This window comes from Eutrigla gurnardus (assembly GCF_963514095.1).
Source record: "Eutrigla gurnardus genome assembly, chromosome: 14".
Taxonomy (NCBI): domain Eukaryota; kingdom Metazoa; phylum Chordata; class Actinopteri; order Perciformes; family Triglidae; genus Eutrigla; species Eutrigla gurnardus.
Window position 1 is genome coordinate 20004860 of NC_139937.1, and position 114036 is coordinate 20118895.

Genomic DNA, 114036 nt, shown 5'->3' on the forward strand with positions numbered 1-114036 from the left:
AGGAGCAGTGATTTTAACTTCTGCCTTTTTCATAGAAGCAAGTGAAACATAAAAACAACCGTCTGTCAGTGCCAGTGATTATTTCACTGGGTGACGGGTCTCCATAGTGAAATATGGCACCAGCTCCTCCATGGCCCTTCGCAGCCTTTTCCAGCAGAGACATAATGAATTGTGATGCCGGCTGTCAGGGAGCCCAACCGGAGCACAGACGTTGGGAATGGAAAGTCCTTCTGGAGGCGTAGCATGATTCCACTGTAGATGGATTTTTTCGGGAGGCTGAAGGGTTGTGGCGAAAGTGCGGGAGGTCACGCGGGAACGGCTGACAACACAAAAACCCATTTAAAGGGGTAAAAAAACCCTCCATGGAGTTACCAGCCGGGGAGATTAGGGGAGCTCGGGGAGCGCTACTGTAATTGGAAAATGTTTTTTTCTCTGTCAATCACACCATGATGTTTTCTCACCATGTTCTCTTTTTTCCCCGTCATCTAAAGTGCAGACAAGGTCAAAGCCAATAATTGGATTAGAGATCAAAATATTTTGTGGAAAAATGTCTCGGGGGTGTGGAGGGGGGGGGTGGGGGGGGTGGTCAGACTCACCTGTAACTGATGACATCAGGGCTTCAACATGGAGAGAACAGATGGAGTTGATGAAGCTCCTGGAAAAGAAGAAGAATTCACATCACTTTTGCCTGCTGTATAGAAAAATAAATGCCAAATACGTTTTTGTTTTACCCCTTGGTTTTTAAATCAATTTCCCAAAGATACCCAAAGATGTGTCCACACCACCCGGTGAAAACAACTTAAATGTGGAATTGCCGATCAGCGCGATCGATTGTCTTTAACGAGAATGAGATGAAAGTGGTGCTGGGGTGTTTAACAAGCTCAAATTAATGCCTCGTTTTAATGAGGCACTTTCTCACATCTTGTTGTTGTTTGTCTGTTGGCTCCGCCCCCTTGTGTCTCTTTGTTTAACTTTTTATTGAACTCCTCCGTTTAACGTCACAACGCTATGATTTGTGGGTAAACGGCCACGTTACATTGACTGCGGTCAGAGAACCAGACTACACCGTCTCGCTAAGAGCTGATCTGAGACATGACGTTAGTTCATATTTCATACATATTCATATTTTTATACATCTCAAAATACATTTTTTTATTTATGTTGATTATGCGAATTATATTTCCTTTTCATTCCATTAGTTTTTCTGGAAAGACTGCGAGTCTCATCCAGTTGAACTGTGAATTGAACGTGAAAACAGAATCACATTGAATCAGAGCAGCAAGAAGTGAAGTTAACAAAAACATTTTGGACTCTAATTGGTAGAATTACGTCTGCGAGGGGACGTTTCCTCGATCACATGACAGGAGTTCAATGACGACTTATTTCCATCAACACTCATTCATCATCAGCAAAACGCTCCTCCGAGGGGCCGTACGCCATCGATGGCGTTTTACATGGAGGCCGAGAATTATGCTGTTCAATCTCTACCTGCAGCAAACACCGCCTCCTCCTGCTCCTCCTCTTCTTCCCCCATCCCTCCATCATTCCTCGACCTCCATCTCCCCTCCTTCTCTTTCTCCTCCATCCCTCCTCCTCCTCACACACAAACACAGACATGATTATGATGATGTAATAGACTGCAGGGAGGATCATTGATAAACTAATCGATAGCAGCTCATTAGGAGTGTTTGGGCTGAAAGGTCTCCGCCGTCGGAGTCTCCATTTCTATCAGGAGGAAGATTTCAAGTCAATTTTCAAGTCAAATCATCAAATTGAGGGAAATTATCGCAAAGTTTCGCTCGCTGACGTCCTGGAAACGGCGGTAAAAGCTGCTCCGCTGCCTCCGTGTGGCCACCGCAGGTCTTTGAAGTTATTTAGAAATGACCTGCATTCAGCCAGAGGAACCTGCTGAGAGACCAGCAGACACCAGACCAGGACCCTGCTGGTCCATCTCCCTGAATGAAACCAGGACTCAGTGGTGCTGCTGGGAAGATGCTCAGACGTCAGAAAACCTGACTGGAACTGAAGCATTGAACGTTGATGTTCTTGAAACACCCACAATGCACCTTGTTCAACGCTGTAAACGACTGGTTGGGTTTTGTTTTCAGGTTTGAGTTCAAATATGGGAACATGTCGTTAAAACATAACAGCAGACTTTCTTTCAGAAACAACGCAACATAACGACTTTCACACCGGACAGGAACAGAGGTCTCCTGGGTGAAAGTCCTCTTGCCGGACTGATTTTTCTTGTTATTTCTACTTCGTATTAAACGTGTCACAGTCACCTGTCGTGCTGCGGCTCAAATGTCTCACAACACGACCCCGAAGCTCCTGTTTCCTCGCCGTGGGGGTGCGTTCACCACGGGGGTGCGTTCACAACATGATGGTTATTATCTGTTGTGTAACAGCCTGCGGGGGTCATTCCGTCGATGTTTCTCAGCAGTTACAGTCTGATTTCCTCTCTCATACTCCCGAGCTCGGGCCGCTCCGGCTTCTTGGCGGTTGATGGGTTTTTCTCTCCGACTCCTGAACGGCTTTGAATCCGTCCGACTTCCTCAAACCTCGGAGCGCTTTGAACGTGGAGCGAAGAGGAAAAAAGCTCAAAGCACACAAACATGTTTCTACCTGCTAATACATCATTCAACATCTATCGTTTCACCAGGGGCTGCTGGGTAATAACAGGACGTCCATCCTCGCCGACCTCCTGCAGGTTAGTGGGCGGACAAAATAACAGGAACACCTGTCTCATAGCCAAAGCAGTCGCAGAGCGAGTTCCTCCATCGAGGCGTCGGCAGCCTTCAGAGGCAATATTATGAATGTTATGATTTATTATACAGGCTCCATTTCCTCAAATGTTTCCTGGAAAACATAAACGTAGTTTGCTACTAATAATAAGAAAAAGTAATTTCTGCAACGAGTTCTGCATTTAAAGTGAATAATTATAAATGAGGGTAAATTTACAGACCTTACAGGCAAAATAATATTAATAACAGAAAAGTGACACAGTGAGCAGAAGAAGCAGCATCACATCATTTTACTCATTATCGGATTTTTATAACAAAAAAACAATAATGATCTGGTGTTAAAGGATCCTCCTGCAGGGGAACTTTTAAGCTCACCATTTAAAAAAAAGAAAGGATTTGTGTGAATGCATCTAATGAAGCAGAAAACTCACTTTTATGTTGTTGGGCTCGTTGCTTCCACATCACGCACATTTCATGAATACTCATTTTTTTCCCCTAAAACGTTGACTCTCTCATGCAGAAACACGTCCCACGTCAGGACCTTCATGAAGTCTCATGTTTGAGACGTTGAAGACAGAATGTCCTCTGATTATTAGAACACAATCACCAACCAGACGCTTGCATCATGTTTTCTTTATTCCTAGTACAAGAGACATACAATGGATATCTGTGAGACCAAATTCATAGTAATTCAAGAGGCGAAGCTCGAAAAATCAAACAGTAGAAACAGAGCAGTGAATCAATGTATTTACACCAAATCAAATCCTGATGTGAGAGACGGCTGCTGTCGGACCACCCGTCACCGCCAGGGAAACAAACACGCCTCCCCCATCACACGCCGCCGCTGACACAATTCCTCTTCTGAAATATTATTGTTTACACTATTCGATGCTCGGCTGCCGTTAATCATCGACTGTTTCCCCTCCTTTCAACAAACGTTGTGATTGGCTGTATTTTGGGAGTATGAGTAAACTTTCTATCGGGTCAAAAGAGTTCTGGGACATCAATAAAACATCCTTTCAGATACAGTAAATAGTGTCGTGCTGTTTTCACAGAATTGATCATGTTTCCAGACGCCCGCGGTGACCTCTGTGACCCCGGCGCCGCCTTCCCTCAGGGAACGCTCGGCGGACGTTCGGCAGCTCGGCCTCATGGGAAAGACGATCACAGTTCATTGCATACTTCCTAACTCTGTTTATCGGACACCTGGTCACACAGGTGAGTCCTGGTACTCGGAACCTTCACGCCGGACTCTGCGTCCGCTCGCCACGTTTTAACGGAAATAAAACGCCACGTCTCGCCGTTCGTCAGCTTCTACAGACTTCTACTCCAGAAGAACAGCAGGTAACGGAGGAGGAACGGTGAGCTGCTCCTTCACCCACAGTGATGCTAATGCTACTGCTAACAGAAAAACAAGCATGGACCGACAGGGAAAACCTGAACTGGATTCTCCAAACTCCCCCGACCCAAACCCCAAAACCAGACCAAGACAGAACAAAGAGTGAAGGGTTTCATTCCAAAATCAAATTATATATATATATAGTGTTTAATATTACTCAAAATAACATGATAATTTGTACAATTGTAAAAAGATTGAACATATTATTCATTGGTGTTACAATCAGAGTTGCAGCTGTGAGAATGAATATGAGGAATCTGTCGTTCTGGAATGAAACGCTTCCTGAAACCCCGTCACAAACTATTATTAAATAAGGCACACATTTACACATACAGTTAAAAGTTTGGCTAGTAATTATTCCTTTATTTACAACCAATAGCCACAAAGTTGAGAATTAGAATAACTGCAGTCCGTTCTATGATTTATGATCTTCGAGTCGCGGAGCACCGACCTTGTAGAAACATCCTCGGTGACATCACGGATGACATCACATCAAGGAGACGAGAATAGCTGCTTTGTTGAAGTATTTCCTTTCTCCTAACGACACAAACGAATCCGGTTTGGTGTTTTTTAGCCGACTGACTTTGTCTATGGATGAAGTGCATGATTTGGTGTCCCCAAGATATTACCTAGGGGTCGGGGGTCGTTTGATATGCCCAAAGATGAAAGAGTATAGTAAGGCAAAGACTACTTTCAGGGGGATTTGCTGCCTTTTTTCACCACAGGTTACATATACTGCATATGTATATGTATACATATACGGTGTGGATATAAACACACATATATATACACACACATGCATAATATAAACACATTCGGGGGAGGGGCAGGGGGACGGGATACCAACACTACATCAGAAAAAGGTTGAAGCAAAAGCATGAATGTAAGAGTTGGTGGAGCCTCTGGCGTCGTCACGGTGACGGAAGGTTCTTCATCAACGCGTCCAAAAAAAAAAATAAGTTGCATCGTAAATCCACACTGAGGACATGGCAGCCTGATACCAGGAGGTGGCGCCGCGTCACCTGAGTCAGCGGTTCTAGGAGAGGCGAGTAGCTGAGCGATACCAATATGGTACAAAGATATTCGTTGGACAGAAAGAAGAGGGAAAAACAAGTTTGGTTGAGGCGTTTGTCCACAGTGACACTCGGCGGCCACGCCACTCGTTTTCTCGTGAAGGTCCTCGAACTCACTGTTTCCTCCACAGGAAGTTCCTTTAAGAGGACATGAGGAGGGAGATCCCTAGTCCAGGACTTCACCTCCTCAGTAGTTGAACTTGCCCTGCTGGTTGACGGGGGACGTGGCCGGGATGAACAGGGGCTTGGGAGGGACGTCCGGTTTGAGAGAGGAGGCCCGGCGGACGATGGCGCCCCGGTGTTGGACCTCCGGCTGCTCCCCGTTGTAGCTTTGCTGGCGGGACAGGTACCCGTTGGGGATGAGGGGGTAGTGTACCTCGCAGGCGCTGCCCGTCGAGTTCATTCTTGCTAGGAGGGGAGGCGGCTGGTGGGGCCCGCCGTTCCGTTGGCTGAAGCTGTGCTGGCGAGGTATCATCCCTCCGCCCCCTCCCACGGCGTTGGGCATCTTGTTGGCGGCAGCGATCAGCGAGTGCCTCTGGGACGAGTGCCTCCTCTCCAGGGTGGACTGGTGGTGCGAGGGAATGTCCGGGGGGACGTCCATGCGGCGGGTGAGGCTGTCTCGAGGTAAAGTGGATGAGCTGTAGTAGGGCGCCGATTCTGTCTCAGGAATTTGAGGTTGGATGCGGTTGGCGAATGCTAGCTGACCTACGCCGCCGCAGGCCATCAGACCCGATGGGCTCATCAGACCAGATGGGCTCATCAGTCCCGATGGGCTCATCAGACCCGACGGGCTCATCAGCTGGGAGCTCTTGCTGCTGCTCGCCTCGTGGATATGCTTCAGGAGCTCGTCCAGCGAGGTGACCTCCATCACCTTCTGGGAGTAGCTCGGGTACGGCTGCTGAGACAGCACACGCTCAACGTTGTGGATTTTGCGTTCGTCTGGATGGAGGAGACCCGGCTGCCCATTGGACAGGCCGTGGGAGTAGGGGAAGACCTGCTGGTGGAGCAGGGCCGAGCTGGGCCTGGAGCCCACATTGTGGGACTTTGGCTCTTTGGCATTGTTGCAGTTCTGGTTCTTCTCCCACTGGTTCTTGAAGGCTTTCATGCTCTTGATGGGCAGTTCTGGTGTGGAGTCCGGCGTAGGCAGACCCGACAGCTCAGAGGAGTGGTGGAGGTGGTGGTGGTGGTGGGGGTGGACCAGATCTCCCATGGTCATGGCGTGGTGGCCGTTCCTCCTTGCCGGGTGATGCTCTTTGCTGTTGGCGAAGAAGGAGTTGTAGATCTGCGGCGAGGACACCTCCAGCTTGTCGTCCTTACTCTGGCTGTCCAGCAGGCCGTTGAGCTTGGCCAGGCTGCGCAGCGACAGGGCGTGGGGGATCGGGGCCTCGGGGTCTTTGGACAACTTCTTGGTCTTGTGGCCTGTGTGGTTACAGTAACAGGAGACCAGGAAGCCAGAGAGGAAGGCGCCAAGGACGAAGGCCACCAAGACACAAGCGATCAGGAGGGTGTAATGGACACTGTGATTGGCCTTCTCCAGCTCCGGAGGTCGCCTCACCCCTTCAGAGAGAGAGAGAGAGAGAGAGAGAGAGAGAGAGGGAGAGGATACTTCAGTTAGAGAGTAAAGAAACAGATTTTCTAGAGCTAACATGGTCCAGTAGCAGCTGCAACAGACAGGTTATGTTATCTAGATCAATACAGTCTTTCTATGGAGGACCTGGGCTTCCTCGTCAGACTGATGGAGACCAGGAGACCAGAAGAGCACCTGGGCGGGGGGGTTAGAACACCTGGATGGGGGGGTGAGAGCAACTGGACGGGGTGGTGAGAGCACCTTGACCGATGAAGAGCCAAAGATAACCGGTCTGTCCAGCAGCTCAGCGGGCGCCTTTGCACACTCGGATGAGGTCGTCAAACTGTGGTGCGATGAAGCCGTGTGCACCCAGAACGCCCAAGGTGACCTCGCCGAGGTAAATCTAGCGTGTAAGTGTCCTTGGGTCATGTGACCCCGGTGCCGTGCACACCTAATGGCGTGAAAGGAAACGACGGTACGTGGAGCGAAACCTGTCACCTCTTGTAATCAGAGCTCATTTACAAAGACGCTGCCACCATCTGTGGTGTCACAACCTCCTCCCCGCCTTAATGACGGATCCTGTGAAAGTGATTAGTCTGGGGGGGGGGGGCACAAGCTCGACTCAGCAACTAATGAAAGCTTCGTTAAGGAAGGAAAATGGAAAGCGTCTCAATCAGGCCTGATGATAGTGTATGAGATGTTCAGTACACGGTGAGGAAGAGGAGGAGGGATATGAAATCGCAGCAATAATTACAGCCTTCCAGCAAATTTCAATCTTCTGTGAATGAAGTGACCCAGACGTGACAGAATGACGTCATGAACCAACGTTCCTCCCTGAGTGAGTTCTGATGGAGACGGCAATGGATCAGTTGATAACCCTCCGCCAACACCAGCGATATGTGTGTGTGTATGTGTGTATATATATATATATTAATGTGTATATGTGTGTATGTGTTTGTGTGTGTATATGTGTGTGTGTACATGTGTATATATATTAATGTGTATATGTGTGTGTATGTGTGTGTATGTGTATGTGTGTGTATATGTGTGTATGTGTGTATATGTGTGTGTATGTGTGTGTATGTGTGTATATGTGTGTGTATGTATATATGTGTGTGTGTGTGTGTATGTGTGTGTGTATGTGTGTATGTGTATATATGTGTGTGTATGTGTGTATATGTGTTTGTGTGTATGTGTATACGTGTGTGTATGTGTGTGTATGTGTGTATATGTGTGTGTATGTGTATATGTGTATATGCGTGTGTATATATGTATGTATATGTGTGTATGTGTATGTGTGTGTATATGTGTATATATGTGTGTGTATGTGTGTATATGTGTTTGTGTGTGTATGTGTATGTGTGTGTATGTGTGTATATGTGTGTGTATATATGTGTGTATATGTGCGCCTGCTGACTGAGTGAATTTGTACATTTGTTATTAGGAATTTGCATAATCTTCCAGCTTGGCCAATTGGATGCGGTTCAATATCGGCACACGAGTGAAGGTGATCTGGTTTCATTTAACGGATCGGTTCCAGCTGGAGGTCACGAGGTCACGGAGACTAGGTCAGTGTAAAGCTGCCGTATCTACACTGAGCGTGTCGCCTCTGCACACGGAGGACAACTTCAGGGGCGATCCCAGGAGCAGAGCTGTGAAGCTGCTGAGCATCCAACCATCCCAAAACATGTTCCCTCTTTTTTTAAACAGAAAATGTACATTTAATGTTATTCATTCCCACATTTGTGAATATAGAACATCAGACTTTTGGGGAAATCACTGTGACTAGAAATCTGACTTGAATGCTGTGCCATCACTTGGTTTAACAAAGGACTACAAATGAAGTTGTATTAAAATTCAAAGATAATGAGGTATAAAAGTGGATCATTTGGGGGGGGGGGGGGTGGGGTTGTATATTGTTTGTTCAAATATTAAGTCTAAAGTAAACCATAAGTCTGTCTATGGTTTTTTGACCATGTTTAAATGTTTTATGTCAAACACAGACTTAAAAAACACACTGTTATTTGTATATGTTTTTAGGGGGGATATGTGCTCAACGACTTTCTATGAAATAAAGGCCACATTTTGCAGTTTATGTTTTTGAAGTGTTTCACTAGTTTGACCAGAACAAACAAAGTCCAAGTGGTTTTTATTGTGGGGGGTGTAAAATCTAATGTGCTGGTCTGAAACCAGCAGGGTTCAATAAAAACATATGCTGTTTAACATCTTATTACTTTAGAACATTCGGTCAAGCAGAGCACATGCATGGTGGGGTTGTTTGTGTTTTTGTTTACATGCATCACAAAAAAAGAGGGTTTGTTCATTCAGAACTGGTTCTTAAAGAGACGGTACACACCAAAGTTCTCCAGTCTGGGGGTCAAATGTCTGATCCATAATCCACATGGAGCCTCTTTGGGGTGAACTGTCCCTTTAAGAGAGACGGAGAAACCGCCTGCAGGTCAAACACTTGACACGGTTTCCGGCCGTCAATGGAAGAGGAAAGGAGGATTCAACGACGTTTGGGTTAGTCCAACCAAGGAAAGGAAAGGGGGACAAACAGGCAGCCTAACACCTTTAAGGTGAGTTTTTACAGCACAATGCAGAGTGTAACGATATAACGATGTGGCGGTGTAACAGCTAAGTAGCTAACTAGCATTGGTAGCGTGGTAGAGACCTGTCAATCAGCAGGTAAGCCCCGCCCCCTAAAGCATCTCCTACTTTCTGGTCTGTTGGACTCTAAATGGACCTGTCAATCAGCAGGTAAGCCCCGCCCCCTTAAGCATCCTCTGCTTTCTGGTCTGTTGGACTCTAAATGGACCTGTCAATCAGCAGGTAAGCCCCGCCCCCTAAAGCATCCTCTGCTTTCTGGTCTGTTGGACTCTAAATGGACCTGTCAATCAGCAGGTAAGCCCCGCCCCTTAAAGCATCCTCTGCTTTCTGGTCTGTTGGACTCTAAATGGACCATAATGTACTGCTGGATTAAAAAAAACTTGAAACTTTGGAGACCATAAACTCATGTTTACAATGTTTACTGAGATCACCCCCTGGTGGCCTGCAGAGAGAATGACAGTTTAAGGACCTTCAGCGTCGGCTTCACTTCTCAGAACCAGAATTCCACTAATTATTCTGATTAATAGAAGCTGAAGTTGGAACTTTGGCTACTTTAAACTTTAATGTTTTAGCTGCAGAGAGAGAGAGGGACAGAGAGAGAGAGAGAGACAGAGTCTCTCAGACACATTGAGGATCTTCATTGCTGACGAGATAAATAAAAGATGAGTTGAGGCGGCGAGGGAACGCAGCTGATGGACTCAGCTTCTCCACTTGATTTGAGGAGTTAATTAGAGGTGTTGTATTTATTACAAGTCATTAAATCGTCCTCGTCTGCTGCATGGAGTGGATATACTGGGCATCGTCTACCTGGACGCCCATTGCAGCGTGATATCGAACACTTATCAGTCACGCCCGTCTCACGGCGGCGTTCGCTCAGTGGAACCACCGAGCGTGGCGACTAACGAAGCACCCGGATCAAGAACATCGATTAGCAAAGCTTCGTGCCGTCCCTGAAGAGAGATGGTTAACTGTTAGTGAGCTGATGGCAGCCATGTTTCACCCTGGAAGAACTGAACCTGCATGACCTCATCACATGACCTCCTGAGCGTTCTGAGCTACTTCCTGCTTTTAATGCTCACGACTCGTTTTCTCATCAGCGACTCATCAGAAATGTGGAAGAAATCAGGATTTTTTTTGTCTCAGATGGAGGATGCTGTTCTGAATTTGCCTCCATTTTTACATCAGCTGTTTGGAGTGAGTGCCGTCGCCATGGAAACGCAGGTCTGATGACGGCGTGTTGTTCTACCAGAGTGAAACAGAGTGTTTGTTGTTAGTGTTCAGTCTGGTTAGAAGCGTACGATGAGGCGTTCAGGGCCCAGCGGTGCAAAACCCTGCAGGGTCACCGAGGACGGACATCCCCCCCCCCTTACCCTCCATCTCCACACTGATTGGCTCCGAGTCAGGTGACCCTTGTTCCCCCACAGGGGGCGGGCCATCGGGACCTGTACCTCTTTCAGGGTCACCTGCCTCCTTTGGGAATGCCGCCCCATGATTGGTTGTGCTGGCGCTTGTGGGTGTGGTCTTCCCTGTGGTTGTAACGAAGGGGGGGAGGGGGGGGGGGGGGAGGATGAGGGGGAGGGGGCAACAGAGTGAGTGATTAGTGAAACATGAATCAGCCCGTCACCCGTTAACACAAAGAACCAGTGATGACATCACGGCGACCACGGAGCAGAAGTTCAGTGATGACATCACAAAGTTTATTTTCTCTTCAGAAAACCGGGATTTCCATGAATTCTCCGCTAAAGCTCTTGCTGTGCTGCGGTCCGAACCTAATCCAGTCCTTTAGGGACCGGTCTGCTCTGATCCTTTAGGGACCGGTCTGCTCTGATCCTTAAGGGATCCTTAAGGGTCTACAGGATTTCAGGGGCCTCGTTGGCAGAAACGTAACAGGAAGTCAAAGCTGCTAACTTCTTTCGTGATCAAGGTTACAATACTGTTGCTACGACAACTAAATAATAATAATACATTTATTTACTACGATTGCTAAATAATAATAATACATTTATTTATTACGATTGCTAAATAATAATAATACATTTGTTTACTACGATTGCTAAATAATAATAATACATTTATTTATTACGATTGCTAAATAATAATAATACATTTATTTACTACGATTGCTAAATAATAATAATACATTTATTTACTACGATTGCTAAATAATAATAAAACATTTATTTACTACGATTACTAAATAATAATAAAACATTTATTTACTACGATTACTAAATAGCGGTGGGCGGAGTGGCGGACATCATCACTTCTATTTAGAAGGATTGTTATTCTCAGCGTGAGACGGATGATCAGATTTCTGTCCATTTTACTGTTGATGAGAACAAAAAGGCCAAAAGTAACCTTCGATGAGAGACACAGACAGGTGGTTATCTGTCTCTCTCTCTCTAGCCCCTTTTAGACAGATGATTCCACCATCATGGCAGAAAGCCGAGTCAAAATATGCGCGAACCGGAGCGTTCATATAGAACTTTGTGTGTCTGTGTAGATAGCACCAAACAGGCAGGCGGGGGTTTTATTGTGAAGGAACAGGCAGGCGGGGGTTTTATTGTGAAGGAACAGGCAGGCGGGGGTTTTATTGTGAAGGAACACTGATGATTGATCTTAAAGGCTTCAGAGTGAATCAGTAGATTGAGCAGAGAGAAGATCCGGCGGGTTGAGAAGTTCAGACGGAGCTGTGGATGAACCCGCCGCGATGAACCCGGCGTGATGAACGGGAGGGTTCCTCCGGCGGGGAGGCTTCACACACCACTGAGGCATTGTGGGTCTGTGGCGGCCCAAAGCCGAAGAGGACAAAGCGGCCCCTGTTCTGGGCGAAAGGATGGATGTTTCTGCTGAGCCGTAATGGCCAACGGCTCCCAGCACGCCGGCTCCCAGCCGACATGGATCACTGTGTTCGTCCGCCGACTTTCAACAAATTAAGTTTGTTCAGATAGAAGCGACGCGGCCGACTGTTCTCAATGATGCGGTGTGAAGATCGGCCAAATGCCGCCTCAGTCCCATCGAAGCAGCTATTCTGGACGTGGGGGGGTGGGGGGGGTGGGGGGGGTTGTCTAGTGGGACGTGACGGGGATGATGATTCTTCCTGATTCAGGGCTTTAGGCTGCCGGCCAGTGGAGATCCGTCAAAGGACTGATGCTTCAATGTTTACACTGGTGAGAAGGACGAGGAGGAGGAGGAGGAGGAAGGGAGGAGGAGGAGCTCCGGCCATTAAGAGCCTGGATGACAGATTTGAGATGAAGATGTGTGATGGAGGAAGAACTGAACATGTGACCCTCTGATTAAAGCAGCTGAGAATCCTTCAATTTTAACCTCCAAACTGAATAGTCGTGGTTGTTAGCCCTTAGCCCGTTAGCCTGTTAGCCTTTAGCCCGTTGGCCTTTAGCCCGTTAGCACTCCAGCTACATGAAACAGATAGAGACACGTTCACTGACCATACGCAGAATCCAGCGCCGTGTTCTGCTTGCGAGTGGTCGCCATGACGTCTGGAGGAGGAGAACAGAAGAGAGTCAAGGTGACATCACAGGGTTGAGTGCTTATGAATGGTTAAGAATCCTGATTTCTGCCAAGTGGAAATATTAAGTGCAGGTACGGCCCTAGTTCACCGTAGTATTATTATTATTATTATTAATAATAATTAATAAAGCAAACCAAAGATCCAATACAAGGAGATATTTGCTGTGGGATCATCCACCTAGAATTTTTTTTTTATCAAAATCAAACAATTTCATTATTTTTGGACCATAATACTGGTGATACACAGAGACGGGATCCGGGTCAGTCTGTGGTGGTCTGGTTGCTCCTAGAGCCCCCACAGGGTCTGAGCTGAGGGGGTTTCTAGTGAACCTGCATGGTCCTGCATCGTGGCTTCATGCATACAGCTGATGACCCTGTATTTCTTATGTAATAAATCAATGTTTCTCACCGTGGCAGGTATCAGGACGCTGATGGGAACCGTTCTCCACATCCTGTTCAAAGCCGACTCTGCAGACACACACACACACACACACACACACACACACACACACACACACAGAGAGAGAGAGAGAGAGAGAGAGAGAGAGAGACATCAGTAAATCTGCATCAACGGTCCGTTTCTAACAAACTCCTCTCCAGTTTCCCAGAATGCTTATGTTGATGAGGAGGAAAAGCACCGGAACAAAAGCTGAGCTGTTTTTGAGTCCGTTCAAGGTTGTTAAGGTCGCAGAGGTCGTTAAGGTCGCCGCGGCGGATCCGAGGGGGGAATCTCAGACCTTCAACAAGGTCGCATATCAGAGACTCCAGATTCCAGGAGTTTTTGATTGTTGAAAAACGTGTTGTAATGTACTTCCTGTGTGTGTCCAGAATCCACCTTTAACTCACGCAGAGTTCATGAGTCACGTTCTAGTTTCTGCTCTTCGTCTCGGCTTCCAGGCCTCAAACATCGGCAGCACAAACTTTGTTTTCTTGAAAAGAAAAACTGAAATGAAAAGCAGATGTTTTCTACTTTGGAACTGAAAAACTCAAGTCTCCCTCCTCCTCTTCCTTCAGACTCTCTCTCTCTGTCGGGGATCAGATATTTGGGTCTGGTCCCGACCCTCTGGACTGTCTCTCCTGTTGTGGTCGACTGTTTTCCGCCAAGTTGCCGTCCTGCATGCTGAACGCCGACTCATAAATCAAACATCCGCCGCCATAAAGCCACATCAGCACGTTCTCTCTCTCTCTCTGTCCGAGCAGGACTTCCTGTCCTTGTGAGGACCCTCCAGTCAGACCAGAGACACAACCTGGACCTCAATTACAACCTGGACCTCAATTACAAACCTGGACCTCAATAACAACAACCCCGGACCTCAATTACAACCCTGAACCTCAATTACAACCTGGGCCTCAACCCTGGACCTCAATTACAACCATGGACCTCAGTTACAACCATGGACCTCAATTGCAACAACCCTGGACCTCAATTGCAACAACCCTGGACCTCAATTACAACCCTGGACCTCAATTACAACCCTGGACCTCATCTACAACCCTGGGCCTCAATTATAACCCTGGACCTCAATTGCAACAACCCTGGACCTCAATTACAACCCCGGACCTCAATTACAACCCTGGACCTCAATTACAGCCCTGGACCTCAATTACAACAACCCTGAACCTCAATTACAACAACCCTGAACCTCAATTACAACAACCCTGGACCTCAATAACAGCCCTGGACCTCAATAACAACAACCCTGGACCTCAATTACAACCTGGACCTCAATTACAACCCTGGACCTCAATTACAACCTGAACCACAATTACAACCTGGACCACAATTACAACCTGGACCACAATTACAACCTGGACCTTAATTACAACCTGGACCTCAATTACAACCCCGGACCTCAATTACAACCTGGACCATATTTACAACCTGGACCTTAATTTAAATCCTTTAAGTCACAACAACGTTACAAACTGCGTTTTCATCTCGCTGCCCAACTACACCTGGAATAAACCAAAACATAATTTCTATAAAAATCTCCTCAAAAGCAGAATCTTTAATTATCATCAAACCTTCACTGCTGGTTATCCTGTTCTGAGTGTCGCAGCTCAACAGGAAGTAGATCATCAGATTAACCACGCCCCGCTGTGCTGCACAACCCACCTGGAAAACCAACTGTTTATTGTAAAACGTTCATTTCAAACGTCTTCCTGAAGGTTAGTGGGACGAGTCGTTGTCTTTAGATATTTTAGGATCTCTATAAGATATACAAATACACTTTTATAAGTGTTTTACCTCCCGGCGTCTGTGATGATTAGTTTATGATTGAATAATAAACGCCGCTGACTAACTAGGAGTCGGTAACGAGGGACGGATGCTGTCTGAAAGCATTTCCTCTCACTGAGCCTGAAGACCTGAGAGCAGCGCGGTGAGCTCTTATTCTGAAAGACGAGCAGGAGAAACGGCAGCTGTAAAACTCGGTTATTATCCCCGATATAAACACAAGAGTAAACAATAACTGTGTTGAAGCTACAGACTGTAAATACAGATGGATGTCAGCTCCTCAACCAGAGGCCTGACATGTTTATGGCCTCCTGGCGGATGCCGTTCAGGTCATAAAGCCCTCCATGTTAGTGGCTGGGAAACGGCACGGAATGAAAAATCAACATTCATCAATGTCAGATTCTATTTCTTCTGTTCCTTTGGTGTTTGTTTTCTTGTTAGTGAGGTTTATATGAAGACCGTATATGAAGATGCTTCTATGCTTCATACATTCACTATATATGTGTATAGAACCAGTCGGCAGCTGATTCAAACAGACACCAGCACAGTTCTGCATTGTGTTTGATTCGATTAAATTCCACTATAAACAGAATCTCTCGCACAATGCATCAGCAACGCTTCAAGTGCTGCAACGCATATAAGAGTGTCGCAGTCAGAAGCAGGAAGACAGGAGCAGCACACAGACAGGTTCACAGTCAGCTCGGACTCGGTGGTGATGATGTAACCGCGGCGCTGGTGACATCATCACTCCTCCGGTCGTCAGCGACGGAGAGAGAGAAACTTACTTGGAGCCGGCAGAGACGGTGACGCAGCTGCCCGACTTCAGCCAGACGCAGTACGGGTCCCGTGAAGACAGACAGGTCCTGGACAAGAGACGGACAGGGAGACAGACGGGTCAGAACGGGGCGGTGGCGACATCACCCCTCAACCCAGAACAGGAAGTTCACACAGTTCATGTCAGTGACGGCGTTATAATAGACTCGTTACATCATATCATGACATCATAGCGTCTTTTCAAAATAAACTTCACAGCTTAGTTCAGGAGTTAAGTTAGCTAAGCATCCGGTTGAGGTTGACTGACTATCGAGTCACGTGACCAACGACTGACGTGACCAACAGCGCTTCCTTTTCGTTGGACACTAACGGCGGTCTGCTGGGTGAAAGTCCTGTTTGTTTCCCTCCATCTGTGGACTATCTCTCTCTTTCTACTACATCTGTTGTTTTACCCAGAATGCAGCAGGTGTCTGTGTGACATAGCAGAGCTTCGGTTGCCGAGGGGATCAGCTGACTGATGACACATCGACATTGTTGGCGAGGAGAACCGTTTCTCTGTCAGCTAAAAAAAAAAAAGATTTCTGAAACATGATTCTGTAGAAAACATGTCGCTGGAGAAACAGGACCCTGAACTAACGGCGGGCGGCGACGGTAAACATCTGACAGAGACATTAGAATTATTTACAGCCGGGTTGTTTTCTTTATTATGTTAGATTGTCTTCTCATTAATCTGGGACGGTCCACCTTAAATCTCCGAAGGTCTCGTTGCCGTGAACGTGGCAACGCTGCAATAACAATAACTGGTTCCTATTAGAGCCGTGACTTGCTGAAAACTGTTCATATAAAAAGAAGAAATCTCTCCGGAGTTCAAAATCCACCGGATCAACAGATCTGCGGCTGCTTTTGCCCTTTTATTGTATTTCTTTATTAAAAACTCCCGTTTCCTCCAGTTCTGGTGGAAACGGAGCGTTTCTGGAAGCCAATATTGGCAGCAAGGCCTCGAGTGGGAAGAGAAACCTGACGACTGTAGAGGGGGAGGAGGACACAAGCTGAGAGAGAGAGAGGGAGAGAGATCTGTCGGGTGGTAAAGGAGGATGTGGGGGCTGAAACCTGACCCCCCTGGCCAGAGCTGATGAGGTTTATGGGGCCCCTAATCCCAGGATGAGGTGTGCTGGAGCTCCGGTCTCTAGAAGGATTTGGGGATGTATTCGTCCGTTAGACCGGCCCTTTCCATTCTCTCCCTTCTCCTCCTCCTCCTCCTCCTCCTCCTTTGCTCTCCTCCTCTTCTCCTCCCTTGTTCAGGAGAACACAACACAACACCATCAGCTGGCTCGCAGCCAATCAGCTGGATCCAATTTCTGACAAAACACTGCTGAGAGCTTCTGCAGCGGAGACGTAGCATGCTACAGGGGCTTAGCATGCTACGGGGGTGGGGGGGGGGTTAGCATGCTACGGTGGGGTTCGCATGCTACGGGGATCTGTGTTCCCCGTGGGAGCCACGGAGAGATCCTGCCTCTGGGTCTAAGGGGAGAGAAAAGGGGGGAGAGACATGAGGCCAACATTCCTCACAGCCCCAAAAATAGATCCCGAAGCTGGGGAGTGAGTCCATTAAGTGGGTCTGGAACCAGCTGGGACTGGAACCAGCTGGGTCGGGAACCAGGCCCGACAACCCACATGGCTGCAGACAAAGCTGGAAGGCTCATAAACAGCAGCGATGTTCTGTATCGTCACGTTGACACCCCCGGCAGCAACCGACGGCACCCGGATTTACGGGCCGATGAGTTCAGCGTAGTTTATTCACCTTGACGCTTTTTGGGGCGAGCAAGCCCCGCCCCCGTAAACCTGCGAACCCGGCATATGACGGACCACCATCTGCTCCCAAAGCCTGGGACGGCATCAGCAGTGGTGGATTTCTCAGATCGGTGGCTGCGGAGGAAACTGGAGCCGCCTGGCAGCGGCGCCACCTTTTTCTCGCCGATTACACGCCGAGGAAAGCGTGATTCATGCAGCACTTCTGGGCTGCAGCGCTGGGTGTGGTCCGGGACCGGGTCTGGGTCCAGGGCTGCTTGGAGACCATCCAAAACATACAACTGCTTTTCTTCTTCCACATTTTCCAGCCAAGACCCATTTTATTCTCCTGGTGCAAACTTCTCGTGTTATCAGGTCGCCTGAAGGGGAAACACATGACTTCACATGTGATTCACACGCTTCTTCCAGCTTCCAGCTCCTTTTTAATAACTTCACTTCACTCTGGAGCCGGCGGTCGTCTGCGTCCATGTAAGGGAACGGAAACGTGGCCCGGATCCTCCGGAGGGATCTGGAGTCATTCGCAGGCCAGACGGCAGGATTCATATCTGCAGTGTGTTGTGGGTTGGCCTCGGGGGTCTCCTGCATCCAGGAGGGAACCGGATCAGATGTTGAGGGCCCTCGGGGGGTCGCCTCGGCCAACCTTCAGTCACAAGTTCCCGACCTGTCGACGGGTAAATCTAGAGCGCTACCGTCTCCATGACAACAGTAAGTCTGCTGATGGTGAACCCAAGGACGGAGACCTGACCGGAGACCTGAACAGAGACCTGAACAGAGACCTGACGGGAGACCTGAACGGAGACCCGAATGGAGACCTGAACGGAGGCGTTCTGCTGGTTTTCATTCAACAGTGTTTAATCAACCAATCACAACGGTGCCTGGCGGCGGTGACTCACTTCCTGCAGTTGCTGTAGTCGGAGCAGCGGCTCAGCGGCACGCGGATCACGCAGCCGGTGAACGCCACGAACAAGGCGTGATGGTCCCGATCCAGCTCCAGACCCAGGACCCTCCTGTCCTCCAGACCCAGGACCCTCCTGTCCTCCCCACGGACGTTACATCTAGGAGGAGAGAGAGAAGGGTTTCAGAAAAACAGGAAGTCGACTGACAGAACTTTTTTCACCGCCGTCGTGAGAAATAAACTCTAAACTGTCAAAACCCTAAAAGTTATTCTCGTACTTTTTTTTATCAAAATTTGTTTGATTTGTTTGGTTTTAATGAAGTATTATAGAGATTGTGTAGAACTGACTTGTCGGGGTTGTAGACGTCCACGTCCTCCAGCAGCAGCGTGCTGAACGAAGCGTTGGACCCCTCCGTGCTCGCCAGCACCTTCAGCAGGTGGCCGTTGTCCGAGCCCAGGAAGACCACCGTGTAGTTCTTGTACGGTCCGGCGGACGTATCCACGGCGATCTGGGTCAACTTGAACCTGCAGAGGAACACATTTAATAGATATAACAAACAAAAAACAAATGCATATCAGAAAAGAAAGAAACATATTTTATTAAATCGATTTTAATTCATTTTCATTTCAATTGCACTTTTATTCAATATTTACTACATAAGCATTTGTCTTTAAAAAACCTGTTTATAGCTTCAACTTTACGAGTATTATTTGTATTTTCTATTATTTTTTATTTCTCACTTTCTCTCTGTAGTTTGTTTTGATTCCTGTTTTTGTTTTTGTAAAGCTCTTCATTCTGCATTAAAATGATGAAAAGTGGGACATAAATAAAGTTTATTAATGTTACTATTATACATATTGATATATTTGTGGGGAAACCGTGCAGATCTCGTAAATGGAAGCTGTCACTTCCTTCATGCTGACGTTAATTAGAGACGAGAGTCGCGTCGACAGACGGAGGTGAAGGATGAACTCCTCGTCTGACAACATCAGATTCAATCAGTCGCTTCATGTAGCAGCCCGATACACCTCCATCTCATCCCTCCATCCTCGCATCCCTCCATCCTCTCCATCCTCATCCCTCCATCCTCTCATCCCTCCATCCTCTAATCCTTCCATCCTCTCATCCCTCCATCCTCATCCCTCCATCCTCTCATCCCTCCATCCTCTAATCCTTCCATCCTCATCCCTCCATCCTCTCCATCCTCATCCCTCCATCCTCTAATCCTTCCATCCTCATCCCTCCATCCTCATCCCTCCACCCTCATCCCTCCATCCTCTCATTCTTCCATCCTCATCCCTCCATCCTCGCATCCCTCCATCCTCTCATCCCTCCATCCTCTCATCCCTCCATCCTCATCCCTCCACCCTCATCCCTCCATCCTCTAATCCTTCCATTCTCATCCCTCCATCCTCTCATCCCTCCATCCTCATCCTTCCATCCTCGCATCCCTCCATCCTCTCATCCCTCCATCCTCATCCCTCCATCCTCTAATCCTTCCATCCTCATCCCTCCATCCTCATCCCTCCACCCTCATCCCTCCATCCTCTCATTCTTCCATCCTCATCCCTCCATCCTCGCATCCCTCCATCCTCTCATCCCTCCATCCTCTCATCCCTCCATCCTCATCCCTCCACCCTCATCCCTCCATCCTCTAATCCTTCCATTCTCATCCCTCCATCCTCTCATCCCTCCATCCTCATCCTTCCATCCTCGCATCCCTCCATCCTCTCATCCCTCCATCCTCATCCCTCCATCCTCATCCCTCCATCCTCTCATCCCTCCATCCTCATCCCTCCATCCTCATCCCTCCATCCTCTAATCCTTCCATTCTCATCCCTCCATCCTCTAATCCTTCCATCCTCATCCCACCATCCTCATCCCTCCATCCCCCGTAGTATCCCCCAGTATATAAAGGGCACCTTGAGTGCAGCTGACGGATGGATGAGCTTTACTTTCTACAGACTACAAACTTCCTGTAATGAAGCCGGTCTAGACTCTTCCTGATCCAGGTCTCCCTTCGTCCCCCCAGATGGTCCCAGGGACGCTGTCTTCCTCATGGGCCTGATGAGCACGTCGCCGCGACGACAGCCTGATGTGCTTCTGGTTAGGTTTCATTTATCTCGCTGCTCTCTGGGGAGAGACGCCAGATGTGATGCTTTCAGCGCCAGATGTGCAGCGTTTCCCCCGACGTGGAGCCGCGGGAGCGTCTGGCTGGTTGTCAGTCTGGCTCTGCTTCAGGAGGAGGCACCTGCATACTGTCTGTCTGCCTACCTGCCTGTCTGTCTGCCTGTCTGGCTGAATACACCGCTGGAGTTGGCCTGCATCCTTGGTGGAAAAAAATGCTGCAAAACGGCGCTGTAGGACCTCCAGATGGTAGAAAATACAACAACGTGCACTCTAGCTGCATTTAAATGGAACAACATGATATCGAGTCCCAGGTCCAAGTCCCAGGTGCAAGTCTCAGGCCCAAGTCCCAGCCCCGAGTCCCAGATCCGAGTCCGAGTCCCAGCCGCGAGTCCCAGCCGCGAGTCCCAGGTCTGAGTCACAGTTCCAAGTCCCAGCCCCGAGTCGCAGGTCCGAGTTGCAGGTCCGAGTCACAAGTCGAAATCCCTGCCCCGAGTCCCAGGTCCGAGTCACAAGTCGAAGTCCCAGCCCCGAGTCCCAGGTCTGAGTCACAGGTCCAAGTCCCAGCCCCGAGTTGCAGGTCTGAGTCGCAGGTCCTAGTCGCAGGTCCGAGTCACAGGTCCAAGTCGCAGCCCCGAGTCCTAGCCCCGAGTCCCAGTCCCGAGTCACAGGTCTGAGTCACAGGTCCGAGTCACAGGTCCAAGTCCCAGGTCCAAGTACCAGGTCCGAGTACCAGCCCCGAGTTGCAGGTCCGAGTCACAGGTCCGAGTCACAGGTCCAAGTCCCAGCCCTGAGTCCCAGGTCCGAGTCACAGGTCCGAGTCCCAGCCCCGGGACCCATGTCCGAGTCCCAGCCCCGAGTCGCAGGTCCGAGTCCCAGGTCCGAGTCAGGCTCTGCTGCTGCGTACTGACCGTTACAGAGCAGTTTCTCTTAAAAAGCCTGTTTTATAACAGCAGTCTGGCTCACCGACGTCCAACTAACCCTCCCGTTTCAAAGAAGACCTTCTCAAAGAAGCATCTGAACAAGAACTCTGCACGTTTTGGGGGTTTATGATGTAGAGATTTCTGATTATAAATATGTATTTAAGCTGCAAAGTGTTGCATCAATCGATGAGTCGTTCGGAATATCAGCACAAATTCTGTTTAATTATTTTTTTAAATATTGTCGTCTGGCAGAAACACCAACATTTTCTGGTTGTAGCTTCTCCTTGAAGAGAATTACTGATTTCTCTGTCTTACATCAGTGGAGCTGAATATCTTTGAAAATGAGACATTTGAAGATTTAAGCACCTCATTAAGACCGAATGCTGATCTCGCTGTAAGGAACCAGGTTATGAATCAGTCCCAGTTTAATACTCAAGCCTCTATGTGACCTCCAAAAGTCAGAGAGAAGTTTGACTTTTTCTTCTTGTTTGTCATAAGAGCTGCAGGATCCAGATCCAGCTTCCCGTCTGGCTCCTCCTCCAACCAGCTGAGAGCCAACATGGACGCCATGTTGCTGGAGGACCAGGATGTACTACTGGGCCTACTGGGGGGAACGGGGGAACAGGAGTACGGGAGAACCAGAACCAGGACTCCTCAGACTGTCAGACCCTGCTGTGTTTTAAATGAAAGGTTTTGTAAAGGGACTCTGTTGCTCGGAAACAATGCCGCTTTTGTCCACAGGGGGCGCCACAATCAACGAGAAACGAAACTAAAGTTCCTTTCTGTTGCTTTAATATGGAAAATAATTGGTTTGGATGATTTATGATTCAAATTATGGTTTATTTTGTAGCCTTTCATATTATATTATTATATTTAGAACGTGGACTCTAACTAATGTGTTTTCAGTATTCATGCTCGATTAACTCATTAATCAATTATTGATTTGCTTTGACGCTCGGAGATGCCGGCCCAGCAGACCATTATTAAAGCAGTCCCAGACCTGCTGGTGGTCCGGGTGAAGTAGGGTCTGTTGTTGACGGAGGGGACCGACTCGTCCATCAGCGGGTAGGACTTGATGAAGGTCAGGGTGTCGTCGGGGAACGTGGTGGACGACTTGTAGTCGGCCGCCGAGCCTTCGCCGGCGCAGCATCCCGGCCTGAACAACAACAACAACAACAACAGTGAGTTCATGTCCACGGACGTAGCGGAACAACCGGTATCTGGGAAGGTGACAGGTTGTATTTGAAGATGTGGTTCTCACCTGGGCTTTGGGACCTGGTCCTCGGGAACAGGGGTCCACGCTGTCTCGCTGTTCCTCTGCTCTTTGAACTTCCCACTGAAGGCCTTCTCGATGTCGTCCATGTAGAACGCACAGACGGCCGAGCCCGTGATGCTGTCAGAGGGGTGAGACAGTGTTGTTATAGAGGTGAGACAGTGTTCTGGTCAGGATGAAACAGAACCAGACCCAGCATGCTGACCTGTTGGCCTGCGTGGTGAAGACCCCCAGCACGGCGGGCCGGCGGTTGACCTGCAGCACGTTGGTGAGCGACTGCAGGACGTCGAAGTAGAAGAAGGAGTCTCCGGGGACGGAGCAGTTCAGCCGCGCCTTCAGGAAGGAGGTCCAGTAGCGCTCCAGCACCCGCGGAGACCCGCCGTTATCGTTCTTACAGACACGGGCCACTCTGGAGAACACCACCTGGGGGGGTCCATAACAACAATATGTTGTTATGGATGGATGTGGGCGGAGTCAACACAGGACATGTGGGCGGGCCCAACATTGAACATGTGGGCGGAGTCAACATTGAACATGTGGGCAGAGTCAACACAGGACATGTGGCGGACCCAACATTGAACATATGGGCGGAACCAACACAGGACATGTGTTATAATTGCTGTTAAAATAATCCCATAAGTCTGCGGAGGAATGAGGTTGAGCATCATTGCTGGACCTCATCCCCCCGCAGGCGGGCGGTCCGGATCGAGACCCTCACCTTCCCCAGAGTCGTGTACTCCACGGCGATCTCGCTGAAGAAGAAGTACACGTAGTTCCCGTACTCGATGGCGTGGAGGAAGTGGGGCTCTGCAGGAAACGAGGAGAGAACGTTTGAAAGGCCGGTTCATTAAGGCTGGGTGGTCTGAACACAGAAACTAACTCACATGGGACCAGCAGAGCTGATCGGACCAGGAAAGCAGGCTTCAGTTCAGCGCTTTATATTTATTTATTTATATTGATCAAGCTAACATGCTAAAGCGCTAACGTGCTAAATGCTAACACCTCGCCTCTCACCTCGCAGCCACTTGGAGTCGTACTTGACGGTCCGCAGGACGGGACTACTTTCTCCCAGACTTCTGTAAATCACCGCGTCGCTCGCCAGGAAGTCCGTCATGGTGGCGGAGTAGAAGTCTCCACCTGACGGGGAAGCAAGCGTTAGAACATCTCAGTTCATCATAGAGGATCAGCTCCCTCCCTCTGGGATTAAGACCACCGATCTGGATCCGTCCAGAGGAACTAGAATCCATGTGGTTTAGTCGTTCATCTTTGTGATAATATGCTTCAAACTCTTAAAATGTAACACGTAAACAACTAACCCTAACCCAACATCAAATAATCTCAAATAAAATGTACTACTTACTAGTTCTTAATTTAATAAAGTATAAATACATTGTAATATGTAATTTGAAAATCAGCTTTTTGCGATAAAGCAAATTCACCCCGTAAACTAACCGCGAGCGTTCTTTAACTCGATGCATCACTACTTAAAAAAAAAAAGCCCCCGGAAACCATTTCCCTGCAAAATTACAATCAATATATCAGATATGTGAACATGAAGTCTGCATTGACCTTTCAGATCCATCTGCACTGAAAGTGATGAAACGTGAGAGGAACATTTACAACCGTGACATTTTAAATCTGCTCTTCTTTCACCCAACTATTACAATCCTTCCTATCAGTTAATATTCACAGTGACTGTTACCATAGAAACACCAGCTGAATAAGAGTAATAATAATTACTATATTCAATTATAGTGTCATATACAAACAACTGTGTTGTTCTTGTTTACATCCATATCTGTCCAAAACATCTTCATTTCATTATTTCATCCCATTACACATTTGTGTGAAAGTGTCATAACTGGCTCACTCAACTTTATTTATTATTTTTAGCATAACGCAAATAGTTAATTTAGTTAAATAGTTAATTAAAAGTAAAAAAGTTATTATTATTATAACTCAAAGTTATTATTCATCTTTATTGATTATCAGTATGACTCAAATAGATATTATTATTATAAGTAAACAAGTTATTATAACGTATTATTCATCTTTATTTCTTATGATTCGTTTAAATTATTATTATAATAACTCAAAGAGTTATTATTCATCTTTATTTCTTATGATTCGTTTAAATTATTATTATAATAACTCAAAGAGTTATTATTCATCTTTGACCAGCAGAATGTAAATCAGTCTGATCGAATGTTTATGTTAATGTTGAGTGAATTTCCTTCAGATGTTGTTCAACCTGTTAAAACTAAATGTGTGCTGACGACAGACCAGCAGCAGTGGGATTTGAACCTGTGACGTTTAAATCTGCTGGCTGCTCCGCTCCGCCTCACTCACCTGCAAAAAGGCCAACGTTGGACTGGCGGGACTCGAAGGGACAGCGAGCCTGACCCACCACCTCCTCACCCTCCTGCTCCAGGGTCGCCATCTGTCAGAGGAGACCCGCGATGAGTCACACACATACAGTATATACACACATACACACACACATACATACAATATATACACACATACACACCCACACACATACAGCATATACACACATACACACACATGACTCTACACGTGATTCTTGGTCCACAACGCGTCTCTGAGAGCTTCTTCAACAACAACAACAACAACAGTTTCCAGCCCTCTAAATATAAACTAATGATAATAATAATAATAATAATAATAATAATAATAATAATAATAATAATAATAATAATAATAATAAAAATTATCGGCATCACTTCGTCATTTGATCCTGTTAGACGTCCAGAATCCATAGTCCAGTATCCACAGTCCAGGATCCACAGTCCAGAATCCACAGTCCAGAAACAGCAGTCCAGAATCTGCAGTCCAGAATCCACCATCAAGGATCCACAGTCCAGAATCTGCAGTCCAGAATCTGCAGTCCAGGATCCACCTTCAAGGATCCACCGTCAAGGATCAGCAGTCCAGAATCTACCATCAAGGATCCACAGTCCAGAATCTGCAGTCCAGAATCCACCGTCAAGGATCCACAGTCCAGAATCAGCAGTCCAGAATCTGCAGTCCAGAATCCGCAGTCCAGAATCCACAGTCCAGAATCCACCGTCCAGGATCCACCATCGAGAATCCACAGTCCAGAATCCACAGTCCAGAATCAGCAGTCCAGAATCCAAACCATCTTTGGTTTTGGTCTCGACGGTTAAAATCCCAGAGGTTAAATGTTATGCATATTTAAGGGCGTGGCCTATTTGAGTGACGGGCAGGTGTCGTCTCAGGCTGCTAGCCGTCTCCTCAAGCTCCGCCCACAAGCCACCAGGCTGAGTGACATCTGTCAGGACGGCGAGGGACGGACGGCGTCCACATTTCATCCCGTCTACGATCATATTCATACGTATACATATATATCATAGAGAGATGCCATTAGTATTCAGCGTTGCTTTAATCTTATTGAAAAAAACATTTCCATTCATCTCATTAATGTCTTCAATTAATTTCTTTTTGGAATCATTTTTCATCTTTTGTAGTTAATTGCTTCAATTTGTATAAAACGTTCTTTACACATAATTGTACTGTTGTTGTTGTTGTTTTGGTTAGCAGCTCTATTAAATATTATCGGACACTTTTCATTTGTCAAGGACAAAACTCACACCCAACCTCTGAAAGAAAACATTGATTTTCCGTCTTTGTCTATTTGTGTCTGTAGATTTCTCAGATTATACCACATTTGCATATTTAATCAGCGGGGGAAGTTTCATATCTACTAGTTCAGACCATTCGACCTCATTCACCTTCATTAATGGAAGTTATTCATTTGATCCATTTCACCTGTGGTTTATTTATGACTTTTTATACTATATTAATGTGATTTTAAAGTGAAGTATATTATAAAAAAAATCCAATTTACTATCAATTATGCTCTTAATGACGTATTTGTGTGATATAATATTTTACTGTAAAATATTCATCTTTTTTATGACCTTTAAAAGGGACAGGAACTGTGTTTGAGAGGAAATAGTTCCAACGTGAACAAAGTGTGAGGATTATGTTTAATAACTGTGTCGAGATGATTAAATGTACATTTTATTCTACAGCAGAGAAGTCAGTAACCAGAACCTTCTAGATGAACAATAACAATCCTCACGTAATAAAACGTGTGTGTGTTTATCACGTCTGGATGTTGAGCGATGTGTGAACATCTGTTCTGTGCCTTGATGACACTCAAAATGACAATGACATCACGCCAGCGCTGCACTGAAGAACCAGAATACCAATAAATTACAAGAGGAACAGGACCGATAATACTGTAAACCAGTTCTTATCTGTGACCCTGGACCCAGGACCAAGGATCCAGGCAGCAGGACCCAGGATCCAGGACCCAGGACCCAGGCAGCAGGACGGGGTCTCACCTTGTAGTTCCGGCAGGTGGGGTTGAAGGCGTTGGTTCCACAGGCGAACAGTGTCTCGTCGTTACGAGGAACCAGCACTTTGATGTAGTTGTAACATTCGTCCTGTGAGGCGGAGAACAGACTGTTAACCACCGGGACCCACCGGGACCCACCGGGACCAGGACCTACCGGGACCCACCAGGACTAGGACCGGGTCCACGTGTGTGTGTGTGTGTGTGTTCATACTCACGCTGTTCTTCCCTCTAACCGTACATTTCTCCACATCCTTCGTCTTCCACGTCAGCTTCTGAAACATGAAACCATGAAACCATGAAAGCATGAAAAAATAAACATGAAAACATGACACGAGCAGACTGTCAGCTGCTTCTCACATCACAGCTTCAAGTGTTGTTACCAGACAGCTGCCATGTAAATCTCATCCATTTCAACACACACACACACACACACACACACACACACACACACACACACACACACACACACACACACACACACACACACACACACAGACACACACACACACACACAGACACACACACACACACACACACACACACACACACACACACACACACACACACACACACACACACACACACACACAAACAACAGGCAGATCTCCTGGGGGCTGGGGCTGCTTATCAGTCTGACTCCGAGAGGAACCAGTCCTGGATCATAGAAATTGGTCCTGGATCAGAGGAACCGGTCCTGGATCAGAGGAGGTTTGACCTCACAGGCCAAAACCTTCAAACACTTCCTTAAGTTCCCGGAAAACAATGTCTGCCCTCGTCCTCCGGTTCTCAGAGCTGCTTCTGGTCCAGCAGTCCAACAGAAAGGTCAAACAGGTTTCCTGCTTGATGAAGGCTGGAACCACCGACGTCTTCCTCATCCTATCAATACTTTGCTGTCGTACTGAACCTGATGCCTTTAAACATGTCGTCGTGTTTCTAGTTTATTATTATACTGTATGTTATTTACCAGGCTTGTCTGTCTGTTGAATGTTGGCCAAATAATTACTTTTGACCACGGAGCGGCGGAGAGCAGCGGAGGGAGGAAGACATGAGCCAGTTGACGAAGAGGATGAGTCGGGGACAACGTCATCGCATTCAAACATTCAATACCCGATAATATGTTTTCATTGAACAGAACTGAAGAAAGACAAACCGATAGGAAGCTGCTCAAAAGTCCCCGCTCCTTTGTGCCGCCGCCGCCACCTCCCAGATCAAACAGATGGATAGTTTAGATGTGTGTGACACGGAGCGGCGGCCTTATCGCCGCCGATCCAAACAACCAACACGCCGTCCAGCCCCGGGCTCTCATTTAAGTGCAGTCATGTTCCACAAATGAGATTCAGAGTCGCAGCGCTGCCTCGTATCAGATCCACGTCTGAGGAGATCCTTTAATACGATGAACACAAACACTCGAAGAAAACTAATCTCAACTAACTTCTGCTCTCGTCTTCATTCAAAACATCACCATGGACCAGGAAACCCCGTTCACTCGGATTATTATTACTAACCACACAATCCTCAAACCTTTAAACATCAACACAAAGAGTGAAGACGGGAACATAAATACATACACAGCAATAGTGGAGATTTGAGCCATGATGGAGGAGAGCTGGTTGGTTTGGTGTGAACACGACATGGAGGTAGGGTACAGACGGAGGTCCAGATGGGATGCAAACACAAACATGCGTGCTCCTTCACAAAAGGCAACATGTTGTAATATCAGAGGTTCCTACCTGCTGAGGGATGATCTGCTCAGACGAGGTGGCCAGGTTGATGGCGAACACGTGATCCCTGGAAGAGACGGAGAGTCAACATTCAGCTTCATACCAACACCTGGACTGATGGGGGGGAGGATTATTGAGTGTTTAATATTAAATCAAAGTCGTTGGAGGGGGAGGGGGGTACTGACCGGGCAGCGATGTAGAGCATGCGGTTGATCCTCAGCATCCTCTGGAAGTCCAGACCGAGGCGGACGGTGTCGTTGTCCGACTGGAGGCCCTGGAAGCCGGGATAGAGGCCGGAGGCTGGGGGGGACGGGAAGAAAATATAATATACTATACAATATAATATACAAAATGTAATAAAATATAATATAACATAATATATTATAATAAAATATAAAAAATAATCCAACGCTACAATCGAGAGAGAGAAATCAAAACCACCTCGATGGAAAACCCTGCCTGTCTGGTCGACCCACAATGCAGCAGCACTTATCTGTCCAGGTTCAACTCAGCGGTGTCATTAACGGCGATTTAAAGCTCTTCAGCCGACCAGAACCAGCCGGTCCATGTGTGTGTGTGTGTGTGCAGAACATAAAACCTGCAGGACGAGATGAATTAAGCAGAGTGGTGCAAAGAGAGAGAGAGAGAGAGAGAAAGAGAGGATGTACAACAGTAACACTGTCGCTCTTCATATTCATCTAGACCAGGAGAGACTGGGTCCAGAACTTAGAGGAGGGACTGGGTCCAGATCCTAGAGGAGGGACTGGGTCCAGAAGGACAGCAGACCGGTGTTTATTCAAATGAAAGATGCTGCAAGCTCAGAAGAAGTTATCTCGGGATCCTGACACCAGGCCGCCTCCCGGAGACTTCCTTCCTGTTTCTTCTTTTAGATGCAGCTGGAGGCCTCGGAGCTCTGCATCTGTACGGTTCTGTACTGAGGTGCCACCCCCAGCCCCCCAGCTGACCCGGCTGCTGCTGAATTAGCAACCCTCCGCCAGAAACACACCACAATGGGAAATGCCGTTTCCACAGGGAGCCCTGTGTTCTAATTGCTGCTCCTCGCCGCTCGTCTCCAACACACTATTTAAAGATTTAAAAGCCTTAGCAAAGCTCGGGGGTAGAACCCCGGAGCAGCTTGATGGAGGCCGGCGGTATTTCAGACCGCTGCCTCCAGAAGCAAACGTAGGCCGCCGGCCCCAAAGGCCGCCTCAGACCAGAATCCTAGATCCTGCACCATGACTACAAACATGGTGGAGCGATGCAATCCGCTAGAGTTAACGTGATTAACGGGGAAAGAGACGTCAAGCTCTTTCAGCTAATATGCTGCTGAATTCTGAAACGCAGCTCATATCAGTTTCACCTACATTTCCCATCATGCCTCTGTTCCTGCCATAACCTGTTTATACAGAGCCACCGTGGAATCTGCAACTATTTCAATAATAATGAATCATCAAGGCGAGGATTCACTGTCTTTACATGTTAGGAGACGTTTGATGACATCATCGTGGGCGTCTTTTCATGAAGGAAATGATCCTGAATATGAAATCCTCCAGCAGTTCGTTGTGAATCTGACAGGTAGAAATGAGATGAGCTGCACATTCGTGTTATTGACTTTTAACGTGTTGTTGGCTCACGAAGGTGTTAAAAACTACTAAAATGGACTTCCTGTATATATTGTGTCACATTGTTTAAACTATTTGACGATACATGCCGAAAAAGTAAAAAAAAAACAATTTATTTTATATCAAAGTCTCCCTGGGTCAGCTGGTATCAACCACCTTCAACCAATAATATCACGACATCCATCCACCAACCAATCAGAGTAGCCTTTTCTTCAGTTCATGGAGCCTTTGCTTGAGTTTCTCTCTTATCACCATGGAAACGAGCGTTTTTGTTGGTAAAGTATTCCTTTAATACAGAAGATCTTCTTCCACAATAACACACATGGGCAGAAGTCGAGGAGGCGAGTCCTCCGACTCCGGTCTGGTTTGATAGACTCGGGTTGGAGTCCCAGACTTGTGTGGGACCTGGTCCCGGCTGTCCCTGCTGGAGCCGGAGGTGATGAATGGCCCTCATTACAGCGGATGAAGCTCACATGGAGCACTATTAGCACAGCTATTCCTGCTAATGGTGGCACCGCTCTCCTCCAGATAGATCAATTACAGTGTTCGGGCCGTGCTCTAGCCGCCTCTTAAATCAATTATGGGCCATTACATTTAGCAGCCAGGCCTCTTCCCTAGACCTCCCCGGTGATCGGGGGCCGGGTCCCCCAGGCCAGACTGGTGAACAAGGTCTTCAGAGTGTCCCCGATCGTCCTTAGTCAAACTCTTATCTCAAATCTTTGAAGCACACGAAGACTCAACGCTGAACTTCCTGTCTTTGATTGGATTTACTTTTTATTTAATACTATTTATTTGCTTGGTAATTGTTTTCATCCTGTTTAATCCCTTAAAACGGGTTCATTTGTGTAACTCATTTAACGTTGTTTTTATGGGAAATTCAAGTATTAAAGTGTGTTCTATAAACTAAACCATCATTATTATGTTCTTTCTATTACAAAAGAACTAAATCATCTGTTGTCCGCTGCATTTTGTTGTGAAACGCTGATGATGCAATTGTTTTAGCTAATATTTACTGTAATATAGTAACTATCAGTATTTGAGGTCTTTTTTACACCTCTAGTTCGGACAGAAACATCTTGAAATCTTTCAGCATTAGTTTTCTTCAGTCCAAACCGATTCTAAACGTTTTCTCTTGTACCAATCTATCTAGTGCCATCTATGTTGCAGATGATATGAGAATGATATGAGGATATGAGGATGATATCAGGATGGTATGAGGATGATATCAGGATGACATGAGGATAATATCAGGATGACATGACGATGATGAGGATGACATGAGGATGATATGAGGGTGACATGAGGATGACATGAGGGTGACATGAGGATGACATGAGGATGACATGAGGATGATATGAGGACGACATGAGGATGATATGAGGATGACATGGGGATGACATGGGGATGACATGGGGATGACATGAGGATGACATGAGGATGACATGAGGATGATATGAGGATGACATGAGGATGATGAGGATGACATGAGGATGATATGAGGGTGACATGAGGATGACATGAGGGTGACATGAGGATGACATGAGGATGACATGGGGATGATATGAGGATGATATCAGGATGATAGCAGGATGACATGAGGATGATATGAGGATGATATGAGGATGATATCAGGATGATATCAGGATGATATGAGGATGACATGAGGATGACATGAGGATGATATGAGGATGATATCAGGATGATATCAGGATGACATGAGGATGATATGAGGATAATATCAGGATGACATGAGGATGATATGAGGATAATATCAGGATTACTGGCTGAGGAAGGCATTGTCATAGATGTTGCTGATATGGTTAAAAAAAAAACACAGTTTTGAGCTGCAACACCTCCGTGACCCGAGCTTCACTCTCACATCTACTCCTGCAAACAAGGATCACCATGGCAACACAACAGATTTGTGAACTTACACTCTCTGCCCACGACGGTGATGGGTTCCAGGTCCTGGGGGAACGGCGTGGCCCCCGAGGACAGCCGAGGCAGGAGGGCGGTGAAGGCAAGAGCCAGGACGGCCCGCAGGACGGCCGGAGGCGAGCCGGGCACCGGCCTCATGTTGGCGGCGGACGGCGCCTCACCAGGAACACATGGCCCTCAGGAGAACCACCTCCCACCTATAGAGAGACGCAGAGGTGTGGGGTTAGAACAGCGGACCCGTCTGAGCCACAGCGGACCCGATTTAAAAGGTGGCAGATACGTTTGTTTGTATTTGTTGCAGAGCAGCAGACGGACATGTAGATGTGTTCAGAGAGGATGCAGACCACCGGGGCAGTCGGGACCTTCGGGACCGCAGCCTCATTTACCGCCAACCAAAGTCTTTTACAGGTGACTTGGCACAATTAAAGCTTGGCTCCTCGCTCCCCACGGCCTGACGCCAGAGGTAATTACACCAGTTAAAGGACTGCTGGTGCACCAAGACTCTCCCTCGATCCACACCAGGACCAGGTTCAGGTATGACCCTGAACACGATCACATCTTTAGCTCAATATCACGGGAGACAAGTGAAAAATGTACAGAATACAAACTGTATTATCCTTTATTTAAGATTTAACAAATATACAAAATAAAAAGCGTGTCTTATCCGTGATATAAATGAAAATATAAAGTGATTCCAGGATGTTTTACTGCCATTTTAAGAGTTTTAAATATGCTTTGATTATTATCAGGATAATATTCTGAACCGTGATAATCATAATAATCATATTTAGTCATCAAGCTACGATGCTGAAATTATGAGCAGTATAATGAAACAAAGTCAAACATAAACATATTACACCAATCTAAATGTAATGTTATTATAATTTTGAATATTTCCATGCAGAGACGAGTAACTTTTGCATCAGAATGATGCTTTGATGTGGTCCTGCTGCACCCAGATCAGGTCTGCAGACCCAGAACTTCATGCTTTTATCTCCAGACTGGTTTGTTCTGTTGTCGGCAGCAGAAACACGCACAGAGAAAAACGCTGCTGCGAAGCTTTTTTTTTGGAAGGATGAGTTTTAGAATTGATTTTAGGATGTGCATGATGTTTTTAAACCCCTGAATGGTCTTGCTGGTCTCTGGATCCAGACCAGAACCTCAGCTCCTCTTTGCTGCACCGTGTCTAAACAGAATATCTGAATATGACCTCTCACACACACACACACACACACACACACACACACACACACACACACACACACACACACACACACACACACACACACACACACACACACACACAGAACCGGTTGGTCCACTCGGAGGAACATCAGCTGAGGTTAAAGTCAAAACAAGTTGAAACACAGCGTCAGCATGAACTAACACATACAAGGAGGCTATTAAGTAGGAAATAAACCGCCGTTCAGTCTAAGAACAGGAGCTCAAGTATGGAAAGTTGGATTCTTCTGTAAAGCCTGTATTAGTTTGAAGATTAAAGATGAAGTTTGTCTTATTCTATCAAGAAAATGAAGCATTGAGCAGGTAAATCATATAATAATGAAGATATTAAAAGGTAAAAAAGCATCAGCTTGGTGACTGTGCCAAAACTAATCCGTCTTGTTGCTCCAGCAGTTATTAATAAAGTTGCAATATAACGATATGTTAGATAATTGAGACATTTAAATATTAACGGCTTTCATGTGACCTTTGAGACAGTCGGTCGCGTGGAAACAAACCGCCATCCTCGAGCTCCGTCTACCTGCCATGGGAACGCGTCAACTAGAACTTTCTTCATTCTACCAAACACAAAGTCGATCCCGTTAACGAGTTGGGGGGTGGGGGGGCAACAGCTGTCGGAGAGAAATAAGCCGTCGCTTATCTCATCTGCTGTTTGCTCTCTGCGTCGTGTTTTTAATGAACTGGACTCGTTAAGCCATCTGGGAGATGCTGGCAGGCCGTCCTCTGGAGGAGCAGGGGATTCTGGGACGTGGCGTTCCATTGATTATCTGACATTCATGAGGATTAGCGGCCGGCGCTGCGTCGCGGGTTGATAAGTCGTCGCTACGGAGAGTCTCACGCCTTTCGACCACATGAATGCAGAAACTTACACAATGAGATAATCGCGATCTCCGTCGGTCGGAGGACAGAAAGTCATCGAGTTCACAGGCGGCCTGCCTGGCCCCGAACAACGTTCCTATAAAAAGTCCCATTTGATATCCTAAATTCCACTTTTATCCTCAATCAACCGCGTTGCCCAGAAAGCACCTGTCCCCTCTCAGGACGTCTATTTCCTGCCAGCACCTGCTGCACGCGGCTAGATGGCAGCGAACGGAAAGCAGAATCAGCCTCTAACAATTCCCCTACCCGCTAATCCACCCGCCATTCATCGCCACCGAATAGAGCACGCCTCTCGCCTCGCCGCCCGCGGATATCCGTCGCCCCTCAGTGGTGGAAGTCTTTAAGCTCCCGCCATCCTCCATTCTCACATATCTACGCTGAGCCGATCCCTGAGCTCCTCCATCGTTTCACACACAATTAGCCACGTTAGCCTTCTGCTCTCAGTGGGCGCTAGGCAACAGCTTCCGGACCTGGGCACCATAGCAACCATGGATATGCTGACCAGAGGACAAACACAGTGGACGGGATGTTAGAGGACACAATATTTCAAGTTTCCCAGTGAAACAGGACGGGGGGGGGGGGGGGGAGACATCATGCCAGTAGGCGGGGCATAATGCTGGGAGGCTTGACATCACACTGGGAGGCGGGACATCACATTGGGAAGCGCCGCTGGAGAATGATTGGTTTAATCTGCTTGATGCTAGCTGATCCGAGCACGCGTAATATTTTTTTGGTGATTATTTTCAGCCTGTATTGCTACATAAAACAATATGACTAAACTAATGAGAACACGTAACTATGTAGCGTATTAAAGCAAGATAATATTTCCAGCAAACACGTATTACATGCCATGTTGGACGGTCTTTAAAGCAGCTGCAGATATTATTTCATCAATGAAAAGACTCCAAATGACGACGAGGCTTCAATTTGCCGAGCGTTCGTTGCCGAGCCGGAGCAGCCAATGAGAACGCGCCTGCTGAGTCATGTTGTTGTTGTCACAACTACCACATGGGAATGTTAACGTGCCGGGAGAAAAACAACAACCCATGACGGGAAGAGGGTGAGGAGGACAAGCGCTCCATTGTTGAGGCCGGCGCTGCATTGTCCCCCCTACAGCGGCGGGTTCATCAGACCGGCGGTCTCGCTGCAGTCCCATGACACGCATCACACCGCCGCCTGCACCGACGGCGTTTCCTCTCACCTCCATCCTGGACTCCACTCGTCTGCTGGGAGACCCTTTCACCTCTGCACCCTCTCAGGCTAATTACATTTCCAGTGGCTGACCACGGCGAGGAACCGGGATCATGGGAGCAAGGGCCAATAATGGAGAAACAAACCCCCCCCAGACCCCTCAGGACACAAGGTGGACTGTTGGGGCCCAGGCGGATGTGAGATGTGGAGTTACGACCTTTAAGAAGACGAGTTGATCAGCTGCTACAGCCCTGTGGGCGGCCAGTTCATTCAGGAAAACTACAACGAAACAGATTCAACTTTTGATCAAAATGTAATAAAGCTCCTTCAGACTCTTTTCTGTGGCTTCTGCTGGAGATTGAGGGTGTGTTTATCACAAGTTGATTGGTTCCTATTATGTTGAAATACAGGTGTTTTCTGACTGATGAAGATCCAAGTCATCAACGTGAGCAGGTCATGTTAATTACCACCTAAATCACCACGTCAATAACCACGTCAATAATCACATTAATAATCACGTCAATAACCACGTTAATCCCCACGTTAATCACCACCTTCCTCAGGTTGGATCATTCGTCTCCAACTGGAGGTTCAAATGTTAAATCAGAAATAAAGTCAGAAAACACAAACAACTCCATTATTTCTACTTTCTATCTCGGGTCCAGGTCCAGGTCCAGAGTTTAGACTTCCTGTCTCAGAGCAGGAAGACGCTGCGTTCAAACACAGCAGCGAGACATCGGAGTTAAACTGAAACATGCGCGGACCTGAAGGGCTCCGGGGATCGCCGTGGCAACGTTTTAAAAAGTGCATTAGCATCTGTGGTTGAAGAGGAGTGACGGCTCGCTTCTCGCCTTTTACCGAGAATAGAAAATCAATGGTCCCCCAAGTCCTTTATGTGCTGGATTAGTATGTGGGCTGCCTGGTGTCGGCATAATGTGGTCTCGTTCTCATAGAGTCTGCATTGTGAGGTGGGACGAGGGCAGGACAGGGTCCAGGATTAGATGCGTCTGTCAGGGGAGGTTGGGACCCTCCTCGCCATCAACGCCACTCAGTCCGTTCCCGGGGGAACGCTGCTTTAACCCTGGAGCCACAGAGTTCAGACGAGTGACAGCTCGTCCTGCAGCGGACGCCATCCATTGTCAGACTCCTCTCCTCGTCAGAGAATCCCCACAGATCCCAGACCGGTTTCTGCCGGAGAGGACCGGTGTCACAGTTAAACCCGACTAAAAGGAAACTAAACTTCAGAAACTCTTCCAGTGTCTCACTGATCCTGCTGCAGCGGATCACATGGTCGATCTCTTGTTTGCATTCACGCTATGATGGTTCCCTTTTAACCTGCTGCTCAAAGTCTAGGAAGTTAACAGACTGATTCATGTTACTAACGACTAGTTGGACATTGGACACTAACAGCGTTCTGCTGGGTTAAAGTCCTGTGTTTGTTTGACCCGTCCATCTCACACCTCCCCGTGTGGACTCTCATTCTCTCTGTACTACGTCTGTTGTTCTACCCATAATTCACCGGGTGGCTGCGTCCCCCTTGGCAGGGAGAAGGGGTTTGTGGGAAATGCATTGATCGACTACAGTCTGTGACATCACGACTCCCTGGATAGGAATCTGTTGTTAGCACGCCCCCCCGCTCAGGTATCAGGCCGGCAGCTCTGCCTCCACTCAGCCTCTGTCCTCCAGACAGACAGCTGGCTAGACTCCACACAGACGGATCCATGCAGGAGTCAGACAGTGAGACGGTTCTCAGACAGTGAGAAGGTTCTCTTATTGATCTGCGGACCGCTGCAGGCATCATCCATACGTCTTCATCCATCGTCTTCATGTCGGTTAGCAACGCAAGAAGAGCAGATGAGAAGCCCAGAGGGCGTTCAGTCAGAAGGATCAGACCCGTGGATCCTCTCTACCCGTCTGCCCCCCCGTCCATTATTCAGATTCATCTTCAGAGAGGCCGATAAACCCCCGACCGCTCGGCCTCCCCATCAGTCAGGATGCACCTTCAGTCTCCGGCGCTCCTCGTTCTCCTCCAGGTCGCCTCATCAAACAGATCAGGTTTAAGATATGCCGCCCCCCCTTCATACATAACCCTGAATGTTAACTACCCCTCCTCCTCTCAATCTCTCCGTCATCAATAATTCAGAGGTGTATTGAGAAACACTACCTGAACCCTGTATTGACAGAAATCCAAGCACTGTCATCCCCTCAAGGGCGTCATAATTGGATCCCTCCCGAGGCTGCGAGCGCCGAGCCGGAGGGGAGACTGTTGTTTTCTACATTTTACCCTCTTCTGTTTCCAGACTTTGATTCGACCCAGACTCTGATCCTACCCAGAGCCGGACCCGGGGCTGGAGCCGGATCCTTGTCGACGCTTGGCTGAGAAAGTGTTTGATTGTCCCGACTTCACATTTACATTAAACAAACATGCACCAACATTTGAATGAACATTTACACTCTGCTGCCGCCATGATTCACACAGAGCTGCCGACCTCCACAAGGTCACGCAGAGAGGCGGCGGATATTCACCGCTCCGGACGGCAGGAGATGATAAAAATGATAAACCAGGCTTGGATCCCCGGAGGGAGGAGATGGACCAGAGCCTCCACATGACCCAAAGATAAGAGACTCAGCAGCTTGTACTGATGTTGCAGAGCACAGATGTGGTTTGTCTCCAGATGTGGGCGCGTCTACGTACGGACCAATCAGCACGACCAATCAGTGCCAGTGTACACCATCGTTTCATGCACACCGCCTTTTCAAAATAAACTTCACAGGAAGTTAGGTGAATCTTCCTCTCCGTACCATTAACAGTTCTGAGGACTTCACGGTGGGTTTGTGTCCGTTGACTCGCTGGCGGAGGAAAAGGAGGCGACACTCTTCTGTTAGCCAAAGGCTATTTCATCTCCTTCTCCCCAGCATCAATCAGCTCCCTGCAGCGCTTCTTATTTTGAAAGAAATCTTGTATAAATTATCAATCTGCTGGATCTTTTATTCCCTCTCCACCAAAAGTGAAATATGAGCGGCATGCCTCTAATGTTTGGGAACTCCACCAGAGCTGGAGGATGAGATCGCGGGGCTGCTTGCATTGATCGCTGTTTGTTCACACGACGCGCTGGCAAGGCTTCTCGCTCGTTTGTAGTTCTTTACGATTTTGTAGTTCTGACAACAAAAGAGGCCAAAGTTTAAAACCCACAAGTCACGGAGGCAGAGAACCGATCAGCTGTGAAGATTCCTCCGGTGCCTTCATCACTGAATCACACAGTCGTGACCGACAAGATCCATCACGTCACATTATCCCGCCATGGCGATGATGATGATGAAGGGGGGGAGCGGCAGCCGGTTTGGTGAACTTCAGTTCAGCAGGAACAAAAGCAGCAAGTTCTGCTTTTTTATAAATGAATGAATGAGTTTTGCAATCTGGGTGGTCGAAGCTGATGAAGGGAAATATAAATCAGAGGAAAAGTGAGGCTCGGCGGCAAGGGCGCCACACAGAGATAATGGCATCATCATGCCTGTGTGCCTCGCCGTTCCTGAGAAGATTAAACACTTTATCATTGTCTTCGGGACAAACAGGCCCCGTACGTAGAGCTGCATCAATTATTGGACTTCTAACGCTCCGAGCAGACGTCCGAGCGACTTCATCACAACGCAGGAGAGAACAGGAAGCAGAGAGACGGCGGTCTGATGGGGGCCGGCGGGGGCAGCTGAACTCACTTTTATTACCGCCGTCACACTGATGATAGCGCCCAACGCGTGGGGGGGGGGGGATCTCACAGCTCACTGGTCTGGAGTTAGCCAGACGATCAATTCCACCACCCAGACTCAGACTCGGCTTCATCGCACCATCACTTGCAGATCCAAGTGATCAACGGAGCCGGATCACATTAATCATCCGGTGGAGAGAGTGACGGACAGGAACCGGACTGCTCCCTCGCTCAGCGCTCTCTCAACTACAAACATGGCAGCCATCAAGTCGCCGTTTCAGTGTAGAAGCTGTACGCCGTCTAGTGAGGGGGACGTCAGCGGCGACGGCGGCGGAGGATGGCGAGGCTCATACAGACGACTTTACTAGTAACTACTGAACTTTAACATCTCGAGTTCTGATTCTAGATCATCTGTGGATAATATATCATAATTATGGATCATCAGTAGATAATATATCATAATTATGGATCATCAGCAGTTCATGCTGATCTCTAAAATGTCACCACTCTGATTCGAAGCAGGATTCTGCCTGCGGCCAGAAATCGACTCCGCCGCATGAAGAAGAAAAGTGTCATGGCGGCGGATCAACCCGGCGTGTAGAATCCATCAGCCGGCTCAAATCCTCTCATCTCCATTTGAGAGTTTGAGAGACACGAGTAGAGAACAGAGCTCACAGTGGGGGGGGCTGGACCGGACTCAGGTCCTAGTCCGCCACACCAGCTCTGCATTGACCAGCTCGTCTCTGAATGACAAGGAATTCAAATTTCTAGAATGTTTCTTCAGTTAATTTCTTGATTTGATTCAAAAACCGCATGAAGAAAATGCTCTAAAATTGTAAAACACAGAATCTAGAAAAATTATAAAAATGGAAAACGATAGATGTAATTTACATGTTATTTTGTCTTAGTTAGGAAAGTCTGGTGCCTTTGGTCTCTGGTGGAAGGAAGGTATACAGTTGATTATTGATTCAACAATGGTATTATTGGATCGGTACCGGTTATCGGATATCGACCGATACACGAAGCCCAGGCATCGGCATCAGAGCCGAAAAAGTGGGATTGGTGCATCCCTTCACTAAACCAGCAGCTGCTGCATGAAGTCAAACACACAGCAGCTGGGTTGCGGCAGTACAGCGGCTGAAGCAGCAAGCCCCGTTATGTCACGGTGATCAGTAATCTCCCTCCTTCCTCACCAGCAGCCTCAGCTGAACCCACACCCACCCTCTCTGCCCCGGCAGCCATGTTGTCTTTGTGTCACCGACCTGCTGGCAAGACTCAAAGACACAAAGCCTCCGCGGGACAAACAAGGACTCACGCTGAGCAGCAGGAGCAGCGAGTGGACACGTCAAGCTGCCGGAACGATGGAGGTGACCGCGAGGAGCCAGGACACCTGTCCCTTCAGCCGCCGCAGGTAGCCTCCGACTCTTCTACCTACTCTCCGACCGGCAGGTAGCCTCTGACTCTCGTACCTACTCTCCGACCGGCAGGTAGCCTCTGACTCTCGTACCTACTCTCCGACCGGCAGGTAGCCTCCGACTCTCGTACCTTCTCTCGTACCTACTCTCCGACCAGCAGGTAGCCTCTGACTCTCGTACCTACTCTCGTACCTACTCTCCGACCAGCAGGTAGCCTCTGACTCTCGTACCTACTCTCGTACCTACTCTCCGACCAGCAGGTAGCCTCTGACTGTCGTACCTACTCTCGTACCTACTCTCCGACCAGCAGGTAGCCTCTGACTCTCGTACCTACTCTCGTACCTACTCTCCGACCAGCAGGTAGCCTCTGACTCTCGTACCTACTCTCGTACCTACTCTCCGACCGGCAGATAGCCTTCGACTCTACCTACTCTCTGACTGGCAGGTAGCCTCCGACTCTCCCGCTGCAGGTAGCCTCCAACTCTCCTACCTACTCTCTGACCAACAGGTAGCCTCGGACTCTTGTACCTACTCTCTGACCGGCAGATAGCCTCCGACTCTCCTACCTACTCTCCGACCAGCAGGGAGCCTCCAACTCTCCAACCTAAACAATGACCTAAATGTAAATGCAACCGCAGTTAGCATCCAACATCAGTGATCTGGTTACCGTCGTCCTCACGGCCTCCGAAGACGCTCTGCAGAACACCCCATGCTGCCGGCTCGGATCAGCGGCGGCGCTTAGCGAAGAACAACACAGGAAACGTGTTTCATTGCCTGCTCGGACGTTCCCACCTGCAGAGAAATGCTCCGCCACCACAACCTTCACGACCTTCATGCTTAACTCGCAACAGTCTCAGCAGAGGCCGGGCTGGCGTCCGGTCTCGGCATCCGGTCGAGACTGCCTGCTGAGTTCTGTTGGACCGGCATGAAAACTACTCTCCTTCAATAATGGATCACTCGCTTCCAAAGAGCTGGAAGGCTAGCGAGATCAAAATCAACCAAAAGTCAAAGCAGAGCTGAGATACGAGGTTCAGGTGAGTGAGAATCATCAACAGAGACAGGAAGTCGGGGGGCATCTGCACATGCTAATGTCTGTGCTAATTTAGGAATCCATCCCGTATCCACGGAGACAGGCATCAGGTCTGCAGGTGACGTTCTCTCTGTGAAGAAACATATTTACTTTGGTTTCTATGGTAACTCTGGAGAGTTTCTGACATATTTATTTATGATTACTCGACAGTCAGAACCAGAATCTCTAAACGATGACGAGGAGAAGATTAGGGATGATTTATTTAACACCAATGAGAAGAAGTTGAATCACACGTTTCTTTCTTTCTTTTTTATTCAGCATGTGCAGTCAGAGATGTTATGAATCTGTCAGCATCAGGAATTATTTATTTTTTTCCCTCCAGCAACTGAAAAATCTTAACTTGAACAGTCCTCCAATTTAGAGCTACTTTCTTTTTAACTTTTAAAGGCACACAAGTCAAATCTTTCATGGACTCAAACACCGTTTTAATCATCTCAGCGAGGTTGGTCGTGCCAATAAAACACGGAGCTCTGAGGATCCCGGTCCAAAGATGCCGGGACCCTGAACCTATTGCTGCCTTGCAAACCGAGCTGCGTGTCTTTGTGATTCTCCCTCCGTTCGGCTGCAGAACACATTTCTCTCTGGGATTCAGCCAATCGTCCTCTCACTCAAACTGTTTTTCTAGTAACTGAACCCGAGTCAGTGTTCAGACTTCTGGTTCAGGAAACACGACTAATGTGGATCAGGATCAGGATCTGATTTGCGACACAAAGAACATCCGTGTCCGACTCCGTTTAGCCATAAAAAGTTTGAATCACCAGTGACGTCAAGCTAACGAGTCCAACAGCCCAAAGCTAAAACCAGAGACCAGATCAGACCAGAGCCCAGATCAGACCAAAGACCAGTTCAGACCATTGACCAGATAATTTCGGTTTAATAACAATTTATTTCCATAAATTAAACCGAGTTCCAACTCAAAAATAACATTAGTTTTTGATCTACATTTTTTTTCATTAAATTCTCGTCCCAAACTCTTATTGTAAAAAATTGTAATTATAAAAATGGCCTGGAGTCGGCGGCCATGTTGGCTCACGTCGTGGAGGCAGCTTCCTCCTTGTTTCATTTTTAATCAAAACACTAAAGACCTCTCCGGACTGATTCATTCACAGGTTGTTGACCTGTTGTTTGTTACGAATATCTCCACAGAACAGGAATATTAAATAGAAGGATAGTATTCTTATTTATATGGACTCAGATGCTCCAGTTTGACCTTTATTGCTCCGGTTTACCTTTCACAATAAAAGCCCAGACTTGTGATATTGAATGAGTTAAGTCCTTCATTTAAACGGCTGCTCTGCTGCATGCTGGGAGGCTTTCTGCTCAGCTGGCGAGTTCAACAGTGTGGGAGAAGTTGCATCACGTCCCACGTCAGGATAATTAGCCGCCGATGAGCGTGAAAGTCAGCAAGAAGTTTCTTTGAAGTCCAAATATGAGCGTGAAAGAAGTCGATGCGGTTCTGCAGCTTCGAGGCTCACCAGACCAGATCAGACCGGACTGGGGAGCGGCTGCCATTTTTATTATAAAAAGGACTGGTCCAGTTTGGCACACACCCGAGTCTGAAGTGAGGTCCCACCAATGATCTCTAATAGGTCTGTAGCGTTGGTGGGTCCCATCCCCCATAGCAATTTTGTGTTTCATTTGTTGTTATTATTAATTAATGAATTATTATTTCATCACGTGCACTGATGAGATGCAACGTATCTTTAATGTTTTCTCCGGCGGCGCTGAGTGAGCATCGCTACTCCCACCCACACGCTGTCAGAGAGGCAGCGAACGCATCACGTCGGCAGATCAATTCCCACTCGAGGCTTGCAGGCTCGCTGAATATTAAGCAACTGTGGGAAAGTCATCCAGTCACGTTCCAGATGAGCAGAGCTGGAGCCGGTAGACCCCCCCCCCCTTTTTTTACCCCCGTGGTCACATGATCAGCTAACATGGTGTGTTTTTAACAGAAACACAAGTGAGCAATGCATCGCCGTCCTCGGGGCAGAACTAATGAGCGACGCTGTCTGTCACTCTGGTTGTGATGTCACCCCGGCTGCGATGCCGCCCCGGCTGTGATGTCACCAGCAGGTGTGTTGCTGTGGGGATCTGAGACGAGCTGCAGCAAAGCCCCCTGGGTAAACATTGTAAAGACGGCATCTCTGTAAACAGAGCGGCGTGCTGACATGTAAAGTACATCGGCGGACGGCGTGTCGCAGCGGGGCGTGGCGGGCGCCATCCCACCAGCCCCCATGAGTCTGAGGGCCGTCAGAGCCCCTCAGCATCCCGCCGCCTCTTCAAGTGGCGTCGAGAAACCCTGACAGTCAGCGAACGCCTCCGCTGCACACATCACTGATACTAATGGGGACGGAAGGCTGCTGCAGAGTGGCGTGTGTGTGTGTGTGTGTGTGTGTGTGTGTGTGTGTGTGTGTGTGTGTGAGAGTCAGGATTACACAGCGTAGCTTGTGTGGCTGCTCGGCGGCGGCGGAGATCAATTCACGGAGCTGCAGCAATCGGCATGACAACCAGACTCCGCCCCTTCGCCATCTGCTCCTCCGCGCCAATTTGTCACAGCACATCAGAGCGGCGGCGACCTCGTTTACCACGGAGCGCCGAGGAAGACGAGAGGGGCGGGGCAGGAAGTCAGGATGACAGCGAGCGACCAGTTAGGGGTCAACCGTAGTTCGAGGAGGTACACATGGGGACTCAGCTGGCTCCAGACTACATCCAGGTCTGCCACACCCTAGACTGGAAGAGAGCCTGTTACACTCTTCTTCTCAGACTAAAGTCCAGGTCAAAGGGGGTCAAGATGTAAGAGAATTGAACAGGAGATTCAAATAGAAAATATGAAATAGTTTAACTTTAAACAGCTTAAATACTTCATTCACTTCTGTGAACATTACATTGATACTTTGGCATTTAGGGGAAAATGCTTCTAAATAGGAATGAAATATTAGCAACTATTATGGTGACATTGCATGCTGCAGGTCAGGGAGTTTAATATACATATGTATATATGTATAAATATACATATATATGCATAACATGCTGAGTTGAGAACATTGGATCAGAGTTGTGGAGCTCCACGTTGTTTTGTTTGAGAACACAGATCTGTGTGTGATATGAACACGTCGGCGGTGACCAACGTTCAAACATCCCGACTATGCAGCGAGCATGTTTCAGTGTTTCAGCTGGGGGGCGGACACAGGGCGGCTTTGTGAGCGAGTGGGTGACCAGGAATGAAAGCGATGCCACTCGCCCTCGCTCAACCTCGCTCTCCCTGATAATACCTCCGTTCATGGCGCCGGTCTGCTCGTGTGTTTCACGCCCTCAGATGCGACTATGTGGCAGAGAATGGCATCCACGTTAGGGCCCTGTTGCCACGGCGACGCTGGCGATCCGGTTCTGCAGAGTCGACCTTCCTACCGAACGGCGAGGGTCGTTTCCCTCCATCGGCCGAGTGTTTTTGCAAATTTGGAAAAACACTTGAAAATTTGAATTGGTCCCGGCGACCCGGACCGGGTGACCCGGTTTGGACCACCTCCGTTAGCGTTACATTCATCTAACAGGACACAGCGTTATGTATCAGTTCAGTTCCACTGATGATCGTGTATTGATCCCAGATAGAGATCCAGTGAAATTGCTTTTCCCAGAACCACGAGGTCAAAGCAACACCAACCAACCAACCAACCAACCAACCCTCAAGTGGCTCAAAGTAGTGAGATCGCAATAATGACACTTACGGGTTTAACTGGTCCGATGCTCCGCTGGGCTTTAGCCCCTCACACTTCTCCCAGGGAGGGACCTCAGCAGGACCAGGTCTAGGAGGCAGGGGTTTTGACAACGTGGTGGTTTGTGGGGGGTCAAGGGGTCGATCCCCCTTTGCAATCCTCCCTCCAAGAAACGTTCAGTCTGCAACAAACTTCCTGTGAGAGCAAACAGATAAAACCATGAGAATGGAACAGCTGCACTGCAAACAAACACAGCGGGCCACTGACCCCCCAGAGCCCCCATGGAGGGGGGGGGCTGCTGTCATAACATCACGGCTAACACAAGCAGAGACGCGTAAACAGAACCAGATGTTGGAGGCCCGAACACGGCGGCAACGGGGAGATGGACAGGAAGACTTCTTCATATTAGTGCCAACACCTAGGAATACAGACTCCGCTACAGAGGACTGGACTCTCCCCTCTGGGGGGCGCTACAGAGGTCTGTACTTACCACTGTAAGTGGGCGGGGCTTCATGTGTGAACATGTTTGTGCTGATATCTAATGGTTTGGTTTATAATTGCACTGCTAGAATAAACGCACGCGTACAGCTGGAGGTCTAAACCGGCCCCCCAAAGAAAAACCACAATCCACATCAGGAGAACTCGGCCTGCTGGCGTTGTACCATTTAGAAGGCGAGCCTACGTTACACGCGACCTTCCACGGCAGACAGAACAGCTGTTCCTCTGGTCAACAACCATCAGCATCAATACGGCGAAGGGAAGGTCGAGATCAATATCACACTTTAATAACATTATTAAATATGCGTCTGATGCTCCTCGTTAAGCGTCTCTGGAGGTTAATAAAAACATAATCTGCTTTATTATCTCTGAAGAGATGACGTTCAACAGGAAACTAGAAGAATAATAACTATTTTAACGTGTGGCCTCTCTGTACGCGGGGGGCCAACGGTTATTTCCACCATGGATTTATCTGCAGATTATTTTCTCAGTTTAATCGCCAAACTGCTCCTTCTGTGACAATTATGAAAAATCATCATCACAGTTTCCTAAAGGTTTACAGATCAATCTGTTATGATATTAATTTCCTGATTTATGTGTAAAAGTCTGGAGGTGAAACATTGAACTGATATGACAGAATATTTTAAAACCAGAGGCGAGGTGAACGAGAGGAAGCTGATGGGGTTAACGAGGACGCGCGGCGGCGGCGAGGTAACAGTTAACTGGAGAGCCACAGAGAACGTTATCGATCTCGGCCAATGAGATGAGCCGCTGGGATCGCTATCAGGCATCGGCGGCGGCTATTAGCCCGCTTCCTCGTAACCACGGGAGATGAAAAATAATGTTGCCCTGATTGTTTGGTTGCCACGCCGCCATCATCACGCCCCAGCGTCAGCGCCATCCTATAATTTCTAATCTCATTTTCTGGGAATGGTCCCGCCGAGACCCCAGTTCCTGTCAGGACTGGTTCCAGGTGAGCCCCATTAACCAAATTAGCTTTTCAGAGTTCCTGTTAACTGCCGGCGTACGCTCCTCGGCTGTAAACGTGCACCGCCAGCTCCCCCGCAGAGCGCCCATCGCCACGGCAACATCACGCCTTCGCATATTACGCTGACTTCGTCTCCACCGAACCCCCTAAAGACCCATAAACACACACACACACACACAGGCGCTGGAGATTTCCCAGAAGGCCTTGCTCACTGGGTTGTGGTAGTGATCAATGGCCCCTGGCCGTGGGCATCGGGGAGGGGGGGGGCTCCAGGAATGGAGATATTAATAATGCAAGGTCCTGTCATATCCTCCATTAGCACGGAGGAGGCGGGGGGCCGACGGCTGATTGATTACTAATTAGATTAATTGCTGTCTTTTAGAAGGAGGAGGAGGACGTGATGGAGCCGGGCTGCTTGATGGCGGAGGAGCCGGGCCCCGTGATAGTGGAGGAGCTGGGCCCCGAGGAGCCGGGCCCCGTTATAGTGGAGGAGCCGGGCCCTGAGGAGTCAGGCCCCGTGATGGCGCAGGGCTCCAGACTGCGACCAAATGGTCGCATTTTGCGACTTAAATCTGTGACAGTGCGAGTACATTTTTAATCTACTCGCGCATGCGCGACCAGTAAATTTGCTGGTTTTTTTTTTTTGTTTGTTTTTTTGCTGACAAACTTACAGCCCACTAGTTGGCGGTAATGCAAAAATGAGCTGGTTTGCCAACCGACATTAACTCCAAAAGAAGAAGAAAGGAGACAGCTGGCCAATGTGCGTGAGAGCGGGGGGCGAATGACCACTGTGATAGGCTAATATGTGAAAAGAGGCGGTTCTTTGGGGTTATCGCGCGAATCCACAGATTTCACATACCGGCATCAAAACAATGGACAATGGCGGCGAAGCGGACTATCAGCTCGTACTTTCTACCCAGTTGTGTTAAACATAATGGGCCCTAGTTTCGTAGACCAGGCGCAGTCAGCTTTCAGCGCACCTGCGCCGCGCCGACGGGGTGTGTCCGCCTGGACTTTGCAAGTTTCGTGCACCGCGCAGGCTCGCGCAGGCACACCTCCCGTCTCGCCCACCGGCGCAAGTGGGAAAGAGGGAGGAGACGAGGCGTGGACTGGAATTAATACAGCCGATTCAGATCTTCACCAATCAAATGAGCTCCTCTCCTCTCCTTTAATGCGTTAAGGTGCGTGTCCACAGGCAGCGGTGTTTCCCCACGTCCCATTCATTGGCCGTTTCTCAATACCCAGTACGCCAAGTTCGAACTCGTGAACTCCGGGAGTCTAGACTTGCGTTGTTCAGTTGGAAGAACGAACTCCCGGGGTACGGGAGGACGGGAGAACGGGAGGACGGTGTTTTTTCTGCATTTCGAACAGGAACGTACTTGATGACGTCATCGTTTTTGCCGGTTGACGGCGTTCAACTTCCGGTTATTTTCACTGGTTAAAATAAAATAAACACTATAAAAAACAACTCCGTTTCATTTGTATAATTTTATTATATATTATATGAGGATATAATATGATGTTTTCTTTCACCCCAAAACAGTAGAATTTCAAAACTTCTAACGTTAACTTACAATTGTGTGTCTTCTCCTCCGCCATTGCTTTATTGAAATGCATTCTGGGATACGTAACTGCCCAAAGTCCACACAAGTCTCCTCCGATGCATCCTCGGTGAAATGGGCGGGGCAAGAACACATCCGGGGTATTTGACCGTACTTGGCCAGATGCGAACTTTGAATTGGAACAGTACTCGGTCCGACGCTGATGACGTTTCTCAAGTCCACAAGAACAGAAGTACAGAGAAGAACGCATATTGAGAAACGGCTCTATGTGAAAAGCTGTGCAATGCATTCTGGTAGCGTCGCGGCGAATGTCGAGAGACGGCGCGCGAGTTGGCCGCTCCTCATTTGCCTAAAGTTGAAGTCGAATCTACTTTATGCTAATCAGAGGCGCCGGGCTCGACTCGCCGCCTCGGGAACGCTCGCAAAAATGTGTTGTTTAAAGGAGAGCGCCTGTCAATCATCCTCTAGTGGCAGCCCACCAAGCGTGCAATACTGGGAAGCGGCGCGTCCACTCGCGTTTAAAATCGCCCCTGTGGACACGCACCTTTAGGGGAGGTTCAGTGCAAGTTCCGTCTTTTTACAACCCGATGACAGAAGCAGCGGCCGCTCCCACCACGCTCATCACGCGCTGTGCGCGCGTATCATAATAATAACAATGCCCATATTATAAAAAACAGGAGAGAGAGAGGGAGATGTTTTGGTCCGAGAGGCTGAGTTTCCGTGACGCGTGCCATCCGCCTTTGATCTGACGTCAGATGTGACGGGACAATCTATATAGATATAAATTCACGTGTTGATTCAATTAGTTGCAAACGTCGAGAATGAGTCCGACTCAGACTGTGAGGAGACGGTCATGGCGAAAAAAGCCTGTTTAACTGGTTAATGTTGTTAAAACTGTTGCACAATAAAATATGAATTTATAAGATTGTAGTTTCTGCATTTATTGTCAAAGCATTTATCAGTAATACAGTGAAAATTATAGGAAAACTTTGCAAGTCGATTTTGGTGTGCGCTCCTAAATTTTCTGCTTGCGCCCCTAAAATTTTAAGTTAGGGGCCACTGTGCTCCTAGTGAAAAATGTTAGTCTGGAGCCCTGTGGCGGAGGAGCCGGGCCCCGTGATGGCGGAGGATATCCAACAGGACTTGTCAGATGAGGAAGCTGTCATCTGTGTAATAAAGAAGAACTCAATAAAAGTCAGAGCCTCCTTATAAATAAAGCTTTACTTACTAAGTTTAAATCGTGTCATAAATCGCTGCGTTCTCTTCACAGCGTTGAACAGGAAGCTCCTCGGCTGCAGCAACCCCCCCTCCCCCCCGTTTGTGTCTCATTAGCGCTGGCTATCTGGAGACATGACAGGAGACGGCGTTGATGGAAGCACTGCAGTGATGATGGCGCTGCTGAATGCTGCTGAACGCTGCTGGAACGCTGCTGAACGCTGCTGAACGCTGCTCACCGTCCTCTGGTGAACAGCAGTACACCGCTGTGACACAGGTTCGAGTCCGAGGGGCGGATGAAGGTAAACGCTGCAGAATGAACACATTCATCAGCCTGTTTCCTGTTGGACCTCGGGGACACTCATCACTGTTGTGACTCCGTTTAGGCTGAAATGTGTTTTCCAGACTGGTATTTGCTTTTGATTAAAATTCAATTAGTGTCATTGTTTAACCTCAACGTAATAAATGTGCTGCGTTGCAGCTCGAGGGCGGATTTACAGCAGCATCGATCGGGACTAAAGTGGCGGACTGTGGGAACGAGTTCCACTTAAATCCAATTACCCTCGGCTGGGATTAACCATGCGATGTCGGTCACGTTTGTGCGACGCGTCGGAACTCCGTTAATAAACCGCCGTTATGACCATCCGAGCTGTGATCCGCCCCGTCGGTCATGTGACCGCTCCCGGCCAGCGGCGAGGACGGCGTGCTCTGTGAGAACGAGACTAATCATTACACACCCACTCCACATAAACACTCTCACTGAGGACATGATGGCCTCCGAGGGGGGGGGGGTAGGGCACATCACAGCCCCGACATGATGTTGTCATCAGCTGTGTCGCCAACACACCGCCGGCTCTCTCAGACACTTAGCACACGCCATGAATCACGAGGACGCCGCTCCTTATCGCCACCTTTCAGGGAGACGAGTCTTTACACATCCTCGTCCTAAACGAGCTCTTCAGGGGCCGTCGGGATATTAGAGCCATTCATTATCCTGCTCTGCGTCCTGCTGGGAGGCAGATCCCAGTCCGTCCCTCGGATCTGACAAAGCGCCTCTCTGCTGCTCGCCGCCGCCGCAGCGAGTCTCTGAGGACAGATCTTTGTTGGACTGCCAACGCTGAAATATGTTGGCGCATCATCCCAAAGGACAATAGAGCCAAAACATTCCTCCAGCAGTCAGAGACTGTGGAGAGTCGTCATTGGCCTCGAGGACGCCATCACAAAAAGAACGCAGTCAGAAACACGACATCACAAACAAGACAACGCAGCTGAGAAACAAAACCATCCTGCAAACCTCAAAACAAAAGAAACCAAAATACAATTATTCTGATATTTCTAGAAGAAAAGAATGATAACGTCACTCAAATCAGTGTTTAATCGGTTAAAACCCCTGTAGGGCCTGTGAAGTTGACCTTGAATTATGAAGCTAACTTTGTTAGCAGCTTCAACCCCAGAATCCACATGGATCCAGATCCAGTAAGGGTGCTGGTCTGGCTGCCGCTATGCCGCTTGTGTTCATCAGATCCAGCAGTCGCTCCTCCACACTCCAAATATGATCACTTCCTTCTACTGGTTGAAAGAATCCTGCCTCCCCCCTCCCCTCCTCCCCCCCTCCTGTACTTCCCCCCCTCCTCTAACCGTCCCCCCCTCCTGTACTTCCCCCCCTCCTCTAACCGTCCCCCCCTCCTGTACTTCCCCCCCTCCTCTAACCGTCCCCCCCTCCTGTAATCCCCCCCCTCCTCTAACCATCCCCCCCTCCTGTACCCCTCCCCTGCTGGCTGACTGCAGTGATGACACGCTGTGTAAGTGAGCGCGACCCTGACTCGTCCTTCCTCCGAGGCGTTCTGGCCGATGCCCCGTGGTTTTCTCCTCCGCCGGCGGTTGACAACTGGCCTTTGGGCTGCGACGCTCTGCGGCGTGAACTGGCGCCGGCCTCTCGCCTCCGCCGACACGAGGCCGGGTCCAGAGTCACGCAGAGCGAGAGGGGAACACACTGAACCTTTTCCTTCCGCAGCAGGGATGATTGTGTTCTAGAAGAAACGAGTCGTCCTCTTCACGCGAATGCAGAACACTGTTCACACAGTAAAGAGCAGTCTGCCATTCAATGATGATGCAAACAAACCCCGAACAAAGTCTGCAAGCTCTGAAGGATGAACGCACAACAGGAAGCTAACGGAGGAGGAGCTAACGGAGAAGCTAACGGAGGAGGAGCTAACGGAGGAGGGGCTAACGGAGAAGCTAACGAAGGAGCTAACAGATTGCAGCATGATTACATTCTGCCCGTTCCTTTATCACGGCGCTGTTATGTTCCACTCCAACACAACGCTTGTACCTGCAGTGTTTCCGCGGCGGTGGGCCGCTCTTATCGCCCTCGCCGAGCGCCCGGGGGCCTGGAATGTAATAGCCTGGCGGCGTGCTCATAAATCACCTGGAGAGCTGCACGTCACGAGCACTGACTCCCCCAATCTGCCACGGCGTCTTTATTAGAGCCTGAACGCCGCCGTCCTGCCCGCCGCAGGATGTGTGTGTGTGTGTGTGTTAGAGTGTGTGTCTCTCCTGCTATGACCAGCGCGTCACTTTGAATGTCTGATTGGTCATCATGGAACTCTCACATGTCATCGGCCGAACGGCGTTCACGAGTGGCCTTTGAGGCCATTTGTAAATCACAACTCGATCGAAATGAGCTTTTGGTTCCTTCATAAGCAGGATTTCAGGCTCCAGCTGCTTGTAAAGCATGATAAACAGGTTTTATGAGTTCTGTGCAAGATAAACAAAGATGTAAAGGCCGACATGAAGCGGCGCCGTCAAACGCTCACAACCAGTAATTACATGCTGAGTCATAATATGATGAGTCATTCTTTCTTAGACATCAATCTACAAGGTTTCCTTCTAATTAGATCAATTAGCGATCTCTTGACCACAGCATTGGGACAACACAGACTACCTGGACTGAGACTACCTGGACTGAGACTACCTGGGGTGAGACTACCTGGGCTGAGACTACCTGGGCTGAGACTACCTGGGCTGAGACGACCTGGACTGAGACTACCTGGGCTGAGACTACCTGGGCTGAGACTACCTGGGGTGAGACTACCTGGGGTGAGACTACCTGGGCTGAGACTACCTGGGCTGAGACTACCTGGACTGAGACTACCTGGGCTGAGACTACCTGGGCTGAGACTACCTGGGGTGAGACTACCTGGGCTGAGACTTCCTGAGGTGAGACTGGGAAAGATCTGTTAGTCTGACATCCTGCAGCGCTTCCAACCAAAAATCATGCAAATCACAAAACAGGAAAAAACACATAATCTCTTCCTCCCACTCAGTTTCTGCAAACACAAGACGAAGCCGGCGGTAAACACCGGCAGCACGGAGGCATCAGAGACGGAGATGCAAACAGCTGGAGAACTCTCAGGGAGGAACATGTTCCCCTCCACAAAACTGCAGCTGTTTGCTTTACCACCGTCCTCTCCACACTGCTGAGGTTGGACCGGTGGAGGCGGTCCAAGGCGGTGTCTGAGGACCGGCCGCCGAGGACCAGTCTCTGAGGAGCGGCCTCCGAGGACCGGCCTCGCCCACAGAGCTGCTCATGGAGAAGCTCTCCTCCGTTTCCCTCCACACATCACTGTTTTCTAATCAGTGTCAAGCCGAGATAACATGTGTAAAACAGGACCTTTACAGTGGATCTTGGGGGGACGCGGCGGCTCACATGACGACTCAGGTGGGAATTCACTGACAACAGCAGGACCTGAAGAGCTTCCAGGATGTGGTAGTTTTCAGAGTTTGAAGCATATTCTGATGATGAGAATAACATTCTGTTTCAGCATGAAACATCAAATGAGCAGCAACCGTGTACGCCGGTCACATGACCATGGCAGCAGCACTACCCTCCGAACCCAACCATCACACTTCCTGTCGGAGCAGGCCGGCGCCAGCGGCCGAGGATGCTCTCGCTGCATGTGCTGTCTTGTCAGCACGGATCAAACCGTGCGGCGGCGTTTGAGGCTGAGCCGCCGCGTCGTCTTTTCTGACAGGAAGCGCGCAACATGGGCAACACAGGCGACACGGGGCAGCGCAGAAGGAGAGCGAGGCAGACAGGTAATCCTGGATTACAGTGCCGACATGTCGTTTCAATGGACGCGTGATTCCCGCCGTGTGTGTGAAACGTGAGGTTCTCCCGTCACTGGCGCCGTGGAGCGGCATAGACGACGAGATAATGAGCTCCCCGTTGCCTTGTCAACGCCGTCCCCACTTTCAAGCCGCCACCCACCAGCGCGCCGCTTCCTGGCGTGCAGAGCTCATCGGTAAACAACGACTTCATATCGTCTTAAACTCGGTTCCTGCTGCTGCCAAAGAGCTCTCACTCCAGAGCAAAGGTCAAAGGTCACAAGAGGCTGGCAGGAAGTGCGGTGACAGGACGCCCTTCGTGGCGTTGGTGCTGGGAAGGACCCGGCCTCTGGGAAGGACCCGGTCTCTGGGAAGGACCATGTATCTGGGAAGGACCCGGTCTCTGGGAAGGACCATGTCTCTGGGAAGGACTGAGTCTCTGGGAAGGACCGAGTCCCTGGGATCAACCCCGGTCTCTGGGAAGGACCCGGTCTCTGGGAAGGACCCGGTCTCTGGGATCAACCCAGGTCTCTGGGATCAACCCAGGTCTCTGGGAAGGACCCGGTCTCTGGGATCAACCCCGGTCTCTGGGAAGGACCCGGTCTCTGGGATCAACCCAGTCTCTGGGAAGGACCGGTCTCTGGGATCAACCCAGTCTCTGGGAAGGACCGGTCTTAGACCACTATTTAAAACTGGCTACATTCCTGGCTAACCTGCGTTTCGAGTATCAGGGTGTTTTTTAACAATCATCTATAACGGCGGTTAAAAGTCTGCTACTTGTCAAAGGTTCAACTGTTGATCAGCTTTATGATCAATAATCACTCACATTCATGATGTCAGCTGCTCCAGTCAGGAGATGTTTTTCCAACGTTCATCCACACAGAGCTGTTTTCTCTCTGGTTTCGGGTTAAAGGGTCTCTGACACGAGTGTGTGTGTACACGTGTTTGTGTGTCTGTGTCTGAGGAAGCGTCGCCTCACATTCCTCTTAGAATATCTCCATGTGCATCGTTTCCTGTCGGGCGACATTCTCTCACCCACCTGGATGTCACTGTGCTGCATAACAAGGCTGTTGAATCCCCCCCCCCCACACACACACACACACACACACACACACACACACACACACACACACACACACACACACACACACACACACACACACACACACACACACACACACACACACACACACACACACACACACACACACACACACACACACACACACACACACACACGTGTGCTGTTTACCAGCTCGCTCTGAAATGACGGCAATCTCCTCTTTTGTTTCCCGCCGCATTCAGCAGCGCTTCAGACTGAAATCTGCTCTGCGGCGCTTTAAAGAGCGGCGTTGTGTGATCATGTGACTTTCACCGGGCGCTTTGTTAATAAATGAAAACAGTCGTGTTTCATGTTTGTCCCTCAACGTTTAGATGCCGTCGATCCAGATTCACTCAGAAACGCCTTTTATCTAAAGACAACCCCAGACATGATTTCAAAGACTGCAAACATCCCGCGGTGCATTCAGGGTTATTTTGTAGAAATCGAGTTCTGGCTCAGCTAGTATTTCTCCCCCCTCCCTCCCCCTCTTCCCTCCCCATTTTTTTCATGTTTGAACAAAAGAAACAACATTTCCTTCACACGAGAAGCTGCTAAAACAAAGACACAAATAGAAAAACACAGCAGTTTGCTTATGTTTCCCAAAGACGTTTTCTCCTCCGTGGATCTGGTTCAAAGGCAGGAAAACCAACCTAAAACACAAAACTAACTTTAAACATAAAACTAACCTAAAAACATAAAACTAACCTAAAACATAAAACTAACTTCAAACATAAAACTAACCTGAAACACAAAACAAACCAAAAAACAGAAAACTAATCTAAAGTGATTTGTGAACATTCAATTCAATTTTCTCCAAACCCGACAAAGGTAGAAAATCATTCAATCCATCAAAACTATTTTTTCTGACGTTCCTTCAGTTTCCCATCGGTTGCAAAGTTACAAGGTGAAGAAATAACAGATCTGAAGATCTGGGACAGATCGGGGGTCCATCAGAGGGAGTCGGGGTCCTTCAGAGGGCGTTGGGGGTCCGTCAGAGGGAGTCGGGGGTCCTTTAGATGGAGTAGTGGTCCTTCAGAGGTAGTCGGGGTCCGTCAGAGGCAGTCGGGGGTCCATCAGAGGGAGTCGGGGTCCTTCAGAGGTAGTCGGGGTCCGTCAGAGGGAGTTGGGGTCCTTCAGAGGTCCGTCCTCACTACCGCTGTCATTCAAAGCCAAAGTGTCAGCAAGGGAGCAAACACTTCTTTATTTTCCTGCTCGGCGGTTCTTGGCAGGTTTGTTGGGGAGGGGGTAATTGGCATGCAGGCTCCGGCTGGGCTCTGAGACGAGCCGGGGGCTCCGAGATGAGCCAGGGGCCCGAAGCTCAGCCACAAAGCACAACGGCTCCGCTGTGCCCACAAAACGAGTTTAGAGAGATTCAGCAACCGGCTGTGACCTGGACGGGGCCACGAGGCCGTCCATCACCGCTAATCCATCTCTCTGGCAGAACTGCGCCAAACCATCACCCCTGAGGTCCCCCCCTAGCCCCCATCAGTCCCCATCAGACCCCCCAGCCCCCTTCAGTATAGAAACAGTCCACAGATAAACAATACTCATATTCAGAGAGGGAGCCTTTAAATGAGTTGTCTGGGTTTCTGTACGTTGTGACATCACAACTAATGGTGTCTCAGTTTTAAATGTAAACAGGAAATGTTTAAAGAGAGAGTTATCAGACACAATTATATGAAACTATATAGTGACCCAAAGTATCCCACAATCCATCCTGATCAGTAGCGCAAAACTGACGGTCACTAACTGAGCGTTGTGTCCCATCATGCATTGCTCTGAAGGCTGAGAGCAGAGAGTCTATGGAATGATATGTTTCATGTGAGCGTCTCAACACAAACGTGTTTCCAGTATTTCATGTTGAGTCATATCGGTCCAACGCTGTTTAAACGCCATGAATCACCACAGAGACGCATCATCAACCCAACAGAGGTCTGGGGTTCTAAAGAAAGGAAGTACTGTTAATGTTGAAGTGGTCTAGACCCCATTAAAAGAGGACCGGGGTCCGGGTTCAGAGATCAGGACTGACTCACCACATTCAGCTTGGTGGAAGAGTCAAAGCCTATGTGGGAGGAGGAGTTGGAGGAGTTGGGGGGGGGCAGCCTGATCGAATCTCCTCATTAACTTTGCCTCATACCTGGGGAGAGCTGGAGGAGGGGGAGGGGGGGGTCGGTTTAATGAAGACTCATGCTGAGAGGTTGGTCTCGCCCACTGAGCGGCGGTGAATCAGCCTGGCAGACAGATGGGCCGAAGAATTGATCAGTGGAGACGGTCTACGGAGACCAGGAGAACCAGAGACCAGGAGACTTGGTTCAGACGAGGTGAGAGAAACAATCACATATTAGAGAGGAAGAAGTCCACCTACAGTAACCGAGGAGGAGGAGGAGGAAGATGAGGAGGAGCTCCGAACAGCCACCTCAACCCACTCAGGCGTATTATCTATCACACAGAAAGTGAGACAGGGAGGCAGGGAGACAGGGAGAGAGGGAGGCAGCGAGAGAGGGAGGCAGGGAGACAGGGAGAGGCAGGGAGACAGGGAGGCAGGGAGACAGGCAGTCCTGAATCAGACCACCATCATCTAGAAATAGAGCCTCTATTTCTTTGGTGGGAGGCCCTTTGTCTCTGTGTGGCCCTTCTGAGAGCTGTCCCACTTCCAGTCGGGGCTCTGTGTGGCGTCCATCTTTCACATGAGTGACATCGCCTCGCCCCCCCCCCCCCCCCCCCCCCACTCTCATCCTCCCCGTATATTGTTCCAGGTTCAGAGATCTGGATTCTGTCTCCACCAGCTGCCTACTTCTGCACCGCCGATAAGCAGATGAGGGGGGGCATTGTTTAGTTCAACGCTGCTGCTAATACTAACCTGTAATCAGTATGCACATCCTTTTTAGTGGAAGACACTAATAATCTCAGACAGCGGCGGTCTTGTCCAATGAAGTACTCTATTGGACAAGAAATGACTCAAATGTGTTTGTAGATTATTCATATATCTATATCTATATATAACTGTCCTGCTCTATATCAGACTGATTGTGTTCAGACAAAACATACATCAGCTGCCTGACGACACACTTCTTTATCAGAGATTCTTAATATCAAACTACGAAGGAAGGAAGGAAGGAAGGAAGGAAGTAGGTAAATATGTCACTTAATTGTGGCTGTAGGTAGAAACGATATCCCAGCATGCACTGCTCTGCAGCAGGACTCTAACTGACCTGGCGAGGAAAGTGTGTTAAGCAGTCTCGCAGTGAGATCTGTGGTGGCCCCCCGGGGGGCTACGACACCTCTGAATATCCAGGCCCAACACCGTTGCCATGGTGACCACTGCCCGACACCTCTGGCGACCACAAATAGACTGGCAGAGCCAGAGAGTCCTCAGGGCACTGGGAGGGAGCCGCTTACATTTAGAGGAAGCAGAGAAGTCCATGGACAAACACGAGGGAGGGGGAAAAGGCAAGCGGCGGCGGAGGGGTCCCCAGCAGGGGTCTCCACTCAGGGTTCCGCCTCCAGCCAGGGTCCACCTCCAGGCAGGGTCCGCCTCCAGCCGGCGTACTGTGGAATGTTAATTAGGCCAGCGAAGACGAGACACCTCCCTCCTAAATGTCACATCCTGGTGAGGAGAGCGACGACGGCTTCCCTTGATCGCCGTGGCTCACTTTCTGCTTCGTCCTCTCAGCACGCCGCTGCCCGTCCTCTCGGCCAGCGGTCAGCCGTTTACTCAGTGATGAATGGCTCCATTTCAGGTCGTGGTGCTTGTTTCTCGTCTCTCTTGTCGCTGGAATAGATTACAATCTGTGCGATTGTGCAGAAACAAGATTGATTCACTAAGAGAAACATTGTTCGGGGCGGCGGAGGGAGGGAATACAGACTGCAACAGCCCTTCACTGGAACGGCGGCATCCTCGCTGCCTCTGACAAAAGGCTTCTCAGAAAGCGGCGGCTCAGAGACGGGGCGTGATGAGAGGCCAGGGGGGGCCAGAGAGGGGCGGAGACTAATGTGGCAGCGGTGTGCAATAAGACGTTACACGGCGAGAAGGCCTTTTAAATGGCGGGCCTCGTTATCGGCCTGGTCCGGTCGCCTCGGAGGGACAGGGACTCACATAAGGGGGGCGTCAGTAATGAAGGCTTGGACCTGCTGGCCCTGCTGGACCTGCTGGCCCTGAACGTTAACAGTGAAGCTACACGCAGTGTGTGTGGTTTTACCGGCAACATGAATCACTAGAAGTTCCACTGTGAGCAACACCCTTCATCAGGTTTCTGTGCTCGTTACTTCTCAGCAGTTATACATGCCTCCTCACAATTCAACAGAATGAATGAGGCAGGGGGGGCGGGGGTTGGGGTGGACGCCCCCCAAGCCTCCCCTGCTAAGGTGGGATGAGTTTAGTTTAGTTTATTAGGATCCCCATTAGCTGGGGTACAGACCCAGCCATTCTTCCTGGGGTCCAGCAGTGAAACAAATACATACAGTTTAAAATCAATACATTCATCTCCCCAGAAATCAATTATAAAATGAATTTACAAGAGTTTAATTTAAAAGGTACATTGAAAATACTCTTTAAACCTTCTAAAATAGTATAGACCTCTGGAGATGTTTGCCCCTGGCTAAGCCTATACTTCTTTGACTTATGATTGGCCCAGATGCTTTTTCAAATGTTTTTTTAATTAATTAATTAATTTGCTATTTATTGTAGTAAGGATAGTTGGCAACTTGTTCCATGCCATAATTGATCTACATCCAACTGTACGTTGAAATGCATTAGCGTTTGTCTGGTACACTAAATCGCCCCGCTGCTGCATGCCTTCTATTGTAAGTATGGGTGTCACAACTTTTGCACAGGAGATTGTATTGATTTAGTGGAATTTTGTTGTGTGAAACTCCCCAGGTTGATGTCAATACAGAGGCATTCAGCCTATCGAGGAGGATGGTCAACAAGGTAGAGGAGGGGGAGTCAACGGGGGAGAGAAGAGGAAGTCAATGGGGGGGGAGGAACACAGGACAAATTGAAGATAAAAATAGAGAGTGCCAAAGAGGAGGAAGGAGGTGGGATGTAAAAACTGAGACACGGAGAGTGAAAAACGTACTCATGCATGCTAACTGCCTTTATCTAATGTGAGGGAAGCTGCAGACTCAGACATGTTGGCCTTCAGAGAACAACAAAAACAACAACAACAGGCCTGAAGTCGCCAGGTTTCATCTGCAGGTCGCTGCCATGTTCACAGAACAAAGACAGAAGAAACCAGTTTGTTTCTGTCATCCACCCTCCTCCCTCCCCCTCACTCCCCCTCTCTCTCCCCCCCCGGAGCAGAGGGAGCGTGGGAACGGCGTTCAGCGCTGAGCGGAGGCGGCGGCCCGACCCTGACTTATCGACCAGCGCTCGCCGTCTTCATGCCTGATGTGGCATCCTGCCAAAGACACAGCTCGTTTAAAATGGGACCTATTGATCATAATAAACATAAACATTTTTATTCCCACCAGCCGTGAATCTCTAACAGCTGTTTACGTAACCCGACGCGTTGCTAAATTAAGACTAAATGAAACGGTTATTAACATATAATTCATGTTTTGTGCGATTTTTAAATGTATTCCTGTTTTTTCCTCTTCATCTTTTTCTTATTTCAATTTGAAAACATAGAAAATGTGTGTGGAGTTTGGTGGTTCAGCTCCCATCATGCTTTAGCGATCCAAGATGAATTAATTCATATTTTGAATTTTTAAAAGCTTAAACCAAAAATGCCTTTTTAACCCTTTAAGATCACATCCCTGATCATATTGTTCACCTATTTAACATTATATGCTGGAAAATAACAAAAACTCTAATGGAGGACCAAAACATCTCCAGAATGTTTAGAAACTGATTGGAAGAATTTGTTTGACTGTTTAGATGTTCCAGTTTGACTGTCGTGACTCAGAGTTCTGACTCTGAGTCACCGCGAGTCGAATATGTGAACGTTTCATAACCGAGACGCCAAAAGCTCAAACTCTCAGCTGTCAATCATCCTGTGGCCTCCGCCGGCGGCCTCGTGCACCAACGCGGCCCGTCTGAGCCAATGACAGCGAGGCGCTGAAGAAAGTGTGGCGAGGCTGTGGATGGTGGGCGACGGGGAGCACGGAGGTGAAGACAGGAAGCCATCGAGTGGACGCCATCAGCTGTGGACGCGGTCGGCTTGGAGACGGCGTTTCTTCCATCACCATGATGTCATGAATTAAGGACAGTTTTAGCTTTAAGCTTTGAGGCACTTCAGTCTTGGCTTCACTTTACAGAGTCAAGGTTGACGCAAAAGTCAAAAGATAACATCGGAGACGTTTTAAAACCTTCCAACATGGAAGCAAACTTGTTAATCCCGACTCTCCACCTCGATTCCCCCGGTGGTTCGATCCCGCTCTCACTAATACCACCAACCACCACCTTCCTCCCACGCTAAAGAGTTCACAGCTGTATTCAGGAACCAGCAGCGTCTACAGCCCCCAGGATGGGGGGCTTTGAGGGGGTCTGGTTAGACCAGTTATTTAAAGGACACATCTGGCAGTATATCAGTCGGGGGGTCAGTGACCCTGCAGAGGCCAGATGGTCATCCAGTCCGACTGGCCGTCCCCCTGCGGCCTCAGTGCTGTCTGCTGACCACACCGCAATGCCGCCACACCGATTAACCGAGGACTGACAGTCCTAGTCTGGGATCTGAAGTCAGAGCCGGTCTGGGAGTCGGCCAGGAAGCAGCACAGACAACGTGAGATTTCTGCTTCTGGTTTAATGGAGTCGGTCCACACCTTCATAGACCAGATCAATCCTGCAATCCTTTAAAACTTTAATAAAACCTGCTACATGGGTCTCAGACGGACCCACCAATCACTGAAACCAGAGAACCAGAGACGTTGCTGAGGTTTAAAACCTCCAACAGGAGTCATGTGGTTTCACTAGAACCAGGTCCTCGAACAACATCTAAACATCTGATCCACTTTCACTGATTCATTCACTAACCCTCCTCACTATGCCAGGAGGTCTAGGTAGAGGACCAGGTAGAGGACCAGGTAGAGGACTATAAAGAGGACTAAATAGAGGACTATATTATTATATATCTGTGCAATATGAAGAAACCCTCTGGGACTCTGAATAATAAGTCACATGACCCGTTTCCCACAAACAAACAGCGTTTCATCATCGCGGTTCTGTGGTTGTTTGTTGCAACAGAGGCAGATTTCATCAGCAGAACCCCCCAGATGTCAAGCGTGGGTTTAGTGGGATCGGGTCTACGGAGAGGGCACGGAAACTGGACCTGGGAACCATTATGCATCCCAACAAAAGGCAGGGAGCTGCGGTTCCATGCCAACTTTTTTACACACTCAGAGACAGAATGACAATAAATATTATATACATATATAATAATAAGACCGGGGACGTTAGACCTGGTAGTAAGACTGGGCCTGGACGTCAGACCTGGTAGCAGGACTGGGCCGGGGATGTCAGACCTGGTAGCAGGACCAGGCCTGTAAGTCTATGTAAGTCTGCATGCAGAAAGCAGCAGGACAGTGATGTGTTTCTCATTGTTGGATTTCAAAAGGAAATTATTGCTCTGGAGGTTTAAGTCCTGATGTCCAACTCTATTCTAATCTAATCTAATCTTAGACTGGGGGGACATGCAGGACTCCCAGAACCCCTCATGTAACACTTTCCTCCTATGATCCCTAAACCGGCAACAAGGCCCCCGAGCTGGTAGTTTGTTTAAATGCTGAATGGATGTCTAAATGTTGAGCAAACCAACTGGAGACTGATGACTCGGCGTCTACGTGAGGACGAGATGGACAGACCTCCACGGTCAATAGAGACATTCCACAGGGAGACGGAGACCCTCTGTCTGTGGGCCGACGGATGGATGTATCGATGGATGGATGTATTGATTGATCGCTGCATTGATTGGTGAGGTGAATCTACCTACAGTGCAGAGATTAGATGTAAGTCATGCAGGCTGCAGAAGGAGTTAACTGACTGCTGATCCCAGACCAGCGCTGTGCAGCATAACAATCAGACCCCAGCGGCTCACAGAGACAAGCTCCTCATTAAAACAGCACCGGCTTGGTTTGCTGCCCTCGGTATTCTGGGAAGTGTAGTGTGAAAACCTCCTCGGCTGTTGACACCAGTCAGGAAGGGTGTCGCCGTATCAACAGGACATAAATCTGAAGGAGTATCACTATAGAAGCCTTTAAAAGCCATGAGTCATACAACACAACATAAACACAACACAACAGAAAAAGAACACACAACACCACTTACAGAATATTTTTGCTTTTGAGTGTTTCCACAAAAAATGTAATTTAGGTCAAACTGCTTGTATATATAATAAATAATAATCTCACACACACACACACACACACACACACAGAACTGGTTTGTGAGGTGGGGCTCAGGATCATGTCGGAGCAGGAGAAGCTGCTGCAGATCAACAGCCTTCACACAGCCAATGTATTAATCAATCATCCGTTAGAACTCAAAACACAAACCAAGAGTGTTTTTTAATATATATTTAAATCGTTGGGAATATTAGCAAAGAAAACTAAACAGAGTCGTCCAGCAGTGAGGGAGACGTTGTGTGGACCCGATCGGGATGGTTGATCGGCTCCTTCAGGAGGCCTTAAAGGACTTGTGGCCCTGCTGAGCAGACCTTGTGGTGATCTGCAGGTCTGCTGTGGTCTAGTCCTCAGCAGACGTGTAATAGGTTTGAATCCCTTCACTCAGAGCGGATGTTGGAGTGGCGTTGTGGTTTGAGACGCTCTCCGCTGCCTCTCTACGCCGCGGCGCTGCCTCCCCCTCTCTGATCATCCCCCATGTTTCTCCTCCCACGACTCAGCGAGGCAATCATCACAGCCCCGCGGCGCAGAGCGTCTCGCTGTGGCAGATAAAGGCTGCGAGATTGTCAGTAATGACGGGTCCACCAGCACCGAACCTTCCCAGAGCTGCTTGTTTCAGCAGTAATTATGACGAGGGAGGGGGGGGTACTCGCTCTAAAGAGCTTACCAAGCTTTTTCTTGTGATGCCATGTCTTTGCTTCTCTTTGCAGTCGGTAAGTCAGTCGGAGGAGTGAAGAGGGGACTTCAAAGATTCACAAAACGTGAAACAAAGAGGTAGAAAGCCGCGGTGATGGAGGGGTGGGGGGGTGAGATTGGATCATCGGTGCTCAGCGCCCTCCAATCACAGCTCAGCTGAAGGAGGCGGCGAGAAGAGACGAGACAGGTGAGAAGGAAATGATCGACGACAGAACAAATAACAGGGAGGACGACGGCCGAGAGCAGAAGAATAACCACAAGCAGGAAGAGAGAGTGAGTGTGTGTGTGTGTGTGTGTGTGTGTGTGTGTGTGTGTGTGTGTGTGTGTGTGTGTGTGTGTGTGTGTGTGTGTGTGTGTTCGCGTGTGTCTGAAAAAAACCCCCATATCCATCATCTTTCTTTACTGTGCAGCGTTCTCTGGCCCACAGTAATCACCTTCTCCACCCTCTCAGCAGCTTCTTCCTCCCCTCCTCGCCTCCCCAGACAGGAAGTGGACATGGAGGAGGTGAGACAGTTAAGGGGGAGGGTCGGTGTGTCAAGTCAACCACCATAGACGAGTCACCCATTACGGGTCACACAGGGGCGGAGCTACAGGCCTGCGGTGGTCTTGATAAATGGTGGAGGAATACATCAGGATGACTCATCATGAACAACTCGGTTACTTAAAGTTCATGTGGATGTAAAAACACAATCAGAATGGATTTCCATGTGAACTACGAGGCTCCTGCAGCCGGTCCAACGACGTAAACAAAGCACAGAGAAGCTCTGGTAACAACACACACAGAGGGAGTGCTATACAAATGCAGTTTGTTGTTAATGTGTTGATACGTCGAAAAAAACCTATAAAAATAAAACCCTGCGACTGTCGTACCTGCAGCCATCACAGATAGACGTATTGATTACTTAAAAGTAGAGGGCATCCATTTAAGCATCTTAATTCGTCAGCGGCCGGCAAACTAATTCTATTAAACCCAAGCTGAGCACATTAACGTCCCAGAAAACAGCTCGCAATTACCCGTTTAGACGGCGTACCTCGGCAATTAATACAGCAATATTTCTTAATATGCCACCGGGGAATCTGTAAACAGCAATTATAAGAAATCAGAGCGCCCGTCGGAGAAACAGCCTCCTGCTCTGCAGCAGTCATCGCACGATGAGTGGCAATCAAAGAAACCTATTGAAATCTGATGTTACATCTCTGAATCAACCAACTGATCAGATCAGAGAACGTATAGTGAAGAATATCATTTCAACTGAATCGTCCCTTTCTGTCGAGGGAATTGTGTTTATTAAAGGTGACAGGAAACGAGGCGCTCTGTTGCCAAGACCACCAATCAGACCGGAGACATCCTCGATCAATAACCTCAGACTGCATCCCCAGCACCCTGAACCACCAGCTTCATGTCAGGAAGATGCTGAGAGACATCATCACGTCTTCATCGCGTCTTCATCATGTCTTCGTCACGTCTTCATCACGTCTTCATCACATCTTCATCTCATCTTCATTTCGTCTTCAGAGGACAATCACACACCATCCATTCATGGGACCGTTACTTTCTCACTCATTCATTATTTTGTCTATAAAAAGCATCAATTAGATGATCTGTGAGGTCAAATGTGTCAGATAGAGATTGAGATTTATTTAAATCCTTTTATAATCAATTAAAAAATCCCAAGACATTCAGTTCACGATCATTCATGACAAATAAACATCAAATAATCACGCCTGAGATGTTTAATAATGAGTAAATTATATAAATGATCAATTACAGGATGAAAGTATCCAAATAATTGTGTTGATCTTTCAATAATTGTGTTTTCTAATCTGCTGCAACGTTTTTTTTTTTTACTAAATATATCAACTTAACGATGAAAATGAATGAAAATCATCCATAGTTGTAACAATAATCCAGAAACAATAATAGAGAAAGTGCATCCAAGAAGGAGCTCACGGCCACGTGGTTCACTTCCCCGCTACGGAACAATGATGCCGCTCTGACCCCCCGACCCCCCCGAGCGTAACGACATCATCGAGGAGCCGGTTTTAAGGAAGCAGCACTAACGACACCAGTTGGACGGAACGAGATAAAACTCAGGAACACAGTTAATGACATAATCCGCCTTAAGCTAAAGCTAACTAGCCTTCACGAAGGGTTTCCCCGGGGTGAAGCTTTCAACGGCTTATTGACGTGTGTGTGTGTGTGTGTGTGTGTGTGTGTATTTAGTCTATACGTAGCGACTGCACACTTTCTGAACATGGAGAAGGGGGATCACTGGTAATCCTGAACCCCGGGAGTCCACTTAAAGTAATTACCTTGTTGCTTATGCAAATGTGCGTGTTGAATAATTGGAACGGCAACTTTAAAGCTCCAAGAACATTTGCAGTCATGCTTCATTGTAATCCAGGCCTTACATGAGTGAACCTTCTGAAGGCAATTAAGAGCCTTGTTTGGAGGTACTTACAGATATGAACCCGGAACACGCCGGGCTGAAGAGCACCGCCGCTTCTAAATAAAAAGGTGGAATTCAGAAAACTCATTATAAGTGTCCCGTTTTGTTTTTTGGGTGAAAATGTTCATATTAATGGATTTTTGTACTTCATTACGATCGCTTTACGTAAACAAACGGTAAAGAGAAAGTCTGTGTTTGCAGGTTTCCTGGTAAACTCACGCTTCGACGTGATGTTGGTTTCCTGTTATTCTCTATATTTATATCTTCTATATGTGCAGCGTATTGTCTTGTATATTATGAAACAATAAAACAAAGTGAATGCACACATAAAGGGAGAAACAAACTAACAAACCAAGACTGCAGACATCGATCTTTTATCATATAAAGTCCTAATATCACAAACACAAGCTCAAACTTCGGTAAGAACTAAATGTTTTGTTTCTGGTGGTTTCTGGGTAAAAAACTCGTCTGTCTGCTTGATGACAAACAGACGGAAGGAGTGAAACTTTCTCTCTTTAGAAAAGACGCATCACAGTTTACGTTATCGTAACACTCGTCTGCATCTTAAGTCCGATCTGTGACTCCTCCCACCTCCACTACATCACCACCAGCTGATCTCCAGAGACCCCGTGACCCCGACCCTCCCTTGATGTCACCTCAGCACAAGTAAAAGCCGAGGTGACGCCATCGCCGCCTCGGCCTGGTTTCCTCACCTCCTCCTCGAGTCTCTGGATCCCTAAAACTTTGAAGTTTGGCCAGCAAAGGGCTTTGAAGAACCCTGCAATCTTCCGCCATGACCAGGCGGAGGATTAGCCTGCAGGACGGAGGGGAAGGGGGCGGAGGGGAACCACAAGGGCATCTTCTGCCGGAGCTCTGGGGGATTAACATGCTACCGAGGAAGCTGCAGAAACCAATTTACAGCAGAGAACTAAGGGGGTCCGCTAATTCTACAGAATCAGGTCCTGCTGCTAGTCCACATCAGGAAGCCCAAGTCAGGAAAGCACACTGCTACTAAAGAGTTTCATTATTGATACGCCGACTTCACCGATCACTGATCAGGACGAAGGATGCACTGATACAGCCGTGGGGTGGATACCCACTCAGATCATAAACAATCACAACAAGTTGATGGAGGTGAATCTCCATCAGGAGAATCATGACTATCATCAGAGTGACTTTAAGAAGCTTTTAGCTGACGATCTGAAAATACATGATTCATTCAAGTAAAATATTTGTTTCTTAACAAAATGTAAATTAATTCCAATTAGTTTGAAGCATATTCGTGATTATGAGGATATCATGAATTACTTTGACCAGGATAATCATGACATTTTCATATCCTCCCATGCTTATTTTAATTCTGTCTGTTATTTACACAACAGCAATGTCTGTTTAATTTGTTAATTTTGAAGATTTTCTGTTTTTTTTTTTCAAGTTTGTGTACAATCTATTATTTTAACAACCAGAATGTCAGTGAGCTTGTCTAAGTGTTCGTGCATCCACTGTGATGCAGTTTAGGAACCGCCCTCCAGTTCGGGATCGGTACTCGGTCCGCGTACTTGGGATCGGTACTTGGGATCGGCCGGCCCTGGATCCCTGCAGGCATCGGGATCAGAGCGTCCCAATCAAAAGTAACGCCTCATTGGTCACAAATAAGCAGTTAAGCAGCTAATCTGGGCATCAGACGATACGATCAGTCGCCGGGGAATCACCCTGGAAAGTTGATTTTCCCTTGAGAGGCAAAAACAACAGATTACTCCGCTTCCATCCATCCTGAGCTCCAATATTTGCCTCCACGTTGGGGTGTAAATATTTTATAAACGCTCTGCTCTCAATACATTTTTAAGTCAAGCCTGTGCTGCCTCTCAAGCAAAACATGATTTTAAAAAGCCGAGTGTAAGTAGTTGCCGTGTGTACACACTGTGGAAATGTGTCACTGGAAGGAGAAGCAGTGTTATCTGAAAGGAGCCGGCGAGGAGAAGAAAAAGGCCTTTCAGTGCCTTCTTTTCTCTTCCAGAGACGACGAGACTTCAGGGAGGTTATCAAGCAGCCAGTTATGGTCCACTGTTGAATGCATTTCTGGAGTGTCTCATTGAAGTGCAACCGAGTCGCCGTATCTGCAGCATCTCAGGATGAAATACACCAAGTAGGAAGTTATCTGGGCGGCGAGGAGGAGGCAGAAACAATAGATTTAAAATAAAGGAGGACAGAAGAGGTATACATACATCAGCATTGTCAAGTAATGGGGTCTTCTTTCTTATCGGTGACTGAAAGGAGCTCGAAGACTTTGCCCTTCATCCCTTTGTTGTTACAGAGTCTCTGGTGGAAATGGGAGATTGGCCCGGGGGCGTGGGCGGGCGGGCGGGCGAGGAGGGGGGGGGGGGGAGCTCGGCGGCCGTGCAGCACATCAGACTTGAGCGGTCTTAATAAAGCTTCCTTCTATCCACCCCAGAGATCTCCTCACCCCAATTATACGCCTGACACCTCCCCTCTCCTCCATCTCACCGCCTCAGCCCTCCTCCCCCCACCTCACCCCGCCTCACCATCCACTTCCCAGCTCTGATCACGGCCCTCCCTCGGCGGCTTCACAGGAAGTAAACTTCCTTCGACAACCAGCCCGTCTGAACCTGTCTGGACCCCTCTGAACCCGTCTGGACCCCCTCTGGACCCGTCTGAACCCCCTTTGAAACTATCTGGACCCGTCCGGACCCATGTGTGCAATAATTAATATTTTGGCAGCTGCCAAGTTCACAATGCTGAAATGACCCAGCTACAGCTACTTTCAGGTCTCTTGTGAAAGTTTGTTATGTGGGCGTTTGTAAATCCTAACAGCCTTTTTTCTTTTATACACCTACTGATTTATTGATCCGATTAGAAATAAAAATAATTGAGGGAAAAGAGCTCGGATCAGACCGTCATGTTGAGGTAAAGTTGAACAGACCTGAACCTGAATCATTTGACCTCTGAAAATGTTTCCAATCCATTAAAAGTTCTGTGTGTCCCTGAATGCCTCGTTTACAAGCAATCAGTTCAACACGAGGCCGTTAAGACACAAACTTCATCAGGACTAAAGGTTGACGTCTCTGATGAGATACACAGAATCTAAATGAACTGCACACGTGATCCCACACTACTGCAAATACGTCTCCGGCCCCTCCAACAGGTCTACTGATGCAGGTCTGCCACTCCGGCCCCCCCAACAGGTCTACTGATGCAGGTCTGCCACTCCGGCCCCCTTCTGTCCGTCAGCTCTGCTGGTTTTTACCTTCAGATGCTTTCAAGGTCACAGCGGCTGCATCTGGCAAGCCATCTGTTTCCCAGCATCCCACAGGGGTCCTGTCATCGGCCCTTCGCCGGCCCCGTCCTCTACTGTCCACATTCACCCTCGCTGGGGAAAAGCCCGACACAACAGCCTCCCAGCAATTCTACAGGTTTCCTTCATCGACCCGGCAACCAAACAGGCAACCAAACAGGCAACCAAACAGGAATCTTGGACGCTTCATTAGTACACAGTCGCTCAATGGTGTGTTCATGTCTGGAACTGGTCTGGTCCATGGATATGTTTTAGAAAAAAAACTCAGAAGAAGGAGTAGAATTACAATGCAATCAACTGCAAAACAGCAAAGCTACAAACTAAACACACCGTGGAGATACAGCAGAGGTTTTACCTTCTGATACGTGTTCATCAGAAAATAGAGTAGTCTGAGTTACACTTAAAGATCCAGAAAATGTGTTTTCAAATACCCAAACATGTTCCTCTACACCTTTAAATCATTCTCTCTTAACGAGCATCAGCTACCATTCGCACAAGAACACATTATCAAGGTGGCGCTCCGACGATTCCAGTTGAAGATCTCTCAACATCTCAGGAAAGTGTTGCCGACGTTCCTGCAGAGAACGGAGGAGAAGCTTGTGTTGTTGGTGTCTGTCTGCCTGGACCTCCGTGCGTCAGACAGACAGGCGGTGGATCACCGCACGTCCCGGTGAGTTTGGTGCTTTCATCACCCTCACGTCACTCCAATGCTACGGCTGTCAGACTGAGCTGACGAGCTTGTCACATCCTCCAGCTGGTCTCCATGGCGACAAAACAATGACACAGAAATAGATCGGAGACCAAAATTTCACAGCGGCGGTTGGAGAAAAAGATGCCAACGGGCCTGGAGAGTTTAACACCACTCAGCTAATCTGATTGATCAGGACTCGGAGGAGAGATTAAACTTGGAAACGTTAGCAGACAGGAAGTCATTCCTCATCAGACTTCGTCATGTGATCCTGAGATCTTACATGTGACACCACCACAGCTGATCTGTCCATGTCGGACACCCGTTAACCGCAAGCTCTTTGAAATGGCACTCAAGAAACATCCCATAATAAACAGTGCCTGCACGGCTCTCTGACTAACACGCTTCACTGCAACACACGTGTGGTCACAACATCAGCTGATCGTGAACTCGGTTCTCCTCAGAGAAGCTCATCCCTGACATTTCATTAAAGTGAGTAGACGAGGAGACAGCATCCAATTAAAACGCTGCGGTCACAGAGGGTCCACAAAGCGTGCGTTATTGAACGGAGCGTCCTCTGTGGACGCGTCCTGAAAGGAGGCGTGGCTCTGAGCACGACGTCATGTGACCATCTAAACACCCGGCACCTTCGCAGGACGAGCGACGTCAGAAACAAAACTCTACACTCTTCTACTTTTAATTACAGAATCAAAGAAACAGCATCTGTACCTTGGCTTCCAAAAGGAGATCCCGTGATCCGGTGATCCAGAGATCCAGTGATCCGGTTGGTGCAGCAGCTGCCGGTGTGTCTGCGGAGGAGAAAGAGATCACTGTTGTGATGCAGGACGGCTGGCGGAGGAGAGACCTCGGCCTATCGAGTCGGAGCCAACGTGGTGTTCAAAGGACGGCAGAAGTCCAAACTCTGAATAATAACGACTGTTAATAAACCATCGGCTGAATCAGGAGAAGCCAACCGAGACGTGAAGATGTGGCTTTGAACTCTGGGAAGGCGACGCACTCCGAGACATTCGCATGTTGCTTTTTCTGCAATAAGCGAAGAAAATCTTTTGACCAATCTGAGACTGAAAGCATCCGAACCGGCTGGCAGGAAGAGCTCTTCCTCCGAGCTGCATGGAATATTACAAACACACAGAAACATTTCATGTGCAAGCGGCTGATATGTAAAAGAAAATCGAATTTTTGAATATGTGAAACCTCACTGGGCTTGATAAGCAATTTTCTGTGCTTTTGAAGAAGCTGTCTCCCGAACACACGGCGAATGGATTTCATTTCCTGCTCGGCGCCGTCCCCGCTGATTAGTTTTCAATTGGACATTAAGCATAAAACGGCAATCAGGTCCAATCTGGTGCGCAATCACGGAGGGGTTTATGTGGCAAATTCAAACAGTGAAAGACATCTCAATACGTCTCAGGGATTCATTAACCTGCTCGTTGTTGTGGAAGAGATTTGAGCCGTCGGCTCGGCGAGCAGCCCGCTTGCCCATCGCTCACACTGAACACGCTTTGTCGTAATGTTCGGAGCCGTCTACGAAGACGCTGAGAAACGAACAAGCCAGAGCACCAACTTCATGATTCAAGGCCAACTTTACAGCTAACTGTTAAAGTCATCTTAGTAGCTAACTAGCATTGTTAGCGATCTGTCGATCAGCAGGTAAGCCCCGCCCCCTAAAGCATCCCCTGCTTCCTGGTCTGGTGGACTCTAAATGGACCATAATGTACTAAATGAACATCATGCTGGATTGAAGAAGACTTGAAACTAGAGATTGAGACCATAAACTCATGTTTACAATGTTTACTGTGATAATACATCAAGAGAGGAGTAGGACAATTTTTTCATAGACTTCTATACAACCAGAAAGGAGTCGCCCCCTGGTGGCCAGCAGAGAGAATGAAGCTTTGAGGACCTTCAGTGTTGGCTACCCTCTTCAGAACTAGAGGTTGCCGTCTGGTCCACAATCACCATTTGTAGGAACCAACAGATGAGGTCTGAATGTTCAGTCCCGTCAGCAGATAATAAGGCAGATAAGCCCTGGAGAGCAAATACCACGCCATCTATGAGGCACTTCAAGTTCCCAGATTACAAATAACCCCTAAATGCATCTTGATAATTTTAGCAGAGTGCGTTCATGTTAGAGCCAAGAAGGGTTTCAGTGACCTAGATCAGCTGTCTTCCATCATCATCAGCATGCAGTTTAGCAGGTATAGCGACGTAACTGTTACGTGATGCATGCTTTTAACGGTGGTGCCAAACAACAGGGTCCATTCCGGGATCGGACTTAACTCCTGACGAAAAACATACACAACAACCTTCAATGTGAACATTTCCAAAACCACAACCACAAGTAAGAGATTGTAATGGAATGAAGGCTTGGCCCCTGAACCGCTGGACCGGATGTTTGTTCGGCTCGTTTGCTTGGTTTGGACGACCTCGAGCGCTTCGCCTGCGTAATCTGCAGAAGTGCTTCTAGATGCATGGACTTGTCTATTGATTGGGTAAGAGGCTGGGAGAGGACATGATCTATCTAGTTATGTAAGCTCCCCGTTAACAAGGCAGGAATACACAACATGTGTGCAGAGGAATGCATGGAAGGAATGACTGGCCTGACGTCGAGCAGCACGGGTTAAATACTGTTTATTTGAAGGGACTAAAAGTAGCAGCTGGGTGGGTTTTTGCACAGCAAACAAGAGGGAGAGAGGGGAAAGTCTCACACTGCACTCTCATGCACACTTCTGCATCCTGGCAGCATTTTGATTAATCAACCCAGCTCACTGTAGGGAGATTTAGTCGCTCATTATCCCAGATCCAAACTCCAGGGTGCCAGATCTGGTCAGAGGATCAGCTCCGGGAGCTTCTTCAGCTCATCCAAAGCTCAAGACCATTAGGTTTGTGCCGGTCTTATGTTACTGCTGGTCAGCCACTTTACTAAAACCTCTTTCTTCTCAGCTCAAAAAGAGCTTCTTTTGTTGTTCCGGGACTATTACCTCGTTGCTATGGCTCTCGTTTTTTAACTGGATACTCTAGATGTAGAAACTGAAAGAAACCTCTTATATACTACTACAAACTATGTGTTCCAGATGAGTAGCTTTCAGTTTAAGAGACATCCATAACTCCAATCAATCTGCAACCGAGACAAAGACACGGCTTTCAGAACAGAGTAGATGCTGCTGGGGGGCGCTGGTCCAAAATAGCTTCAATGCTGGAACGACTGCTACACACACACACACACACACACACACACACACACACACACACACACACACACACACACACACACACACACACACACACACACACACACACACACACACACACACACACACACACACACACACAGCTATTTTGTGGATTCAATGTGAGGCACTGGATCAGAGCTCTATTCGATACCAGACTTGTAAATGTCTTCAATTGGGGCTTTAGTGAAAGGACACGACGCCCCCTCCGAAGTTTAGCGTTTCTTCAAGCAGAAATAAGTCGGCCTCAAATATCACCCGATAGTGGTGATGGCGATGGTGAGTTTCAGTCCCGTTTGTGACCTTTTTCCATTTTACTTGAGGAGACGGAAGACATTTAAATGGCATCCTGCCATTGCAGATACGGGATAAGGACACACTTTTTAGTCATAATTACAGTTTTCCTCTGGAAACTCATCAGAATTAGAACCATGTGAGCCCCGAGAACGCTGCTCGAATATCACCAAACGTCAGCAGCTCTGAAGGAAGTCAAACCTCTACTCAGAACACATCTTTTATTATCCAGCAAGTGACCTGGAAGGATACCATCAGGTCTAAGTTCAATGCTGCTTGCTGCTTTATGAGGAGTAATAAACGACAAGAAATACGACTTTAAAGCTGCATATTGTTTTTATCCATTTTATTGTTTCTACTCATTTTAGTCCCATTTTGAATCACATCTAATAGTCTTAAATTGCAGAGATCTAAGTGCCGAGGTACGTACTGAACCTTGACCCTAAACGAGAGTACTTAACTGAATGTTGCGTACCGCCGCACCCCTTCATGGTATCTGGAGCCAAATGTTGCCTTCACGTTAGCAATGGCAGCGATTCCAGAAATCCAACCTGCTGCACTATTTGCATGATTGATTGACTAATTGATCAATCAATGGGCAACGGGTTGTGCATTTTTGAACAACAACTAATAAATCCAGCGGAGGACCTGTGGAGCGTGGCGGCCTCCGCTGTGATTATCTGGCAGACAGACCACGCCGCTGCCCTTCCTCCGCTCAGCTGTCCATGAAAGAAGAACATGTGGTTGGAGTGTCTGGTTTCAGGGAAAGTGAAAACACTCGCCGGAGCTGAGGAGTCTGGATGTTGTGACTGCAGAGCGGCGTTCCCCTTCCTTTGGATCACATTCCCTCGCTCCGCGCCGCCGCATGGCGGAGGGGTAAGTGATTTGACCCCCCTTTCCCCCAGCTCCCTTGACACCCACTAAAGAAAATCAATCAGGATTCAGGTCATGCCACAGGGACGCCCCCCTGAACACGCGACCTCTGACCCCAGCAGGGTGCTCCTCAGGGAGCGTGACGGGGGATTGGCCTGCACTGCTAGCGTCTGCTTTACGTCTGAATCCAACAAAGCCCTTGTGTTGCGGGGGAGGGGGGCGGGGGAAGGGCACGACCCGACCCCGTCCACCTTAGACACAATAAATCCAGCTGAGGAGTTCAAGGTGGCCTGACCTGCATCCGACCCCGTCTCTGGAAACACCGCGACGAGCCCCAGCTGAGGGGCACTCGGGTTTCGTTGGTGCTGCGAGGAACGCAAACACCCCATTTATTCACCCGTACTTCACCTCGGCTCTGTGACACCCAACGGTTGGGAAAGCCTTGTTCCTGTCATGGGAAGTGCATGCGGGGGCAGAATTGGCATGGCGTAATTACTCGGGGGAGAGATCCCGGCTCCCCGGAGCAACCCAGAACCAATCATTTGCCATTGTGCTCTCTGTGCAATTGACAGTCGGTATATGATATTGGAGATAAATGTCGGAATTCAGGCTGTTAGTTTAACTGATGGTGCATTCAGTATGATAATAACGGCGGCCCAGCACACGGCGAATCCGACGAGCAGTCTCGCAAAAGCTCTCCGCCACTTCCCTCCCCCCCCCCATGAGGGCATTATCATGCTAATCTAAAAGAGCAGGAAAAAAAAGACATTTCAGTGAGTGAGGAAGTATAATAGGAAGTATAATAAGAAGTATAATAGGAAGCAGGGACCTCTGGAACGGCGGCCAGACAAAGGAGGGTATATTCACCCGGCGCTGCCCGAGCCCAGCCGGGGTGACGAGTGGACACAGACCTTCTGCTGCCTGCTTAATTAAACCAACACAACCTAATTAAAAAGATCTTGGTGGTGAATGGGCCGCCGCCGCCTCGCCGCCACTGACCCGTGTCTCTTGTACATGTTGGGCACCAAGCAGTTGCTCCTCGCTCCTAGCATTCAATTTCCCCATCAGAGGGGGCCCCCTCGCCCAGCGGGCAGCACGTGGGGAAGTGGAGCACGCTGCAGGAAGTGCTCCAGATCATGGCGGGGGTGCTGCTACTCGTTAAATGACTCATGATTTCCATTTGACGCTCAATGAAACTTGCACAATGTGATTCAACTCCCCTCGCACAAAAACACTCTTTCAACGCATTTGCAACAATTTTGCACACCGTTGGAAATTTCTCAAGAGGCGTCATGTTGTTATAGACTTAATGATATAGCACGCAGATAAAGTCTGCTTGGCATTTTGCTACCATTATTATTATTATTATTATTATTATTATTATTATTATTAACAAGCACTGGAAAAGTGGTTTGTTAGTGACCATGAATGCTTGTGAATGGAAGGAGTGACCGACACTTTGAAACCAGTGGGAGCTGAATTCGGTGTCGGATGATACAAAGAACTTATTGTTTGCCTGCCGTTAAGTTATAACGACAAAGAGGTTAAGTCCCGCCCCTTCCCGTGTCATAAACACAACATAATAAAATGTGTGTACCTAATAAAGTGGCCACTGAGTCTACATGGTATGTTCATGTTTGTTCATGTTTTTTCTTTTGGTTACTGATCTTTGCGATATAACGTGTCACTGAACAGAATAAACCAAATCGTAGCCGAGCGTTTGTCGGGGTGAAGCAGAGTGAAGCAGAGTGGAGGTTTAACCTTCCAGCAGACACCAGCTGCTGCTGCTGCTGCTGCTGTCCTCCTCAGAGACGCCGCTGCCATATTCAACCCAGCTGTAATATTGTAATAAAGAGGAGCAGGAATGTGGCGATCAATCAAAAAAATAATTGCATAGTTAAAATGACCATGAATGGAACGACGTGGACGCCCGGTGAAGCAGATATGAGCCGGGGTCACACCGGTGGACTCGTCGGGGCTCCTTTTTAAAAGTTTACCCTGCAAGACGTCGGAGGAGGAAACGACCGCTGCCATGAAAACTGCAAAGTTGTAAAATCCTGCCTCTGGAGGACAAACAGCTGCGTAGCCTTCAAACAGCTGACAGTTCCTCCTCTGGGAACCAACAGGACCACACTGCTAAACAAACCTAGGACTCTGAGACTTCGTGGAACTGGAACGTGATCTGTTAAACTCCACCTCTTTATTGATGATCAATCACCAATAAACTCACACGTGCACTTGAGCTTGGCTCTGTACACGAACATATTAATTTCCATCTGCCGCCTCACCGACTGCTTTCACAATAACGGAACAATCAATATCCATCACGAAGACAAGCTCATTATTTAAAATATATATTTTTATAAAACGACAGATGCACGACGACAATGTTCAAACTGCTTTTTATGCCCTGGAGGATTTTTACATGCCTCACTGCTGGAAGTTGATTTGTAGATGAATCAATACACAGAAGCACTTTCAGCTCCTCAAACGTCAGATTTATATCTCTCCTTCACAACAAAGATGAACCGAGTTCAAGAGAGACAATGATCCTGCAAAGAATCAATTATTTTCCTCCTGACCAGCAGCGGCATCCATCTCCCCCTCAGCCGCTGCTGCTGCTGCAGGGAGTCAACACATGGTTAATAACCCGACACGCTGCGGGGGAGGGGGCGAGTGTTTTACTCACCCTGGACCGCTGCCCAGTTAGGATTCATATGACACTTAACTGAAAAACCCCCAATAACCCCCCCCCCCCCCCCAAAGAGCGGTTTAAAAATAGCCTCGATTCGATGGAAACCAGCCCGGAGTTCTGAGAATCGGAGAAAAAAGGCCAAGCGAAGTGTAGGCGAGCAGACTTATCTTACACCGTGTCCAAGCCAAATATTCTCTGCACATATGGTGGCCGCTAGAATATACACAAATAATAGCGTGAGAGAAAGTATAGATTATAAAAACAGCCAAAAATCCACCCACGAACGCTTGCACACAGGTAGAACACTTCACAGGGAAGCGGAGTTAAATCTGAAAAGAAAAAGCACCGCAGAGTCTAAATTTAACACGTTCCACATTTAAACACGGGCTTGTTTCCGGAGAAATCTGCCACAATCCCGATCTGCAGAGTGCATGCAGAAGAAACCAGATAAAAAGGGGGGGTTATAAACCATCAATGAACCTTTCTTCTAAAACTAGTTGAACTGAAGCAACAATGCAGCAGCAGCAACGGTGCAGGACAGGTCAACTTTTAAAAAGCAACAAGGTCAAACGTCTATTTCTGGAGACGGACTGCAGTTTGACCGATCGTGACATCACACTCCTGAGGACGAGGCGTTCCTTTTCAATAGAAACTATAGCATATTGTTTCTCCTCACGTGTGAATAAATGAAACGTGTCATAGCGGCGGCCTTGTGAGCGGGTGAATAAATGAAACGTGTCATAGTGGCGGCCTTGTGAGCGGGTGAATAAATGATGCGTGTCATAGCGGCGGCCTTGTGAGCATGTGAATATATAATGCATGTCAAAGCTGAGGCCTTCTGAGTGGGTGAATAAATGATGCACGTTATAGCTGAGGCCTTGTGAGCGGGTGAATAAATGAAACGTGTCATAGCGGCAGCCTTGTGAGCGGGTGAATAAATGAAACGTGTCATAGCTGAGGCCTTATGAGCACGTGAATAAATGAAACGTGTCATAGCGGCAGCCTTGTGAGCGGGTGAATAAATGAAACGTGTCATAGCGGTACCCCTGAGAGCAGGTGAATACATTCAACGTGTCATAGCTGAGGCCTTATGAGCGCGTGAATAAATGATGCGTGTTATAGCGGCAGCCTTGTGAGAGGGTGAATAAATGAAACGTGTCATAGCGGCGGCCTTCTGAGAGGGTGAATAAATGAAACGTGTCATAGCGGCGGCCTTCTGAGAGGGTGAATAAATGAAACGTGTCATAGCGGCGGCCTTGTGAGCGGGTGAATAAATGAAATGTGTCATAGCGGCGGCCTTGTGAGCGGGTGAATAAATGAAATGTGTCATAGCGGCGGCCTTGTGAGAGGGTGAATAAATGATACGTGTCATAGCGGCGGCCTTGTGAGCGGGTGAATAAATGAAACGTGTCATAGCGGCGGCCTTGTGAGCGGGTGAATAAATTGAACGTGTCATAGCGGCGGCCTTGTGAGCGGGTGAATAAATGAAACGTGTCATAGTGGTGGCCTTGTGAGCGGGTGAATAAATTGAACGTGTCATAGCGGCGGCCTTGTGAGCGGGTGAATAAATGATGCGTGTCATAGTGGTGGCCTTGTGAGCGGGTGAATAAATGAAACGTGTCATAGCGGCGGCCTTGTGAGCGGGTGAATAAATGATGCATGTCATAGCGACGGCCTTGTGAGCGGGTGAATAAATGATGCATGTCATAGCGGCGGCCTTGTGAGCGGGTGAATAAATGATGCATGTCATAGCGACGGCCTTGTGAGAGGGTGAGTAAATGATGCGTGTCAGAGCGGCGGCCTTGTGAGCGGGTGAATAAATGATGCATGTCATAGCGACGGCCTTGTGAGAGGGTGAGTAAATGATGCGTGTCAGAGCGGCGGCCTTGTGAGCGGGTGAATAAATGATGCATGTCATAGCGACGGCCTTGTGAGAGGGTGAGTAAATGATGCGTGTCAGAGCGGCGGCCTTGTGAGCGGGTGAATAAATGATGCATGTCATAGCGACGGCCTTGTGAGAGGGTGAGTAAATGATGCGTGTCAGAGCGGCGGCCTTGTGAGCGCGTGCGGAGCAGGAAGGGACGGCGGGTGTTACTGTGTGATGAGGACGGAGAAGAAAATGGCTTATCTTAGGTTTTTAATTTCCTGCTTCAGTTCACGTTTCAGGACCATCAAAAATTCTCATTTCGAAAAACTCCAATAAGCAACAATGAGACATGATCATAACTCAGAATTACTTCTATAGGACCCCCCCCCCCCATGCAGACTCATTGCTTTAGCCAAGATGTGACATGACAGACAACTGATGCGTAGCCGATCATCAAAAAGAGAAACCGAAAATAAAAAAAGATATTCTGTCCCTCACGCTGCTAAAAACTCTTTACCCACAATGCATTGCGTCAGCTTCTGTTTTGTAGATCTGCAACCTCTGGAACGGGGACTAATTTTTAACAACACATTGAAGTCTTTTTTCCTGGAATTTAGTCCAGTTTGTGTCCAGACCCAGACCCAGACCCAGACCCAGAAACGGACCCAGACCACACAGAAAACCAGAAACGGATTCTAATGAGAACTCAAACGTTTAATCAAATAATCATAATTAAACCCTTGTGTTATTATGTTATCATCACTGCAGATTACAGGTCAAACAAGTGCTGCAACTACTGAATCATTTCATTATTGATTCTTCGACAGCTCACAAAACATCTAAATAAACGGTGCAGAATTATGTGACTCTATTTCCTAAAGCTCGATACTTTATAAAAGGATGATACTGGACTTTATAAAACACTCAGATGAGTTGATTGTGGTGAATTTTCTTCATCAGGTTCGTCATAATAAATAGATGAATAAATACAGGAATTATGTTAGAAAGAAACATTTTTATACTTTTTATTAATCCTTTATTTAAACAGGAGGATCTCATGATTTATGGATTACCTTATTTAAGATTAATTATTATTACTCAATGTGACAAAGTTTGTTTCAAAGCCATGTAGTTTCAGGTGTGTTTGGATGATTATCTGGATTAGTGAATATTAAAATGATTAACAATAAAATAGCAGCAGATTAATTTTCTGCCAATCAATTAAACTGATTAATTGTTTCAGCTTCATTCCAAACAGGACATTTTAGAAAAACGTGTGATAGACATTTTCATTTAAATCATTTTTTGTCATTTCATAGACTGAATGAAATGAAATGAGTCTAATTCTAGTTAAACCTCAGCAGACATTCACACTCAACTTTCAGTGTTCAGAGCCGTCGGCATTAAAACTACATGAAGTGCTCTTATCTTCAAACTGCACAAAGCCGGAGGCGAAGGTGTGCAGCCGACTGCCAAATCAAACCCGTAGGAAAACCTCGTCTGGCAGAGAAGTTTGTGTTGAAGCAGCAAACTAACCAAGTCTAAAAACAGATTTGTGCCAAAATAGACGCGACTGAAAGCAGATTCTCAGCCGTCGGCGGCCAAATTAAATGAAGCCCGTTTTCTGTCTGAAATCAAACTCGTTTCCTCTCACTTTCATCATCGCATGTGATATTTCAATCTGTGTCACCAAAGGCGGCGTGTGTTGTTTCAGGCGAGTCATGCGAGGACAAAGTTCCCCATTAAAACAAAAGACTAAAGGAGATCTCCAACGAGGCGCCTTCAACGTTCGAGGCGCGGCGACACTCGAGGCGCTTCCACGTTTCAGTTCCAACTCCTTGGTGTCTGCGGCGCCAAGCGGTTCTCTTTAACAGCAGCAAACGGAGGCCGGTGGCGAGGAGGTGTCTGCTGGGTCTGTCCAGGGAAATAACCTCCGGCACAAAGATGGATGGGTACATCTCCTGCACAAACAACAGCCGCTTGTTGCAGGAAATAGGAGAGTAACGAGCTGTTAGCGCCAGCTGCCATCGCCGCCGCGGCTGGACGGGCAAACTAAACAACTCCACTAAGCACAAACTTCACAAACTGGAAAAGGGGACGTTATGGTGCCGCCCACGCCGCCTGATGGAGAGCCAATCTGAGGAAGGAAGCGCAGGAAGCTCACAGCAACCAGCACTTGGCAACGCAGGCGGAGAAACAAGGTGCTTCAGTGGAGGTGGGCAACGTGGCCGACGTCTGCCAGTTGGACAACGTCCACAAGGAAATATCGCGTTGGGCAATATATTATCAATATTCTTTGGGGGGGCGGGACCTCATTTTAATGCATCCAACCAAAAACGCTTTCAGCACATTGACTTTGAGACAAAGGAGTGCAAAGATTGCTGAGTCATGTCTGGGTTTTTGGACTGATTCCTGCAGCACTTATCGTGCCCCCCTCCCCCCAAACCCCCAATATGCAATTACAAATATCCACACTGATGAGATCCCACCTGTAAATTAAATCTGCACCGGTAATCAGAGTCGGTGTTTTGGGGGCGGATGTCTGTGTGGAACTGGACATTCAAACGGGACCTCCATCAGGTGAAAAGACATTTATTGCACTTAGAGAGGACGGATTATTCGGTCCTTGCTCCCTCAGTGAGTTTAAAGTTTGTTGTTCATGTAAAACGTCTCCAGAGACTGGAAGTCTAAAGTCCAGGTCCAAAGGGAGTTCCTCTCCCCCACAGAGACTCCTGAACGCCTCAAATTAAATCTTTCCTTTTGTGCGGTGATGTCACGAGGGCTGCAGTAATCACCAGGGCGCTGAGCCCATCACCGCTACACCGCCGCCTGCAGCACGGCCTGATGGGAAAATACATGAAAGCATGTAAACACATTCCAGGAGGAACCAGGAAAGGATTCACTCGTCTCATGGTGGATTTGAGTTTTAGAAGCGCTTCCTAACCAACTAACCAGTGACCTTCTGGCATCGCCAGAGTTCAACCGTCAATAACGGGGATTCAGAGAGCCGTTAACCACGGGAGAATGAGGGAGGTTCAAACAGGAAGTTATGTTGCTGCGCCCGCTGCGGCGTGTGGTGATGTCTGTATTATCTTAATCTGCTGGGAGTGAACATCATCCCACGGAGCGTTCAGGTTTTTAAAATCAAACAGGATTGTGGGGGATTGTGGGTGATGTGGCAGAATGGAAGATCTTGGCGCTTAGTCGTCAGCTAATAATCCTTTAAAACGGTGAAAATCCACGTACGAAGCCGCATTAGCATGAAATATGCATGAAGAATGACAAGGATTCCTTTTCTGCATGAGTCATGTTGTTTTCCCTTTTGTTGCGTGCTCCTTCCAAGCCGCCGGTGGGCAGCGAGCTCAGCCTGCCGCACAAATCAAAGCGTGAGCGTCGGTGACACGGCGGTGAGAAGGTGCTCTGCTTCCTGTGAGGCAGCGCGGGGGAGGCAGAACGCATGAGTCGGCAACAAACCTCCACTTTAACAGACATGAGCAGAATCGGCTTCCAAAACATGAAAGCATCGCAGGTTTGAATTCCTAACAAAAGATCCTTTCATGAGACGCGACGCCCTCTCCGGCCTGAAAAACACAAAGCCCCGGCAGTCTGCTGACTCTGCACGTTACCGGCAACAGTTGCACCGTGCTTCATGGAACCAGACGTCCTCCTGTGTTGCCGCTGCACAGCTTGTGGCCTCGGCAGGTTGGCGGCCGCGGCCCGAGTCCGTGTTCGCCGAGGGGTTAACGTTTGTGAGGAGCGACCCGACCGCAGGAAGACAGTCAGTCTGGAGGACGAGGCCCGTCGCTGGTCCAGTCTCTCTCTCTCTCCCTCCATCTCTCTCCCTCCTCTCCCCATATCTCCTCTCCCCATTTCCTCCCTCTCTCCTTCTCCTCCCTCCCCTCTCCCCTTGTCCTTCCTCTCTCCTCTCCTCTTTTCCTCCCTCTCTCCTTCTCCTCCCTCCCCTCTCCCCTTGTCCTTCCTCTCTCCTCTCCTCTTTTCCTCCCTCTCTCCTTCTCCTCCCTCCCCTCTCCCCTTGTCCTTCCTCTCTCCTCTCCTCTTTTCCTCCCTCTCTCCTTCTCCTCCCTCCCCTCTCCCCTTGTCCTCCCTCCCCTCTCCCCTTGTCCTTCCTGTCTCCTCTCCTCTTTTCCTTCCTCTGTCCTTCTCCTCCCTCCCCTCTCCCCTTGTCCTTCCTCTCTCCTCTCCTCTTTTCCTCCCTCTCTCCTTCTCCTCCCTCCCCTCTCCCCTTGTCCTTCCTCTCTCCTCTCCTCTCCTCTTTTCCTTCTCCTCTCCCCTTCTCCTCCCTCCCCTCTCCTTCTTCTCACTCTCCCCTCCCTCTCTCCTCCCCCCTCCCCCCTCCTCCCTCTAGCCTTCCACTGAACTCAAAGTTTTTCCTCCTGAAACACGCTCATCAGTTCAGCTATAGTTTCCAGTCCTGCAGAAACCGCAGCAGCACCGCAGGAGGTCGGCCGCCGCTGCACGCCCGACTCTGGGATCACCAGGAACGTCCAGCATGCCGAGGACTCGGATCTCAGCGCCGCCGGTCGGACGGGTGGGAGGAGGAAGAGAAGCCTGCCAGCGCTGAAAACATCCGGCTCATTGCCGTCACGTCCAGAAGGCGACGGGAAACAAAGGAAACGGGTAGTTGACTTAACTCCTGAGTCATGTCTGAACCTACAGAATCATTAGACCCTTCAAAGGGACTAAGAGTAGTGTACACTAACCGAGCATTTTATCCCATCATGCATTGCTCTGAAGGAAAAGCTGACGGACGAGAGGGACAGACAAATCTATGGAAATACATTTAACGTGACAAACCGCAATCAGTACTTTTTGTTATTTATGAATTAATTTGGGCAGAATCAGGCTTATTGTCTCCACGGCAGCGTACACTACTCCGTCCTCCACCTAGTCCTCCACCTAGTCCTCCCTGTATAGTGAGGAGTGATTCAGACACAAACAGGTTCTGTAATGAACTTTAACGGAGGTTAATAAATCAGCAGAAAAACAAGGGACTACTTTTGTTCCGAGCAAAGTGAAGAAGTCGTTTCTGAAAACTGTTTCAAAAGCGAAAAAAAAAAAACACATCCCATCCAGCCTGGACAATGATGGAGGACCCACTTCAGCCCCGCTGCAGGTCTGCCTGCTGCCCCTGACCGGTGCATTCGTAACGCTCGGTGCAACATGTTAATGCGATTTCCCAGCAGCTGTGTCCAAACAGGCTCAGACCAGGAGGCCAAGGCCCGGTGGTCTGGGCAGATAGCCTGGACCGGCCAGTGCTGTGTCAGCCCGGGATTATGGATGACGGGGAGCCTGCGGGGCTGACAGGTAATAATTCACTCCCCAGGGATCCAGCACCTTCACTGGACACACACCGGAGGGAGGGGGGGCGGCCTTGCTCCTCTTAACCCACCCTCTCCTACTTCTCTCACCATCTACTTCAAGAAACACGCTTCTCATTGGCTGCCCAGTTGCCACGGGTAACCGGCCATTACCCAGGTGATGTACGAGGTGCCAGAGGCCGGAGCCTCTCAGGTGCAGGGCCAAACAAAGTCCCATATGTGGCGGATGAGGAGCGGAGATTAACTGCCGCTTCCTGGAGCGCGGCTGCCGCCACGGCACATTCTTCACACACCGGCCGTTGAACGCCGCCGCCACGCGTTTGAGGCACCAGACACTTCAGACAAATGGCGGTTGTCGAGGTGCCACAACAACGGCCCGCAAAAGATCATCCAGCGCTCTCAAGTTCCATCGAGCTTGAAATGGGGGGCTTCAAATTGGCCGGGGGCTTAATGTAACGTGTCTTTGTGTTTCCCACTGAAAGTCATCACCGACCAGCACGCTGCAGAGTAATGGCGTGCTATAACGGCGTGTTATAACGCACCCATGTTCACATATTGAGCACTTTGTCTCCATGATGAAGTGGAAATGGGCCCGTGAACGCTCCCCGCGGCCACAGCCCTCAGCCGCCGGTTACGAGTCTATTTCAACCACCATTACCCCGAGGACCATTAAGAAGATGCCATCTGCACACACATGGCCCCTCCACCGGGGAACTCTTGTCATTTCAAGCTGAGAGCAAGTGCACGAGATGGAAATCAGAAATAAAATTACACACTGGGCTAAACGCGCCATTAAGCATGCTAACTGAGCGGCCGGGCCGGGAAACGACAGCCGGACGGAGAGCGAGCGCTTTTCAGAGGTGACGAGGAAATGAAAGCAGTGCTGGTACTTTGTTCTCTCTCTCTCTCTCACATCCACGGCTGTAACTCGCCCGTCAGCAGAATGTGACTTTCCTAATGGTGCTGAATATTAAAAAAGAGATAGAGAGGAGTTGATTGTTTGTGAGCATTCGACACCAACACAAACGGGGGTTGAATATAGATCCGTATGCTGCATCCATCCATCCTTATAGTGCATACAGCGTGTGTGTGTGTGTCTCTCTGCAGGGAAGCAGCAGCTCTCCTCGTCAGCAGACCAGCAACACGTCAAATTGAACAACCTGAGGCGATGTCGTCGCGTCCTCCCAGCAGCTCGCCGTGCTACGTCACCATGCCCCCCCCCCCCCCCCCCCCCGCCGCCATCCGTGGCCCCCACATCCTCGGAGATCACTGCAGCAGCAGCTGAGAGGACGAGGCGAAGCCCCGAGAAGATCACAAGACCCGACCACACGGCCTCCACTTAGACAGCCGACTGGTTAGACTGGTCAGTGCGTGGCGTCTCGCCTCCAACAACACAAACACAAAAAGGTGCATTCTGGGGGAGCAAACCTTTACTGCTCGATCAAGGTCCCTTTAGATCCTTTGGCCCAACATACATTTTTAAAAAACGTGCAAAACTTTTGCAGGGAGGATCAGAGAAGAAGACCAGGGGCCCCTGCTACCACATGGGGCCCCGGCAACAGAGCACTTAGATGTGTTTGTTGTTAAGCCTGGGAGGCCGAACACCCACCGAGGGCAACTAGAGGGGTGATGCACAACGGGCAACTAGAGGGCTGACACAAATCAGAGTCCCACTTCGGGCTCAGGATCGGGATCAGCTCTGATCCAACACAAACAAACCACCGGCGGGCTCCTGGGACTCTTCTGGGTTTCTAATCTCTTCTGCATCGCAAAGCAACACTGTTGCTGCAACTCTGCGTGCAAAAGCAGAAACCTGTTAGAACAATGAGCTCATCGTTTTTTTTTTTTTCCCTCGCAGTTTGGCTTCATGACAGAAACAGCCGCAGATGGAGAGTCTGATTTTTTCAGCTCGCATCTCTGCAAAGCGACGAACCGTTTTCAGCTCGAATGCGTTTTCTATAAAGTTGTCTAATACAAATTAATGTGTCTGGTTTCTGGTATCCAGGATGCATCAGCGTCTCGGGGACAGAGACTCGTTATCAGCGCTACTAAATCACCATAAGTTGCTGAGAACTCGCGAAGCAGAAGTCAACAGAGAAGCCAAGGAAACGGCATTATGATAATGACTGCAGGTTTAGTCGCCAACGGTCGTATGAATGTGTAAAAATGTGCGTTACAGCCCCGTCGCGGAGGTCTGACAGCCGGGGAGAGAGACACCGTGTCACGGCAGACGACCGTGGAGGAACAACACAGAAAAACACAGAAAAAAAAAGAATCGGCTTCTCCGGAGCCTGAACTCAACTCGGTGGAAGAGTTCAGGCTCGTGAAACGTGTCGGAAATTAACGTGTTCGTGTGATTAAACAGAACGGGGAGGTTAAAAAGCCATTTCCACGGTGAGATAACGTGACTGCGGGGAAACTTCAGACTCCCGGCGGGGAAAGTGGACGCGGCCGCGGCGGCGACGCGAAAACTCAACTCTACACTTCTTACCTGGCTGTTAGCGTCGCGGGTCCGACGTGGCCGGAGACACAATACCCTCGGTGGTCTCCCGGAGGTGGTCCCGCATCTGGTCCCGGAGCGGTAAAGTCACGGCGAGCCGTTAGTTAGCTAGTTTTCTCCGGTAAACGGTCAGTAATCCTAGAGCGCCGCGGCGGCAGCAGAGAAAAGGCGCCTCTCGCTGCGGTGACGAGACTCGCACTGAAATCACAACAGTTCAGCAGCCGCGGAGGCCACGCCCACTGCGCGCGAGTGTGACAGGGCGTGCCGTCCAATCAGGGCGCGGCGTTGGCACCATGTCCTCTCCGATTGGTTGGACGTGCTGGCTTTTGTGTCGGCTCTCCGCTGGGCTCGAGCTCAACTTTCTCCCTGCAGATGTTGTTGATTGCCTGAACATCAGGGCGGCCAGCCAATCAGAGCGCAGGACCAGGGATTTAAACGCACGTAGTTGGACTTCGTGGGCGGCGCTATTTAAGACTACTGAAGCTTCATTAGCATAACACGTTTTTTTTGTCAGTTTTTTTCTTTACACTTTTCAGTTCAGTACTTAATACCTCATTATATTCAGTGTTATTTATATTTTATATATAACATTTATATGTGTTGTATTTTATTCTATATTTATAGGGCATTTATATTGTGAATTATATGGCTATTTTATACATATACCATTTTCTGTCATATATACATATATATACATATACACATATGTATAAATACATGTATATAGATATAAGGTAGATACACATGTATACACACACACACAGACACACGCATGTATACACAAATATACACAATTTTATTTTAGTCAATATTTGGTCCAACCAACAGTTGGAAAAAATATGTTTTTGTTTTTTCCTGTTAAACCTAGTCCACCCCAACAACAACAACAGGAGATACTGTGTGAATCTATAAATAAAGCACACACACACATTGCCTGTGTCTTTGAAATGAATCATGTTCCGACCATATAAACGAGGCTCTGGACATGCAAACTGCATGTTCTCTGAACACCCTGCACTAAGAGCTGAACACAATCAGAAAAGCAAGGACAAAGTGTACCAACACTGGTTAATCAGCTGGCGGCGATGCCGCGTGGTTCCCAGGAAGCCTAATAAAGGAAGCCTAATAAAACACCTGTGCAGAGATGGCGGCGCTCCAGCGTGCGCTCTGACTCTGCATCAGTGTTTGATGATAATCTAATAGACGGCCATGGACTCGCTGACTCGTTCATCTCCAGCCTTCATCTACTGCATTTCAATTTCAGTCACTCTTTCTTGTCCAAACACTCTCGATTGGAGAAAAAAAGAGCAGTTCAAGTTCAGCCTCTTTGGTAGTCAGAGAAATGTGATGGCCTCCGTTCAGTTCACGCCTCTTCACCGCGTTGATCTTTGGCCTCAAGCCGCAGATAGAATGCTTGTGAGTGTTTTTTTGGGCTCTGACTCAAAACGTGTATTTGCTCATTTCATTTGGCCGTGTGATGCGAAGGGGAAGGACGCAAGCTCTGATTCACATGGACTCCTGAAATCTTCCCTTGGCTCACCACAAAGCCCTGCCAGTCAGGGTCACGGAGGTCAAGAAGCTTGATGTATCGACGAGCAGCTCCTCATTTGGATCTCCAAGATCGTCTTTAGAGTTCAGAAAAATCGACCTTGTTCTGGGAAATAAAAATGTAGTTGCTTAGTAATAGTAATAATAGTAGTAAAAGTTGTGAAATTACGCATGACAACAATCACAATGCAGATTAATCACAAACAAATCAAAGGCTGCTGGTGTGAAAAGGCCTTCAGGATTCAATGAGAATGTTTCTCCCTCAGTAGAAATGGTACGTATGAACCTGCAGCCAGCAGGTTGTTAGCCTAGCTTAGCATAAGAGTGGGATATAGGTAGATTAAGGTAACAACGTCAAACCTACCAGCATATGTAGAGCTAAATAACCGCTGACTTTTATGTTGTGAAACAAAAAGAAGACATTGTGGTTTTATGGGGCTTATTTCCAGTGTTTGTGCTAAGCCAAGCTAAGCTAACTGTAGCTTCATATTTACTACACTGACGAGAGAACTGACTCTTCACAACAAAGATTAAATATGTTTCTCAGAATACTGAACAGATCTTCTTACAATTAATCCTTTCATCCTTTCAAAAAACTACTTGTTAATATAATATTTCTCTATCTGTGAGTGTATTTATTGCTGATGGTTTGTAATCTCGTCTTTCAGTGTAAAGCTAGCAGACCTCTCGCCTCACAAAACAGCCTGCCAGTAAAACCACGTTGAACACAATAATTGTTTTGAGCATTTTTCTGTCGTCCGTCTTCTTCATTCAAACTGCTGTTTGTTTGTGTGTGTGTGTGTGTGTGTGGGTGTGTGTGTTTGTTTGCACAGGAAGCTGCATCACTTTCTCTCTGGAGCAACGCCGGCACACACGCCAACATATTACATTTGTTTAATACCAGCAAGGCGATGTCATGCTGTATATTACAGGTGCTTAACATTGCTAACATTGGGTGATGTTGCGTTGCTGCCGGTGTGCTGTGATGGTAAACGGTTAAGGATGCTGATGTTCGGGTTAACAGGTGAATCTTTGTGTTGATGAGGCCACAAAGTTCAGCCAGATAACGCGTTACGTTTTTAATCAAAAACCTTCACTTCCTGAGGTGGTCTAGCCTACATATTTTGAGATGAATTGAGTATTTGAGGATCTGCAGATATAATCTCGGAAACATGAGCGCATAGCTCCGAGCTTCGTCTTGTTAGCATCTAGAGATAAGATAAGACTTTATTAGTTGCACGGTGTGGAAATGTACAATATTACAGCAGCAGTGAGGATAATGCAAAACATTACAAACAGACGAGTAACAATAGAGATATAACAAACACGTACACAGTAAAAACCCTCCTGGGATCCAACACATATTGTTTCTGGCTGGAATGGTTGACCTGTAAAGTATTTAGTAGCCGAAACATTTAGGAAATACAAAACTAAACGCTACTTCAGTACATCTGGTGGAAGACTGGCATCAACCGCAGCGCCTGAACGCACCGGGCCTGTGACCCAAACACTAAACATGTCCGACGGACGGACGGCAGACAGGTGACACACGTCCTCGCCACCCACGCCGCAGCTTGGGGCGGAGCCTGAGAACACAGGATTCAAACAGCCTGATTGGGAGTCGGCTGGAACGGCTCGGAGCCTTTGCATCACCTTGGAGCCAATTATGAGACACACACACACACAGAGACGGTGTGTGTGTGTGTGTGTGTGGTCCCGGGGGTCTCTTTGGCAGAGCGGCAACGCTGGAAGCTGAGAGCAGAAGGGGGGAGGCCATGAATCGGGCGTAATGATGACAACACTCCTCCAGGCTTTAGAGCCGGCCTGCAGTTAGTAAAGCTGCCGGTGTTCACCGGGAGCAGCACTAATGCATGGAGATGCACCGGTGTTATTCCTCTGGGGATATACCGGCTCGTTGGCAGCGATGCACTGAAATGATGTGCCGTTTGTCTTTTCCCACAGCGGACCCTCGAGCTGTGTGTTTGTTACTGAAGGCTGCAGATAACTGTGTGTTTGTGTCCTCAACGTTAGCTGAAGGGCGCTTATTCATCGCAACGTGTGAATCTAACAGCGCTGAACGATATCTAAGGTGAACTTAATACGCTGTAAAAGAACCTCATGCTGTCGTTAATGTGTGTTCATTCCAGGCTGAGGACGACGCTTCAAACTCTTTTAAACATCGGCTTGTTACGAGTTTGTACATCTGGATCACAACTGGTGTTTCACTCTGACTGGTGACCGGGTTCACTGGTGACTTTCAGCTTCGAACAACAGGACTTTCACCCAGGAGACTTGTGTTAGGGTCCTGTGACAACAAAGTAGTTGCTGCTTTTTTGTTGTTTCAGTGTCAACGTCTCTGTGATCCACACTAGCATGTTACAGACCAGGTTTTAACCTAATGAGCTTCAGTTCGGAGCCAAACAATGAAACGTTACAGTCGTGTGTGTGTGTGTGTGTGTGTGTGTGTATGTGTGTGTGTGTATCACACATCATATGTCGTAGAGATTAGCAGCACTACTGTGGATTCCCACGTCGAACTAAAGCAAACATACGCCTGTTTCACCGCCTTTATCCCTGACAGCTGTGGACCGAGAAGTGATGATGTCATCACCACGACAGGCAGCCATGACGGCAGATTGGAGACCCGTCTTGCCATTTGGCTGAATTAGTGCTACGCTGTGTGTATCTGGTGTCTGTGTGATCTCAATCCAGCACTCGCATTCATAATCTCCGGAACAGAGATTAGCAGAGATTTGTTTGTTTGTATAGACTCTGAGTGAAGGTCGAAAGGTCAGCTTCAGGACAAACGGGCGCCCGAACGCCAAGTCTACCGCTGCCGCCACAACGTCCCATCTCTGCCTCGCCACCTTCCCGTGCTGGAGGCGGTGCACACCGATGACTCGGTGTCAAGCCGTCAACAAGAATCATGCGGTGGGACGAGATGGTCGTTAAGGCCCTTCCGCTCTGACAACGACGCTAACGATGCCGTCGTCGTAGTAACCGTCTGAAGGCGTCCATCCCACAGCATCTGTGGCTGCCGCCACTAATTCATGTCCATTATGTGGAGGTTATATCTCGTCATCTGCTGCCTCATCATCGTTATCTCATTATACAAACATTATAACAAATGTGCCCGCGTTTATTTCCCCAAAGCCCCAGATTTCAATAGAACAATCTAATTATTATGCTCATTCCAGATTTCAATATCATCGTCTTGTGTTCATAACCTGAAATGTCTCATTACTGCAGACTATCGGGCTTGTGTTCTTTATTCACGGAGGGAGTTCTCTCAGCCCTGGAGAGACGCCGGCGTCCCAGAGGACGGCAGCTCAGACGGTGAGGCTCATTTAGTATTAGGAAGCTGCTTCAGCCTGAATATGACAAGTTATTCCTTCACGAGCACGTTCAAACTGACTAATATACATATACACACACACATATATATGTATATATATATATATATATATATATATAGAGAGAGAGAGAGAGAGAGAGAGAGAGAGTCTTGTTTGCTGTAGAAGCAGCATCGGTAGACACTGAGAATTTTTCATTAAAACATTGTTAAAAGTTTTCTTGTAGTAACTTTAAGAATAAAATAAAGTCTCTGTGATCTCCGGCTGCTTCTGCGAGGGTTGTTTGCATCGCAGCCTTTCTACAGGAATATAATTAATATAATTCCTCTAAAAACATTCTAATAAGCAGATTTGGAGATGTATGGTTTTCAGTAGAAGTTTTGAACGCTATAACGATGTAAAAAGCAGGAGCACATTAGAATGACAGATAGACCTCGTGTAGCTAATTCACTTAGTATTCTGTCTTCATTCTATTAAAAAGAACAAAGTGTACGCTGAACATCGCTCATTCCTAAGTGCTCCACCTAACATCAGCTGTTGTGCTGCGAGGTCCCACCCAGTAAAATACTCCCCGTCCACTCCCCTCCTCCTCCGGGTTTTCACTTCCAATCATCCGCTTTCATCTATTAGCCGCCCGGTGGAGCCGACCAACCAGCCAGCTCCACAACAACAAGAGCTTCACGTCCTGACGAGGATTATCATCATTACTAGAAGCCAATACTACGCAGGCCAAAGGTTACGACCACGGCGGCCGGTGACAGGAGTATGAAAAGGTGGAGGCAGTAAAGTGGAACTAGGGAAGAAGAGTTCCTGATGAGGACAAATGAGGACGAGCGAGACAAAGCGACGTGTCGGGAGAGTTGGGAGGATGTGAGGCTGGGAGAGGTTTCAAAGAGAGGCGAGAGCGCCTCGTCTATTATGACTAGAATAGGAAGGTCACGGCGGCGTCGGGGAGTCGACCCGGCGGATCGATGCCCGGGCAGACGAGAGCTCAGTGAGAGGCAGAATACAGACGAGGATCTGTGTGTCGGCCTGCACTGAAAGCTGAGACTCACACTGGAAACCCGTACCCTCCAAATCACAGCTAGACACCAGTAATATATACTAATATATATGTACGTGGACCTCAGACCAAAACCTGGACCAAACCCTCCGCCGGCTGGTAGGGTCTCTCTTCATTAGCAGCATGAACGACATCCGACTAGCATCACAATTTCTAAGGAAACGCACTTATGTAGAACACACACCTCCTTAAACCTGCATTCTCCCTGCTGGCCACCAGGGGGTGACTCCTCTCTGGTTGTATAGAAGTCTATGAGAAAATGGTCCTATTTCCCTCTTGATGTATTATCTCAGTAAACATTGTAAACATGAGTTTATGGTCTCAATCTCTAGTTTCAAGTCTTCTTCAATCCAGCATGATGTTCATTTAGTACATTATGGTCCATTTAGAGTCCACCAGACCAGAAAGCAGGGGATGCTTTAGGGGGCGGGGCTTACCTGCTGATTGACAGGTCGCTACCATGCTACCAATGCTAGTTAGCTACTAAAATGACTTTAACACTTAGCTGTAAAGTTGACCTTTAAAAAGGTAAAGGCAAGGAAAGGCAATTTAATTTGTATCGCACCTTTCAAACAGGGCAATTTAAAGTGCTTTTCATAAAACATTAAAAGCATTGGAGAAAAAAGCATTAAAACAAGCCAATAAAATTGAATTAAAAAAATTACAAAGAAAAAAAAGAATCTTTCAAGGAATAGAAATGACAGTGTAATAAGTTCATAGATATATCGTTCACTGAAAAGCAGCGGCAAATTGAAAAGTCTTCAGTCTTGATCTAAAAGAGCTGAGATTTGAAGCGGACCTGCAGCTTTCTGGAAGTTTTGTTCCAGATATGTGGTGCGTAAAAACTGAAGGCTGCCTCTCCATGTTTGGTTCTGACTGCGGGGACACAGAGCAGACCTGTCCCAGACCATCTGAGAGGTCTGGATGGTTCGTAGCTAAGCAGAAGATCAGACATGTATTTTGGTCCTAAACCATTCAGTGCTTTGTGAACCAGCAGTAGTATTTTGAAATCAATTATTTGACAGATAGGAAGCCAGTGTAAAGATGTGAGAACTGGAATAATAGATCCACTTTTTTGGTCCCTTTAATCCTTGATATATTCTTTATGACAGTAGGCTGACTTTGGAGAAAAGGAGGAAAAGCTGAACACTCATAATTCAGATGAAATGTTATTATTTAAGATTCTATAGATAAACGTGTTTTCCTTGTTTCTGTCAGATAACGTTGCAGCTTTAGAGCCGTAGTTATATATGCTGTCTGTAGTCTCTTATAGCTTCAACCAGGAAGCAGATTCACTGCAATGCTTTCATCATCATCATCATCATCATCATCATCTCAGTAAACAATACATGGGTTCTACCCATCCTCGCCCTTCTGTCCCCGTTCAAGCATCAAACTTCGGCGCCGGAAGGCGAGCTGATTACTATGATGATCATAATCTCGCAGCCACCTCACGCAGCGTCACTAACTCGCCGCCGCTTCCTGGCAGAGCATCGGCTTCACTTCACGGGGCGGCCGAGGACAAAACGCCAAAAGTGGATTTAAGGGTGAAAAAAAACGCAGTGCTTTTGAAACAAGATCACAATCTTTTCTGTAAAATAAACCCAAAATACTCAAAATAGGAAAAATGAGAACGGGGGGATGAAACGGGGGATGAGAGGTGATCTGTGGGGGGGCATTCCTCCGAAGCTCTGCAGAGATTCGGCTCAGCAGTCAAACGGCCAATTTACAGAAGAGAGGATTATAACGACAGATTATCTCTCAGTTATCAGGGCCGCCTCCCAAACAGCATCATTACCCATCTGGAAGACGAGCAAGCGGAGAGGGAAGAGGAAGAAGAGCAGCAAGAAGAGGAAGAGGAGGAGGAGGAAGAGAAAGAAGAGGAAGATAAAGAAGAAGAGGAAGAGGAGGAGGAAGAGAAAGAAGAGGAAGAAAAGGGAAGAGGAAGAGGAGAAATAGAAAGAAGAGGAAAATAAAGAAGATGAGGAGGAGGAAGAGGTGGAAGAGAAAGAAGAGGAAGAGGAAGAAAAGGGAAGAGGAGAAAGAGAAAGAAGATAAAGAAGAGGAAGATCAGCTTCACACACACACCCCATTGGCTGTTACTCTTTTACAAATGCGTTTCCTGCTGGTGACGTCGTTGCCTCTATAATCAGCTGCAGTAATCATTTCTACGGTTACTACAGTTGCTGTTACTACGGTAACTACAGTTACGGTTACTGTTACTACGTTTACTACGGTCGCGGCGGTCTGTGTGTCACAAGGACTAGGCATCAAACCGTATCCATCAAACGCCGGTCAACAGAGACAGCACATGGTGAGACGCCTCTGAGGACGCCTCCGAGGACGTCTACGAGGTCGTCACGGCGACACGCGATGCTTCCGGACTCCCGAGGTCGCAGAGAGACGAAACGGTCCGTCAGATGCTGGAAACCCCTCTGTTCTACACGATGAAGGCGAGGTCTCGGAGAGAAGCATTAACCGGAGGTCGCACGCCCACAGACAGCAGAGAGATAGTTAGAGAGGCGGCGTGGACGCCGATCGGCAGCCGCCGGGCCCTCGAGGGCCTCAACGGCTTGTGAATAACAAATGAGGAGGTTTTCTTCGTGGGAGTTATTCGACTGCTTCACTCCAGATTGGCCGCCGAGCTGCAGCAGGTGGGCTTCAGGTCGAGGCTGGGTAACGGCCTGCTGCCTCCCTCCCTCAGGGGGGGGGGCGTTACCAGCCAGCTCACATTGGGATGACCTTCCACCACTCGCTGGCTCCCTCTCTCTCTCCCTCATTCTCTCTCTCCCCTCCCTCTCTCCACGTGTGGGCAGTTAAACAGCGAGTCACGTTACAGTAGGGGCGAGCGAGGCCCTCTGGCCCAGAGCGGATCAAGGCCGGCGTTTGAAACAGACCGGATCGTACCATTTGCAGCCTTCACCGGGTCGGGTGAATAAATCTGAGCTTTTAAAGAGCAGTGATTAAATGTTTTAGTGTGTCCGTCTGCCGGGCCTGTGGAGGGGATACCGTGCCGAGAGCCCTTCTTCCCTCCACGTCCACGTTTCTTTAATGACTCGCTGTATTGATGTTTTTTTGCACGGCGGCGAACGTCTGGAGTCAAATATTGGCCTTGTTATTAAAAGCTAATCTTCCCAGCCCTCAATATCAGTTTTCCCACAGAAAGGTTATCCAGAAGCTGCAGTTGGAGTCTGTCAGGAGAATGTCAAGATAATAATGTCAAGAAAATGTCAAGATAATATTAGAGCCAATAAAACATGAATAGATGGCTCTTTGAATTATGATCCTGAATGTGTGACTTTTGTTTTGAGGCTTTATTAACCTTGAAGGGGAAAGCGGAGGTAATTGATTTATGGATTCAGTTTGAGGTGAAACCTGAATAAACCCGCGTGGAGATTAGATATTTCCAGCAGCAGAGAGACATTAAAGAAAAAAACAATCAAAGCAATTACAAGCAATTACACCTCGAACACAGCGAGACGGATCAACCAGCACGCTGCCGGAGCTCCATATCTGGAAATCTGCTGGATGAATATTAATATGAGATCTGGAAATGAGAGGAAATGTTTCTATTATGATCACCTAACGTGCGATTGGAATTATATTTATTTATGAGGGCTTGAGCGCCGGCAACGTCGGGCCACGAAGGCTCTATTGTAATTTATTATTATTATGGATCAAAAATAGTTTCCTCACACATTGTAATCGTTATATTTCCTCATGATGTCATGTAATCTGCGTCATTGTGAGTCAGGACGGCTGACGCAGTAAAAACATCCAGAAATGACAGGACTTTCACCCAGGAAAACACAAACTCAGTGTGTGAATAACACACACACACACACACTTAAAGCCTAATTAGACTGTCAGGGAGAAACAGGGGGAGGGAGGGCGAATGTCACACCACCCTCCCCCCTCAAATGACACCAATTAATGCAGTAATGTCACACACACACACACACACACACACACACACACACACACACACACACACACCTCGGGGTGACACTGATACATCACAGCGGCGTTTTGCTATGGAAAAGAAACAAACAGGAAGGAGGAGTGGCGTCGATGTGGCGATGGAGGCGGCGTTTCTTTGTGGCGCCGCTCTGACATCATCACCCTGATGAGAGCGGATGTGTTGGAAATGAGAATGCTTCTTGAGGAAATCATCGGTGACTTCCTGTTTTTACTTCATCGTCTCCGTCTTCGTGGCGAGGACGACTCCCCCGAGATCAGCTGTCAATCAGACGGCGTGGGCGGTGGGTGGCGCTCGTCTTTTCATCACGGCGTCCTCGGTTTACTCAATAAGGAGATAGAAAATACAGAAATATATTTTAGCCATCTGGAAATGAGAAATAAAAATAACTGTCACAAATGATTTCTTAAAGCAACATAATAAAACGATGCGACAGCCTTCATGTATTTATACATATGTTTGGTCCCCTTCGGGAAAAAAACATATTTGGGTGCTTTTTAGTATAAATATTCATCATCGACGTTTCCTCGGGTTTGACGGCAGTAAGAAAGCATCAACAGAGAGAGGAATATAGAAGTGAAGTCTCCTCAGCATCACTAAGCAGCAGCTACTAACCTGCAGGGAGCGTCTCTTTAAATGTATGAAATAGAAATATGAATCAGTTTAAAGGCAACAGCAGTTTATGGAGCTGTTGTACTTAACATAAGCACGTTTATTAAACCTCTAACTCTGAACAGCAGCAGCGGTAAACCTTTACCTTTTAGCATCCGCTTTTATTTGCAGCTTTTAATCTCCTCACTGATGAAACACATACTTCACTTCTGACCTTTATTTGAACAATAAAGTCCAACAGAACACCGTCACATCCACTAAAACAAGATTTCCACAACAAATCACTTCAGAACCTCAGAGAGGAGGTCAGAACTTCAGAGAGGAGGTCAGAACCTCGGAGAGGAGGTCAGAACCTCGGAGAGGAGGTCAGAACCTGAGAGAGGAGGTCAGAACCTCGGAGAGGAAGTCAGCACCTAGGAGAGGAGGTCAGCACCTCGGAGAGGAGGTCAGAACTTCGGAGAGGAGGTCAGAACTTCGGAGAGGAGGTCAGAACCTCGGAGAGGAGGTCAGCACCTCAGAGAGGAGGTCAGAACCTGAGAGAGGAGGTCAGAACCTCGCAGAGGAGGTCAGAACCTGAGAGAGGAGGTCAGAACTTCGGAGAGGAGGTCAGAACCTCGGAGAGGAGGTCAGAACCTGAGAGAGGAGGTCAGAACCTTGGCGAGGAGGTCACAACCTCGGAGAGAAGGTTAGAACCTCAGAGAGGAGGTCAGAACTTAGGAGGGGAGGTCAGAACCTCGGAGACAAGGTCAGATCCTCGGAGAGGAGGTCAGAACCTCGGAGAGAAGGTCAGAACTTCAGAGAGGAGGTCAGAACCTCAGAGAGGAGGTCAGAACCTCGGAGAGAAGGTCAGAACTTCAGAGAGGAGGTCAGAACCTCAGAGAGGAGGTCAGAACCTCGGAGAGAAGGTCAGAACTTCAGAGAGGAGGTCAGAACTTCAGAGAGGAGGTCAGAACCTCGGAGAAGAAGTCAGAAGTTCAGAGAGGAGGTCAGAACCTCAGAGAGGAGGTCAGGACTTCAGAGAAGAGGCCAGAACCTTGGAGAGGAGGTCAGAACTTCATGGAGGAGGTCAGAACCTCGGACAGGAGGTCAGGAGGTCCAGGTCCAGTCCCAGGCCCAGGTCCAGGTAAGACAGCAACGACCATGGCGTTTCTTTAAGTGCAGATCCTTAAAAAGTTTGTTTTCTGTGGATTTACTATACTTTACTAATTCTACTTATTAACCAAACCAAGAGTTTCATTTCAAATGTCTGAATGTAAAGAAAACATGACTCATAATCACAGATCCAACCACCAACTTCTGTGAGGATTTAAAGTAAATATAATATCGACGAGAAGATCAATATGTCTCCTTTCTGTTAAATGTGACGACAAACAAGTGGAAAAACAAAGCCGTTCTATTCTGTTCTGTATTCTCCTCCCGTCTGCTGTCCCGGGTTTAGCTCCGCCCATGACAACCGTGATTGGTTGAAAGAAAATAGAAACGAGTCATAATTGAATTCTCTAGTGATGATGAATATTAAAGATCTTCAGAGGAAGGTCAGTAGACGTTCCAGCCGGGCAGCGGCGCGGTTACCGGTTTAGATCACCATGGCAACGCCAACAAACGTACAGGTCAATAAAGATGGCCGTGTTCAGAGCAATTACTCATCATGAAGCTAGCGAATCTTTTTCAGAGCGGGTTTGAATGAGAACGTAACCATGGCGACGACTACGAGATACTGGAAATACAAATGTTCCACAAAAAGCACTCCTGCTCCTTAATGAGTCGACCTCTGACCTTTATTGATGAACGACTCTCTCAAGCCTCCTAAAAACAGTCATCTGAGTTAAAACCTTCATTCTGTCACTTTAAAGACGGGACGTCAGCGTGGGAAAACACGCCGCCGTGCTGTTTAATGACATCTGAATAATCCAGAAGATCAGAGCTCTCTTCATGTTTTAATAAAGCTCCTTGGCTGCGTCGCCACAGATCTGTTTGACATTTAAAACCCAAACGTCTCGTTAACAGAAAGGAAACTTCATTTAAAACAAAGATTCAGAGAGAAAGTGTCTCATGAAAGTGTGTTTCTGATGAGTATTCATGATTATTCATGTTGGTGCAGAGTTTTTAATGTACGTCCTGCGTGCTTGTACGTGGGCCGCGGAGCGCCAACCTGAAACCTGCTTCAGCTCCTGATCCCCCCAGCGTGGTTTCTGATCCTGATCACATGATAGAAATCAGGATCTTCCCTGCAGACGCTTCCAGCTGCTCTCTTTCACCGCCGCCGCCGCCGCCTCGCTCTGAGCCCCGCGGCTCATAACATGCCACTCCTTGGCAACTCATAATTCAATAAGGCTGCCGCGCAGCAGCTGGCCGGTCACTCAGTGTCATCGGCAGCCAGCCTCCTGATTGGACGATCAGGGAAGTGATTGCACTCTGTCACTTTTATTCTCTCACTCTGCAGAAGAGAGATGGAGGCGGCGAGGAGCGAGGGGGCGACGCCGCCTGACACTTGATCAAATCAGCCCCCTGCAATATCCCCCCTCCTCCCCTCCCTGAGATCCGGTCTGAGCTTCCTACTGACAGAACCATGGAGACGCAGCAGGTCAGGGGGTCACACTCAGAGAGCCGGTGTGTTGTGTGTAGACTGGGAGGTCTGACCTGAATCTTCCGAAGACGGCGAGGACCAAATAACTCACCTCTCCGCAGCGGTGGCGGTGAGGTTCCTGTTTGATTCAAAGAGGAGCGAGGAGCCGGACGCCGTCGGACCGCCGAGCTGGAGATCAGCTGTCTGGTCACGTAGGACGGAACCAGGAAGTAGCTCACACTGCATTGTTTGTTTGTTTGTTTATTTCAAGGGAAAAAAGGAATAACATTCACAGTCAATAACAATCATGTCACTTGAAAGGGAGATGGAAGAAGCTTGCACTCATTCGATTCCAAACCCCCACTCACACCACACTATACAAAACATACAATAAACAGAAACACAAGACAAAGACAGGCCCCAAACACTCTGACCATACACCCCTCTGCCCCATGAAAATACATGATAAACAGTAAACAGAACTCAAGTGTGTAGCTCCAATGGCTCACTGTTCACAATTGCGCATACATTTATATTTACAATATTCATTCATTTGTACCTGTACAGTTAAATGTACATATGAAATCCACTACACACAAATACAAAGTAATAAATACAATATTTCTACATTATGAATACAGTTATCAAATTGGTTTATCACACATACCCATAAACATGCAGTGTGCATGTGCCTGTTTATGAGGGCATCACGCTCTCAAATCTCTTCCTGATACTTACTCATTATGTATTTTTTAAACATTTGTACATGTTTTTATTTCCTCACTTAGGCTGTTCCACAATATGACTCCTTTAACTGAAATGCACATAGATTTAAGGGTTGTCCTTACTTTTGGTTGATATAGTTTGTTGATTCCTCTGAGATTATGTGTGTGATGAGCATCTCGATCTTGAAAAAGATTCTGGATGTGATCAGGAAGAGAGTTTTTTGATGCTTTGTACATAAGCTGAGCTGTTTTATAGTTTACTAAGTCATGTCATTTTAAGTTAAATGTGATATAAAACAGTGGATGGGTGTGATCATTATATTTTACTTTATGAACAATTCTGATAGCTCTTTTTTGGAGAGTAACTAAAGGTAACAGATTTGTTTTATAGCAGTTCCCCCAAACTTCAATACAGTAATTCAGGTAAGACATTATAAAAGAGTGATACAAGATAAATAAGGCATTTTGATTTAGCATTGGACTACATCTTTTCATCACACCAACACACTTTGCTATTTTGGATCTCAAATCATTTATATGGGGTTGCCAAGACAGCTTTTCCTCAATAATTACTCCTAAAAACACATGTTGCTGTACTCTTCCAATAATTGTATCATTAATTGTTATTTGTACTGTCATGTCTGTATTCCGCTTTCCAAACAGCATAAGTTTAGTCTTTTTTAAGTTAAGTGATAATTTATTCATATCAAACCATTTTTTTAATTTATACATTTCTTGAGTTATTTGATTGAGAAGATTCTCCAAATCCCCACCCGAGCAAAGGATAGTAGTGTCATCCGCAAATACAATAAATTTCATTGGTTTGGATACTTTACAAATTTCATTAATATAGAGTAAAAACAATGTTGGCCCAAGGATTGAACCTTGAGGTACCCCACACATGATCTTACTGCATGAAGATTTGTATTGGTCAAACTGTACAAACTGCTGCCTATCTCCCAAGTAGCTCTCCAACCAGTTTTGTGTTATTCCTCTAATACCATAGTTGTCCAATTTATGTAATAAAATATGATGATCAATTGTGTCGAACGCCTTTTGTAAATCAATAAAAATGCCAATAGTAAATTTCTTTTTTTCTATACAGTTTGTGATTTCTTCAACAAGTTCAATTAGAGCTAGTGATGTTGATCGCCCTTTTCTAAAGCCATATTGGCTGTTTGACAACAAATTGTTTTTTTCGATAAAATCCACCAATAGAGGAATTACTTTGGCTATTTTCATTTTAGTGGGAAATTGTCCATATTTAAATGACAGGTTGCAGATATGGGTTAGTGGTTTGACAATTGCTTCAGAAATATTTCTAATTGTTTTCATGTCCATATCATGAACATCCTGTGAAGTTTTGTTGTTACATTTTTTTATGGTTGACAATACTTCATTCTCATCGGTGGGAGCAAGAAACATAGAATTTGGATTCTTCTCAAACAAAGGGTACACGGTTTCCCTGTCAGCTGGAATTTTTGCCGCTAGCTCAGGTCCAATATTCACAAAAAAAAGATTAAATTTTTCTGCAATGTCTTTTTTATCATTGATTTCCTTGTCATTCTCTATAAAATACTCTGGATAACATGGGCCACTTGCACTGCTCCCAATTATATTATTCAGTACCTTCCAAATACCCTGGATATTATTTTTCTTACTATGAAGTAACTTTGCAAAGTAATCTTTTTTGCATCCTCTAAGAATACTTGTTAATTTATTTTTGTATTTTTTGTACTTCAGTTCGGCCTCAGTAGTCCTGGACTTAAGGACATTTTTGTGTAAATTGTTTTTCTTTTTGCAAGAATTTACTAATCCTTTTGTTATGCAAGGAGTATTTGATCCCCTTTTCTTTCTGCATTTCCTAATTGGACAATTCTTGTCATAGAGAGCAATAAGTATGTTCATAAAAGTGTTATATGCTGTGTTTACATCCGACTCCGATTGCATTATGGGCTTCCCACTGACCTTCACTTCTGTGTGGAGGGATGAGAACCTGTCTCCTTCCTGTTTCCTGTAGAGCGTCACCGTCCAGGCTCCGGTCCACATCATCCGACAATTTGTCCTCCTATTAATAAAAGCAACAATAAGCATCAACATCATCACCCTAAGGAGCTTTCCGAGGCGTTGTCACACGTTGGGATGGATTCATTAGAAACATACATGTACATTCATGGGACGTTAGCTAGCATAGATGCTGGTTGTTAGCCCCCCCCCCCAAATACATGAAAAAAATGGTCCTCGATTCCAACGGGGTCTCGGACCCTGAAGGTGACGTTCAAGGTCTTCTTATTCTTGTTCACTTCAGCTCAGGATTTCTTGCCAAAGAACGTAGATCTGATGACCCAGAAGCTGAAGGAGTGATGTGATAACGACTCGTTGGTCTCCTACTTGCAGGAAGCAGAAGTTGGTCTTCTTATATGTTGTTTTTCTTCCTGTGTGATGTTCATCATCACAACAAAGAGCTGTCAGAGGTTTTAAATCCAGTCAGTTTCAAACGCGGGCAGAGAATGATCCGGCTGTCAAAAACAATATTCCACAAACAACTCTGTCTCTCTCTCTCTCTCTGTGTGTGTGTGTGTGTGAGACCCGTCTCTCCTCTGTCAGCTCGACCAATCACAGACCTGCTTCAAACAGATTCCAGACCTGTCAGACTGCAATCTTTACGTTCAGCCTTCAACACTCGTCAGATAACAGACGCGTTGAACCTCGGCGGCCGCTGGAAATGCCGACGAGTCCGCCTCACAGTGAAGTCAGCGACAGCAGCTGTCAGCACGAGGCGGTCGACGCGGGCGTCAGCGGCTAATGCTACCTCCAACGGGCCCTGAATGCCTCACGGCTGTTTGATTTACAAGGGCGCGCTCCCGTTTAGCTTCACTGGAAACCCTGAACTCAACACGAGTGAACAGGAACTTGAGAAGTGAAACGTAAACCAGGTTCTCTGGGTATCCGGGTCTCCAGGTCTCCCGTTCTCCGGGTCTCCGGTTCTCTGGTTCCTGACTCAGTTCTTTAACCCTACATTGATTCATTTCAGCCACGAGCTGCTTTTATCTGTAAAAAAGATTAAACTGTCAAATCCTAAACATGGCTGACTGGAATCTCATCGAATCAGCGTTCAGTGGTGTGTGTGTGTGTGTGTGTGTGTGTGTGTGTGTGTGTGTGTGAGTGTGTGTGTAACCAGCCACCTCTTCAAATAAGGAAAAATACAAAAAAAATCCCAACAGGAATGAACTGCTGCTTTGGTATTTTTGGTTTTTCTCGCCGGCTGCGTTCCATCATTCATCCCCGCGTTGCATAAGGACAATAAAAGCATCCCATAATGATCCTGCTGGTTGTATCAGACACATCAGACAGTTAAGGCGGGTTTATGTGAACAGCAACATCCATACGCGAGGCCATTCAGAGAGTTTTACGGAGAAATGCATTAATAGCAAAGACATTAAAATTTAATAAAAGCAGTAAAAGTGCGATTTAAAAACGATAAAACAAGCAGACGAAATAGCTGAGGATTGAAATCATTAAAGTAAGTTTCAAATTTATGGGCAAGCTGCAGTAAACAATCATGTTTATAGCCTTTATTTTAATTTAGAGCAAATATGAAAACATTGATATATTTATATCGCAGCATGAGGCAGACAGACGGATGGATGGTTAACATCACCATCAGGATGCATTCAAGGTCTGAAAAAAACCTGCGTAGAAAACCAGTAAGAACCAGTTTTGCAGCTGAAGGCCAGACCAGGAAGTCTTCTATGGAGACCATGATTGTGGACCAGACTATTAAGTGAAGGATGGCTCTGAAAGTGGCTCGGTCTATTTGCTGAATTACATGTATTCAGAAATCAATTCTGGTGAATAATTCAAGAGAAACGGAGAAACGGTCCCAGAACGGCCGAAGAAGACTGGAATCAGAAACCCAGACGAGTCTGCTTGGATCGACAGTGAAAATGTGATCATAAGATGTTCAGAACATTACAAGTGCTAAAGTCAAGAGCAGCAGGTTCAGAGAGGAACCACAAGCCGGATCTAGAAACAGATCCGGATGACTAAAAACCCCCATCGGGTCTCACCCGAACACATCAGGTCCGTTTCCACCAAACTGAACCTGAGAAGTGAAACTGCTCAGAAGTAATCAGAATAAATGAGCTGCAGACAAACAGTGAAGATAATCATCCCTCGGAGCAACACGGCCTTCCTGACCACGCAGATCATTTCATTCATTTCCCACATTAATGCTGAAAACGGCTTTTTGCTGAAACAGGAAGTTACATAACGGTGAATCAGCTGATTTCTGGCCTTCAGCGCATTGTCTCCGAGGAGCTGAACCTCCGTCACACGCTGAAGACGCCCGGCTCCCGGACGTGGAAGCGATCTGAGGAAATCTCACATTGCCATCATTCCCAGCTCGCCATCCTCAAACGGAGCACCTTCAAACAGGATGTGAGCGGCGGCGGGGAGCGCGGCGGAGACGAGACCCGGATCCTCCAGGAGAGAAGAACTCATATTTAATTCAGCGGTGCAGGAACTCACCCACGGATGCTCGACACCAGTTTCATCTTTGTTTTTGTGTTAAAACAAAAGGACTTCACGGATCCGTGTCGTCGCCAACTGATGTCGCATCATATCACATGACCTTCTCGTGTGAAGGGGGCGCCGTGGAAACGAGGAGCATGAAGGCGTTGTTCGCCAGGGTGGTCTGGTGTTTTAAGATCACATGTTCTTTTGAAAAAATCAAAAGGCCAAGAAGAGAATCCATCACTGAGGATCCTGGAACAAGTCCGACGTTTGGGTTTCTGTCTTTGGTGTGTTTTTCGTGGAGGAGGAAACGGCGGTTCAGCCTGAGAGACTCTAAGGGGGACTTTTGACATCAGAAATCCAGGTGGCGCCGTGGCTCAAATAACCTGAAGACCGTGAAGCGGTGGTGGCACGAGCTAGAGAGTGAATGAAGCGAGGGATTGCTGTTAGTGAGGCAAAGCTGTGAATCAAAAGACACAGCTACGGGAAGGTGTCGGATGTTGAATGGAAGCATCCTGCTGTGGCCTGCCTGCTCTCTCTGGGTCGGGCCGCTGAGATCGTTGAGGTCCGGGACCCCACAGCGGCGGCGTTTGACCTGGGGATGATGACGGGTGTCTCAATCTGCTCATCTGGAGGGTTCACCCCCATGTGGGACTCAGAAGAGTTCTGAACCTGATCCAGACCCAACACCCACATCCATCACATGTGAAGGTTCAGTTCGTCTTCACCACATTGGTTTCTTTAAGGTTTATTTCCTGTATAATATATTATATTATTATGCTTTAATTGGTGAGAAATTAGATCAGGAATGTGCTGGATTTTTCATTTAATCTCCTCCGTGATATGAATGTGATAAAAGGCTGCAGGACAAAGAAATGTACTTAAATCAACAATGATTAGCCAGCAAACACTTACTGGGTTTTAATAACTGAGAACAAACACCTGTAACACATCTCTATTACAGCGTATCATCAGGGAGATGAATATTTCTGTAAATATGACCTCTCAGCGGTTTTATAGTCGCTGTCTACAGACTTTGTTTATGAAAGGTGTATGAATGTGAGCATGACTGGAAATGTAAAGAGCCATTTAAAGGACCACGAGGACGTTATGGTGCTAACATTTCAATGAGCCGCTGGAACAAGTAAGTAAGTAAGTAAGTAAGTATCTATCTATCTATCTATCTATCTATCTATCTATCTATCTATCTATCTATCTATCTATCTATCTATCTATCTATCTATCTATCTATCTATCTATCTATCTGTGCAGATTTCGGTTTTATTTCCAAGATGAAGAATGAATTGAAAAGCCTTGACGCTGACATGGACGAGACGAACGTCCTCAGACCTCAAGGTCAAGTTCAAGGTCAAGGTGGAACATCTGGAGTACCGTTATGTGCAGATGAAGCCGGAGTGATACGGTGGAAAGTTCCAGAACGGGCAGGTAAAGGCGAGTCGTGGTAAAACTGGACTGGAACACGATGTTGTTGTTGTTCCGAACTAAGTGGTTGCCCCGGTAACGGAAGGCATTCACCGCTACAACTCACGGACACATTGCAAGGGCTCGGTGTCGCTGGTTTGATATCGTTATAGAAATCTCAGCGTCTCCGTCGTAGAACGACACGGAACACATTCACGCTCCGCTGTGTCGATGCTGGACGCACACGCCGACCTCTCTCTCTCACACACACACACACACACAGAAATACACACTTTAAACACACACACACACACTAAGATTTAAAAGCATTCATGTTTGGGTGACAGCGATGATGCGGTCGGTGCTGCAGGAACTCAGGGAGAAACAGAGAGAGAGAGAGAGAGAGGGGGGGGGGTAGAGAGAGCGAGAGGGATGGAGGGTGTAAATTGGATTTAGAGTGTAACGAGTGTAACGAGTGTAACCGTGTTGGAGGTCTGAGAAGGAGAGTCACACAGCAGAAACGTTGTTTCCTGATTACAAATGGACGTCTGTGTTTCCAGTTGGGGATCATTTAAATGCGACGACCACGGCAGCGAGCGACTGGTAGAACTAGTTATTTAATTTCGTGCGGTCCCGGCGAGGGCCCGGCCTGTTGGGTAACCAATGAGACGTCTCTGAAGTGAAAAGCATCGGAGGTGGAAGACGTCGGGGAGAATCTCAACATTCAGGCTTCACAGAGCAGAAACACGTCTGTCGGGGCTGGAAGTGTTCCTGCAGCATCGAGCTGGAACCGGCCAGAACTCCACGGAGGTCCACTTTACAGCTCAGTGTTACAGTCAGCTAGCAGCTAACTGCAGCGGTAGCCACCTGTCAATCAGCAGCTAAGCCCCGCCCCCTAAATCATCCCCTGCTTTCTGGTCTGGTGGACTCTAAATGGACCATAATGTACTCAATGAACATCATGCTGGATTGAAGAAGACTTGAAACTAGAGATTGAGATCATAAACTCATGTTTACAGTGTTTACAGAGAGAAACATTTTCTCATAGACTTCTATACAATCAGAGAGGACTCGCCCCCTGGTGGCCAGCAGAGAGAAGGACAGTTTATTTGGTCTCTGTTTTAGATGAAGTAGCCCCTTTAAAGCAACGCACAGTGTCTTATTTCAAATCCTCTCCCTGGTTTAATGAAGAGCTCCACTCACTTAAGGCGAAAGGCAGAAAACTCGAACGCCAGTACAAGAAAACCGGTCTAACAGTCCATTTCCAGGTGTTTAGGCAGCATCAAAAGGATTACAAAACAGCTGTACATGCTGCCCAGTCGTCCTACTACTCAACTCTCATCAATAGTAGGGACTGTTCTCTACAGGGAACCGGTTCCTCCGACCTGCCAACACTGCTATTACCTCCTCAACTTAACAGTGGCAAAACAGAGGTGATCCTTCTTGGCACTAAGACCATGCAGAACCAGCCTGTAAATATCTCTCTTGAGATTGATGGCGTCCAGGTCCTCCTCCCTTCAACCTTGTGTACCTTGACAGCCAGCTCGTGAGGCTCACATCAAGCATGTCACAAAGGTCTCCTTTTTCCATCTGAGGAATATTTCTCGGTTTCGCCGCCATCTCTCACAACCTGCCGCAGAGCGCCTCATCCACGCTTTCATATCCTCCTGTTTGGACTTCTGCAACGCCCTTTCTGTGCAAGGCAACGGACAAGACCATCAACCAGCTGCAGTACGTCCAAAAGTGTGCTGCCAGGCTCCTTACCCTCTCCCCGTGAGCACATCTGCGCTGGGTTATTCAAACATCACTGGATCCCGATCCGCCAACACATTCACTACAAGGTCCTTGTACTTGCTTACCAAGCCGTCCACTCCACCAGTCAATCAGAACCTATCATTGTATCCTGGCCCTCCTGCATCTCCTCTACCCTTCTACAGCCTCGCTACAGACGGGTCACCATGGGAGGACGGGCCTTCAGCTGTGCTGCACCTGCACTCTGGAACAATCTCCCCACCTGCGTTAGAGAGGCCAAGTCCACTTATCCTTTTAAGTCACTCCTCAAAACTCACATTTTTTAAAATCGCCTACAAGGACTTCATATGAGTGTTTTTTGTTCGGAGCACTTTTGAAGCGCATTGGGTCCGAGAAATGCACTATAAAAGACTGATTTATTCGTATTTTTATTATTATTATTATTAAATAAAATGTGTTGCCGTGACAACCGCCGGGAGGTGTGGTTTCACAAGAGAAGGTTAAGGACAGGGATCATCGAGCCTTCCTGCTTTACATTCATGCTCACTGCTCATTTCAATCACAGACAGAAGACAAGGCTGTAACAGCAGCAACACCAGAAACAGGAAACACAAAGCAACATGTGGTTGAAGGTCGCCGTGCAGACGTGGTCTTGGGGTTTTCTAATGGTTTAAACAAACTGAGGGACTCGGGGGAGCACAGAACTAAACCGAAGGCCAGAATAAAATATTTTTGACATTTCCTCACACACACCGCCAGCTTGAATGCAGAGTGGATATATTCACTGGAATATTTGAATATATCTCGTGGGCTTAGAGCCAGAGATTACTGGAGTAGCGGTGTAATTCTGGGAACCACGACCCTGAACTAAACCCGGCTGATCCGGTGTCAGAGACAGGAGGACAATTAACACGGCGGCGGCGAAGACGGCCTTTAGACAACACTCAGGACGGATTATTAGCAGTTTGCACACGAGAGGAGAACCGAGCAGCTTAAACTGAAGCTGAAGGGATGGATGCATGTTGGGAAACGTTAAAGACGACAAACCGAACCGACAGCAACAAATCTCTCTCTATGTTACATAGTCATACATATGGACGTAACAGCTTCATGGATTTATTACGGACAGGACGACTGCACTGCTTGATCAATTCTTTATGGATACAAAATCAAAACTACGAGGAAAACGTTTTCGTTTCTGCAGTGACTGGGACGGACGAGCGCCCGGAACGTTACTAGCTGTAAGCTATGTTGCTATGTTGTAACAGTCATACATATGGACATAACAGCTTCCTGGATTTATTACGGACAGGACGACTGCACAGCTCGGTCGTTTCTTTATGGATACAAAATCAAAACTACGAGGAAAACGTTTTCGTTTCTGCGGTGACTGGGAGGGACGACAGGCGCTCGGCTATCTAATGCTAACGTCTACGGGGTGATTTGAGGTGAGTAACTTCATGCTAAAACACACATATTTATGTCGTTTTGCAACACTATTTGAGCTAAACGAGCGCCGTGGTGTCTCGTACGGACCCAACCTGTGTTGCATAGGTCTTGGAATTGTTTTCTGAGGCCCAGGAAAGCAGATATAACGTGCCCCAATGGGTTAGCATTGGAGCGAGTCTGGAAGGCTGCCAGGCAGGTACAGATCTCGGGCTAGGCAACGTCAATTTTTGTCTGGTTTTTTGCTTCTAATAAGTCGGGATGACCCTGAGGACAACGGAAATGTGGTCAAAAATGACCGGCTTTCTCCTTTAACAGGATATCTGGAAATCACTCTCTATTAAAAATATGAGCATTTACAGGAAAACACATCAGCAGGTCAACGCGTCAGACGAAGCTGTTTTGATATACACTCATTACATCAAAGTGTCTTTTCAAAATAAACTTCACAGGACGTCAGGTTCAGGCAACAACCCCACGTAGTTAGGTTTAGGAAAAGAATGTGGTTGACGTTAACTTGACTGAGTCACGTGACCATCGTCACCGACCAACGTGTCACGTTACTCGACCCGACATCACCGTTTCTTTTTAGTTTGACGCGGGACAGTAACAGTGGTCTCCTGGGTGAGTCATTAACGTCTTTTTAACATGCAGATAATATGCAGAATCTCTTCATGCACCTCAGGGGAGGTTCAGAGTCATAACAGTTTCAGGTAAACAAGAGGCCTACAAGTCCACTTTTCCACCGCTGCACAAGCTTGCTTCCCAGCAGCCAAGCTTCGGGTTCGTTCTCTCCTGCAGAGCGCCGAATTCTTCTGGAAAGTCTAAAAATACTCCGTCAGTCATTATGAACACATCTTTATGTATGTGAGACGCTGCAGGGGTGAGGAAGTTCCCACAGCATCTAGTTAAAAGTCTCAGCCATCGCTGCTCTGAAGGAACCTCTGAGCCGCTCGCTGCCGTCGGCACCACGGGCGAGAATCTTAAACAGGTGCTTCCTGATTGAAGCACTTTTTTCATCGCATACATCAAGTTGTACTTCAAGGTTCTTCCCGGTAAGTTATTTTAATCACTCACATGCAGCGGCGAGATGAGAATGAGGTAGGAGTACAGTACGGATCCGAGTGTGTCTAACCTCCCTGAAGGTTGCACAAAGGCAGACCGGGGAGCAATGATTACACATTTCCCTCCATTTAAAGGAACCAGCTGGAGAGCCTGCAGGTGGATGATGGGTGGAGTTCAGGCAGCAACACTGACGATGCAGCGATGCTCGCATCACCTCGAAAAGCTGCTAAACTCATATTCACATCTATTTTAGCAGCAAAAGAAAAAAGATGATTTGCTTTATAAAGAAATAGATGAAGTCCCGGTCCCTCTGTGTGTGTTGTTACCAGAGCTTCTCTCACAGCCGCCGCTCTGCTCTCATATTAGAGCTGATTAACGCCATCCCGACTGGCGACACCATCATGGGAGAGTTAGTACATTATGCTCCATTTAGAGTCCAACAGACCAGAAAGCAGGGGATGCTTTAGGGGGTGGGGCTTACCTGCTGATTGACAGGTCTCTACCACGCTACCAATGCTAGTTAGCTACTAAGATGACTTGAACAATTAGCTGTAAAGTTGACCTTGAATTATGAAGCTAACTTTCTTCGCAGCTTCACACCAGAATCCACATGGATCCAGATCCAGTACGGGTGCTGCTCAAGGTACACCAGAATCCACATGGTCTCTTCATGTCAGTCCTGTGATAGACTGGTTACCTGTCCGTCTCTACATGTCGGTCCTGTGATAGACTGGTTAGCCCACCCCCCGTGACCCTGAATACAGGAGTGGTAGACGATGGATGGACTAAAAAGATCCTGCTGGTTTGCGTCAGCTATATCAGTAATAAGTCCTTGTTGGATTTAAGTCCTAAAGTTATTATTATGAACCAAAGGAGACGACTGGCTGGTCCAGGTTCAGCTCTCTGCTCTTGGTGCTCATCTAGCTGAAGGAGACCAGAGACTGGAGACCAGAGACCAGAGACTGGAGACAATTGACCGGAGACTAGAAACCGGAGACCAGACACCGGAAACAAGAGACCAGAGACCGGAGACAAGAGACCGGAGACTAGAAGACCGGAAACCAGAGACTGGAGACAAGAGACCGGAGACTAGATGGCAGTTAATGAGGTTCAGGTGCTCGATGCTGCCTCACGTAACGGGACCAGTAGCCGGCCTCCGTCTACACTCAAGTAGGTGGATAATGAGCCGCTGCCTCCTAATTACAACCTATAAAGCTCCAGCTAGTTTGAGAATAAGATTAAGACTGGCAGGGTGAGGGTCTTAAGTGATTCATGCTGGGACCACCAAGAGGCTGTGAGTCACTTACAGAGCTTTCAGGTGACTTAACAACTTCCTGTGGTTGCCATGGAGATGCTTGGCCGCAACCATCCTATAAAAGCAGGAACAGTCCCGGAGCTGAGACTATTAAAGGTTCCTTATTATCATACTTTTTTTACACGCTAACGTCTCAGACATCTTCAAACCGTATCTATGACAACTAAAAACAACCAATCCGATCATTCTAGCAGGTCTCTGGATCTCAGGTCCAGTTCTGATCCAAGAATCCTGGTTCTGTGTCTGTAGCTTTAAATGTAAATGAGGTACTGCTAGCCACGCCCCTCTGAGGAACGGCCCCTAGCTCCTTGTTACCATGGTTAAAGTGTCTACCCCGGGAAGAGACAGGAACACAGCTGTTCAGATCTGAACCTGAATCAGACCCTGAACCAGACCCTGAACCAGAAAATCACATTTTCACAATTTTGTGACACTTTCTTTACTCTAACTTGATGCCCGTGTTGGTAGCTAGCTCGCTAATGCTACTTTCTCCTGCATGTGGTTCAGATGAAAACGTAGCATACATGCTAGCGTCTGGGTTCCTGGTGGATCTTGGACTTCAACATGTACAAAGCAGCAATAGTGGTGATTTCAGCCGTGGTTGAGGAGACCTGGTTGAGGTCTACATGGAGGTGACCTGGTGGGGGTCTACGTGGAGGGAAGCCCCGCCTACTCTTCAGGTGATGTGAATAAACACGAATGATGCTGCAGTCAAACTTGTAACGCAAAGATCTGAACGTGTATAATAATCTCAGTCTCGTCCTATAATACATAAATATAATGTGATGTAATATCTAAATAGCGTTGAGTCCGTATCTGGGTTCTCTGACGAAGACAGCTACACTATGAAGCCGGTTTCTTCCACAGCCACCGGCCCCCGGCTCTCTGAGGAAGTACAATCAGACGATCAGTGTGGCTCCAACTTGCCTCGTTGCATGGAGGGGCCGCCCCCCCGCCGGGCGCCACCGTCACAATCTGCTCTCTAATAACGGCGGCGGTGACGCAGCACGCTTCAGGC

General features: G+C 47.8%; 1 protein-coding gene across 4 annotated transcripts; it reads right to left on the reverse strand.

The window, feature by feature from the left end:
- Nucleotides 1-3362: 3362 nt before the first annotated feature.
- sema6cb (semaphorin 6Cb) lies at nucleotides 3363-87860 on the reverse strand. 4 transcript variants are annotated; one of them, XM_084026794.1, is made up of 21 exons: nucleotides 87649-87860; nucleotides 71568-71647; nucleotides 45895-46077; nucleotides 32645-32845; nucleotides 29274-29388; nucleotides 29098-29155; nucleotides 27583-27639; nucleotides 27354-27455; nucleotides 25312-25402; nucleotides 23977-24099; nucleotides 23681-23769; nucleotides 23168-23385; nucleotides 22951-23082; nucleotides 22690-22845; nucleotides 18987-19163; nucleotides 18637-18798; nucleotides 15946-16023; nucleotides 13334-13392; nucleotides 12843-12893; nucleotides 10764-10919; nucleotides 3363-6773 (listed from the first exon to the last, which is right to left on the reverse strand). In XM_084026794.1, the coding sequence occupies exons 4-21, from the start codon at nucleotides 32784-32786 to the stop codon at nucleotides 5404-5406; spliced, it is 3336 nt and encodes a 1111-aa protein (XP_083882920.1). In that variant the 5' UTR covers nucleotides 32787-32845; nucleotides 45895-46077; nucleotides 71568-71647; nucleotides 87649-87860; the 3' UTR covers nucleotides 3363-5403. The 4 variants fall into 4 exon arrangements, with proteins under 4 accessions (XP_083882920.1, XP_083882921.1, XP_083882922.1 ...); XM_084026795.1 differs by lacking the exon at nucleotides 71568-71647; XM_084026796.1 differs by lacking the exon at nucleotides 45895-46077.
- Nucleotides 87861-114036: the final 26176 nt, after the last annotated feature.

Bases quoted from the DNA above. Each gene is read 5' to 3' on its own strand.
- sema6cb (XM_084026795.1), bottom strand. From the start codon at position 32,786: ATGAGGCCGGTGCCCGGCTCGCCTCCGGCCGTCCTGCGGGCCGTCCTG. The intron at 25,403-27,353 runs GTGAGACCCCGT...CTCCTCTGACAG, and splicing joins CCACCTGCCGGAACTACAAG to ATGGCGACCCTGGAGCAGGA. The intron at 10,920-12,842 runs GTCAGTGAACGT...TTACAACCACAG, and splicing joins GGCGCTGGATTCTGCGTATG to GGAAGACCACACCCACAAGC.